The 144,179-nt window shown below is 36.8% G+C and overlaps 1 protein-coding gene and 1 long non-coding RNA gene across 3 annotated transcripts; one reads left to right on the forward strand and one right to left on the reverse strand.

Moving 5' to 3' along the window:
* Window positions 1-19,532: 19,532 nt before the first annotated feature.
* Window positions 19,533-90,332, reverse strand: PJA2 (praja ring finger ubiquitin ligase 2). 2 transcript variants are annotated; one of them, XM_027604940.1, is made up of 10 exons: window positions 90,184-90,332; window positions 67,864-67,981; window positions 66,333-66,533; window positions 63,841-64,894; window positions 54,626-54,811; window positions 43,264-43,449; window positions 37,855-37,966; window positions 25,559-25,673; window positions 25,057-25,178; window positions 19,533-22,846 (listed from the first exon to the last, which is right to left on the reverse strand). In XM_027604940.1, exons 2-10 carry the CDS (start codon window positions 67,892-67,894, stop codon window positions 22,721-22,723), a joined length of 2,133 nt encoding a protein of 710 aa, XP_027460741.1. In that variant the 5' UTR covers window positions 67,895-67,981; window positions 90,184-90,332; the 3' UTR covers window positions 19,533-22,720. The 2 variants fall into 2 exon arrangements, with proteins under 2 accessions (XP_027460741.1, XP_027460743.1); XM_027604942.1 differs by lacking the exon at window positions 90,184-90,332 and adding an exon at window positions 76,611-76,633.
* Window positions 42,050-63,388, forward strand: LOC113928817. Its single transcript, XR_003521976.2, has 5 exons — window positions 42,050-42,400; window positions 46,833-46,893; window positions 56,176-56,246; window positions 57,817-57,895; window positions 63,112-63,388. It is a non-coding gene; the product is annotated as an uncharacterized LOC113928817 (long non-coding RNA).
* Window positions 90,333-144,179: the final 53,847 nt, after the last annotated feature.

The raw sequence follows: 144,179 nt of genomic DNA on the forward strand, positions 1-144,179 counted from the left end.
TGAGGAATGAACTGTTCACACCCCACATCAGACACTCCAGATTTTAAGAGCTGCACCTGACAGATGAGCCCCCAAAACATGAAAACCAATGGGGCTCACTTAACCAAGACCCAAGGGGCTGTGGTGAACTGAGTGATGCCTCTTGAAGGGCTCATGTGTGGACTCACTCACTCCAAGGCCCAGTGCAGAAGCAGCTATTTGAAAAGTGCCCAGACTTTATGCAACAGGGATTCATTTGCTAATCCTAAAGCATCATCCAGAGAGGTAGGGTCTGTTGGGATACTCTCCAGGGATGAAGGAGATGGCAGGCATCATTTTGCAGCTGCAGCCCAGGGACACCCCTTGATTATACAATTCTGGAGGTCAGGGGAGCTTGTATTCCTAGGTCCCCTGGGACTGTAACAATTGGAAAGATAGTTTTTGGCAGATTACCACCCCCAGGGCACTGCACAGATAGCAGACTGAAACACAACGCCAGGTGTTCAAAGAAAGAGGCCTATTTGCTTATTCTGGAGACTGGGGGGACAGACTTCAGGTTTAGAGCACATCTAGAGACCTAAGGAGGGGTTCTCAGGGAACACAGGCCAGGTGACCCACCATCTCTGTGCTGTCCCTCTGCCATACTATACCTCGACAGTGAATCTAAGAAAGGAGATTATATGCTTGTCTGCAGCTCTGATTTTTGTGACTGTTGCCCAGGGGATACCTCCAGATTACCTGGTCTGGTGGCCTCCAGGGCCTACACTTGCACTCCCACAGGAATGTATATATTTGCATACTCTGAAAGCTGCTGCCTGAGGATCTGACTTCCAATCAGCCTGAATCTAGGTGCTCACTCAGATCTCCCTCTTTGGGACACTGACAGATCTTAGCAGACCCTCAACTACTGGGTGCTACTGAAAACCAAACAGGCTGCTTGGACAATCACGAAAGCTTGAGAGACAACCTAGAGCTAGGACAAGGTAGATGATAAGGTTTATCTCTTACAGAAAGCCACTCCTTGAAGACTAGGAGAGGTGGCTGTTCCATTTAATACAGAAAAACAAACACAGGGAGTCAAGCAAAAAGAGGAAACAAAGAACAAGATAAAACCTCAGGGAAAAAATTTTAATAAAATGGAGAGAATTATCTACCTGATAAAGAGTTTAACGTAATGGTCTAAAGACACTGACTGAACCTGGGAGAACCATGGATAAACACAGAATTTCTTTTTCTTTTTCTTTCTTCTTTCCTTCTTCCTTCTTCCTTCTTCCTTCCTTCCTTCCTTCCTTCTTTCCTTCTTTCTTTCTTTTTCCTTCCTTCCTTCCTTCCTTCCTTTCCTTCCTTCCTTCCTTCCTTCCTTCTTTCTTTCCTTTCTTTCTTTCTTTTTCCTTCCTTCCTTCCTTCCTTCCTTCCTTTCCTTCCTTCCTTCCTTCCTCTCTCTCTCTTTCTTCCTTCCTTTCTTTCTTTCTTTCTTCCTTTCTTCCTTTCTTCCTTTCTTCCTTTCTTCCTTCCTTTCTTTCTTTCTTTCTTTCTTTCTTTCTTTCTTTCTTTCTTTCTTTCTTTCTTTCTTTCTTTCTTCCTTTCTTTCTTTCTTGACACTGAATACATTTTTATTGAGCCCTTTGGTTTAAAAAATGAGGTAAAAGGAAAGTCATTTCTCCTTAACCAATATTTTACACAGCTGTAGTCAAATATTTCAAACTTTAGGGAATTATAATGGTTTACATATATTAAAAGTTGGGGATTGGGTAAACAATATCTGCATTCTTGAATTTTCCAGCTGACTCTTCCCTTACAATAGTAACCAGCTCTAATTAGTTACATAAGTTTCCTCAAGGCCATGGTTTATTGTTGCTGATGTCTTTATATCTGAAGCATTGCTATTTCAGTCAGTATCTACTAATTCCACTTCAAAAATGAGTTTTGCATTTGCTGGAATTTTGGCATCAGGCTGTCCTTTCTTTCCATAAGCCCATTCTGGTTCAATCTCTAGTTAAGCCTTTTCTCCTTTATTCCTAGTTAGGAGTGCTTCATCCCATCCTCTGATAACTTTGCCTATTCCAACCTTAAAACTTAAGGGCTTGGCATTTTTCTTCTTCTTTGAACTTGTTTGAATATTAGTATCAAAAACAGTCCCATCCAACACAGTGAGAATTTCAGCAAAGAGACTGAAATATATGAAAATACCAAATAGAAGTCATAAAGCTGAAGAAAAACTGAGCTGAAAACAGACTAAAAATGTTCAATAAAAGACTAGATAAAGCAGAAGGATCACTCAATTCAAAGACAGGGAAGTGGAATTCAGCCAATCAGAACAAGAAGAAGAAAAAAGAATTTAAAAAAGTGAAGATGGCTCAAGAGACTTATGGGACAACATCATATTATAGGAGTCCCAAAAGGAAAAGAAAGGAAGGGACAAAAAACTTATTTCAAGAAATAATGGCTGAAAACTTCCCTAACCTGGGGGGAGGAAACAGACATTCAGATCCATGAGGCCCACAGAGTTCCAAGTAAGATGAATCCAAAGAGACCCACACCAAGACACATTTAATTAAAATGTCAAGAGTTAAAGATGAGGGGCACCTGGGTGGCTCAGCTGTTAAGCATCTGCCTTTGGCTCAGGTCATGATCCCAGGGTCCTGGGATCAAGCCCCGCATCAGGCTCCCTGCTCAGTGGGAAGCCTGCTTCTCCCTCTCCCACTCCCCCTGCTTGTGTTCCTGCTCTCGCTATCTCTCTCTCTGTCAAATAAATAAATAAAATTAAAAAAAAAAAGAGTTAAAGATGAGAAGAGAATCTTAAAAGGAGAAGGAGAAAAGCAACTTGTTACATACAAGGGAACCCCCATAAGACCATCAGCCAATTTTTAGCAGAAACTTTACAGAAAAGAAGAGAGTAGCACAATATACTCAGAGTGCTGAAAACAACACTTGCAACCAAGAATACTCTACTTGGCAAAGTTACCATTCAGAATTGAAGGAGAGATGGTTTTCCAGACAAACAAAAGCTAAAGTGTTCATCACTAAACTGGCCTTATAAGAAATATTAAAAAGACTTCTCTGAACTGAAAAAGAAAAGGTGCTTATTAGTAACAAGAAAACAATGAAAATATAAATCTCACTGATAAGGGTAAATATATAGTAAAGGTAGTGGATTAATAACATAAAGCTAGTATGAGGGTTTAAAAAGAAAAGTAGTAAAAACAATTATAACTATAATAATTAGCTAAGAGATACACAAGATAAAAATAAACTGTGACATCAAAAACATAAAATGTTGTGGGGAGAGTAAAAATGGAGAGCTTTAGAACGCATTCAAACTTAAGATATTATCAACTGAAAATAGACTGTTATAAGTATAGGTTGTTATATGTAACCCTCATGGTAACTACAAAGCAAAAATCTATAGTAGATACACAAAAGATGAGAAAGAAATCTGAGCACACCACTAATGAAAGTCATCAAACCATGAAGGAAGACAGCAAGAGAAGAAGAAAGGAAAAAGTGGAACTACAAAAAGCCAGAAAGCAATTAATAAACTGGCAATAATTACATACCTATCGATAATTACTTTAAATGTAAATGGATTAAATTCTACAATCAAAAGACACAGAGTGGCTGAGTGGATAAAAACACAAGACCCACCTATGTGCTGCCTATTAGACACTCACTTCAGAAGCAAGGACACACACACAGACTAAAAGTGAAAGGACTGAGAAAGATACTCCATGCAACTGGAAAACAAAAGAAAACTAGAGTGGCTATACTTACATCAGATAACATAGACTTTAAAACAAAGGCTGTATTCAGAGAAAAAGAAGGGCATTACATAATAATAAAGTGGTCAACAACAGAAGGATATAACATTTGTAAATACTTATGCAGCCAACACAGGAACACCTAAATATATAAAGTAAATGTTAACAGACCTAAAGGAAGAAATAGGCAGCAGTTCAATAAAAGTAGGAAATTTTAACACCCCATTTGTATCAATGGATAGATCATCCAGAAAAATAATCAGTAAGGAAATATTGGCCTTAAACAACATATTAGACTTAACAGATATATACAAAACATTCCATCCAAAATAAGCAGAATATACATTCTTCTCAAGTACACAAGGAACATTCTCCAGGATAAATTATATACACCATAAAATAAGTCTTGATAAATTTAAGAGGATTGAAATCATATCAAGCATCTTCTCCAACCCACAATGGTATGAAACTAGAAATCAATAACAAGAAGAAAACTGGAAATTTCACAAATATGTGGCAATTAAACAACATGCTACTGGGTCAATGAAGAAATCAAAATATACCTAAAGACAGATGAAAATGAAAATACAACATACCAAAATTTATGTGATGCAGCAAAAGCAGTGGAAGTTCATGGTGATAAATCCTACCTCAGGAAACAAGAAAAAGCTCAAACAATCTAAATTTACACATAAGGAACTAGAAAAAGAACAAACAAAGTCCAATATAAGTAGAAAGAAAGAAAAGAACAGAGCAGAAATAATTGAAATGAAGACTAAAAAGACAATAGAAAAGATCAATGACACTAGGAGCTGGTTCTTTGAAAAGATAAGTAAAACAACAAACCTTTTAGGTACACTCACTAAGAAAAAGAGAGAGGGCTCAAATAAATAAAATCAGATATGAAAGAGGAGCCAATACAGCTGATACCACAGAAATCCACAGGACCGTAAGAGACGACTAGAACAATTATATACCAATAAATTCGACAGCCTAGAAGAAATGGATAAATTCTTAGAAACATACAACCTTCCAAGACTGAATCATAAAAAACCTCCAGAAAATTTGAATAAACTGATTACTAGTAAGGAGATTGAATCAGTGATCAAAAACCTCCCAAACAAATGAAAGTCCAGGACCCTATGTCTTCACTGGTGAATTTGATCAAAATTCTAATTGGAATTAATACTAGTCCTTTTCAAACTCTTCCAAAAGTAGAAGAGGAGAGAACACTTCCAAACTCATGTTATGAGGCCAGCATTACCCTGATACCAAAATAAGAAAAAGATATCCCCCCCCAAAAAAAGGGGGAGAGAAAAAGTTACAGGCCCATATTCCTGATGAAGACAGACACAAAAATCCTCAACAAAATATTAGGAAACCAAATTCAACAATACATTAAAAAAGATCATACACCATGATCAGGTGGGATTTATTCCAGGGGTGTAAGAATGGTGCAACATCCACAAATCAATTAATGTGATACACCACATTAACAAAACAAAGAAGAATCATATGATCAACTCAATAGTTGCAGAAAAAGCATTTGACTAAATTCAGCATCCATTTATGATTGAAACTCTCAACAAAGTAAATGCAGAGGGAATGTACCTCAGCATAATAAAGGACATATATGACAAGCCTATAGCTAACATCATATTCTTTCAGCTTTTCCTCTAAGATCAGAAATAAGACAGTAAGACAGTTGCCACTTTTATTCAACATAATATTGAAAGTCCTAGCCAGGTAAATTAGTCAAGACAAAGAAATAAGCATCACAATTGGGAAGGAAGAAGTAAAACTGTAACTATTTGCAGATGACATAATATTATATATAGAAAAACCCTAAAGACTCCACCAAAAAACTGTTAAGAGTTAATCAAAGGATTCAGTAAAAGTTGTAGGATACAAAATCAGTATACAAAAATCTGTTGCATTTTTAATAACAAACTATCAGAGAAATTTAAAAAACAATCTCATTTACAGTTGCATCAAAAAGAATAAAATACCTAGGAATAAATTTAATCAAGAAGGTGAAAGACATGTGGGGAAGGTGAAAGACACATATGCCAAAAACTATAAGACAATGATGAAAGTAACTGAAGAAGACACAAATAAATGGACAGATATTCTGTGTTCATGGATTGGAAGAATTAATATTGGTTAAAATACCCATATCACTGAAAGCAATCTATAGATTCAATGCAATCTCTAATCAAAATTCCAATGGCATTTTTTGACAGAAATAGAACAATTCTAAAATGTGTATAGAACCACAAAAGACCATGAATAGCCAAGGCAATCTTGAGAAAGAACAAAGTTGGGGGGTGCCTGGGTGGCTCAGTAGGTTAAGGGTCCAACTCGTGATTTTGGCTCAGGTCACGATCTAATGGTCATGGGATTGAGCCCCGCATAGGGCTCTGTGCCCAGCTGCAAGAATGCTTGAGATTCTCTCTCTCCTTTCTATCTCCCTATGTCCCTCCCCCTGCTCCCATTCTCTCTCTTTCTAAAATAAATAAATAAATCTTTAAAAAAAGAAGAAAGTTGGAGGTATTGTGCTCCCTGATGTCAAATTGTACTAAAAATCCAAAGTAATTGAAATGATATTTTATGTATTGTCATAAAAATAGATACATAGATCAATGAAACAGGAGAGCCCAGAAATACCTATGCATATATGGTCAATCAATTTACAACAGAGGAGCCAACAATATACAATAGGGAAGGGACAGTCTCTTCAATAAATGGTGCTGGGAAAACTGCACAATCACATGCAAAAGAATAAAGGGGACCCCCCCATCTTATACCATACAGAAAAATTAACTCAAAATGGATCAAAGATTTGAACATAAGACCTGAAACCACAAAACTCCTAGAAGAAAACATAGATGGCAAGCTCCTTGACTTGTCTTGGAGATGAATTTTTGGATCTGATTCTAAACACAAAGACAACAAAAGCAAAAATAAACAAGTGGGATTACATCAAATTAAAAATCTTCTACACAGCAAAGGAAACCATCAACAAACAGAAAAGGCAAACTACTGAAAGGGAGAAAATTTTTCAAATCATATTTCTGATAAGGAGTTAATATGCAAAGTATATAAAGAACTGATACAACTCAGAAAACAAACAAACAAATAATCTGGTTTTAAAAAGGGGAATGGACCTGAATAGACATTTTTCCTAAAAAGATATACAAGTGGCCAAAAAGTATATGAAAAGATGCTCAACATCACCAATCATCGGGGAATGCAAATCAAAATCATGAGATATCACCTCACGCCTCCTGTTAGAAATGCAGTAACACCAGCATTTTTCACAGAGCTGGAACAAACAATTCTGGAACGTGTATGGAACCAGAAAAGACCCCGAATAGCCACAGTAATGTTGAAAAAGAAAACCGAAGCTGGAGGTATCACAATTCTGGACCTCAAGCTGTATTACAAAGCTGTAATCAACAAGACTATACGGTACTGGCACAAAAACAGACACATAGATCAATGGAATGGAATGGAATAGAGGGACCCTCAACACTATGGCCAACTAATTTTCAACAAAGCAGGAAAGAATATCCCACAGAAAAAAGACAGTCTCTTCAACAAATGATATTGAGAACACTGGATGGTAACATGCAGAAGAATGAAACTGGGCCACTTCCTTACACCATACACAAAAACAAATTCAAAATGGATTTAAGACCTAGATGTAAGACAGGAATCCATCAAAATCCTAGGGGAATGTAGGCAGCAACCTCTTTGACCTCAGCTGCAGCAACTTCTTGCTAGACACATCTCCAAAGGCAAGGGAAACAAAAGCAAAAACGAACTATTGACCTCATCAAGATAAAGATAAAAGATAAAAAGTTTCTGCACAGTGAAGGAAACAATCAACAAAACTAATAGTCAACCTATGGAATGGGAGAGGATATTTGCAAATGATACTACAGATAAAGGGCTGGTATCCAAGATTTATACAGAACTTCTCAAAATCAACACCCCAAAAACAAATAATCCAGTCAAGAAATGGGCAGAAGACATGAACAGCCATTTCTCCAAAGAAGACATACAAATGGCTAACAGACATGAAAAAATGCTCAGCATCAGGGAAATACAAATCAAAACCGCAATAAGATACCACCTCACACCGGTCAGAATGGCTAAAAACATTTTTTAAAGATTTTATTTATTTATTTGACAGAGAGAGAGAGAGAGAGAGAGAGAGAGCAAGCAAGCAAGCACAAGCAGGGGGAGCAGCAGAGGGAGAGGGAAATGGGGCTCAATCCCAGGACCCCGGGATCATGACCTGAGCTAAGGCAGATGCTTAACCAACTGAGCCACCCAGGTGCCTCTAGAATGGCTAAAATTAACAACTCAGGAAACAACAGATGTTGGTGAGGATGCAGAGAAAGGAGAACTCTCTTACACTGTTAGTGAGAATGCAAACTGGTGCAGCCACTCTGGAAAACAGTATGGAGGTTCCTCAGAAAGTTAAAAATAGAACTACCCTACAACCCAGCAATTACACTACTAGGTATTTATCCAAAGGACACAAAAATAGTGATTCAAAGGGGCACATGCGACCCCAATGTTTATAGAAGCAATGTCCACAACTGCCAAAATATAGAGAGAGCCCAGATGTCCATGGACAGATGAACGATTAAAGATGTGATATATACATATATATATATAAAATGGAATATTACTCAGCTATCAAAAAGAATGAAATCTTGCCATTAGCAATGACATGGATGGAACTAGAGTGTATTATGCTGCGTGAAATAAGTCAGTCAGAGAAACACCATGTGATTTCACTCATGGAATTTAAGAAACAAACTGATTAACATAGGGCAAGGGAAGGAAAAATAAGATAAAAACAGAGAGAGAGGCAAACCGTAAAAGACTGTTGACTACAGGGAATAAACTGAGGGTTGCTGGAGGGGAAGTAACTGGGGGGATGGGGTAATGGGGTGATGAGCATTAAGGAGGGCACTTGATGTAATGAGCACTGGTTGTTATATGCAACTGATGAATCACTAAATTCTACCCCTGAAACTAATAATATACTATATGTTAACTAACTTGAATTTAAATTAAAAAAAAAAAGAAAAAAACACACAAAAAAATCACAGACAAAAAAAAAATGCTATCATCGAAAAGGTAAGAAATAGTAAGTGCTGGCAAGGATTCAGAGAAAAGGAAACCCTTACTGGTGGTGGAAATGTAAACTGGTGCAGCCACTATGGAAAACAGTATGGAGTTTTCTCAAAAGTTTAAAAACAGAACTATCATATGACCCAGCAATTCCACTTCTGGGTATTTATCTAGAGAATATGAAAAAACTAATTCTAAATGATATATGCACCCCCATGTTTACTGCAGCATTATTTATAATAGCCAAGATATGGAGGCAACCTAAGTGTCCATCGATGGATGAATAGATAAAGAAGATGTATAAAGACACACACACAAACTGGGATACTATTCAGCCATAAAGAAGAAGGAAATCTTGCTATTTGCAACAACATGGAGGGACCCTTGAGGGCATTATGTCAAGTGAAATAAGTCAGACAGAGAAGGACATAAACTGTATGATCTCACTTACATGTGAAATCTAAAACAGCTCAAAAACCAAAACCCAAGAACCCCCAGCTCAGAGATATAGAGAAATGATTGGTGGTTGGCAGGGGTCGGGGGATTCGGGAGGTATACGTAAAATGGGTACATGAGGTTAAAGAGTACAAACTCATAGTTATAAAATAAATAAGTACTGGAGATCTAACGTACAGCATGGTACCTAGTGTGAATAATATTGTGCTGCATATTTGAAAGTTCCTAATAGATCTTTAGAGGCTCATCCCAAGTAAAAATAAATTTGTAACTGTGTAGGACACAAACATTAATAACTAGGCTTACTGTGATGATCATTTCATAATATATGCAAATATATGTTGTTTCAATCATGATGCCGTACACCTGAAAGTCATGTTATATGTCAATTATACCTCAGTTAAAAAAATGCAACCCAAATGCTTAAAAAATAATAGGCAACTTTTATTGAATGTTTACAATTGGGGACTTTGAGAGGATCTGAAGAAATAGCACTCCTTTTCCCTGATCAAATTCTAAACAAACTGAGAAATAAGACAAAAGAGTGGCTGGGAGTGGCCAAAGTAGCACCTTGTTATAGATACAGGCTAGGGTGCAGGAAATGGCTTGTTTCTATGGGCAAATACTTCTCTCCAGGGCCACCCCTAAGATGGGCAAGACCCTGGAAAATATTTTTGTTGGGCTTTTATTTATACAAACAATTTGAATAAAAAATATTATAAAACTCATGGGTCCAAGTGAGGTATTGGGATTTATCAATCAAGATTTAGAACAAATAATGAGTAGATAAGACATACATACTTGTTTGTGGTCTTGTCAGTGCATGTGAAGGTTTTTCATACTTTTCAGGTATCACTTCTTCCTGTCCAGGTCCAGGAGCCATTCGTTCATGTTCTTTATTGTCATTTGCGATGTTCCTAGCTAATTTCATATCTCCCACACTGAGGAAATGATAATAGCATTATTACTCATGATGTCATGGCCTTTCAGAACCTGTTTGTATTGAAACAATACAGGTCTTCTTGCCTCTGCAGCTCCCTAATTCCATTTACTTAATGCTGGTTACATCATTACTTCGGACACTACATCACCCAAAGTGTCACCTGAGAATAGCAGCATCCAATGACTGACTATATCAAAGGTCATTACTGTGCTTCATTGATGACCACAAGTAAGTCTCATTGAGAATATGCAGGAAAATATGAATAACTTCATTTTCCAAATACACTAAATGTAGGGTTCTGACTCTTACAGCATAAACAGAGCGGCATGTCTTCCAACTACATCCTCTCTTGAATTCCTTAGGCTATAGTCTCTGCATTTCTAGAATGTCCTCTTTCCATGGGGATGGCACCTCTGCCTTCCACACACCATGAGCAGGGAGGAGGGGTGATGAGCAGTTCCCTTTGCACAAGAAATGCCAATCCCTCATCCAGCATGGTTTAAAACCAACTTGTGAGAAGGGGGGTTGGAGGGATGGGGTGGCTGGGTGATGGACATTGGGGAGGGTATGTGCTATGGTGAGCAATGTGAATTGTGTAAGACTGATGAGTCACAGACCTGTACCCCTGAAACAAATAATACATTGTTAATAAAAAAAAAAAAAAAAAAACTTGTGAGAGCATGACATCGCCCCAGTTGGGAGTTAGGAGAGGGCATGAATGGAAAGGGCCAGCTGGTGTTGTGGAGGAATGGTCTCAAGTGTCCTCGAGGGGATGGGCATAGTCACCTGAGTCCACTTGATGGGGGTTGGCACACTGCTAGCAGTGGGCGTGGAACAGGGCAAAGGACACCTGCGCCCCCCCACCTTGAGTCATGTAGACCAGGTGGCACATTGGTGACGGAGGCCCACACATGCAGCTCAAGCCAAGACCTGAACTTGCTTTGCTTCTGATGTGAATGAGGGGTACTCCAAATCAGCTTGATTCTGGGGGCCTAATCTTGCCCATTCTTGCAAAAAGAAACATCCTGCCAGTCAGCAAGGTAGTTGCTGGTGAGGACGCCTTCCTGGAACCAGAGCCTGGCTACGGGGCCCAGAATGACCCCATGCGTGTGAGTCCCGGCAGCCCTGGGAACATCTCTTTGAGCTCACATGCAGGGGAGAGGGGGGTGGAGGAGAGGGCACCCAGAGACAGACACAGGGGTGGGGCCCACACTCACCCCTGCCCAGATGTCACTGCCTGTCAGGCCAGTTCCAGGCCCTGGAGGGGGACTTGGAACGTTTCGAGAAAGGGACTCCGAAGCGCGGGGCCCCTGCTCGTGGTGTGGGGTGGGAGGTGTGAGGGCTGTGTGGCTCTTCTCAGTGGTGAAGCTCGGAGTTAGCCTGACCGAGTGGTCCTTACAGCATTACCAGTCTCAAAGGAGCGAGCGCCGCCCTTGGAAGAGCAGAGGCAAGCGTTCACTTCCAAGGGAGGAAAGAACCTTTAGCTCGACTCACCCTAATCCTAACCAGATTAAGCAAGTGAGGGGGGGAGAGAGCCCAGGCATGTCTCAGCAGTACAGTTCCCTCCACATGGAAGGAAATGTGGGGGGTGCAGACTAAGTGTTCCCACCTCACCCGTACTGTGTACCTGCGGGGATTCTAAGTACTTGGCAGGTCTGAACTCACTGAGTCCTGCAAGAGAAATACCACCTGTCCCTGTTTTATAGATGCAGGCAACAGACTCATGGAGGTGAAGGAAGCGGCCCACGAGCTCACAGCTAGTACGTGGTCAGACTTGGGATTTACACTCTGGCAACCTGGCTGAGGGAGGAAAGAAGGGACACAGGAGAGTAAGAAAGGACTAGTACCTGTCACCTCTGGAGTAATGGGCAGGATTGAGGGTTTTCTTCTTCACTTATAACTTGGAGCGAGTCAATATTGCCTCAGCTTCCCTCTTTTCAAGAAAGTCCACCCAGAACAACCTTAAATGTGAAAAGAAAAAATATTCTCCCCAGGTGCAAAGAAGCTTATCCTCACTTTTGTAGACATCATCTTTGACATTAACAGGTCACTAGGGAATGCTGTTACTCAATTTACAAGACAAAATGTTCCCTTCATTGTGATTTTTTTTTTTTTTTCTCCCAGCAGGTTTCCTACTTCAGGACCATGAAGCAATCACCGGGCTCCTAGGGATTATTAATCAGTATTGTCATACTTATAAAGCCCCAAATTTCACCCTGTACTTTCATTTTAATAGAGGGCCTGCTGCAGAGCAAGCTGTCAAGAATGCCAAGGCAGGCTAGACTCCAGTCTAGAATAGATGAAATGCACTTAACCTTCAAGCCCAGAGCTGAAGAAACGCTGTTTCCATGAGGTCTTCTGCTGACTTTGCAGGGGTGAACTGCGGTGGCCAACAACCAGGCCAGAGGTTAGATGGTAGAATTTTCTGCAGAGAGAGTCCAACCAGAGAAGGACAAGCTAATTTTTTTAAGACATGAATTATGGATGTCTTCCCGAATACAGTGCGACTCAACTTTCTCAGTGATTTGGGAGCAAAGCATCACAACAGTGCAGTCCCTTAAAGTATGCAGGGAAGGAAGCTTCTCTTGCTTCCAGGGTGAAGGACTGTGGCACATCCCGCTGTGAACAGAGAGGTGGTGGGGAGTACAGACATAGAGCTGTGAGCAGGGACAGCTCTCAGGCCTCCACCCGGCACTTCCTGCAGCTCAGGTGGATATACATTCCCAGTCCTGGCACTCTTTTTCTGAGCCATATTCAACAATACCCCCTGGAGCCAACCGATCAGGGGTGAGGAGCTAGGCAAAGCCTACTTATCACCTTTGACTGTGGGAGACCCATAGGGTTTTAGGAGGGCCTCTGAGAACGAGTCAGGGTGTGGAGGTTGAAATCAACTTTCCTAGAGGATGCTGCACTTTTTTGAGGAAAAGGAACAATTATATGTATGTAAATATACATATGTGCATTTTTTGCTAATATGGTAAAATATTAATAATTCTTAAATTTTTGAAGCCGTAAAAGTTTGTGATGGTTACATAGGGGTTTGTTATGTATTCTAATCGCTCATTTTTAAAAAATATTAAAAATTTTTTTAAATGACATATCTTCTTAAAAATCCCTTAGAAGGTTAACATTTGTGCCCTGAAAATGTGGCAAATACCTGTGGAGAAATTCTGTTGCTGGAAGGTGGAGAACCACTGACATTTGCGTTTATTTTCTGTCTCATTATAGTTCTCCAGCTCTCCTGCTCTGCGCACACACTCTCCCTCCCCATGTCAAGACTTTCCTAACTTAAAATTGACCTGAAAATGGAAGCAGAAAAAAAGGAACTCACAAGTAAACGTCTTGATCTGCTTATTTGTCACTATCTTCCCCCTTGGTCTGCTTGCAGCTGAGGACCTGTGCACAAAGCAGGCAAATGCAACCTATTTCTGATCTAACCTTAGCCGCTGCTCTGACTTTCCAAAGGATTACACTGGGCAAGAAAGCAGGAGCATAGCTTTTTGGCCAAGTAGGACAACTGTTAGTGGTCAGAAGACCTGAATTCAAGTCCTAGCTCTAACACTTTCTGGCTGTGTGATCATGGGCCAGCCACTGCCTCCTTCTTAAGGGAGATCATGTATCAGTGATTTAATCGTTGACTGTTCATTGATCCTAAGTACAAAGCACTCTGTAAATAGACAAACTCCTTCTGCCAAGTTGCTTTGGCAATGCTCTCCTGGCCTCCTGTGGTATCTGTTACTAGAGATGATGAGGCCATGGGTTTTCATTAACCAAAAGGATTAGCTGTCAGGGACAGACTAGGGTAGAACAAGACCATGTAGAGTGGATTTAGCGTAAGTAACAGAAGGGACTCGATATTTACCCAGATTCAGTTACAACTTGCTTTCTACTTAGGCCTCACCAGTCTGCAGAAATACAACAGGCTTCCTTTGACCACATCATTGATCTTGCTTGGAGATGTGGATAGTGGTCACTGGCACTGTGGGGCCACAGGGACTGACGAGAGAAAAATGGAGGCGGAATCCTCTCCATAGTGGATTTGAGAGTAACATAAAAGTCTGCATCTGCTGAGATCATGTTTTGCAGGTAGGAGAATAAATCGATTTAATCTGTTTAGGCTCCTCTCCTTAGCCTCTCTGGGCTTATTCTCTGTGCAATACTGGTAATTCCCCCCTTCCGAATCATTTTTGATCCAAATGTAGTGTTTTCATCTCTACTGAAACAATGTTATAAAAAAGGGCTACTGAACTTCCAGGTGAGTCTGCAAGAACTATCAGTACTGCAGCTGATAGTAGCCCTACTAAAGCTTGCTAAGCCACCCCCCCTATCCTCTCATCAGATAGGCACCCCTATCCTCCATCTTTCTGTACCTCTTCTGTTCTTTAGAACCTAAACAGCATGCAGTTGTTGTGAGTTACAATGTAGCGAACTTGACAATTTGAAAGTGGTGCTTACTCCTTGTGAAGCCCGAGTAAGACAGTTTCCGGTATGTTAGTTCTGGTCCACCCGCACAGTTACCACAACGTGTAAGATATTTTGCCCCGGGGCCAGCACAGTGAGTAGGAAAGCAAGGCTTCAGAACTGCCTGCTTTACATTCCAATTTCAGGTAAAAACACACTGGATGCTTATGTGTATATGCCATAGAACACAAGGATCTGAAGGGAAAGGTAATAAAAATGTATCACAGGAAAGAAGGTAAGACACTTTTAAGTGTTGCTTCTTCCCTCCATTCTGCTCAGCCCCATCTCTGAAAAATCAACTTTCTAACTTCTCTGGTTGTGAGATATCATGAACTTTAAAAATGAGGAAAAGAAACAGCAGGGGAGTCGTTTGCTGTTCAAAATTCTGAAAAAATACTTTGTTTTTCCTTGCCATATTATTTTGCTAAATTGTTAGAGAGAGACATTATTGCCTTAAGTTATGTACTGCTGATCAAAGTTCTAATGTCCTGGGAGCCACAGAGCCAATCCCTCTGAAGAGATCTTCAACCTACAAACATAGCAACATACTACAGATTCTTTCGGTTTGAGGGGACTTGGGCTAGCTAGCCACCTTGGGGAGCTCAGCATTTGTTATTCTTTCTCCGTTTCGGTTGCTTCTAGCTTTGATAACCATGGAAGAGCTCTTAAAGCTCTGTGAGCCAGGCCTTTCCCCAGGTCAAGATGAAACCCTTTCCATTTAGTGAATCCAGCTGCTTGGGAGAGGTGGGAAGGCATGTAAGAGTCTCCTCACTACAATGGAGACTTCAGGAGGTCAGAGAATTTGAGTATCTTGTTTATAGTTGTGCCAGAGCAGCACATGATAAACGTTTGTTAAACAGATAGCAGCTTGGGATATGCAAAGTTCATTTGTTGGGTTTGCGGAAGGCATTTTATCAGAAGATTCAGGGAGGATGCCAGGCTGATATGTCCTAATACACTATTTCCAAAAGCGGACTAATTTCTATTAAAAAAAAAAAAACTTTAAACATCTTCTTTCAGGTGCTTACTTATTTGGATGTAGGCTGTAGCCAAGGGACTCACCTGTGATTCCCCCTGATCCTAGACTAAAGCTTGCTAAGCCACCCCCCCATCCCTATCCTCATCTGCCTTAAATGTGAATTTAAAGTAAAATACAAACCGACATTCTGTAACGGCATCAAACCTAGGGTACTGCAATACCTCGGCTGAAGGATCCTTAGTCCAGGTCAAGAGGAAAAATTACTTGTTGAGGCCAAAGGTTGGTCAGTATGATGGTATGTAGTGAAGCCCCTTAGTAAAGCTGTAGCACTTGGGTTCTTTTAACAACAACAACAAAAAACAAGCAAGCAAACAACAAAACAAAACAAAACCCCAGGAAGACAAATGGACTGAGGGCATAGCTTAAAACCCTGGGTAGAATTTAAGATAGCATTTAAGGATTGAAATCAAAAGGAAGCCCTCTGTCAAATGTCTATTCCTACTGATGGAAACAATTTGGGGGTAAGGTTCTCTACTCTTTGGCGTGATTACAATTGTTGAGGGCAAACACCCACTACTTCTTAAGGAAGAAATCCAGAGACTTTTGGAAAAGGTGGGGCTGAGTCACTTACAGACAGGTGTCTACATTAGTGAGGACTTACTGGCTGAAGAGACAAGAGCACGATATACATCTCAGGCCACTCTCGGCAGAATAATTTAAGGATCCCAAATTATCAGGCAGTTAGATCTCATCAGATCTTTTTTATTGTTCTTTTTTTTTTAAAAAAAGATTTTATTTATTTAACAGAGGGGGAGAGAGAGAGGGCACAAGCAGCAAAGGGAGAAGGAGAAGCAGGCTCCCCGCTGAGCAGGAAGCCTGATGCAGGGCTTGATCCCAGGACCCTGAGATCATGATCTGAGTTGAAGGCAATTAACAGACTGAGCCACCCAGGCGTCCTTCATCAGATTTTAATGGTGACTAAGAAACTTTACGAACCATTAGAACTTTGGTCAGCAGTACATAACTTACGGCAATAATGTCTCTGTAACAATTTAGCAAAATAATATGGCAAGGAAAAACAAAATATTTTTTCAGAATTTTGAACAGCCCCCCACCGCGTTTCTTTTCCTCATTTTTAAAATGCAGACTGCATCCCAAACAAGTTATTTAAATATTAACAATGATCAGATAGGCTGCTCCTATCCAGGAAGGTGGCATGAATAAGAACCCTTGAGCTCTTAAGAACCAGGACTCAATTTTTTAATTTGTGAGGGTGGGAAAAAACCACCTACCCTGCAAATTCATTACGAAGATTAAAACAGAAAGCCTAACACAATGTCTAGCATTTCATAAACAAACTATTCTTATAATGTAAAAATTTTTTTCTGGACCCTGGGTGGCTCAGTTAGTTAAGCGTCTGCCTTAGGCTCAGGTCATGATCCTGGGGTCCTGGGATAGAGCCCCCACCTGGGGTTCTCTACTCAGCTGGGAGTCTGCTTCTCCCTCTCCCTCTGCCTTTTCCCCTCGCCCCTGCACCTCGCTTGTGCTCTGTCAAATAAATAAAAAGTATAAATAAAGAATGCATTTTTTTCAATGAATCTTAGTAAGAGATGCTGTGTTATAATCAAATCATAGTGGCTTGCAGAATTTCTCTTACTGCAGTAAATGGCTAAGAGGTGGTATCTTTCTAAAAAGATAAAGACCTCCTCCTTCCAATTTTCCCTGTAAAAACTGTATATTGATTATAAACTAAAAATACAAAATGGAATAAATTGCCATACCCAGGCATGCAGCCTTTTAGTAAAATTATTGGTTAAATTTTATTTATTTTAATAAAGTTCCCGTCAAAATCTTTCAACTTTTGAGAGGTGATTGATGCTTTTATGATTTTCATCCGAAATGTTCATCAGTCCTCAAAGGTAGTGCCAAAATCACACAATGAGGGAAAGCAACCATATTTCCCCATGACTTTGCGTATCAACAAAGAACATTTTTTTCAAACCTTTTCCCATGCACAAACAGTAGTACTGAACCTGTGATTCTGATTCATTATAGAGAAAACAAGCAGAAAAATTAAGTGACTTGTCAAGGTCATGTTACATCAGATACCGCAAGTTTTGAGAGGAAAAATAGTAGATTCTAAAAATTATAAAAATGAGCTTGACATTTATCACTTACCAAATTCTAGGGCTGATTAATAAACAGACGGCATGTGAGCAGTTGGAAAAGGAGGTAGTGTGGTTTCACTGAGAATAAGGCATTTCCAGCTAACTTCATTTCCTTTCTTGATTTAATATATTAGCAGATTAGGCTACGTCCACAGACAGTGCAATCTGCTTGTCTGTCAAACATGACAAAATTTCTTATAGTGTCCTTTTAGGAAAGATGAAGAACCATGAGCATATAAGTGATTGGCAGTTGCTTCTACAGCTGTCCCTAAAGTACTGATTAATGGATCAAAGTCACCTGGAGCACAGGCTCTAGTGGCATTCTCACGAGGGTCTGCATTTCATCTTGTTCTGTTCAATATTTATCATAAACTTGAACAAAGCCACTAAATACTACAGGCATGCTTCATCAAAACTGAAATGGACACAAGGCCAAGAGAAAGAACCAGAACTCGTAAGGACCTTTAAAAGTAAAATCAAGTAAGGATGAATGCAGTGCTTCAATTAGGTTACAAGAAACTGTCTTAAGTAATTTTAGGAATGGATTTGGCTTGCCAGCAATGCCTGTAAAGCTCAGCAAGAGACAACAGTATGATATGCTTCCCTAATGGTGATGGTAACGGATAACATCAACATGTTCCAATCGTTAACAGTCATGAGAATCACTCTGAAGCTGGCAATAAAGCCTCTGGACCCTGCTCTTGTCAGACCACCGAAGAACTGTGTTTAGTGCTGAGCAATGTATTTTAAGAGGGATTGAAAGGGCCAATGCCAGGTTGGTCTGGATTGGACATCATGTGAGAACTGAGAAAAATGTGAAGTCTGAGGGAAGGTATGAAGAGGTGACCATACAGAAGAAACAGGGCCTTTCTGTCTAGTGTCATGTGTGCTATTTATAAACACATGTGGGTGACACACTTCTAACAATGAAATCCGTCCCTTGTGGGAGTGCTGAGTGGCTCTAACTCTGGAAGCAGTGGTTGGATAAAAATCGTATGACAATTATAAAAGGATTTGGCCCACTAGGTGGGCCAACCCTGTCTCTAGCTCCAAGGCTATTTTCTAGCACGTATCTATTCTATTAAGGAGGAAATCACAATTCTAAACATTCTAAAGCTTCTAAACAAAATGATTCATTTTCTAACTTAATATGTGCATAATCTATCAGCACTCAATTTACCCTTCTGAAATGGGTGAGGTCTTTGAACCCTCTGGAAGTCATGAGGAATCTTCCTCAACAGGTAGATTTGATAACAGTCCTATGCCTGTTCTGGAGGAAGCCACTGAGGCGAGGTGGGCCTCTGTCCCAGAGCTTTGAGTCAGGACAGAACTACGCAGTCCTGAGTCAGTGTGGAAATCAGGCTCTGCTGAACCCACAGGATTGCTGAGAACATTTAGGGAGGAGAGGGCAGGGACTACTCCTTCAGAGCCCTTCCAGGAAGTCCATCAACCACTTCTGTATAGCTGGGCTATTAGGGCTTTCTTGGGTCACAGTTCAAGGACTATGAAATCATGTGCCCAGGAGCCTATTCCAGGCTTTTTTAATAGCTGTGTTCTTTGCCATTAATGCTAAATCCTCTAGGGGTTTAAATTATAGAAGTGATGTGACTGCACATTAATTAAATATTAGAAATGACCACTGAGTACATCCTGTTTATTGTTTATGATTTACACGGAAAATGATGGACTGGGGTTGTTGAACAATAAACCAATCAATACATTTAGACCTGGGCTTTTGAAAACTTGCATTCCATTTTAACAGTTCATATATATTTAACAGCTTATATATAAATCCAAATCACAAATAATCTTAAGAGTTAGCTCAGAGATAAACAAGAAACACAATAGAAAACCACATGGATCTACCTTTAAATATCAGCATTCATATTACAAGGAAGAAAATGTTTAAAAAAAATAAAATTATTAGGTCAAGTCACTTAACATAGAGAAATAAGAGAAACAATATTTTTGTCAATATTTATACTTATTCCTAATTTACCTTCATATATTCTTAACTTTTCCAAAAGGATCCAAACAGTATTTCAGAGGATCAAACAATATTTTGGTATCTGACCTTTTCTACCTTTGTCTGTATCAACTTGTTACAATGAAAATCCTAAGATCTGAATTTTCTTAAAAAAATTTTTTTTAAGCCAACTCTTACTCAACTTTTCTCCTTCATAGCAGCTGTTTATAGATAGTAGGGAGCCAAGAATGAAGGATAGAAACAGATGGAAAGCAAAAAGTACAGTCGCTATCTTAAGTTCAGCTCTCAACACTACTGGCTGAGTTTGGAACCAAAACCTCTTAACAACTGGCAGATAATAGCTAAATCTTAACAGGCAAAGGAGAAATATTTTCTTTGGGACAGCTGCTACTAGGAGAAGAAAACTGATGTCCCTTAATACTGCCTACATATAATTTGTGGCTTACTACAGAGCAATCTGTAGCAATGTCAGTTTAACCAGTAAGCATCACAACTGATCAGTATTACTTAAAGGAAACAAACAACAAAAAAGAAACAAGAAAAAGAAAAGAAAAAAATAAAAAAAATCACACTAGCCACAAAGTTCCACAATATACACATGAGAATTATTTTTAATCTGATTTGACTCCTTGACACTAACTGATCATCAATGAAATATGGTATGGAAAGATCACAGAGTAGAAAACAAGCAAAGATTAGTTTATACAACAGTGACTATATACATCAGAAGGAAAACATGCTAGCTAATGCAACATTAAGGCCTGAATGTAAGCATTTCCAAAGTCACAGAAGCCCCAAAGAACCCCTAAATTACAAAGTCACCACATTACATGCATGCAATGTTCAATTTTGTTTTACCCATAAAAGGATACACAGTATTTTGCTGTAAATACCAGACACACATTTACAATATATGCAAAAATTAGAATGCAAGTGTTATGTTCCTTATATTTAAGCCTCAAATGTGCCAACAGTGAAAATTCATTTAAGAATGGAGAAAAGAGATGGAATATAAATACTCAGAGAAATTACACAAATAAAATGTAATTTTGCATTTGGGAAGCCATATAAATTTTCCTTTTACATGTCCAAACTAAATAATGTACTACTCAGATGGATGTACACTCACTACGTGCTTTACAATTTTACTTGCTCAAATGTGGTATTCTAACACCTATCATTCTCGGTACTGATAGCAAATCACATCTGGAAGTTAAATATTATGTCCATCTTTGTACATATTTGCCTACTGGGTGTAATCACCTAAATGGAAAGCTGTGCAATCTTATTTTGGGATTATATAATTATGGATGACCCTAAAGGCCGAATTTCCCATAAAAACAACTAAGGAAAGCTCATTTCTTCACTTTTATAGAAGAATTGGAACAGAACTGTTTTATTAGAGGGCAAATCTGGGGTCAGGGTCTTCTTTTCCCTTTTAGAGAAAGGAAAGTAAGAAAGGAACCATGTTACATGTTCAGTTCTGCTCATAGTCACTAGGTTCATCATCATATAATCTACTCCCTTTTCACCCAGGGCTTAATTTGGTTTAATTCGAAACAACCCATTTTTATTATTTATTTCCAGGTGAATAATTTTATCAAAATAAATGAGTGTAAAGAAACAAACGCTGAAAATGTACTGTGAATAATCCTTGTTCAGGAATACTGTAAAGGAATAAATTATAACAAAGGTTTAGATATGTTGTAAAAAGACATGGCCAAATCTGTCCTATACCCCATCAATTTTATGCTTTATACAGATTGGTACAATTAACCTTCCAGTTTTTTAAGGATCAGATTTCCTCTTGGGCTACAACAGAATGAATGTTTAAACACTCTGATGCATGTTTTCAGACTTTCCAAAATATTTCAGAACCAAAATTACTTTAAACAAATTGTATCTAATATTTATAAATTTATAAACATACTTATTTATAAATTTATAAATTAAAAAACCAGTATTTATTTAACAAATGTGCCATGAATGTTCTCAAGAGTAACTGTAACCAGGCAGAAAGGGAGAAAGGATTTCATAAGGCCATCTAATTCACCTCATCATACCAAACACTGAGCACACTAGATTGTTCATAAGCTTTACTAACCTTACCGGAAGCACCAACCATAGTAAAACACTCATGCTTTGCTAACCTTACTTTAAGCACATCCACCATTTAGAAAAAGGAAAAAAAATTATTCTACTGTCTAACCATTCCAAGGGGAATTACGTTTAAGATTTTAAAATTTTGCGATGTTTAAGCCAAAATTTTGGCCTTGGTTTGGCATTCTAAAACGTCCTAACTTTAAACAAAGATGGAAGAGTAGACACCTTCCTAAAGAAACCACTCAGTATTAGGAACCAAGAGGTTCTGATGTAGCAAAAGCAAAGCGACCAATGAAAAAAGCATGTTTTAGAATTCTTTTTATTTCCAATGAAACCAAATTTTACTACTGTTGTGATCACAGTCTTCACATTTGATGCAAATAGGACAGCTTAATTATAATCACTTAGTGGCAGTACTTCGGACAAAACCAATAATATGTGCCACATATATGATTATTTCTTCTGGAGAGAGTTAATTTGGTAAGCTTGACTTTACAATACCAACGTATTCAACAAAAGAAAATGGATGCACTGCTTCAACATTCAGCCTGAAAATGTTTAGTACTTTCTGTGAACCTAAATTTAGTTTAGAAAGGTTAATATTCTTCTTTCTAAACTATGGCATAGACTATATATAGCATTTTAAATTTATTTATATATAATTATTTGCACATCAGATTGAGAAGGAATTTGCAGATTGACTTTGACAGAGTGATCTCATTCAAGGGTTAAGGTTTAGGGGGCTTCCGCAGAGCTGTCGCCAGAAGGGGGGGCCTCCTGGTCAGGCTCGGAGGATGCAGCTGCCGATGCCTCGATGACGGCAGGTGGGAAGTGGCGGCGGCACACGGGGCATGTTCCCGACTGGAGGGGGAGGAAAACAAGGTCAGAGCCAAAGGAAGGGTCCTAACTGCCATATAATATCTTAGCAAAGAAGAAAAACCAGTATTGGTATCCTAAAAACAAATAAAAAAAACTTAAAAAACAAAACAAAACAAAAAAAAATCAATCAACTTCAAACCCACCCAATCCAGAGAGGCAAAATTGTGATGCTATTTCCTCTTTATCCTAATCAGATTCTAATTTCTTTGAGGGTGAATAGCGTCTCCTAATCGTGTTTGTACCTTTCAGGTCAGTCATCTTTCATTCAGGATTAACAGAGAGTCTACTACACTCCTTGCTCAGCACTGGTGCTACGGTGGAATGTGAGCAAGGAGTCACAGTGCATGTCCTCACCTGAACTGAATTAGCTTTATTATTTACTCCATGATGCCTACATTAGAGAAACCACAGACCTGATTAATTCACATATTTGTTAACACCAAATCATCCCCTAGGACGGACTTCCCTTACATATACCGAAGTCTCAAGTGTATGTCAAAACAGATGGGCCTCAGACCTTTATTAGCCATCCTTTTGAAAAAGATATGGAGAGTGAAGTGCCTTCTAAGTGATGAAAGAAATCAACTGTAGAGCTAGGAGGGAAGATGGGACAAGGAAAGCAGTCATACTGTGAGTACATCTTTGGACCAAAGATGACAGAGATGTGTCATCTGGTGATAGATTATCCCCTCAAGAATATGTTTTCTCCCCCAGAGACAGCCCTGATAGAAATCGCGCTGTTGAACAAAGATTTGTATCTTGGGGATCTTTTCCCCAGAGGAAAGGCTTTTTCTTGACGGGAAAGAGATGAGGAGATTATTACTTGGGGTCATAGCCAAGTCAATGACAATTCAAAGCTGTACAACATATATAATGTTTACAATTCAAGAATTTAATTTAGCAAGCATTTATTGTGCACCTGCCATATGGTCTGGGCCTGAACAACATTTTAGAGTCAGATGAGTGTGGTCTCCATCCACCCCATACCAGCTGTGTAGCCTTGGATGAGTAAAAGTCACTGGAAAATGCGAGTAAGGATATGTCCCGCTATGTCCCAGAGTTATTGTGAGAATTAAATGAGAAAACACACAGGTCATGTACCAGTGCCTGACACATAGCAGGAACATTCAGATCCTTCTTCAGGCTTAGATACTACCATGAGAATTTAAATAAAGGGGATATGAAGGACAAAAAAGGTGGAATTTAAGCTGGCCCTACCTAGATCATCTAATCTTACAGATGGTACAGGGGGAAAACTATGCCAGCTAAGCAAACATAAACAAATGTACAGAGGAGTAAATGTAAACAGACAGACTGGGGGCTAGATCACAGAAGGCCTTGAAAGCCGAGAGAAACTTCAGATTTTATAATGGAATGGTGAACATTTCTGCATTGGATTTTACAAATCTTAAGTAGAACTCTGACAACCATGAAGTGGCAGTAGAAGGGTAGCAAACAGCAAAGAAAGAGAAAGGAAAGAAAGGAGGAAGAAGGGGAGGGAGGAAGAAGGGGAAAAGGAAGGGAGTGGCTGTAGGGAAGAGAGGGCGTTATATCCCTATGTAAATAAGCTGTGAAAGTGATCTGGAAATTTCTACCTTACTGCCTGTAAACATACTTTATGTAAAAATAAGAGTGCACAGAGAGGATTTAAGTAAGACTCTTTTGTTCTCAAGTAATTCAAATGTAGTTAAAAATTACTGGGTAAATATTTAGGGAGAATATATATAGCTGGAACAGGAGGTACCTGGTAGGTTATTACATATTTCTCATATACATTTTCAAAGACAATGATCTGTATTAGCAGAATATCTGTATATTATTACAACACTTTGAGTAGTGCCAAAGGCTTTTTTTTTTGCTTATGATGTTTTTGAAAACACAAATTTCAGGGATGTGATTAAAGATCTAATTAGCTTTATCCTAAAATGATTTTTGATATTGAATCATTTCCAAAACTGATTAAATATGTCAAGCAATTAGTGGTCTATATTATTTTTTAGAAATGTTAGTAAAATAGTTTCATATTATCATTAATCCGTAATCACTAAGAGGTAATCAATTTTTAACACTTAATTAAAAAGTACTGCGAGTATGCAGCTGAATAAAATAGGCTTAAAAGATACGAACTATCATCATTAACTTTCAGGAGAACTATTAAAATATTAACTTCAAAAAGTAAAAATAAAACTCACTTTCTGTAGCCAAATTGAGACACAAGGTTTGTGAAAGAAATGGTGACAGGGAAGCTCTGTTGCTATATCATCCTTAATATACTCGCTGCAACAGATTGGACAGCACTGCTCCTGACCAATTGCTGAAAACAAAAAATACTCTGATCAATCCCACAGAGTTCAATTTTAATAAAACTGAAAATCAACATATTAACTCACAGATGATACTTATGATAGAAGAACCAATCTTCAAGAAAGTAACTGCCAAACATGTTTCTGTAATATATGACAATTCGGAATGTAATAAATATTCCTTTCGTAGAAAAGCTGGCTGGGGCACATTTGCTCCAGCCCACGACTTAGTAAGTTAAAAATATTCTACTAGGTGAAAGTTTGTCAGAATTTGGTTTCAGAGAAAAACTAATGAAAATTTCTAAGTCAGTATTTTATCTTTCACGTGGATTGAGAACATACTTACACATGCAACGTGTCATCTGACATCAGAGATTAACTCTGCCCTTACCAGTGTGGTCTTCAAGAACAAGGGTCTCTGGAAGACCATCAATGCTTTCCTTACTGGCTGGTGGATTGGCCACCTCAACATCCACTGCAAGAGACTCTAAATGTGCCAGGGCAGTCTGAAAAAGAGGTCACAGTTCCTTGTTAGGAAACACTTTAAAACAGTAACAAAACACTATTTTTTAAGGTATCTTTCAAAATTATATGCATCACTGTTCTTTCCGCTGCAGTCCGTCCCTTTTGTCTCCTCCCAAAAGGAACCACCATCACACCAAAACAGCAAAACACACACCAAAAGAAGCACCGAACTCTTCACAAGATCAACAAAAATCTATCCCGTCTCAACAATCATCTACTTGCCCACCATTTTTGTATCTTCAGAAGAGTGGTTACCTCTTCCAACTTACGAGTTCCTGTGTGCAATCAGTAACATGAAAGAAAGTAAACACTTTTGGACAGGCTCAACCTTTGAAAGATAAGGTTACCAGATGATGCTCAAGGCAGAGGAGCAAATAATGTATTCCTGAACGGCTGTATCTATCAGTGGCATAGAATCAGCACACCCACATGACTAGTTCACTAACACTACTAGGTTATCTGGGATGTGAACTTTATTAGGGCTTCGATGTCTATATAAAGCTACTATTCTAACAAGGATGAAAAGAAAAGAACAGATCATATGACCTCCTAGTATAATCTTTTGTGGCTTGATTAGCCCTTCCGACTACAATTAAATTAGAACTATAGGTGGGACTTGTATTCATGGTACCTAAAAGGGAGAAACCCAAATACCCATCAACAGATGAATGGATAAACCAAATGTGGTTGGTAAAGTATACAGTCAAATTCAGAGTATTATGATACTATAATGTGGTAATGCATCAACTGCTTGATACTAGTATAAAGATTAAAGGACAAGAGTTATCACTATAGCTACAATAATTTGTTTATGATATACAATATAAAAAGAGGTAAGTTGTAACAACAAAAATATAAAATGGAGGAATAAGAATAGTTTTTGTATGTAACATAAGTTTAGTTGTTACCAGTATAAAACAGAGTGTGAAGATATTTTATGTAAGCCTCATTGTAACCACAAAGCACAAATCTATGTTAGATTCACAAAAGATAAAGAGAAGGAAATCAAACAATACCACTATGGAAAATCGAGTCACAAAAAGAAGGCAGCAAGAGAGGGAGAAAGGAAAAAGAGAACTACAAAATAGCTAGACAACAATTAATAAGATGGTATTAGTTAAGTCCTTACTTATCAATAATTATTATAAATGTAAATGTACCAAATTCTCTAGGCAAAAGGCACAGAGTGGCTGGCTGGACTGAAAAAGCAAGACCCAACGATATGCTGCCTACAAGAGACCCACTTCAGCTTTAAGGACGCACAGGCTCAAAGTAAAGGGATGGAAAAAGAAATTCCATGCAAATGGAAACCAAAGAGAGCAGGGGTAGCTACATTTGTATCAGAAAAAAGAAACTTCAGGCCAAAAGTGGTAACAAGTGACAAAGAAGGTTATTTTTTAATGATAAAGGGTCAATTCATCAAGAGGATATAGTAATGACAAATAAACATGCACCCAACATTAGAGAACCTAAGTATATTAAGCAAATAAAAGCAGATCTGAAGTGAGATTATACAACAATAAATAACAGGAGGGCACTTTAATACCTCACTTTAAAGAATGGATCATCCAGATAGAAAATGAAAAAGAAAACATTAGTCCTGAAGTATACTTTAGATAAAACAGATCTAAGAATCTACAGAACATTCCATATAATAGCAACAGACTACACATTCTTCTCCAGGGCACACAAAACATTCTCTAGGATAGATCATATGACAGGTTACAAAACAAGTCTTACCAAATTTAAGAAGACTGAAATCATACCAACTCTCTTTCTGACCAAAATGGCAGGAAACAAAACAATCAACAATAGAAAGAAAATGGGAACATTTACAAATATGTGAAAATTAAACAACACACTCCAAACAACCAATGGGTAAAAGAAGAAATCAAAAAATATCTTGAAACAAAAGCAAATGGAAACATGTCAAAACTTATAGGATGAAGCAAAAGCAGTTCTGAGAGAATTTTATAGTAATAAATGCCTACATTAAAAAAAAAAAAGATCTCAAATAAACAACCTAACTTTACACTTTAAGGAAATAGAAAAAGAAAAACAAAGTCAAAAGTTGGCAGAAAGAAATAACAAATACTAGAGCAGAAATAAATGAAATAGAAATCAGAAAAATAATATAAAATATCAAAACTAAGAGCTGGTTTTTTGGAAAAAAAAACCAAAATGATAAATCTTTTAGTTAGACTAAAAAAGAAGACAAGACTCAAATAAAATGAGAAATGAAAGAAGAGAGGTTACAACTGACACTACAAAAATAACAAAGGATCGTAGGAGACTACCATGAATAATTATACACCAACAAACTGGATAACCCACAAGAAATGGATAGACTCCTAGAAACATACACAACATGCTGACATCAAGAAATAGAAAATCTGAACAGACTAACATAAGTAAGACTATTCAATCAGTACTCAAAAATTTCCCAACAAAGAAAAGCCCAGGATCAGATGGTTTCCCTGGAAAATCCTATCAAACATTTAAAGAATTAAAGCCAATCCTTTCCAAGGTCTCAAACTCATTTTTTGAAGCCAGCATTATCTTGATGCCAAAGTCAGATTAGGACATAAGAAAGAAAATTACAGCCCAATAACCCTGATGAACAGAGATGTAAAAATCCTCAACTAAATACTAGCAAGCTGAACTCAACAGCACATGAAAAGGATCATACACCACAATTAAGTGGGATTTATCCCTGGATGCAAGAATGGCTGCAACATATGCAAATCAATAAATGTGATAAACCACATTTATAGAATAAGAGATAAAAATCATATGATCATCTTAATATATACAGAAAAAAAATTTGACAAAACATCATTCTTTCATGATAAAAGCTCTCAACAAATTAGGTATAGAAAGAATGTACCTCAACATAATCAAGCACCCATATATGACAAGACCAGAGCTAATATCATAAGCAACAGTGAGAGGCTGAAAGCTTTTCCTTTAAGATCAAGAACGCCCACTCTCACCACTCCTATTCAACACAGTACTGAAAGTCCTAGCCAGAGCCATCAGGCAGGAAAAGGAATAAAAAAGCATCCAAATTGGAAAGGTGTATTTGTTTGCAGATGTCATCTTTTATACCGAAAATCCTAAGGACTCCACCAAAAAGCTGTTAGGACTAATCAACAAATTCAGGGAAGCTGTATGGTACAAAATCAAGATAACAGAAATCAGTTGTGTTACTACACATTAACAATGAAGTATCTGAAAGAGATAAAGAAAACAATTCCAATCACAATGCATCAAAAGCAATAAAATACTTAGGAATAAACTTAACCAAGAAGGTGAAAGATTCCATTTACTGAAAACTGAAAGATGTAGGAGACAAACATTAAAATGTCCATACTACCCAAAGCAATCTACAGATTTAATGCAATTCCTATCAAAATTTCAATGGCATTTTTCACAGAAATAGAAAAAAATCCTAAAATCTGTATGGAACCACTAAAGACTCTGAATGGCCAAAGCAAAGAACAAAGCTGGAGGCATCACTTTCTGATTTCAAACTGTGCTACAAAACTGTAGTAATCAAAAACAGTACGATACTGGCATAAAAACAGACACATAGACCAGTGGAACAGAATCAAGAACCTAGAAATAAATCCTGGCATATATGGACAATTAATATTTTTGACAAGGGAGCCAGGAATATTCACTGGGAAAGGATACTGTCTTCAATAAATGATACTGGAAAAACCGGATAATCACATGCAGAAGGATAACTGCATGCATGAAATTGGACCTCTACCTTAACGCCACTCACAAAAATTAACTCCAAATGGATTAAGGACTTAAACATAAGACCTGAAACCATAAAATGTCTAGAAGAAAACACTGGTGCTTGACAATGAGCTTGCCAATGATTTTTTGGGTATGACAACAAAAGCACAGCAACAATAACAAAAATAACTAAGTGGACTACATTAAGAAGCTCTACATGACAAAAGAAACCATTAACAAAATGAAAAGCTAAACTAGAGTGGAGGAAAATTTTGCAAATCATATCTGATAAGGCGTTGATATCTGAAACATATAAGGAATTCATACAACTCAGTAAAAAAAAAAAAATGATTTTAAAAATGGGTAGAGGAAATGAACATTTTCCCAAAGAAGACATACAAACAAGTAAGTACATGAAAAGATGGTCAGCATCACTAATCATCAAAGAAATGCAAATCAAAATCACGAGGTATCATTTCACAACTGTTACAATGGCTATCACCAAAAAAACAAGAAATAGCCAAGTGTTGGCAAAGATGTGGAGATAAGGGAACCCCTTGGGGACTGGTGGTGGGAACGTAAACTGGTACAGACAACAGTATAAAAGTTCCTCCAAAAATTAATAGGACTGCCATATGATCCAACAATTTCACTTCCGAGTATATACCTAAAGAAAATGAAATCAGGATCTTGAAGAGGTATCTGCACTCCCACGTTCACTGCAGTATTACTCACAATAGCCAAGACAGAGAAACAGCCTAAGTGTCCATCAACGAATGAATGGAGAAAGATGAGGTACCTATATATACACACCAGAATATTATTCAGCCATAAGAAAGGAAAAAAAAAAATCCTAAGAGAAATAAGTCAGACAGAGAACGTAAGTACCGTATCATATAACTTAAATGTGGAATCTGAAAAACCTGAACTCACAGAAACAGAGAGCAGAATGGTGAGGAGTAGGGGAAGCGGGGAGATGGTGGCCAACACTTCCAGTTATAAGATGAATAAATTCTGGGGATCTAATGTATAACATGGTGATATAATTAACAATACTGTATTATATACCTGAAAGTTTCTGAGAGTAAAAGTCTTAAATGTTCTTACCACAAGAAAGAAATGGAAATTATGTGAGGTGATGGAGGTGTTAACTAACCCTAAAGTGATAATCATTTTGCTCTATGTAAGTGTGTCAAACCAACACTCTGTATACCTTAAACTTATACAATGTTATATGTCACTTAAACCTCAATAAAGCTGAGAAAAATGTGGTATATACATACAATGAAATATTATTCAGCTTTCGAAAGGAAATTCTGACACATGCCACAATACGGATGAACCTCTAAAGCATACGCTAAGTGAAATGAACTAGACACAGAAGGATAAATACAGTATGACTCCACTCAACTGAGGTACCTAAAGTAGTAAAACTCACAGAGACGTGAAGTAGAACGGTGGCTGCCATGGGTTGGGGAGAGGAGGGAGTAGGGAGTTACTGTTTACTATGTACTTAATGCTACTTAACTGTACACTCAATAATGGTTAGAGGGATAAATTTCACATTACGTGTATGTTACCAAAATAAAAAGCGAACTGGGCCTCCCATGTAGGAGGAGGATTCTGCCTGATGGTTAACATTGCCCTCTCTTGGATGGCAGACATAACCTTTGGTATTCTCTTCAGGATTTAGCCCAGATAATCTCACAATGAATTGTCTTTCCAAATAGGATTTGAGATGACTTACAGTAGAGGATAGGGCCAAGGCCTAAGCAAAGTCAGAACTAAAAAAGGAGAAAGCAAAAAAGGTTCATCATAAGAGTTAGTAAATATAGTTACTAATACTGAACACCAATTTGACTCTGAATTTGCAGAGACTGCAAAAAGAAAAATGGTGTGCCAGAAAAGGAATTACTGACACCAAATTCACCTTTCATTTCTGTTCTGTTAAAACAGATCTGGGCCTTTTGAGTATTTTTCTCTTGTTGGCCAGCATGACCTTAGGTTTTGTCAGTAGAGGGCTCTAGAGAGCTCTCACAGAAGGACTTTGCTTCTTGGTTCTAGTGGGCTTGCTGGCCAGGCCCTAGCAGCGTTGTTAAGGGTTCCCTGTGGTGGACTTCTGCATCACAGATGACTTCTCCAGCATGAGGCTCCTCCAGTGTGAGTGGCTTCTGCAGCGCCCGGCTCCAGAAGCACATGCCATTTCTCCAGAGCCTGACAAATGCAGTATAAGGTAGCCAGCAGCCTCCCCTGGCACCTATCTTGGGTGGCTTTGCAGCGGTGTGCTTCCAGTTAGTCACCTCCCTATGAACAGTTTCTCTAGCACTCCAGAGGGCAGATTTCCAGCAAGTTCGGCCAGCAGAGCCACACAAGCACTTCTCCAAGAGCCATGGCTGTGCCCTCCCCAACACTCTGGATCTCAGCCCGGGGCGGAGGCTGGGGTGGGGTGTGTGTGTGCTCTATCTCCGTCCTAAGATTATTCCGTAAAGCTGCTATTCCTGCTTCCGGCCAACAGGAATGGAACGTTATCAATCCAAAGCCTGATTACAAATAATCACATTAATCACAATCAAACTACCACTGCGGTCCCTTGCAATGAAGTGCAAACGAATACATGTGTCTTGGGAGCCCAGGTGCCTGCTGCACTTGACCTTATGGCAATAATGACTATAAAATCTAATGTGGGATGGGATCCTTTAGAGTACCCCTGCTCACATACGAAGATAAAAAGACAAACTCGGGCCCATTAACTCTCAGAGCCAGGTACCATGTAAGAATCACAGATTCCACGATAGCCCTAGAACAAACATCTTACCTCTGAAAATCAAACACAAAATGTAATTGTGTGAACTGCTGAATGAAAATGAGAATTTAATTTTGTCTTGTCAAGTTTCTCAAAAGTTGTATCACTGATTGGTTCAATCAGGAATCTGATACTTAAAATGGGAACATCTGGTTGGACTCAGAGGAAACAGACTATTTTGAATTCCCAAGTCACTCAGAGCCTCCTTTTTTCAGTAGTGCTTCTATGTACCCTCCACAGACCAGCTTTCCTCAACTTGAGAATCCTGTGATAATCTCGCTTGGAGTGGACATCTCGTATGCCCAACAGTGAAGTTATCAGAAAACGACAACATCCAAAAAAAGGGGCAGGATGACTGAGAACACATACTCTTCAGGAATGTAGGTTCAGGTCACTCCACCAAGTTAAGAATCCTAACCAGCTGAGATTCTTGCTGAAGGCACAGAGAACATGGAGTGGGTTCCCGAAGAAGGAAACCACAGCTATCAATTATAGCCTGTGACCAAATATAAAAACAAGGACTAGTAGGTTTTGCATATTTTCTATCTGCTTGTTCTGTGTTTATTTGTATCTGCTAACCATTTTCTTTCTCTCTCCTTCTCATTTTTATTTCATATAGCAGTTAACTTTACAGTTTAATCTTTATGTAAGAGAATATTCAATGTGCCTGACAGAACTTGTAGAGTAATTAATATTTAGTGATGGATATAATGACCCTTGGGAATCTGTTCATCTGCTCATTCTTGAGAAAGGGTGAAAACTTCATTTTAAGAATAGCTATATCTCATTAGGTGGAATAGTTGCATTGCTGTTGAAAGGAGTTCAAATGTGTGTAGAAAGGTGTATATGGGATCCAGTTCCCATATACAGGTGTATATGGTTCTCCAGTTATCAATTACTGCTCCTCAAATCTAAATTCACTATTTTTGCCAGCTCTGTGAAATGGATTTGGGCTATTTTTTTCCTCTGATAGCTGTCACACCGTTAATTAAACTTTGTTCATCGAAGATGCTGCAGAGACACTGCAGAAGGAAAACGGCTTTGCTTCTAATCCCAGTGTGCCTGCTTGACACAGGCTCCCATGGTATGCATGGTTTTCTCCAGCAGCAGATTTTTGCAATACCCACAGTTTCTCCAGCATCTAGCTCTTGTAATGCATGCTGCTAGCAGAGCTTGGTGGCCAGTAGCTTCCCCCAGCATCCACTCTGGACAATTCTGTAGCACAGTGCTTCCGGTTAGACATCTCCCTATAAATAGCTTTCCCTGGCAGCACCCCAGGGCTGATTTCCAGCAAGTTCTGCCAGTGCAGCACTACAGTGACTTCTCTGCCATTCAGCAAGCCACAGCTGTGCCATCTCCATCAAAGTGTGAATCCCAGCCCTGGAGTAGATTGGGGATTCTTTCTTAGGTGATCTGAGCCGGACATGTGGTGGCCATTCCTTATATGTGCTTTTTCTATATTCTTTAGAAATATCTTTATTCCTTACTAAGTAAATCCTTGTTACTCTAATTCCCCAATTATAGTTAACAATTCTTTAACCTTTCCCATCAGGAAACAGAAAATGGAAAGTAATAGCCTATTACTTGTCCCTTCTTTCTCATATAACTATAATCATGAATCTCCTCCGATTCCCTGTGTACTTCTCAAGACAGACTGTAAGTATCCATCTAGTACCACACATTAAAAAAACGGGGGGATACTATTTATAGCAAGTTCCATTTTTGGTAGGATACTTACATTTTGATACATGTTTGTCTCAATAGGTTCATTATTCCTTTCTGATGATTATCTGCACATATGCAGTGCTAATACATACCCGGAATTTCACATATGTAAAAATAATTTATTGGCTTGGTGCTGACAAATACTTAAGGTGATCTGGAGTCACTTATAAGCAACAAGAGTAAGAGAGACTGCTTTAAAAACACTGCTATGAAAATCCATAAAAATACAAAAATCTATACCTCAGGCAGTATAATATATTTTCCTAAGTTAGCCAAGTGTTAGAAAGACAACAAGATAGACTAAATAGCACAACTGGAATATACTTAGGTTTAAAGTAGCATAATCTTTTGTCAGTACAAAATTTAGTTTTTAAAGAATAAAACACAATTTAGTTTTGGAAGAATGAAGATTTGTAACAAGTGATTTAATACTGATTATGAATATCACTGAACCAGATTTGCTAGATGATTACCACCTGTTTGACTGATCTGATCTTTCAATACAGCCATTTATTGAGAGCTTACACTGCACCAGCTATTTTACTAAGTGCTTTAACATAATGTCACAATGATCCATAAGGTAAATTTTATTATTCCCAATTTGTAGATGAGGACCTGAAACTTAAGGTTAAATGAACGGTGCAAGGTCACACAGCCTAAATGAATCTATCTAACTCAAAAGCACATGCTCTTACCTCACGTACTACTTTCCTAAAGCCAGTGTATATGAGGTGCTCTGTAAGTGTGTAAAGACTTTCCAGAGGTCCATGGGTATGGAGAGTCTTAAGAGACTCAATTTCAATTCAGTTAACTTTCTTTCATAACCTTTCCTCAAACTAATCTTCCTAAAAATGTACCTGCATCAAAGTACCATGCTGGTTCTCAGTTACCATATTCTTTTTTATATTAACCTTTTCCTCACTTTATAAATAAAAGCATACTTCTTACCCATTCAAAGGGACAATCTGAAATACTGGGGTCAAACTGAAGTAATGACTGAATAACATTTTTGTAGGTAGGTTCCAGTCATCTGCTTTCAAAAAAAATTGGAGGATCTAGACAATCTGTCAAGTTGATGTGATTCTGGCAATATCTCAGAAAAACTAAGTGACATTGCTATGATAAACTCCTTCCATCCCCATCAATTTATTATGTGAATAAGGTTTCTCAAGCTTACATTCATAAAGATGAAAAACAAAATTGATGTTGAGCTATATCTCATTTTAGGAAAAAATAGAATTCACTCATAAACGTAATAAGGAAGGAAAAAAGTCTCCCTCTATCTCATTAAGAAATACATTTCTGGTCAAATTTTACTTTATGTTTCAATATTTATCAACATTTATAAATTTGTTTTTATTAACTGGATTCTACAAACAATTTTAACTCAGTCTAAGTCAATTTTTTTATATTTAATTTTTTTAAGATTTTTATTTATTCATTTGAAACACAGAGAGAGAGAGAGCGAGAGCATGAGCAGGGAGAGAGGCAGAGGGAGAGGGAGAAGCAGGCTCCTTGCTGAGCCAGGAGCCGGATGCGGGGCTCGATCCCAGGACCCCGGGATCATGACCTGAGCTGAAGGCAGACGCTTAACCATCTGAGCCACCCAGGCGCCCCTGTATTTAAATTCTTGAACATGTTTTTATTGCCAAGAGGTATGAAAGGGTAAACAATATTGTTTAGAGTTTATGCTAAAAAATTTTAGATGTCAACATAAATGTGCAAAGGGAAATATTTTTTTCAAAACTGGTTCGGAGTAAAAAGCTTTATTATCATTGTATCAAACAGTTAAAGATCTTAAATATTTTGTCCTGTTCGTATTCAAATTTGAAACAAGATATGAGGCAAATGTTTATTGTCAATATTTTCACCAAAAGCCTCTATCTGGAAAAACAGATCAGTCTGGTATTAGGAAAATAACAGAAATGAAAACAACCAATGCTGCAAAGAGATCAGGCTGCTTGAGAAAAAAACAAACAAAAGCACACAGTTTGTCTTATTAGTTGTTTTTGTTTCATTTAAAGAACGTTGTTAAATATTATAAATTATTTCAGCTTCATTTTTCAAAATGATTAAATAACTGAATACCAGACACAGAAAAATAGATTTCTAGAGAGTGATAAGAAGATGGAACTGTACCGATTGTCAACTGAATTCAAATAAAATAAAGCAGAGCACTAAATCTGAGGAAGTTGCTAAGCTGTAGTGAAGGGAGACACTTAGCAGCCCATTAGTCAGATGCAGGAGGACAGATGGGTCAGAATGACCCGTCACTGGGTTCCCTAAGAGCAGCAGCCAACACTGCGGGGACTCTAAGTTTTGGCCGCTCTGCTAGTGCCTTTACATGGTATGACCCCCACCAACCCGACCAATCTTTCTGCTAGAAGCCAATCAAATGTCACATTTCCTACTGGTAACAAATAATAAAACTTCTATTTTAATTCTCAAAATTTCTTTTTAAAGATATCTCTATACTGTAGGAGATCATAAACCACTAGCATACTAATGGGAAAAACTGTGTAAGCACTGTGAAACCAGACTCTAGGATGTATATATTCCATTGTGGTCACTTAAAATTTAACTCAAGGAAGTTAGTGATCCTTCATCTTTATATATTATATGTCTGATACAAGCTATCACACTGTGCCACTATTTCATGTGTCGAATTTAGTAAGGCAAGGAATAATCTGGGAAAAGCCCTAAGTGTATTGTCTTATGATGTTCTTTCTGACTTTTCTCCTAGTACACAGTATTCCTGCTATGGTTACTTTAAAAAAAAGATACACCAAACAAATCATATAACTGATCAACGTTCTCCATGGAAGATTACACACATGTAAAAAAAGTGATGTCGGGCGCCTGGGTGGCTCAGCTGGTTAAGCGACTGCCTTCGGCTCAGGTCATGATCCTGGAGTCCCGGGATCGAGTCCCGCATCGGGCTCCCTGCTCAGCAGGGAGTCTGCTTCTCCCTCTGACCCTCTCCCCTCTCATGCTCTCTCTCTATCTCATTCTCTCTCTCAAATAAATAAATAAAATCTTTAAAAAAAAAAAAAAGTGATGTCAAGGCAAAGCTACCTTAAGTGTGTGTTTGTGTAGACAGATAGGTCGTTCTATCTACCTAAACTACCTACTCTCTAAATTATGAATGGACTTTCTAACCTCAGAAAATTTCAAGATAAAATGCTGTTATAATGTCCCTGAAAGTTCTCTCATTCATTTTTGTTCTCTTACTTTTGACTCATTCAATTATTTTTCTACTTTGGAAATCATTTCAGAAATAGTAACTTAAAGAAAAGATGTCTAATAATGAAATCCACTAGTGCAGTGGAAGTTCCCAAACATGAAAAGTTTGGACTTCTGACCTTAGGCAAATACAAGTAAGCACTTGTGCTTTAGTCAAATAAGGAAAAGAAGGCAAGACAAAACTTTGTGCCACATTTATTTATGTACATGGAGATAATGGGAGTAAAATGTCTAACTTCGTTAAGCAGCAAGGTAGTACTCAGAAGCCATGAGGACAAAAAAAAAGTGATTTGTAATATATCCTTAGAGATCTTCAATTTCATTTCATAAATACACCTGTGTGTGTATATAAAAAATATTCAGATTTACAGACCCAGATAATTCAATAAAGGAAAAGTGCATTTTCTAAATGTAAGCAAAACATTTTCTATTCCGCACTAACTAGGAAATACTGCAAATTCTAGGCAAATTGGCAGAACGTCTAGAGTAATTTATATACATATATTAGTGGCAATCACTATTCAGTAAATGTTACTGATGAAAAATTATTCACCTCTTCTTAAAAGCAGTTAAAAAAACCTTTAATTTTTATAATTTTGCGTCCCACCAACTTATATATGAGCATTAGAGAGTCACTAAAATACCTCCATAGCCTGGGCTAAGCGTTCTTCCAGTGCCATGTAGGTGAGGAACTGAGGATCCACATAAGAAATCGCTTCAGCAACTCCTAGTCCATCTGCAAAGCCATCAAACAGGCTGAGAAAAAAAAACAAAAACAAAAACCATGATCTGGGAAATTTTTATGAAGACATAATTATATTAGCAATTAGCAATTACCAATAGGCCAATAAATATAGTATAAGCAGAAAATGTTAAATATTTTAATGATAAATATTTTAATATAAAAACATTTTTATTTATTTTTTTTTTTTTAAAGATTTTATTTATTTAATTGACAGAGAGAGAGACAGACAGAGAGAGAGGAAACACAAGCAGGGGGAGTGGGAGAGGGAGAAGCAGGCTTCCCGCCGAGCAGGGAGCCCGATGCGGGGCTCAATCCCAGGACCCTGGGATCATGACCTGAGCCGAAGGCAGTCGCTTAACCAACTGAGCCACCTAGGTGCCCCTAAAAACATTTTTAAATAAATAAAATATTTTAATATAAATCTTGTGTGGTGAGGGGCAGGAAGAACCCAACAGAAAAGTGAAATACTAAGCATAAGGAGTTAGGATACCACTACCTCGCCCAGTAAGCTGCCATACTCACGACACAAAATTTCTAGGAAAATTCTTATGATTCTAGCTCTACCTCTGGGGATTACTTAGGACTGGGATAAAGGTAGTACTTTTTCCCTCCTAATTCTTTCTCATATTATTTCCCCTTCTGTTTGTTTCAGTTGCCAACCTAAATTTACATGAGAACATGGTAAAGACAATTACCTCATTTATTTCAATTCTATCATTAGTCAAAGCCTCTTTTTCTTCTCTCACCTTTTGTACTGCTTAATTACTTAGGCCCTAAAAATATTTTATTTTCTCAAGTCTTTCTATGCTCTTGAGAAGTAAGCCTCCTCCAACATTATTCAGATTGAAAAATATTTAGCTCTTAACTGTTCATTTTTATTATTATTATTTTTTTTTTACTAAAGGACTGTAATCCCCTTGAAGAATATAAGTTTTATTCTGGTCCTAATCTCCTTCCACCACCCCTAGACAGAAGTAGATTCCTCCTTTTCCTCTAGTCTTGGAAATACCACATTCTTCAAAATTCGGAAACCACAGTATGTCCTCAGTCCTCTTCTTTCTAATCTTGCCTACTTGGAAATTATATTCAAGTCCATTTCCTCAGTTATCCTCTCTGTAAGTTAATTCCTAAACCTCCACCTAATTCCAAACACTCTTCAGCTCTTGACCTACATTTTTAGTTTTCTGTAGGGCTTTTTACCTCGATTAACTCTCACCACCTCAAAACCAGCATCTCCAAAACTGAGCTTATTTTGTCTAACTAAAGGCAAATTTCTGTTGACTTCTGTGTTCCTATGAGAAGTCGAGTATAGTCAGGAACATCCGGTAATACAAACTAGCTCAAAATAATTTTGATGTCAACTTTTGTGCCATCATTAAAATTACAAATCCATTGCCAAAAGATACAAAAGTATTCTTAGGAAGATTAAAGCTCAGTAGCGTGTAACAATTACCAGACACCACCTAGTACAAAGGAACATTCTCATATAACCACAGATTTTAAAATTAAAATTTAAACTACAAATTAGTGAATCCAACCTCCCTTGCAACACTAGAATTCCTTCACCTAGCAGTGAGATATAGAGCAAAGACGAAGAGCCCCGGAGTTATAAAATAGAGATTTAACTCCACATTTAACTGAGTCATAGTTAAAGAATGTGAAAAATGTATTTAACTGTTACTCTGTTTCTTCATCTATAAAGCGAATTAAATGAGTCGCTGCATGATGCCTACACATGCCTGGCACAGACATGGCACCAGAGCAGGCATTCAAGAAACAGAACCAGTTCCTCCATGGGGAAAAGACACTGCTTTCTGGGATGGTACCTGCCAGTGTGGAAGAGCCCTGTCAGAAGTCTGACTTACGTGAAATAAGTGCTCTAGTTTTGCCTGCTGAAGCAACACCAACTATGTCCACAAAACTTCAAATGGTTAGAGTCAACTATCTCCTAATTCTTTTCTTCTCTAGACTAAACAAAGCTAGACATTCAAAGCAGAGTATCTGCTTGCAAATTTGGTCACTGCAAAATAACCAGCTAATATTAAAAATTCTAGTATCATCCCTCTGGCAATCACCACAGTAGTAAGTGTTTCAGACAAAAAAGTCACTAATGGTACTAAAACTAGTAGATGGAAGTTTGATAGTTTGAAAAAAACCAGGTTATTTACATAGTCTCAAAGTATTTTCCCACTAGATGTTTATTATTTGTTTAAAAATATGGCAACTGTATAGTGAAGAAATCTGAAAGGTAACACCTTAACCAACTGATCAGAATTAAAATCACCGGTAATGGGACAATTTGGCATTATGTGCCTTCTGATATGAACTAAGAAAAACAAAATATCATTTCTATGGTGTTCCTGCTGAAAATCTGTAACTTGAATCTAATCATAACATCAAATCTAAACTAAGAGATATTCTACAAAATAAATGGCCTATACTTTTCAAAAATGTCAAGGTTATGAAAGACAAAAACTGAGGAAATGTTCCAGATTAAAAGTGACTAAAGAAACATGTTAAGCAAGAACAATGAGTGGTCTCAGTTGGACTAGAAAAAAATTCTCTAATGGCATTCATTAGTAGGACAACTATAGACATTTGAATAATGTCTGTAGATTAGAGAATAGTATTGTTATCAGTGTTAACTTCCTGATTTTGAAGATTTTACTTTCTTATATAAGAAAATGTTCTTGTTCTTCAGGACTTCATTCTAAACTACAGGTAAAGAGGCACCTTGTTTGCAACTTATACATAAATGGTGGGGGAAAAAATATAAATATAGAAAAAGAAAGGAAAGAGAGAATGATAACACAAACATGGTAAATGTTAACATCTAGGAAATATTAGTGAAGAATATATGGAAATTCTTTGTATTATTTTTTGCCACTTTTCTGTACTTTTTGAAGTAATTTCAAACTTGTTTAAAAAATTCATGGTCATATCCACAGGGAATTAATTTCCCACAATCATATTAAGTTAATAATTATAACCCCAATTTCTTACAGGAAAATAGAGAGGTCAAGTAGTTACCAAAAAATAAATCAATGGTACAGTTGGGATTTGTCTAAATCCAAAATCAACTCCCACGACACTAGTTTATAAAATACTCTCCAGGTATTCAACAACACTTCTGGGAGGGACATCATCAAAACAAATAAATACACTTTGATGGAGAATTTTTTCCGTTTTCTTTTAAACTAAAGAATCAAAAAAGCTTCAACTTTAAGTTGTGGTGAAACAACAAAAAAAAAATATGTTAAATTTTGGCTTTAGAGGTAAGAATTGCTGCTGTTTGTCATGGCTTTTTAGCTGTCAAAATGACGTTATTTTAATCTGAAAAATCATATTTTTACCTTATCAACCTGTAGCGACTGCCACATAAATTAATATAGTACCACATAAGCAAATAATGAGGTGATGCCATATCTACAGAAAATTCAAAATAGTAACCTTCAAAATTCTGTCTTAAAGATCAATGTTAAAATGCTTTCCGTATTTAAAAAAACTACTTTGACGCTTCCCAAATTTGGGAACAATCAGCAACATCTCTAAAATCTTAACACAACAGCCATGTCCAGAAAGATCATCAATGAATTAGAACCAAAAATAAAGTTTTCAACTTTAAAAATTATATTCAAGAAAGACCACAATTATTTCTTCAAATTTTTATGTGGTACAACCTTTTTTGAAAGTTATTTAGAAATATATATCAAGATCTTAATAAATACCACTTATCTCAGTAATGTCACCTCTGTTAAACGCCCTAAGGAAATAACCTGAAGTACAGAACAAGTTATATGAGCAGAAAGGTTCACTGCACTATTTCAATGGGGAAATGATCATTTAAATTTTAGTGCAACTACAGACTAGAGCATCTACATAATGGAGCTGTAAAAAATTGTTTTCATAAAATTTTGAAAATGTGCAAAAGAAATTATTTCTTCATATTAAACCATAACTGCCTCCCAACATGCAGAGATGATGCTAACTGAATTGACAATTCTGTCATCTGCTGAGCATTATGAGGAATGACTTTGCATAATGGAGACAGAAGACAGCAGCATAACAAGTTCAGAAAGAGGGTAACAGGCAGACAGAGAGAAGGGGGGGGAAGAGATAGGAGCACCAAGATCAGCAAGACCAGGACCAGGGGAGCCACTGCTTTTCCAAAAAGTCTGGGAAGCCAGAACATGGGTTTTAGAGCCAGCAATGTTTAAGGAATTACAAACTGTTTGTGTGGCTGTGATGAAACACCACTTCCTACTTCCACAAAATGGTCAATTTAAAGTCTGCTTTGCACATACAACTTTCTTCCCCTTGGGAAGTGAGAATAGGAAATGGTAAGGAGGATTTCAAGGAGATGCTGAGTTTCATATCTGCAACAATTTGGAGAAGCACAAAGAAGTAGCTACACACACAGAAGGTACAAAGGAGGACTCAAAAACGTAAGTTCTAGAAATCTGCAGTTATCAGGGGATATGAATAAGTTTTTCTTATCTTTACTGTTCTAAATTTTCTGTAATGGAATTTTAACTAGAAAAACAAAACAAATTCTTAAAAATACATCTGTATAGAGATAGAAACAAATAGTACCAAGCCATATTTTCTCCAGAAAAAGTAACAAGAAGAGATTAGTTGGACCGTATATCCTCTCTACATCTCAGTTAACTAGCTGCTTCAGGAGGTCTGCTACACATTTGAAAGATAAATCTAACTATAAACCAAAACAATTAAATTATGACCATTATATTATGAGACATAACAATTCTATAATCCACTTAATTCATAGGCTTCTTTTATTTGAAATTCATTATTCTTTGTCAGCATAAAGTAAACTGATACTTTCAGCATTTCTGGGAAGGTACAATTATATTTTCCATATTTTGCATACAGAGAAGGATAACTATATTCTTATGATTCTTCTGATTTAATCACACGTTTTGAAATTCTTCAAGTAGATTTATTAAGGACTCTTTTTTTTGAACGATTATATGAAGGGCTATATTTAGCATATATAGCTAAATGTAAAAATTGGAAACCTCAAACCATGAGTTTATAAATAACTAGGATGTAAGGTGCGCTTTAAGAGAGCCAAAGGCTAAAGAGGAAAAGAGGTCACTGCCTGGAGTAAGTAGGAGGGAATCTACATAGGAAGTGGCATCCAGAATGAGCTCTGAAGAGGAAGACTGACAGATGGGCAAATGAGAACACTTCTGAGAGATCCGAGATACAGTTTTCGTAATTTAGAATCATGAACAAATTCTATTCAATGAACAATTAACCATGGTAATAACACTGTGTTACATACCTCCAGTCCACATCCAGGTCTTCACTCACACTGGAGTCATCCTCAAGGTTATTGTTACCATCCAGCATGAAAGCTTCTGGCTGTGCAAATTCATTGGCAGGCTCATTTCCCTCATCACTGCTGCTTTCATTGACTTCATTGTACTGTAACCAAGGAATTTCTCCCTCTTCCAAGGATGTCTGTTCCCTAATACAAACATTTTAAGGGAAGAAAAAAATACTATTTTAAAACACATCACAAAATTGTTCTCTAAAAAGAGTTCTATTTAGTGCAAATAGATTATTCTTTGAGTTCTAAACTCTTGGTACTTACATGATTCTAAAAGTCTGATCTTATAAGTTATTTAAAAGGTAAGCAAATTTGCTATAGGGTCATATGTATGTAGAAATAGCTCCCAATTACATAAGGACCTATTTTATTTTATTTTATTATGTTATGTTAGTCACCATACATCAGTTTTTGATGTAGTGTTCCATGATTCATGGTTTGCGTATAACACCCAGTGCCCTCCATAAGGACCTATTTATTTGACAAACAAATTACCTATGTTCTACATTTCCTCTTCGTGCAGAAGAAAAATAAGAAAAATTCATTCCAGACAATTTTATTTTTTACACAGTGCTCTTGAGGGTGCCTGCACGGCTTAGTCAGTTAAGTGTCTGACTGTTGATTTCACCTCAGGTCAAGATCTCAGGATTGTGAGGGGCGCCTGGTTAAGTGACTGCCATTGGCTCAGGTCATGGTCCCAGGGTCCTGGGATTGAGCCCCGCATCAGGCTCCCTGCTCGGAAGGAAGCCTGCTTCTCCCTCTCTCACTCCCCCTGCTTGTGTTCCCTCTCTGTCTCTCTCTCTCTGTCAATTAAATAAATAAATAAAATCTTAAAAAAAAAGTTCTCAGGATTGTGAGATCGAGCCCCACACTGGGCTCCTCGTGGAACCTGCTTAAGATTGTCTCTCTCTCTCTCTCCCCCTCCTCACACTCCCCACATCCTCACTTCTGGTCATTTACGCTCTCAAATAAATAAATAAATAAATAAACAAACAAACTAAACCCTGCTCTTGAGTAGTTTCCCTTCACAGTTGAAGTCCAAATTCTTCCGCCTGGCCGACAAATCCCTACACCATACCTGCTTTCTCCTTGGCCCTCTTCTCCAACTGTTACCTCTCACCACTCTTCCCCCTATTTACTATATTCCTATTATTCCTTCTACCTTTGGAACACATGGAGAGCATTTCCACCTTGGGGCCATTTCCTCTTCTTTCACCAGGTTTTTGCACAGCTATTCCCCCCTTGATATTCAGGTCAAAGTCAATGTCAGCTCCTCAGAAAGGCCTGTCTTAACCACTCATTTTTAAGTAGCTGTCCATCACCACGTAACTCTGCTTATTTTCATTATAGAACTTACTTCTACTTATCATTTTCTTGTTTATTGTTAGTCTTTCTCCCACTAAAAATAAGCTCACAGGAACAGGGACAGACAAACAAAGAAAAGAAAAAAGAAACATTTCAAAACAACAAAAAAAAGAATTATTCAGTAAATGATATTAGGACAACTGAGTATTCATCTAGAGGGAAGGAGGTTAAATCTCTATGTCATTATTTACCCGTTAACAAATTCCAAATCTACATTTTAAAAATGCATGTTCACCCCACCACCACTTCTAAAACAATGAAAGTATTGGGAGAATCATGAGAGAAATTTTTACAAAAATCTCAGTGTCATTGTAAGCATGACGTAAAACCCAGAAGCCACAGACAAGATTGTTAAATTACACCACTTACACATTAAAGAAAAGTCAAACACCAGAAGTACGGACACAAAGATCAAACTGAGAAGAATTAATTATAATACATGAGCAACTAAATCAAGGCTGCAATGACTGAACCAAAGGTACTTTATGAATTTATAACTAAGAAAATTATACCGGTAGAATTTTCTTATTTATATTTCTTTTATTTAACAGAAAATACTGTTTAGTATATCAAAAGGAGGTTAATTTAGAGCATAGTTCTGACAAAGATGAATTTTAGTTTGGATTTTAAGAAGAAAAATAATATACAATAACATATATTTCAAGAGCAGTTCTAATCAGAATTCTCTTCATTCTAATGTGCAAATTTAACTTTGGGGATAAAAACATTTATGAAAGAGATGTAGATGATGCCCACACATAAGAATCAACACATTTTAAAGACACAGAAATAGTATCTCTTTATATACCTAAACCCGCAAATATTTCTTTAATCTCAGATCCTAAGCAACACTTCAAAAACAACAGGTTTGTAAGATTCAGTATCTAATATCGTCTAATAAAATCAGAGAAATTAGCATAACAAAACATGCTTAATTTGTTGAAGGTTTAATATCTAATGTATAAAGATAGCGGATATTTTCTTTTCATGCATCATAATTAGGTCCAATGAAAAACAAAACCCAAAATGGATTTAAAATACAAGGTCAAAAATTCCTAAGCAACAGTTCTTTGTTTCTACCTGTATTAAGGCACTCACCATACTGTTTTATAACCTTTCTGGTGACTCACCTGTCTCCTCCCAGACTGGGAGCTTTCCAAAGGCATATAGTGCTGTCTCTCATCACTATAGCTTCACCCCTTTGCAATAAGTGCTTAGCACTCAATAGGTACTCTCTATTTGTGTTGCAAATGTTAACAATAAATCCTTGAAAAACAATCTTAAAAAACAAATAATTTGGGGATTAAGCATGGAATAGCCCTTGGAAATTTTTGTTCTTTCTAACGTACTCCTACAAGAAATGCTTTTCTTTTTCCTATTATACACACATCAAAATGACTCAGTTAGTACTCTGTACTCAGATTTAGAACATAAAACTTAGATATACTGGTGAAAATGTTTCAGTATAAGAAATAAATGTTTTTTTAATTCAAATAAAACTAAAATAAATTATTCTGAATATAAATAATTTATAACACATCATTAATACTCTATATAAGGAATTCTTGGCTACATATTTTGCTTTAACATTTGATTCTGTTTTTAATTAGTCATAATAATGTAGTCATAGAAATAGAAAATAAGTAGTATATAGTATACACTTTCAATTAATTACCTAAAGTTCACATCATTTCATACCATTTAACGCAAAATTTACCAGGCTAGAAGAGTGGCACTGTGCTGGGCCAGAGTTGGCTTGATATTGTAACAAAAGGAATTTTGCTCTTTACAAAAAAAAGAAGAAAAAAAGATTCTGAACAATAGGGTCAAAAGTATCTTTCATATTGTGAGCTAACAAAACCAATATCCTCATGGGAATGTAAGCATATAAGGTAAGTTTAAATGCTTCAGAAACCTTGAAAATATTTAAAGCACTATCTCAGTCTTCTCTCTCTCTCCTTATACACATACACATTTACACACATGCCAGACATACCACATGTAACACATTCACAAAAATTTAGACCTTCAATGTCCTTTCTTCATTTTGGTAATTCAAAAATTAATAAAATGCCATATCATGTTACATAGTAATTTATGAGATTTAAAAAGACATATTATCTAATCATGTCTCCAAATGGTCAATTCTAAAACAGGATTCCAGTAGATGGAAGATGTGGAAGCCTGTGCCTATCACAACCACCACTGAAGTCACAGGTATTTCAACTGGGAAGGGAAATTGCCAAGTTGTCCTTTCCTTTTGAGCACTTCCAGCACAGCATGGAGGAAACGAATGCTGCTGCCCCGAGAGGAAGCTGAAAATGCTTCAAAATGTATCTCCCCAATCTACTCTCAGTGAAAATCCTAGAAGACCATCAGCATCATTGAATCTCTTGACTACAGGCTATGCTTTAACTCAAATCTTCAGATAAATAGACTGATGTTCCCTTTATGATATATGATTAAAGATCCCCATTCTTCAATAAAAGAACCTAAATTTAATAACATGTGAATAGCAATATTAAAATTATCAAGATATATTAATAAGCCAATATGAAGTATCTTAAAGAAATTTTCATTAAAAAGTTTTAGAATATGCTAATATATAACCATGCATCATAGAATTTTCTGAGAAATGAAGAAAATGAAAGACAAGTCAAATAAAACCTCTAAAATACTAACTACTCTGATTTTATATTCTGAGTGGTTTCCTTTAGCTAACTGATCAGCAATTTGAGTATCCGTATTTGCAGCACAAAATTTCAACCTTTGGGTTAATTGCAACATTTTAAAGGGCTGAGGCTTTCATGAAATAATCCATATTATAAGAAACTTCACAAAATCCTGGACAGCATAATAAGCATTCCTAATTAACTGGTATTTAATTAACTGGTTTTCATTTTATAAGTCAAGACACATGTTAAGTAGTTGCTAAGCTTGAGGGATAAGCTCATTTTTAATACTTCTAATTGCAGAGCAAATTTTTTAAGATTTCAAATCCCTATCTTGGAATTAAAGTACAAAGGAAAGTAAGTGAAATTTGAAATAAAAGTCAAAAAAACTTCAAAAGGCGCTTATAAAATCAATGGTACCCTGGTTCCATGTCATCCAGTCACAAAGGATGGACCCCCAGCACCTAATCTGAAGAACTGTTTGTTTATTCTAATAAATTCAGTGTTAACAGGAAAGGCGAAATATTAAATTTTTATTAAAACATTTTAAGAATATTTATGTAAAAAGTTTGTAACGTCACCAAAACAGCAGGAAAAACTTGAAAGATACACAAGTGTGAGATACTAATTTAAATTCAAAAATACTAATTTAAAATACTAATTTCAATACTGTCCAGCAATTATTCAATGTTTACCTAGTAAGTTTGTTGTCTAGCTTTCTGAAAGCCTATTTCCCACCTTTTCTTCTTTCTTCAATTTCACAATCGTCCTATCCTCCCCACTCTCAGTATCTAGTAACAATAAGAATACCGAAGTCACCAACGACTCATCTTTTCTTCCCACTGGAGAACCTACGGGCTTACCCACACTTGTACCTACCTTCTACCTTCCCATTAGTTAACAATGGAAGTCTCTGCTCCTAAAGGCCCTCTCCTTAGCTGTGGATCCTAACCCTTCTCATCTTCCAAGAACTTCACTTTATCTTTCCTCTAATTATTAGTCAGCTATTTTCCTCTGCAACATTCTATAAGCAAACAATCATGCTTCCAGTTTTTGGGGGTGAGGACATTTTCCTAGGCCCAACATCCACCCGTGGCTCCTTCCTCCCTTTGTGAAGAATTAGGTATGGTGACTTTCTCTACTCTCTCACCTTCAATTCCCTTTATTTTTTAATTTCTTTTTCCCCCCAAATGTAAAATATATACCATCTATTTAAGTTATAAAGCATATTCTATTTAACACTCATAAACCCACCACCCAAACCAGGAGCTAGACAGAATATTATCACTGACTAGCAAACACCTTGTACACCGCACCTACCCTAACCCCTCGGCTGCCCTCCCGGGAAAAGTACTCTCTGGATGCCACTGTCATTCCATTGTTTTTTGAAACAATTTTTACTAGTTTTGTATACTTAAACAAGATATTTAACTTCTGCTTGCTTTTAAGCTTTGTGAAACAGGTATCATACACATTATTTTTCCAGAAACAGCTGTTTTCATTCAGTAACATATCTCTAAGATTCATTCATGTTTTTGCATATAAGTGTGGCTGATGCATTCCCACTGCTGTATAATACTCCATGTATGAATATACCACTAACTTTTCTCCTATGAATATTTGGGTAATATCCAGTTTTATAGCTTTCATGAAAAATACTGTGATGAACATTCTTGTACACAACTCCTGGGCCACATGGGGAAGTTTCTCCAGAGTATACACTTAAAAAGTGATACAGCTGATAGTCTACCATGCAAATGTTAAAATTACTACAAATTTCAGTGCATGTGACTTACTTCACACCTCAAAAAGCATTTATATCCTCCAAAACACCGAACATTATCAAATTTCCTAATGTTTGCTAATCTAATGGGTAGGTAAAAAATGATACCTCCTTGTGATCTTAATGTATACTCCCTTGATTACTAATGATCTAAGTACCTTTTGATATTTTTACTCACCATTAATATTTCCTCTTCGGTGAATTATCTGCTCAATTATTTTGAATATTTTGTAATTAGACTGTCAGTTTTTCTTTCTGATTTCTAGGAGTTCTTTATATCCCACACATTAACAATTTATATTCTATAAATATATTCGACGAGTTTCTTTCCTTTTCATTTTCAGTTCCTCTTCTTTTTATGTCTTTTGTCCTTTATTATTTTCATATCATATCATTCCCACCAAGACCTCTACTATGATGGCTGCTGAAATGGTGCTATGAGCACCCTTGTCTTGCTCTTGATTTTAAGGGGGGAGGGTTTAATGCTTCATTATTGAAAATGATTACTACTGATTTTTTTTTTTTTGTAGATACCTTTTATCAGGTCAAAGAAATTCTGTTCTGATCCTAGTTTCTAAGTTTTTATCATGTTGAGGTACTGAACATTACTAAGCGATTTTTTCCCTCTATCTATAGAATCTATCATATGAATTTTCTCCTGTATTCTGTTAATGTGGTGAATGACATTTACAGGTATTCTACATTAAAACACCTTTATATTTCTGGAATTAACTCAGATTGGTAATCGAGTTTTACCTTCAAAAAATATATACTTAAAAATTCAGATTTCCAATTCTGTTTGGGATTCTGACATGCCTTTAATGAAAGACATAGTTCTTTTTTTTTTTTTATTTGAAGATTTTATCTATTTGACAGAGAGAGAGAGGGAGCACAAGCAGGGAGAGCAGGAGAGGAAGAAGCAGGCTCCCTGCTGAGCAAGAAGCCCCACCCAGGACCCTGGGATCATGACCTGAGCTGAAGGCAGACGCTTAACCAACTGAGCCACCCAGGTGCCCAATGAAAGACATAGGTTTATATTTTCCTTCACATACTCTTTTGGTATTAGGGTTACACTGGCCTTTTAGAATGATTTGGAGAAACAGCTCTTTTTCTTCTCTTACAGAGTGGAGTGACATGATCCTTGAAAGTTTAGTTTAAGAAAATTTAGCTCTAAAACCATCTGGATTAGTTGTTTTCTCCACAGTAAGATTTTAAACCACTGATTACATATCTGTAATATTTATAATATTATTCAGGCTTCCATGAGTTTTGGTGAATTTTTTTTTCCTGGGAATTTGTCAATTTCTTCCAAGTTTTCAAATTTACTGGTACAAAGTTCACAGTACGCTTCTTACTCTATTCAATCTTTATTGTATTTGTGGCTGTGTACACTTTTGTATTTCAGTATTATTTATTTGTGCCTTGTCTTTATTTTCTTGTTCATTATCCAACTGGATTGTCTATTTTTCTTAATCTGTTCAAAGTACCACCTTCTGATTTCTTTGATCCTTTCTATCATAACTATTTTCTAACTTACTGAGTTTTGCCCTTATCTTTCCTAATTCTAATTATTTCCTTATTTTCTTTAAGATTCCTTTTCTATTTTAAATTAAATGTGTAGTCCCTCCATGTTCAAGTTTTCTTTTCTAACTTCTTTTCTATCTTAGAAAGATAAATTTCCCTTTACCAGTTTCACTGCATTCCTCATTTTAATTGTGGTGGTATTCTCATTATCAGTAAGTAGAGAGCATTTTAGACTTCAATTATAATTTTTTTTTTGTCCTACTGGTTTTTTAGAAGAATGAACAACTTAAAATTATGGATTTTTAAATTTTTATATTTTTGTTATTTATTTCTAAGTTAACTGCATTGTGGTCAGAGAATATAGTCTTCAGGATACTGATTCTTTGAAATGTGTTAATCTGTGCTTTGTAGCCTAGTACATGCTCAGTTTTTTGTGTTTGGTATTCCACAGGGTGGAGTGTTCATTAAACCATGCTTAAATGAGTTATTCAAATCTGTTAAAGATGATGAATTTCTTATATTCATGAATTATAGGTAATTGAGAAAGGTATTTAAAAATTTCCCAATATGACAGTAAATTTGTAAATATTCTCTAGTTTGGTTAAATTTTGATTTACATATTTTGAGTCTATTTTATTAGGTGCATTCAAGCTTAAAGCTGCTACATTTTACTGGTAAACTGGACTTTACTACATACTGACCTCTCATTCTCTCCAATAATGCTTTTTTAAGTCTACTTTGCTAATGTTAATTTAACTGTTCCAGTTTTGTTTTGTATTTGCCTGAAATATCATTGTCTATTCTTCTACTTTCAATCTGTCTGTATACCTAGGCTTTAAGTGTATCTTTTGTAAAAAGCATTCAACTTTAAAAAGATAAATCCAACTGATTTGAAGCTTTGACTTTTACAAGCAGATTAGGCAATTTATATTTGTTACAGGATTTGTTCCATCTTACTTTTACCCCTCTTTTTCCCCCCTTTTTAATGATTTTTTCCTTTCTTTACTTTTATTTGGATTGACTTTTAATATTCTTTTTCCATGTCTTAATTCCTTTTTTCCTCATCTACAGGTTTCCAATACATATACTCGATGTTCTTTTTTTGCTGGTTATCCTTGAAATTTTACCATACAAATTTAACTTATGTCAGAAGTTAATTTGGAACCCTCTCCCAAACAGTACACTTCAACTTTGATCTTCCCCCTTTCAACTAAAATACTATTGGTGTCCAGTGTTTTAGTTCTGTCCGCATCACCCCTCACTTTTATTTTTTTTAAATGAATTACTGGGCTTTATTATTGTATGGTATCAATGCAAGTAACTGATGACTTCCACAAATGTTCCTGTTTACACTCATATATTTCTATATCTAACTATAATCTGGGATATTTCCCTTAAACTTAAAAGTTAAATATTCAAGCGTCTACTTATCATCTACACTACATGTCTAAATGGCACTTAAAACTTCCAAAAAGCATTCTTACTTCCCATTCCTCTCCCCAGACCTTCCCATCTCAGTGAATGACAGTAACTACCCACTGTTCAAACCAAAAAACCCAGCCATAACTGATTCCTCACTCTCCCTCATCTCACACTCAGTCCCTCCTATTATTTATAACTCAAAAATATTCTCAAACCTGTTTACGTTTTCTAATCCTCACTACCATCCCCTAGTCCAAGAGCCTTGCTCAACTTTCTTCTCTTTTGTACTTCAATACCTTTCTAATTCAATCTCCAGAGACAAAGCAACTAGAGTGAATCCTTTAAAAATCTGTGTCAGATTAAGCAATTAACTCTCCACTTAAGATCTCCCTATGAATAAATTCCAGATGCTATAGATGCTATATCCTGCATAATCTGGTACCTGCCCACTTCATCTCCTATCACTCTTCTTTTCACTCATTCACTTCAGCCCCACTACCTCCATACATAACAAACCCTTTCCTTTTTAATCCCTCTGCTCTTATCTTTCCTTTTGCCCAGAAAGCTCTTCCTCAACCAAGAATTCTTATCTTTTAGATCCCAGCTGAAAAGTCAGTTCCTGAGCGTACTCCCTGGCCACTCTAATTAATGTAGGTCCCTACCAGTTACTTTCTATCATATGAGTGTTTTCCTTCCTTCACAATAATCATCACAGTTTATAATTCATCAAGTTTGTATTTTGCTTAATACCTGCCTCTCCCACCACAATGTAAGCTTCAAGCTGGAATCTTAGTTTGTCTTGCTCATTTAATTCCAGGATCCAGCACAACGCGTGGTACTGATTAAATGCTCAATAAATATTTGTTGAATGAATAATTACTATCACAAATTACATACAAAAAATTTAATAATACTTAGTAGACTATGTAATAGTGATTCAAGAAGATCAAACATAAAATCAGAAGAGAAAAAACCACCATTTTCAATCACTGTCAAAACAATTATGTTTGTAAATTTCTTTCTTGACAGATTTTCTAATATATTTTATTCCTTATGGAATTCATCTCAAGTTGGAAATTTATACCTTTTGAGAAGTACAAATTTTAATGTTAGTCCAAGCTGAAAGTTATGAAAATATATCTACCAAAACAGATTCCATGAAAGACTAAAAATCAGAACCAATTATCAGAAAAAACATTTAAATTAACAGATACTACCTCACAATAAAACACAAACCTAGGTTTCATAAGAAAATACTGACAACCTTTAATAGAATAAGCTATTTAAGTAAAATATTTAAACAACCTTTAAAGGAATAAATAAGCTAAACATCAAAGGGCTAAAAAAAAGCATACACATTGTTTTAGCAAAGCAAGTATCACACTTATCCAGACCAAAAAAAGAGACAAACGCACTTATGCCTCTCAACATAAAAATCCTATGTCAATAAAAAATAAATAAAAAAAAAAATCCTACATCAAATATTAGCAAACAGAATCCAGCAGCTCACTGAAACAACAAACTATGACTACGGGATCATGTTTGTTTATCTCAAGAAGACAGGGTAACTATTAGGAAATCTAGTAACAAAATAATTCCTCATGATCATTAGGTCAAAGGCGAAAAATCACTATGATCATTTCCACTGATGCTAAAAACACTTTAATAAAATTTGACAAACATTCTTGCTAGAAACCCATAAAATAATAATGGAGATATTTCCTTAGTGTGATTTAGAAAAGAAAATTGTGTGTGTGTGTCTGTGTGCGTGCGTGCACGCGTAAATCAACCTAAAAGCCAGAATCATTCTTACTTGGGAAATATTAGAGCAAGGGTTATAAACCATGCCCATGGGTTATTTCCAGGCCGCCACCTGTTTTTATAAATAAAATTTTGTTGGAAGACAGCCACACCCGTTCATTTACATATTGTCTATGGCTACTTTTACACCACAACATGGGAGGTGAGTAGCTGCAATAGAGACTGGCACACAAAGCTGAAAATATTTACTATCCAGCCCTTCACAATGTAAGTCTGACAACGCCTGGAACTAGAGCATTCCCATGAAAGTTAGGAAAAGACAAAGGCGTTTACCAGCAATCACTGATTTCAGAGGTATCATCGGATGCAATTAGACAGAAATACTAAGACTTCAACTTCTGTAACTTTCTCCATTTCTGTGTTTAAATCGCCGAGTTCCCTCTTGCAGCTGTCCTTCCCCTGCCATCGCCTCCAATGTAGAGCAAAAGCAGCTCTAATTCACTCACACCTAACTCAACCAAAACAATCTTTTAAATGCCCAAGTTTTCTTTAACGCAAAGTGGAAATATATACTGTATCTCAAGAGAAGATAATGAAATTACTAGAATTTTCAATCTAATTGTTCTTTGCAAAATACCAAAAGCATAATGAAAAAAAAGATCAGTAGAATTAATGGTCCTACACAGGGCTTGTACATGCAGTTAACAGCATACCCAACAACTGAATGTCATGGATACCATTCTCGGACAATACACACAAAAATAATAAATCTCACTGTTAAACATACCCTTCCTGTAGAGACAATTCTTGGTTTTCTTCTTCAGGACCACTGCTATCACTCTGTAGTTCAGGTTCATTCTCATCTTTTCCTGGCAAAGTTTCCCAGCTTTCATCACTTGACGACTGATCTTTTTCTGTACCAGAAAACCGATGAGGCAAAGAGGCAGACCATTCTCCATCACTGCATTCTGAACTGCAAATTCAGAATAGAAATACAATAACTGTCACTATTTGTGCATTTGTCATTTGGAGGCATCAGAGTATACAGTGGACAACTGATGCCACACATGCTTCATCAGGTGCCAAATCAATTTAAAAAAATATTTTAAATACAGAAATAAATACATCATTCAGCAAAATGTAACTTTTTCAGATGAATAAAGCATATGGCAAGTTATAGAATATCAATTTATTATTTTCTTCACTAAAGTAAGTAATTCTGGGCGCCTGGGTGGCTCAGTTGATTAGGGACTGCCTTTGGCTCAGGTCATGATCCTGGAGTTCCAGGATCGAGTCCCGCATCAGGCTCCTTGCTCAGCGGGGAGTCTGCTTCTCCCTCTGACCCTCCCCCCTCTCATGCTCTTATCTCATTCTCTCTCTCAAATAAATAAATAAAAAATCTTTTAAAAAAATAAAGTAAGTAATTCAGTCGTGCTTAGATACAGGTTCTTTAGTTTTTAAACCAGGTATTTCTAAATAAAATTTTAAATATAATTTGGTAATCATAAATGCTTTCTGAAATAAATAATAGATTACTCATCCGACCCAACTAAAACAATTTTTTTTAAAGATTTTTATTTATTTATTTGACAGAGAGAGACACTGCAAGAGAGGGAACACAAGCTGGGGGAGTGGGGGAGGGAGAAGCAGGCTTCCCACGGGGCTCGGAGCAGGGCTCCATCCCAGGACCAGGATCATGACCTGAGCCGAAGGCAGATGCTTAACGACTGAGCCACCCTGAAACAACTTTCTAATTACATACTGACAACTGGGGACATATCCTCTATGAATAAATTTCCACTGTTAACCATGTTTTAAAAGCTTAACCATTTTTTTCCTTCCTTTTCTTACGAAAGACTTTAAAATGAAAGGAGATTCAAATTCATAAAAAGCTGCACTGACTAATCTTTACTGAAGTCCTTTGGTAGGACTGTGAACACAAAATAAATTTCAATGCAAGAGAATATGTAGATAAGGAACCAAAGGTATGATAAAAGGGTTAATGAAAAACCTCAGAAAATGACTTTTGGTTATATTTAACTTTGGTTAATTTGGTTACATTTAACTACTCTTTAAAGTTCAGTTATCTTGTACATATTAATGGTGAAAATAAATCTTAAATGCCCCTTCCAACAATACCAACCATTCTGGTCAAGAATCCCCTTAAAGATTTCCCTTTGTGCCTTGATTGTTGAAAAACAAAAAAAAAATAATAATAAATTTTAGTTTGTTTCTGAAAATGATAATTAGTAAGAAATAACTTTTCTTTATGATGATATATTACTAATGGTTATATTATTGATATATTAACTAGTTAATGAGTTCCTCCTTCTATAGGCAGATGAACCCAAGAGATCAAGATGCTATTAAGGAAGAGGAGCACTAATGTAAGCTCTGAGAAGTTAGAGGTAAAAAAATAAAATCAACTTCCAGTCTTTAGTAAATGATGGGCAGCAGGGCACAAACATTCTAGAGAAGCGAATGCTATATAGCTCTGGTATAGCAAGTAAAAGGTGTTCCTTCAGTTGGACAGACCCTAATTGCTTTTATTTTATAAAATTTTCTGTAACCCCAAAAATAATCTAAGATCAAGTAAATCATTTCTAGATTTGTGCCAGTGTAAAAATCTAGCAGCAAATAGTCTTAAAAGACTTCTTGAACTAAGTTTCCTTGACTAGGAAGCCTCTCAAATTTAAAGCTATATTACCAGCTCCAATTTTGGTGTGTCATTCACAATTAGGCTAAGCTTTCTTTATTAATTTGTGGCAACTTTACTTATTTAAAAGAAAACCTCATATTTAAACATTTTATGATCCTGTCCAGAAAAACAACACCTAAAAACCTGAATTTTTTTTAACTTAATGAAATAATTGATGGACTATTTCCAAATTTTAATATAAAAAGAATGCCTATGATCAATAGTCAATATAAAGCCTACGTCACAGATTGGTAAATTCAGCCTTTCGGCCAAATTTGGCCCCTCTACCTCTTTTTCTTATGGTCTCTGGATTAAAAATGTGTTTTTTCTTTTATTTACAAGTTTATTTTTAATTCTGCCTCTTAGTCAGCAAAATCTAAAAATATATACTATCTGGCCCTTTAGGAAAAAAATCTGCAGATCCCTGCCCTGTATCGTTATTACTCATTATATATAATCCTCACCCCTAAGTAGGTAACTTTTAAATATATATCCCTAGCCCTAACCACCTAGACCTCCGGACAGTTTTAGATTTTCACCCTCCTTTTTATAAAACAAAACTTATCTGACAGATAAGTCTCTTCTTGATTTTCTATCTGCTAACAGTATTTCCCTGCTCTCAAGCCGAAAATCACATATATTTGATGCCTCACAAACTCCTATGTTTAAGTCCTTTTTACTTTCCATTCTTTCTGTAAAATGTCTTTTTCTCCATTTCTCCTAAAAACCTTGGCTCCAGTATTTTTCTCCAAACCTAGACCTAGACTGTCAATTATTAGTTGGTATCCCTAAATTTAACCTCATTCCATCCTCTCACTTAAAAGATGCACTTTAAATATCACTATTGCTTCAATTTATATCAAACAGTCCATACATAATATTACTCCAAATCCTTCACTTTTTTACTAAAGCAGTATTTCACAAAATTAAGCCATTTGCCTACTGCCCTCACAATTTTTGCTGCAGTCATACATTAATGCTGTGTCTTAAGGTACAGTAGTTGAGAACACAGGTTCTGGAGTCCGTCTGCTTGGATTTTAATCCACCACTTACTAGTTGTGAAAAAGTTAGTTAACCTTTCTGTGCCTTTATCACCTCAGACATCAGGTGAATTTAGTAACAGTACCTAATAACTCACTGAGTTCATGTAAGTAAATGAATTAATACCTACAAAACATTTTAACAGTGCCTGGTAAATAATAAGCCATCAGTAACTGTTAGCAAATCTTTAACAACTTTTTTTTTTTTTTTTTTACTCAAATACTGTATTTCCTTTTCAGGTTTATGGAGATATTTAAGTGAATACTGTAGATAAAATGTTTAGAACAATTTTTGGAAGATGGTAAACATTTAGTAAAGGTGAGTTACTTTATTATATAAGCTGTCTGCTTAGATATTTCAACTGGATTTCCAACCAGCACACCACCATTTTCCTCTTCTCTCTAATGAAGAAAATCTACTCTGAACTCTTGGTTTGTCTTACTGAATGTCAAGATCAGCCTCCTGGTCACCCAATCTGCTTTAGTCTTAGTCTCTTTTTATACCAGGGGTCAGCAAACTATGTCCTGACCCATTAGCCAAATCTGGCCACCTGTCTTGTTTTTTAATGGCCTGGAACCTAAGAATGTCTTTTTTTGTTTTTGGTTTTTTTGTTTGTTTGTTTTGTTTTTTTTTGCATTTTCAAATGGTTATATAAGTACCTATATAATATCCTTAATTTTGCCTTTCGGTCCACAAAGCCTAAAATATTTACTATCTGGTCACCCTTTCAAAAAAGTTTGCAGACCCCTGAGGTTCAGAGAAGACATAGCAAAGAAAAACCAAACATAGGTCAATGGAAGAGAAATCACAGAACAGGAAAGGGTGAACAAACTGCTCAACAGAAGCACTAAAGTAAAAAAAAAAAAAAAAAAAAGTACCAAGAAAAGTCAACTGGATGTGAGAAAGAAGAGGTCACTGTTCACATCAGAGAATATAGAAATAATACTGGGAGTTAGATTTCAAGGCATTTAAAAGTGCAGAGTGGCGGTATAGAAACAGTGGGTATGGAATATTTATTCTGAAAATTCAGGTGGAAGAAAAAACAAACAGGCAAGTGGTTAAAGGAAAAGCAAGATCAAGTGAAGGTTTCCCCTCAGGATTTAGAAAAATTACAGAATGAGGTGGAGGGAAGCAACTTTGGTCGAAGAATAATAAAGTCAGGTGTCAGATATGACTATAGACAGAATGAGACTAGTCACCTCTCTTCACTGAAAAAAAAAATTCAAAATAGGAAAGGATACTAACATGTTGCAATATGGAGAAAAGGAAAACAAGAAAGTTCAGATTTAATTATTTTACTATCTCCAGGAAAGCAAGAAACAAAGTTATTTACTAAGAGTGACAGGAGTGTATGGAACTGAAAGCAGAGAGAGAAAAGATTTAAAAATAACTTTTCAAGTAGAATAAGCAACAGAACAAATAGGACACAAAACAATTGTGGAATAGTGAGGACCCATTTGTACTTGAATATAAAAGCAAATATTTGAGTTAAACATTTTAAATTCTCAAAATAAAACCTAAGTACCACTTTGATTTTCATATATATATATATATATATATATTTTAAGATTTTATTTATTTGACAGAGAGAGACACAGCGAGAGAGGGAACACAAGCAGGGGGAGTGGGAGAGGGAGAAGCAGGCTTCCCGTGGAGCAGGGAGCCCGATGCAGGGCTCGATCCCAGGACCCTGGGATCATGACCTGAGCCGAAGCCAGACACTTAACGACTGAGCCACCCAGGTGCCCCATTAGTATCGTCTCCCATTAGCATTTAGAGCTATATTCAAAAGCAGACAACTGTAACTTGAATGTTACATTTTACATATTCAAATGTGAACCAAAAACACTTTTTTCACATAATTAAATTACATGTGATTTCTAGACAAATAAGATAATTTGTGTAGCACGAATCTTAGAAATAAGATACAGAAGTATAAGCATCCATAAGGAATCTTATTCCTTAAATTCCCCAAAGAACTGGTTTGTTAGTCTTCCCTGGCATTTATTACATCCATAAAAACTGAACTATAGAGGAGCCTCAAGAAAAGTGAAATTTTTGGATAATTTTGTTATCTGACCAGCAGAGGATCAAAAACACTTTCTGAATTTTACTGAAAATACTCTGGATAGAAACTATGTTAAGACATAACATCTTCAGACAGTACACTGAACATAATCTAAGCAGTCTGGGGCATTTTACCGGTAACAATGAACTATGTTGTAATACACTGATACAAATGGTAGTTGTCCAAATCTATAAGGCTGCTTAATTTACTAAATAAGGCCCAGATGGTTCTGAATTGTGCCTGCCTTTTACAACTTTCCAGTCTTTTCCCTAAATATCAGAATATTGTCATCTGTAACTCCCTAACATGCCTGAGGAACAAAGCTCTTTATCCCTAATTTACTCCTTCTAAACTTTTACGAACTTGGAAATAAGATTAAAAGGTTTGCTAAAATGTTACAGCGTATGCTTTAGGATCTTTGCTGGCTGCTCATAGATGCTTTACTTGTTGGGACACAGGGATATCAGAGGAACTCCTTCTGCAAGGAGCTTAATTTAGTCTCATGATAATTACCTTTGTTTTATCTTCCTCATAAGGCTACTGAACACCAAGCGAACAGGGATCATTATTTGCATTTACAGTGTACCTGGCATAAAGTCTGATACCTAGGAAGATTTCAATAAATCCTTTTTGAATATAACAAACTGAAATCAACTAAATAGCTGATATTCCTTTTATTTTCCCAACATCATCAACAACAAAAACGCTGTTCCGACATTTTTATCTTAGGTAAGGTGTTTTTGTTTTTGTTTTAACATTTTAAGCAATGTCAAGGCTTAGGGCAGAAAAACTCTGAAACCTCAACTGCTCTAAGAAATGGTCAGTGGGTGGCATGCCTCTTCCTTCACTTAGACCCAAGGTTAAAATGTGCTGGCACGGTTAAAAGGTTCTTTTAAACTCAAGATCTTGTCATGAAACAATTAAAATTCTCAGGGTATATTTCAAAAGAGCAAGACGTTAACCTTAGCTCTTTGGTCTAATTCCAAGTCTGGTAATTACATACTGCCTATTAAAATTCCCCTTGCAACTCTAATTTAGGTGGTATTCAGTTCCTGTCAAACAGCTCAAAGCAATTCTACCAGCTGTGATGCTTATTCCATAGAGTGTTATGTTTCAGATATAATTAAGTGATCACTTAAAAGTTTTCAGGGAGGAAATAGATCATGCATTCATTCAAATACTTTTCACTTTTAAAGAATATATGAACTATGTATTTTTTTAACTATATTTTTAAAAAGTGGCCAAAATTCCTATAACTAAAAATGATTTTAGTTAAGTTCTGGATAAGAGGGTTCTATTTGTAGCTATTATAATATAAACATGACAAGAAAAATTTTCAAGTACAGCATCTTTAGGTTTTATAAAGCAAACTCAAAAATTCAAAGCAAAGGGTATTTATACTTTCTTTCTCAAGACACTTACTGTATAGTCACTGTGTTTCCCCATTTCTCCAGTCTGCTTTTATCAGAACTCAACAAGACTATAGCAAAACATCAAGTAGATGAACAAGTGGCAAAACGAAACTAAGTAGGAATGTATGGTTATTAAATTTCACCCTTTATCTGACAGCATATTAAAAGATATTCTGGCAACTGTGATCCTTTGCAGGGAGTTGAGGGCAGAGGAACTGCAAACAGCATAGAAATAGAAATACTCCACAATCTGTCCAGACTATTGCAATCTGGTCCTAAACCTATCTCAAGGCTTACAGATGGCAAAAGTGAGTGGAATCCTAGGTAAAACCATTATCCTTGAGAACTTATTCTGTGATGGTAGTCTTAAACAAACAAAAAACCCCAAGTGTTTCTGGCATTTCAATGTGTCTTAAAGACTGCTCCAAAATTAGTTCCATCTTTTAAGCACAACCCAACTTCAGGTTCTATGAATCAATATATTATTAAAAAGTGAAAAAAAAAGAAGTTTCTATTAACTGTGTTTTCTTCCTCTGTATATTCTATTTGTAAAAAAATCTATCATTATTTAGAATACTGACACATCACTTAAGGAAACAAATTATAATTAAACATACTAAGACAATACCCTATAACCAAAGTCTATAGTCATTCGAGGCAAATAAAACACTAATACTAATGACACACACACAAAAATCAATTTAAACCAAGAAAACTACCTTTGAGGTTGATAAACAAAGCAAAAGTTTCATCAATTTTATTAGATGACATTAGGCCTGACTATAAAAAGCAAGGAGAAAAAAAATAAGAGGTTTTTATTTTTGATTAGTGTGTCTCCAAAGATGAAGGCATGGCCGACTTAAATTATTTTCTTCAAGAAAGCAAAAATGTAACTGGGGTAAAAATGCAACCCTCTTATACTTTCAAAAAGACAAGTTATCTAAGATGGTAAGTTGATGTTATTATTATTTTTTAATAGTAACCTATAGTTATAGTAAAGTTTCACAATCCAATCCAAAAACCTTAGGGCTGAGTATGTTTTGAAATTCAGATTTTTTTCCCGAGATTTAGAAATACTACTTAACAATTCCCAGTGGGCTCCAACCCAACCCAAAAACTCAGTAATCAAACACTTTCATATTTCTACAGCAAAATGTTAGGAATGCTTCAGAAAAGGCCTCATGTTAGTTCAGATCCAGATCTGCGTCAAGTAAGTTAACATCAATTCAGGTTTTGCTGTCAATTTCCATTTTAAGAACTCTGTGGATTTTGCATAAAAGATTGTGAAACTAAACTGGAAAAACAGAAATAAGTTAGGCAAAGGTTCTTAACTAATTTTACCCTTAAGCTTAAAAAACAGTAGGTCATATAAATACTGTCTGCTAACCCTTGAAGTTTACAAACTTCGAGATAGTAGTAGAAATTATATTTCAACTGTTTCTACAAATTACTTACATTGTATTATAGAAGCATTATCCGTATGTCCAAAAAAACCCAATATATTTTATTAATTTTATGACATGAAACAAAATATGTAAAATGTATTCATATTTAAAAAGAAAAATTTCTTCCTTTGTAGTACTTTCTAGTTAAAAAAAAAGTAACTTATTTCTACAAGTTAGTAAGATCTTGAAACTGTACTGTAAAACTGAGCAAGGTTGGCTTCAACTAGCTCAAAGGACATGTGAAAGCCTGGGCTCTGGCGTAATGAAAAGTCAGAAGTTGAACAAAAGAAATTTTCCATTTCTCTCTTCTTTTTATGGTCTTACAGTTTGGGGGTGGGGGGGAATTCTATATACAAGGAACCAGAACCAGAATGCTTATTCTAAGAAAAGCTGTGAGGCACCTGGGTGGCTCAGTCGGTTGAACGTCTGACTCTTGAATTTGGTTCAGGTCATGATCTCAGGGTTGTTAAGTTTAAGCCCCAAGTCTGGCTCTGCGCTGGGCATGAAGCCTGCTTAAGATTCTTTCTCCCTGTCGTTCTGCCCTTCCCCACCCCCACCCTCCTCACCCTGCTAATGCTCTGTCTCTCTCTCTCTCCCTCTTTAAAAAAGAAAGGAAGAAAGGAAGAAGGAAAGGAAGGAAGGAAGGAAAGAAGAAAGAAAGAAAAGTTGTATGTTTTTTTGAGAATATCCATTTGGATTGGGCAATAAGTAGAAACGCAAATTCCAGCTCCAAAATTTACTAGCTTTGTTACTCTGGGAAGTTAACTCGTCTGTACTTCAGTTTCTAGGTCTATAAATGGGGGAAATAATAATATATACCACACTGAGCTGTGACCAAAAATCAAATGCTACATAAAAATAGGTAAAAAATAAACCTAAGGATAAAAAGAGCAAAAAGAACAGAGAAACAGGTACATTAATAAATACTGGCAAAGTTAATAAAACATTATCAAAATTTTCTATAATCTCAATCACTTTTTAAGCCCCGGATGGATTAACATAGAATTTTTTTAAAAATATGATAAATGCTTACCTTGCATTTTATTAAATGAAATACTATGAACTGAAATAATCAGTATCTCTATCCTTCTGTAATAACTAATAACCATTATCTGAACTTACAATTTCTATAAACTCCTGAAATGCCCCAAAGAAAGTTTCTGTAAATAACTAAGCAGTAATTTGCAAGTGTGGTTAGCACTCAGGAACTAAGAATATTTGGCCAGTCAAAATACCCAGTTCCCTGACCACGTCATAGAGCACATCCAACAGACCTCATGGTTACTCGAGATAAACCACTCTGCTTACTATACAATCTGACAAAGCACGAAATCGTACCTATCTTCATCCTTGTCATACAGTTGGTAATAATCTCCACAGCCATTCCAAAAGGTGGTATCCACCACTTCTTGCCTTCCTGCTGTGGCTCCACTTTCCACTGTTATTTGGTTATGTTCTGCTTCCCTGTGCGTAACTCTCGAGTAAGGTGGATCCAAGAACATGCAGTCATGTTCTCCATCGTAGTCATCACATTTTATTAAGAGGTCATCTGAGCCATTTTCTTCAACTTCCAAAGCCTCCCTCCATCTCTGAACACTTCTTTGTTTAGCCTCATGCCTATTAAAACCTGTTTCTTGGTCCACCTGGCTTGAACTTATCAATTTTCTAACTTTGGGCCTCACTACCTGTTCAGGAAAATTTCCCTGGTTCTTGGCCTTATCACTAGTATTTTGTTCACTGCAGATATGCCCGGGAGCACACATTGCATCTTCAGCCGCATTTTCTCCCTGACTCTCCTGGCTAGTATCATTTTGTTGTTTCTTTCTAACAACTTCATCTTCAGAAGAGGACCTCTGAAATTCCTGATTGTTCTGATTGACAAACTCAGTATCACCAGTAGAACTTTTGACTAAAGGTGCTGAATCTAACTCTTCAAATTCATCCCTTATTTCACAGTTGAAAGAGGGAACTGGTGGTGAAAGACCAGCGTATGCCTCTACCTCTCCATTTGCCAATTCAAATATTGTATTGCCCAATGCTTCCTGATATCCACCACCTTCCACAACTTCTGCAGAAAGCTGAAGACGGTCATTGGCCTCTCCATGTGTGCCATCTGGATCGTAAGAGTCAGTCTGAACCAATGAAATTCCATTTTGTACACTTGAAGCATTGCAAGCTTCTGTAGTATATTCTCCCTCAGAGTGATTATGAAGATCTGTACTGCTTCCTAAAGTCTCCCTGCCCTCCTCACTATGATGTACTGCAGCAAAGGATGGACTGCTCTCAATGGTTTGATTCAATGTTGTATCACAAATGGGAATTTCTGTTTCACTTTTTTCAAATAAAGTGTCGTTGGGTAAAGAAGAATGAATTTGATCCGATGGACTGGAACCTTCACAGAGAACAAAGAAAACACATTTGGAGACATATTTTATTTAATAATGACTACTTAAGTAGAAATTATGCCAATTATTACGCACTTGAATACGAGTAAATTCCTCTGGCAGGTACCGCTATGCTCCCTCCCTTAACCAAGAGGGCACACTGGTAACCCTATGAGTTCATTTAAGCCATTGTATAGCCCCTTAATATCCTCTCCCTCAGGTGTTTTTTGGAGGTTTTTCACCGAAATCCTGATACCTAAAACATTCTGTAAAAGACATTTAACAGGAGAGGCATAAGTCAAGTCATAGGGTAACAAATCTGCCCTCCCAGTTGTTAGGGTGCACAATTCAAACTTAACTTCTTTTATTATGGGCAGGTAAAAAAACTTCAATAGTACTTTTGAGAGATAAAAGAACAGGTTACAGATCTAACAGAAATGAAACTTTATTGTGTTTGATGTCAATTCAGAAGATTATATCTCAGTCTCCAGATATAAAATATTAGATTTCTATCCCCAAAATGGATTTTTTATAATACATCTGTAATAATGAGTTAACTTTAGATATGCTACCGCTATGACTACAAAACAACAAAAAAAAGTCAACAAGTTTAATCTCTTTGCCATAGTTTGTCATAATCTTGAGACAAGAATAAAATCATATCTATTCTATAAATCACTTTAAGCTTGACTACCTTTTATTACCACTAATGTAATAATAAAAAAATGAAGATATTTGAGTTCTGTTTGAAGATATCTTGTTTTGTTGGGACAAAATTTATAAATTATAAATAACTAAAGAGCAGTCTCATCATATCACAGAAAGGCTTCTTTAACAGAATGAACTTATTAGCTAATAATTTAGACTCTTGTCTATAAATGACAGTAAAAATAATCTAGAATTATCGAATTTGCTCAGGATAAGAAGACGACCACACTCTAGTCCAAAGATGTGTAATTATAGTACAGGGATATCTGCAAATACTTTCCCAAACCACTGAATAATTAAGAAATTTTACTTAAATAACTATTACTTGACATACGTATTTCATAAAATGATTTTAAAAAATCAAATTAGCCAAGCTAAATTATTTGGAGATACAATTAAAACAAAAAAGCTATTAAACATAATATGCAAGAAAAATATATTCAGTTCACATTAAAAAGTTTTTTGACTGAAAGATGATCTCCACTGGCTGAAGGATGTGATAAGGTAATCACTGCCACGGCAATGTAGTTATATTTTAATAATTGGCTGTATTCTATTTTCTTCTATGTTTAAATGTATATAGTATTCATATTAAATTCAAATATCAAAATAGAATTTCTTGATAGGAAATGTACATTTGTATTTATAGACACATAAAACCCACACATAATTTCAAATATTACAAGATCAATTCCTACATGCTTATTAATAGCTCTTATATAATCCCATGTTGCACACCTGAGGAATTTTCCTTTGGAACATCATCTAGTTCCAATACTTCATAATCATCACCAGCCCGACCTAAACTTCTTTCATGCCTGGTCATACATGGTTTAAAACTGACATATGCATGTCTTCTTCCGTATCTCCTGCCTGTGATTGTCTGATATCCTCCTGCTGGTTTGGGCCAGGCAGCTTTGCTGGATTCTTGATCCATTGCTGAAGAACAGAGTTAAAAATAAGAGAGGCATACAATGACTTTTATTGTGGTGACCAGTAGGGTAATATTTCAACATATATGCTATTACTTGCCAGATCATGTGCTACTGAACATCCAGTACACCTTACTAATACTATAAAACATACTTGAAAAGTAAACATGAAATACTGTGAGAGTTATGTGCCTCTTTACCCCCAAAAATAGCTCTTAAAGTTTGGTACCTTTAAGGTATTTTAGATTTTTATGATGTAACCTACTAAAAACAATTTTTCATATGCCAAATTCATACACCATATTGCAAAAGTTCATTAAAGATTGGACAATGATCCTCCAAATTATCTAAGTAAAGTACCTTATGTATTAACTGCTAATACTTATTTGTTGAATTACTAGCACATGAAATGATGGTTTCAATTACATTAAAATTGAATGCATTCCTATCCAAGGTAATAGCTAACTTCTTTAACTGGCATCTGTACTATCATAAAGAACCAACTGGACCATAATAAAACACATCCCAAATATTAGGGTCAGAGAAAATTCTCCAAAAGAAAACAGCAATGAGCCAAGTCAAAGACATGCTACCTCACCTTCCAAAACTACCAATGGTATACACTATGGTATCAAAAGCCATCAACATTTGAACAACTTTAATACTAAGTTCTGATGGCTAAAGGATATATAGTAGTAAACAGTAGCACCTTGAACTAAGAACATTACCATGCCATATATATAAAGTTTAAATTTCTTTAGTCAATTAGATTTTACATATATTATACAAGAACTAAATATTTTCTCACAGTATATGAAACAATCAATGGAACAATTACATATTTTTGTTTTATTGCATTAAAATAAGAAATAAAATTGCTTCCAAGCACAAATGAAAAACATGTATATATTTCTAACAAGCAGTTATCAAGTTTTACATTATGTTTTTTAATCCCCTCAACAAACCTATAAGGTAGATACTGTACTTCATTTTAAAGATCAAAAAAATTAAAGTTAAAATTCAGTCTTTAGTAACTGTCCAGTAATTGAATAGTATGACTCCAGAACCAGTACCCTTAACAACTCCTCCAAAGGAAAAGTCTCCAAAATGAAAAGCACAATAACAGCCAAGAGGGTACGGAAAGAAAATAAGAATTTTTACTTATACTTATTTTCATATCAAAAATTAGAAATTAAGCTTTACAAATATTCAACATATTGATCAAAAATGGCCTTAAATAAGACCATGATCCCAACTCATATACAGTATTCGAGGTATCTAGAGAGAAAAATACAAAGTCCTCAATGTAGAGGAACTGACAAAGACACTTTGCTTACCTGCTGGCTCTTTTTCAGTATACTGTGACATATATGGCAGTTTTCGTGTACCCAGTTCAGTGCAATTATGGATGTGATTTAGTTTTTACTCACACAATGAATAAGCTGCAGAAGATTCCTACAAAGAAACCATGGATTAAACAAAATAATAATGCAAAACACAAAACAGAAATGGCAGAACTAATACTCCTCCTAATGAAGCTCTTCGTTAGCCCCGTAATATCAGAAAAATTTACGATCTGATTTGACAAGTCCATCAAAAAACCTTACAACTATCAAGATGGCTATTTGAAAAGTTACATCTCCTCTTGAAAAACTTAAGTATTTATCATCCTTAAGACTGACAATGATAACAAGACACATATAGTTTAAAAGTAAATAAGCAAATATATTGGAAGAAGTGTTTACTGAGGTATGTAATCAAAATATCTGGGAGTCTACTACACTATGCTCTCTTTGCTTCTCCACCAAGCAGTAGAGTTCCTTTAGCCCTGGCACTGTTAAAAGAAATTAACCCTAAGAGTACAGACTTTATTTTTAAAATGTATAATGGTTTATAACAATTAAAAATCAATGTGTGTAAATAATGATATTCTTTACAGTCAATTTGTCATTCAGATATTTTAATCCCAAATAAGAACCTATTTTAAATTAGAAAAACTAAGTTATTTTATTATCATGTAACAAATATAAAAAGACCTTCTTTTGTTTTGAAATTAATACATTTACTATTTCAAAAGTTGCAACCTGTGCTTTTTTTAAAAGTGTGGTAAGGGCTTACACTTCTATTTAAACATCTTATTTACTTAAACAATGGAGCTACTGCTAATTGCCTAACACTTATTAGAAGATGATAGTTCTGCAAATGAGCTTAATCGTGTATGTTATCTCTCTAGCCACAGATAACTATATGTTAACATACATAAGAGTACACACAAACATTCTCCAATATAAATTATAAATTCAGCAACAGATTGTGATCCTCTAATATATCTGAACCAAGTCAGACTGTTAGCAACAACTAAAGGGTAAATAATAGCAAAACAAAACAAAACAAAACAAAACAAACTTCCCACACTGGCAAAAACATAAGCTCTAAGTAATACTGTTTTAATACTAAGAAAAATGATCTGAAATAACTTGAATCTTCACATATTCACAGTACTGTACACGGCAATTGTAAAGCATGACCACAGATTTAAGTTCACGAGTATTTTACCTCGTCTTTTTTTTTAGACTAAAGCTTTTTTCACTATGTTCCAGGCATTATTTCCAGGGCTGAGGAAATGGTAACGAACAAAGTGGACAAATATTCCTCCCCTCCTAAAACTACAGTATGTGCTACAGACACTAAACAAAACAAGTAAATAAATGTATGTTAGACAAAACATACTGCAGAGCAAAATAAAAGAGTCTGAAGAGTTGCTGAGGGTATACAATGAGAAACGGGGTGGTTAGGGGAAACCTCACTGAGAAGGGATCATCTGAGCAAACACCTTGTGAGGGAGAGAGCCATGTGAAAATCTATGGAAAGAACATCTCAGGCAGAAGAAAATGTTCCTGAGGTGAGAACTTCCAGAAGTGATCACAGCAAGAAGTCTGGGATGGAATGAACAAGAGAGAAAAAAAACAGATGAGGTGAGAAAATTAATTAGGGTGGGCAGGTGGAGGGTGAGGTGGAAGAGATCACATAGGCCCTTATAGGATAATGCAAGAAATGTAGGTTTTATTCTGAGTGAGCTGGAAAACCACTAAAGAGTTCTGAACGCAAAATAGATACTACCTAACTTCTGTTTTAAGAGGAAGGAACACTCTGGCTACTGTTTTCAATAGACTGAAGGGGAACAAGGCCAAAGGCAAGGAGCCTGGTTGCAGAGCTATCGAAATCATACTGCCAAGAGATGACAGTAGTTTAAACCAGGGTAAAAATAGAGGTGGTGAGAAATGGCCAGATTCTGAATAAATTGTGAAAGTAGTGTCAACAAAATTTTCTGATACAGGTTATAAAAAACGGTAAGGAGTCAAGGTTGATTAAGTTTTATAGCCTGAGGAACTAGAAACTTACATAAGAGTTACCATTAACTGAAGTAGGAAAATTTGTGGAAGAAGCGGGTTTGGAGAAAATATCTTCAGTTTAGTTTTAGATGTGTTAAATTTGAGGCATCTATCAGACATTGAAGTAGAAATGTTAAATAGGAGCCTGGAGTTGACTAAAGAATGTTGAGCTGCCAGTATAATTTGGGAGTTACCAGTATACAAATAATATTCAAAAAGGCGTGAACTTGGACAGGACATCTAAGTGTACTTGGGAAAGGAAAAAAAGAGTCCTGAGATGATCCAACATGAAGAGGCCTTTAGGAAAAAAGAAATGTCAGAAAAATTGACAGAGGCCAATGAGAGAAAAGGAAAATCCAGGGGTGTGGATGCCAAATGAAGAAAGTACCTCAGACAGAAGAACTGATCCACTGTGCCAAGTGCTGCTAAGAGTTAAAGTATGAGGAGGATCTATAACTGGCCGCTGAACTTAGTTAACATGGAGGATACTGAAGATCCTGACAAGGGCACTGCTGGTAGAATGGTGGATGTAAAGCCTGATCAGAATGTTGTAAAGAGATAGTGAGAGAAAAGGAACTGGAACTGGAAAGCGTACAAAACACTGAAAATCACTGTTTCTGAATAATAGGCTGGTTTTGTTTTTTAAGATTTTTTTTTTAAGATTTTATTATTTATTTGACAGAAAGAGACACAGCGAGAGAGGGAACATAAGCAGGGGGAGTGGGAGAGGGAGAAGTAGGCTTTCCGTGGAGCTGAGAGCCCGATGCGGGGCTCGATCCCAGGACCCTGAGATCATGACCTGAGCAGAGGGCAGATGCTTAACGACTGAGCCACCCAGGCGCCCGTTTTTGTTTTTGTTTTTTTTTAAGTAAGCTCCACACCCAGCATGGAGCCCAACTCAGGGCTTTAACTCACGACCCTGAGATCAAGACCTGAGCTGAGATCACAGACACTTAACTATGTTGGACACTTAACCGACTAAGCCACCCAAGCACCCCTTAAAAATCTGTCTTTAATGCGATTCCAATTGCTTCCTAAAGATATTCTCTTCTGAGCCCTCCAACCTCCTCATCTAAACTTAGTCTACTTGTTTTCAAGGCCTATGACCCTGGCTCTGGTATCTTTTGATTGTACTTCTGAGTTAAGTCCACTGATTTGAATCCCATGTTCTCGTGTGCATGCGTGTGTGTCTGTCTTTACCAGATCAAACAACTGTTTCAGAAATTTTATGTAAGGAGATAAACTCGGGGTCCTTGCATGCCTGAATTTTCATCTCTCCCTCACACTTTAGGTACAGCACAAGAAAAAACCATTTTTTCCAAACTGTGAGAGACATTGTTTTCCAACATCCCATGTTGCATATGGCATCCTATTCTGCCCATTTCTCATTTTTTGGTTAACTAAACCAATTTTTCTCCCTGGAATATTTAGGATATCCTCTTAATAAATGATATTCTATAATGCCACAAGGACTTTTTAAGGGGCAGGCCATTTTAAAATTTCTCCTACACGGCCCTGATTGGGCTGTTTTAAAGACTTGTGTCGGTTTGTCTCAAAGATGTCCTTTTTCAAAATTCCTATTTTCTCTGTATTTGGCCTACCTAGATTAATCCTTTGCAAACTTTTCTTTCTTATTTTCACTCTATGGGATGGCAAACTTCATCCACTTTTACTTCCAGCCTTTCAGTATTCTCTGTTATAATCTTTAAATTTCTTGTACTTTCTTGTCCTCTGCTTCTTTTATTATTTTCAAAAGTGCCTCATGCCTTATGAATAAAATGTAGAATAGAATCTCTCTGCAGATACTAATTATTTTTATTTCACCTAAGGCCAGCTCTAGTCAAGTATCTACAACAGTGTTATCTCATTTCCAAGTAAAAAAAGTATAAAAAAGAAAAAAAAAAGGCAGAACGGGGGAGAGAGGATGAATAATAAGAAATAAATTTGTATCTCAAGTGAATGAGAAACCTTCAGTCTGAGTTCTTTCTGAAGAGATGTTTGCTTTGCTGAATTAGTCTCTTGCTCCTTGTACTAATCACATAATAAGTAACATGATTCCTCTCGACTTGTGACAATTATTCAATTCAAACGCTTTGGGGCTTTTACATATTTCTTACTAAGGTAAGAAATAAAGCAAACTATATACATATGTTGCTGTAATCAGCAAAGTATTAATTCTAGATCCTATTAACCTAGCAGTCATCCCTTTATCATTTTAACTAGGATAGATATGCCAGCAGCTACAGCGAGACAATAAAAACAACCTTCAAAAGAATACAACGGAAAGCTTGGGTGTGGGATACACACCTCCCACAGCAGAATTTAAAGAGTGGTGATTTTAAAGACAAAGGCCTTGTTTTATTTTTACTTGAATGCACTATTGATGCACTGCTTCTAATACATTGTCTGACAGTATGTTTTTATTTATTTTTATTTTTTTAAAGATTTTATTTATTTATTTGAGAGAGAGAGAATGAGAGATAGAGAGCATGAAAGGGAAGAGGGTCAGAGGGAGAAGCAGACTCCCTGCCAAGCAGGGAGCCCCGATGCGGGACTCGATCCCGGGACTCCAGGATCATGACCTGAGCCGAAGGCAGTCGCTTAACCAACTGAGCCACCCAGGCACCCTCTGACAGTATGTTTTTAAATGGCTGCTGAACAAATGGATGAAATGAACAAACAACAATTCTGTTCTACAAATTCTTTGATACTTCTCCTTCAAAAAGCAGAGACGAATCTGCACCACTTCACTGTGGGTTGTACTTAGTGACTTGTTTCTACTGAAGACAATGTGATAGTAGTGACAATGTATAATGTACAAGATTAGGGCATAAAAGGCATTGTGGCTTCCTCCTTGCTCTCTCTCAGCTCACTCTCGCTGGGAGAAGCAAGCTGTTATATCAGGAGATCATTCAAGTAATCCTAAGGTCCACATGTTGAGGAACTGGCAGTTCCTGCCAACAGCCAGAAGGAACTGAGGTCTTCTGGAAACAGCCACGTGAATGAACCACCTAGGAGGCAGCACCTTAAGTCCCAATCAAGTCTTCAGATGACTGCAGTCCCAACCTATATCTTGATTGCAACCTCATGAGAGACCTTGAGACAAACCACCCAGCCAGGGTGCTCCTGAATTTCTGACTCAGACACTATGAGATATAAATGATCAGAGCTAGTAAGTCTATTGAAGCATAACAAATTATCCTGCAATAAATAACAAACACAAATAATTTAAATTACATGCACTTAGATACTGGATTTTCTTATACTTCTACCTATTACTAGAACAAAGATTTTCTAATGCCAACTCATGAAAGTATATTTTCTCCCTTTTAAAAGATCTGCTTATTCTCAGCATAGGAAGTGCCATGCTAGGGTTGACAGTATCAAAATGAATTAGAGTGGTGTTTTGCTTGTGGGCAATGTCAGACCTGCTGCTTAGCTCCTTTATTCTATTTATCCTCTAATAAATATTCACTACATAGCTACTGCCATCAGGAACACTTACTTTTAGAATTTAAATCTAGCTGACTTAAGTTTTAGGCAAAGGGAAGGAGAAATCAGCTGAACTCCCAGAGAAGAGTTTCAACTAAAAGCTTGGATCTATACCCCTAGTGACCTATTTGCTGGGAGCCAAAAATGACTCACTTAAAAACAAACAAACAAACAAACAAACAAAACAGAGGTATAACTGACATATTAGTATAGGGTATACAACATAATGATTCGATATTTGTACATTGTGCTAAATGATCACCAAAGTAAATCTAGTTAACGTCTATCACCATAAATAGTAACAAAATTCTTTTTCTTATGATGAGAACTTTTAAGATGTACTGTAGCAACCTTCAAATATACAATGTGGTATTAGTAACTACAGACACTATGCTGTACATTTCCCATGACTTATTTTGTAACTGAAATTTGTACCTTTTGCCCCTCTCCACCCATTTTTGCCTGCCTCCCACTACCACCTCTGGCAACCACCAATCTGTTCTCTGTATCTATGAGCTTTTTTACTGATTCCACATATGAGATCATACAGTATTTGTCTTTCTCTATCTGGCTTATTTCAGTTAAGTATAATGCCCTCAAGGTCTATCCATATTGTTGCAAATGGCAGGATTTCATTTTCTTTTTTATGGCTGAATAATACTTCATTGTACACACACACACACTGCATCTTTTTTCTTCCCCAGGAAAATCCCTTCCTCTTTTCTTTTTTCTTTCTTTGTGTAAAACATTCTCTCACAGTTCTGAAAATTAAAGGTCCAGAATCAAGGTGTCAATAGGGCCATATCTCTTCCCAAAGGCTCTAGAGGAGAAAGCTTTCGCACTTCTAGCTTCTGGTGAATGCCAGCAAACCTCTGCATTCCCTGGCTTTATACCATATCTTCCTTAACCATTCATCAATCAATAGACAGGTTGTTTCCATATTTTGGCCACAGTAAATAATGCTGCCAAGAATATGGGGGTGTATATATCTTTGTTTTCTTCAGATAAACACCCAGAAGTGGAATACCTGAATCAGATGGTAGTTTCCATTTTTAATTTTTTGAGAAACCTCCATTCTGTCTTCCATAGTGGCTGCACCAGTTTACATTCTCCCCAAGAGTGCCCAAGGGTTTTTTTCTTTTCATATCCCTGCCAACACTTGCTATGTCTTGTCTTTTTGATAAAAGCCATTCTAACAGATGTGAGGTTGGTATCTCATTGTGGTTTTGATTTGCATTTCTCTGATGATTAATGATGTGGAGCATCTTTTCATGTACCTGTTGCCCATCTGTATGCTGTCTTTAGAAAAATGTCTGCTCATATCCTCTGCCCATTTCCTAACTGGATTGGTTTTTTGCTATTGAGTTGTATGAATTCCTAATATATTTTGGGTATTAACCTTTATCAGATATATAATTTGCAACTATTTTTTCCCATTTAGTAGGCTGCCTATAAATAACCATTGTTAAACTATCTTTCCTAGAAATAGAAAAGTAAGTTGAGAAACAAATACAACTTAATCCAACTATTTGAAGGGCAAAGTCTTGATTACTCTTTCAAGCCCACTGGAAAATTTGTTTTATATTCTCTCATATTTGCCTTTATAAAAATGCCTGCAAAATGCCCTAAAAATGTTTCTTAAAATTCCTCATAAAACAATCTTCTAAAATTATATAGCCTGAATTTCCTTTCAGTAAAATAATTATTTGACAAAATTTTGGTAATTATTACTACACTTGAGTTATAAATTCAATAATACAAACTTTATGACAAAATGAATTTATGACAAACTATGACAAATACTGCTAGAAAGTTATTTTGTATATGTTGGAACCAATTACATTTTAACTGAAAGATTTTATTTATTTGAGAGAGAGTAAGAGCGAGAGAGATCACAGAGGGAGGAGACTCCCCGCTGAGCGGAGAACCTGACACAGGGCTCAATCCCAGGACCCCAGGATCACGACCCGAGCTGAAGGCAGACGCCTAACTGACTGAGCCACTCAGGCGCCCCTTAACTTAATTTACTAACATTATCTCATCTTTCTATTTTTAGCTGCTAAGGCAAAGTAAATATTCCAAGAGATTAATAAAGTATCTACTTTGAACAACAATCTAAGCTTGCTCTTAAATTATTTCTCATACTTTCATGTTCTTTTCAATCTATCTCTAGATTTTTCCCATCTCCTAGGCACAAGCACAAAAGGCTGCTTTTACATATAGACAACTGCAAAATATTCCACTAAATGTAACTACCAGATACAGAATAAATAAGGATTAAGGTGGTATTATTCCTATATACTGCTATAAACAAGTAGACACATTAATAAAATCAACTGCAGCAAATCAAATAATGTACTATCAGCCACTGGACTTTGAAGTTACAGGCTGCTACACAAGAAAACTTCCAGGGTATGACTACTAGATTCCGTAAATGAACAACTGTAGAAATGACAATAATAGATAAATCAGAGAGAAATTTTAAAAGTATAACTGTTAAACTTCTGAGATCAAATGGGTTTACTATCCCTAGTAACACAAAGAGATAATCTGATAAAAGGCTAAGCTTACTTAAATACTATCTTTCAGGACAACTTTTCTGTAAATTATTGTAAGAGCTTTAACAAATTCAGCACTGATATAGTGAAAATTTCACTAAAAATATAAAATATATGTAATCAGAAACAGACCTTTAGATAGTCCAAAATTTTTATATTTAAGTAGATACAAAACTGTATTTCCAACTTGTTCTGGCAAAGCCTCTATCTCACCAAAAATGGTTTAAAAAATTGTTTAAAAAATTGTTACAAAATGGAGCTCCATGTCAGGCTCCCTGATATGCAGGGAGTCTGCTTCTCCCTCTCCGTCTGCCCCTCCCCTCACCCTCTCAGCACCCTACGTGTGCATGCTCTCTCTCATTCTCTTGCATGAGCACTCTCTCGCTCTCAAATAAATCTTTAAAATAAATAAATAGCTGCTACAAAATGCTATTTTTTTAAAAGACTACCCATAGAAAGAAATCTGTGAGGAAAGAATTAAACAAGCATATAGCCAACACACTAAACAATATTTTCTATGGTTTACTGGAAATATAATTGGCTATGGGGGAATTAAAAGATTAAAGTCAAAGACAAATTGAGATGGAAGAATAAAATACCAATCCATTAAAAAATAGGATGAAGAATATTCCTCAAATTTACCTCTCATTTAGATAGGAAGATCTGATTCAGATGTGGCACAACGAAGGGCCCTGCTCAACCCACCATCCTCTGGGATGCCAAGTCAAATCAGTTCCAAACAGAGAAACAACATAGATTTATTTCCATGTCAATGAGCCAAGAAAAGAAGAGTACAGGAAAAAAGGAAAATAGAAAATTCAATGTTATGCATACCAAATGTAGCAAATTTCATTTGATGATAAAAATTCACAAAATGTGTTCAGAACAAATTAATATACCTGTGATATTTAGACACTTGTATATGTGTTAACTACAAAAAAAAAAGAGCTTATATGAGTGGGTTTGGAGAAACAAAGAAACAAGCATGGCAAAATGTTGAAGCAAGATGTATAAATGTGGTTTCCTTGTACTCCATAGAAATTCACTTAGAAATTTTCATGATAAAACTTTCAAGTATTCTCCTTTTCTCTGCCATCATTTGTTGAAGAACTATTTAAAGAAAGTACAAAACTCTTGAGCATACATTATAGTTCAATGAATGTTTTCTTATGTTATATATCTGAATAACTACTACCTAGATCAAGATATAAAACATTACCATCATTTCAGAAGGTTCTCTCTTACCCCTTCCAACTCATTAAACTTCTCTCAATCCATAGGCAACCACTTTCTGGACTTCTACCCCAGATTAGTTTTTCCTGTTTTAAACTACACAAGTGGAATCACACATATGAACTTTTTGTGTCTGTCTACTTTCGCTGAACACAATGTTTCTGGGATTCATTCATGTTGTTATAAATATTCTTACACATATTTTTTACCTTTCTTGGGTAGTATGACCTGGAAGTACAGGGCTATGTTTAGCTCTAACAGTTCCTACCAGTTTTCCAATGTGACTGAAACAATTTTCATTCTCATTAGCAATATATAATAGTATCAGTTGTTTTGTATCTTCAGCAACAAGTCTGGCCATTCTGGTAGGAGTGTGATGGTGACATTTCTTTGATGAATAGTAATGTGGAGCAACTTTACCTGTGCACACTGGCCTTTCATATATCTTTTATAAAGAATCTGATCACTTTTTTGCATGTTTTTAAAAACTGAGTTTTTTGCCTTTTTCTTTTTGATTTGTAATTTACGTATATTTTCTGGATACAAGTCGTTTGCTGGATTTATTGCAAATATTCGTACAGTCCGTGGCTTACCCTTTCCTTTCTTAATGATATATTGAAAAATAGAAATTCTTAATTTTATGCAGTCTAATTTATCGATTTTATGTTCTATTTAAGAAATCTTTGCAAAGGTGATAGGATATTCATCTAGGTTTTCCTCTATAAGCTTCATAATTTTAGCTTTTACATTTAGATCTATGATCAAACTTAAACTTTTGAAGATAGCACCAGGTATAAATCAAGGTTTATTTTATTACTATGTGGATATCCAGTTTATCTAACAATTTATTAAAAGTAAATGCATTCTCTTCTTTAATTTCAGTGGAGCTTTTGTCATAAACCAAGAATGGTTTATATGAAGGGCTATTTCTAGACACTCATATTCTTACATTGATCTTTTTATCTACCTTGTTGTAATACACACTGTTTTAATGACTGTAAATTCACAGTAAGTCTTGACATCTGAGACATTGACATTTTGATATAAATTCTGGAATCCATTTGACCAAAGAAAAACAAAATTCTGGGATTTTCAGACTGTTTTGAACCCACAGCTCAACTTGAGGGAAACTCACATGGTAACAATATTGAGTTTCCTACTACATAAAGATGGAATATTTCTCTATTTATTTAAGTATTTTAAAATGTCTCTGGGAGCACCTGGGTGGCTCAGTCAGTTAAGCATCTGACTTTTGACTATGGCTCAGGTCAAGACCTAAAGGTTGAGAGCAATTGAGCCCTGAGTCAGGCTCTGTGCTCAGCATAGGGTGACTGCTTGAGATTCTTTCTCCCTCTCCCTCTGCCCCTCCACCCCCACACTCTTCCCTTCTCTAAAATAAATAAATCTTTAAAAATAAAACGCTTGAGCACTGTTTTATCATTTTTAGTATAGAAGTTTTTCCCAATTTTTATTGTATTTATTCTTAGATTATATTTTGATGTTATTTTATTTATTTTTTTTTTTTAGTATCTATTTACTTGGGGTGCCTGCGTGGCTCAGTCGTTGAGCATCTGCCTTCTGCTCAGGTCATGATCCCAGGGTCCTGGGATCAAGCCCCACATTGGGCTCCCTGCTTGGCTGGAAGCCTGCTTCTCCCTCTCTCACTCCCCCTGCTTGTGTTCCCTCTCTCACTGTCTGTCAAATAAATAAATAAATAAAATCTTTAAAAAAATTAAAATAAAAAATAAAATAAATATTTACTTGAGAGAGAACGAGCACAGAGGGAGAGGAAGAAGCAGACCCCTGCTGAGCAAGAAGCCCAATGTCCTGGGATCATGACCTGAGCCAAAGGCAGATGCTTAACCAACTGAGCCACCCAAGCGCTCCTTGATGCTATTCTAAAGATACTTTTCTAATTTTATTCTACACATTTTTGGCTGCTAGTATACAACTTACAATTTTTGTATACTGGCCTTGTATAACATGTATAACGATGTAACTGAATAGAAAGAAAGATACTGGAGATGAAACAAGGCTTTTCATTGAGTATGTTAACTGTACATTTTCTGATACTTTTTTTTTTTTAAAGATTTTACTTATTTGAGAGAGAGAGAGCCGCGCACAAACAGGAAGAGGAGGGGCAGAGGGAGAAGCCAACTCCCTGCTGAGCAAGGAGCCTGACACAGAGCTCCATCTCAGGCCCCTGAGATCATGACTTGAGCCAAAGGCAGATGTTTAACCAACTGAGCCACCCAGGCACCCCCATTTTCTGATATTCTTTAGGAAGTTAAGGATATTTCTTTCTACTGATAAGTTGATAAGGATTTTTACCATGAATGGATGTTGAACTTTGTCAAATGATTTCTCCATATCTACAGAAATGATCCTATTATTTCTTTATATTGTTCTATTAAAGAGATGAACTACACTGATTAATTTTAAAAACATTAAACCAACCCTGCATTCCTGGAACAAATTTGTGATCTATATTATCCTTTCTATGTATTACTGGATTATTTCAGTATCTATGTTCATGATAAATACTGGCCTATAATTTCCCCCTTTTTGTCATGCTCTTGTCAGTTTTTCCTATCAAGATTATGCTAAAATCATAAAATGTTGGGGTGATGTTTATTTTTTTCCTCAGAAGAATTTGTGTAAAAGTGGCAGTATATCTTACCTAATTGTTTAGAATTTACCAGTGAAGCCATCTGGACTTGGGGTTTTGTAGAAAAGTTTTTATAAAGTCAACTTGTTTAATAGATATTAGGCAATTCATTTTCCATTTCCCATGTCAGTTTTGGTAAGTTGTGTTTTTCAAGGCTTATGATCTTTCATTCACTTATCAAACATTAATATAAAGTTCATAATTTCCCCTTATTACAATTTAATATCCATAAGATCTGTATTAATGCCTCCTTTTACATTCCTGGTATTGGTAACTTGTGTCTTTTCCCATTTTTTTCTTCATCCCTCATTACAGATTACTTTTAAAAAGTCTTCTCAACAAACTGTAAAACATTTGTTGTTCTTTAATTTCTACTTTTATATATACTAATTCCTTCTTTCTAGTTTCTTTGGGTTTGATTTGTTCCCTTCAGTTACAAGCTTAGACTAACAATTTTTAATCTTTTTTCTTTACTAATATATGCATAAAAAACTACAAAGTTCTCTCAAAGTATTGCGTCAGTTCCATTCCATAAGTTCTGGTGCAACATTTTTGTTGTTTTTCAGATTGAAATGTTTTCTAATTTCTATTGTGACTTCGTTTTTGATTAATGCAGTATTTAGAAATGTCTTGCTTAACTTCCAAACATATGGGGCCCTTCTAGTTATTTTTCTGTTACTGAACTGTAATTAATTCCATAATGATCAGAAAACATGCACTACATAATGTCCATCTCAAATGTGATACTTCTTTAAGAATTATTTTGTCAACTGTCCCAAGTGCACTTAAGGGTGTAGTCTTCAATTGTTAGATATGTTGTTGTATAAATGTCAATTACATCAAGTTGATTAATCATGTCATTCAATTATATTCCTTTACTGATTTTTTTACATAACTGTTCTATCAGTTACTTTAAATGTGTATTTAAAGTCTCAGCTATGAATACATATACATCTTTCCTGTTAGTTATGCTAACTTCTACATTCAAAAGCTGTATTATTAGTTAAACACACATTTAAAATTATTATGTCTTCCTGATGAATTGACCCACTTATTATAACATATTCCTCTTTACTTCTTATAATACATCTTGTCCTACAACTATTTTGTACAAGATTAATATAGCCACATCAGCTTTCCTTTGGTGTTTGCAGACAATACTCAATTCTTTTTACTTTCATCTTATTTGTATTTTTGCATTTAAAGTGTTTTTCATAAGCAGAATATAGGTGGGTCTTACTTATAAGGCCTAACAATATTTGTACTTCCATTGAAGTGCTTAACCCATTTACATTTAACATAATTACTAATATAGATGAGTTTAAGTATCATCTTTCTCATTTGTTCTTTGTTCCTTTATTCTTCCTTTGACTTTAGTACTGGTCAAAAAAAAAAATTTTTTTTTTTTTTTTTACTATTCCATTTTATTTCACCTACTAGCTTGTTTGATGTATCTTTTAGTACCAACGTTTCAATGGTTCCCCTTGAAATTACAAAATGCACCCTTGCTATATTCTGAATGTTATTTCCTAGAAGCTCACGATAAAGTATCTTTCCTAAAGAGTGTTTTAAGTTTTCTCATCTCAGGTAATTATATTGGGGAAAGACAAAGTGTGGGTTGGATTAGAGTACAAAATCTCTCAGAATTGCAGAAACACAGAAAGTTGGCATCTACTCACAGGCTCTTATTCGTATGTGCTGAAAAAATTGGGAACCAGGCTGAAGACTAAAGAGGCACCTTCCAGAGTGGAAGGAAGGTACAAAGGAAAAGAGTAAAATCCTACCTGGGCCCTTCACCCATATGGGGGAAAAAAACCCTTACACTACTGACAGAAGGACACCAATCACTGTCTTCCATTGTGGCTAGGGGAGGAGTAAAGAAAAAAGAATTTATTTCTGGAATAGAATTAGAAAATAGATCAAGGATTTCAAGAGCTGGAAATGCAAATGAAAGAATAAAAGACACATTAACAGTGACCAAAAAAAAAAAAAAGCATTTTATGGGCTCATCAAAGGACGAGGGAGGGAAAGTACATATGAACTTCAAGACAGGTCATGAAAAATTACTCAAACTGAAATACAATTAAAAAAAAAAAAAGGTGTGGGGAGGACACAAAAAAGAGCCTCCAAGAATTGTAGGACTATATCAAATGAACTACCATCTATGTAATGGGATTCTCACAAGAAGAGAAAGTGATGCAGAAGAACTATTAGAAGAGAAATTTCCAAATACGATTTAAGAGATCAAACCTTAAACTGAAGAAAAGCTCAACAACCACTCACAAAAAGCCCTATAAATAGAATACATGCACACCATGAGACAAATATTTTTCAACCTGCTATGAAAACAGAACATTAAGGAAACATTTTTGATGCAGAGGAATGAATTACAACTGACTTGTCATCAGAAACCGTGCAAGAAAACAATATATATGGCATATTTAATATAAGAAAAACACCGTGAACAAAGAATTCTATACCTGCAAAGTACTTTGCAAAACAAAAAACAAAAAAACAAAAGTACATTATAGCCAACCCAAGAGATGTTACCAGTAGACCTGAACTACAAAAAGAGTACAAAACAGACATTTGATTCTACGAAGAAATGTGGAACTTTAAATTATCTTCACTTTAAGGGAATATAGAATATATAGAAAATGTAAAATATATTTTTCCTTATTTTTAATTACTTCGAAACAGATGTGTGTGAAGTAGCATTCACTGTCCAAACTTTCTGAGATGATGGAAATGTTCTATCTTACACAGTTCTATCTGAAAGCTAAAAGCTACATGTGGCTACTAGGCACTTTAAAAATGGGCTAGTACAGAGGAAATTAATTTAAACTTAATACTAACTACTCTAAATTCAAATGAAATAGTCACACTGGCTAGTGACATGATGGACAATGCAGGTCTAAAGCAAACATAGTAGCAATGTATTGTGAGCTTATGGCATATGTAAAAATAATATATGTAGCAATAATAGTGCAAAAAATAGTTAAGAAGAAATTGGCAATTTACTGTTGAGGAGCTCTGACACTATATAAAAAGTTGTATAACACTGCCTGAACATAGAAGATGTATAATACAAATCACAGAGGAACCAGTATTAAGAGTTTTAAAGAGGCAAAATAAGTATAAGTAGTGAGATAATAATGAAGATAAAAATACAGAACATTCAGTAGATAGATTAAATAAAAAACTACTAAGATGATAGGTTTAAATCCAATCACATTAATAATTACATTAAACATAAACAATCTAAACAACCTAATTAAAAAGCCAGGCTGTCAGGATGGATTAAAAAAAACAAAAGTGGGTTGTCTATACCAAAACTACTTTAAAATATAATGGCATAGATGTAAAGTAAAAGGATTTATCATGCAAACATAACCAAAAGAAAGATAGAGTGGTGATACGAACATCAGATAAAGTAGACTGCAGAAGAAGGAATACTGTCAGAAATAAGGAGGCATATTATATAATGATAAAGGAGTCAATTTACTAAAATGACTGAACAGTCCTAAATATATATGCACCTAACAACAGAGGTTCAAGATTCATGAAGCAAAAATTGTTAGGAAAGAAAAAATAGATCCACAATTATACTTGGGACAGTTCAACTCCTTGCAATGATCAACAAAACAAGTAGACAAACCCTCAGTAAGGAAACAGAAAACCTAATAAGCTCCATCAGTCAACTTGACCTGACAACTACAGAATACTTAATGTAAAATATAAAATTTAATATGAAATACACAACAGAATACTCCACCCAAAAGCAGCAAAATACACATTATTTTGAAGTACATATGGAACATTTACCAAGAATGACCATATTCTGGGCCATAAAACAAACTTCAAAGAACTTAAAGGAAATTATACAAAGTATGTTATCTGCCTACAAAAAAAAATAAACAGAGAAATCAGTTACAAAAAGACATTCACCAAATATTTGGAAATTAAAACAATATACTTCCAATCATGGGTCAAAGTGAAAGTCACATAAGAATTTAGAAAATATCGGGGCAGCTGGGTGGCTCGACTAGTCGTTAAGCGTCTGCCTTCAGCTCAGGTCATGATCCCAGAGTCCTGGGATCAAGTCACACATTGGGCTCTCTGCTCAACGGGAAGCCTGCTTTTCCCTCTCCCACTCCCCCTGCTTGTGTTCCCTCTCACTGTGTCTCTATCAAATTAATAAATAAAATCTTAAAAAAAAATTTTAGAAAATATCAACATAACAAAATTTTGGGAGACATCTAAAGTAGTGTTTAGAAGGAAAAGATGGTCTCAAAGCAATGGCCCAAGTTTATACCTTAAGAAATCCTAACAGAATGGATTTAAACCCAAAGCATACAAAAAGAAATAGTAAAGACCAAAAATCAATGAAACTGAAAAGGTTTTGTTTTTTTTTATGCAATGAAACAAAACTGGATCTCTGGAAAAATTAATAAAATTGATAAGCCTGGACACAAACTAATAAAGACAAGAGAGGACACATTGCCAACACGCGGAATAAATGAAAAGACATCACTACAGCAGCTACAGACACTAAAAGGATAATAAACAACTCTATGACAATGAATAGATGAAACAAACTCCTTCAAAAACACAAACCACTAACACTCACATATTAAGTGATTCATGCAATCAAAAACCAAAAGCTTTCAAGAAGTAGATAACCCTAATCATCTTATACCTATTAAAGTAATTGAATTTATCCTTTAAAACCCTTCAAAAAGAAAACTCTGGGCCAAGATGTGTTAGCTTGCAAACTCTAACAAAAATTTAAAAAAACAAATACCACTCATCTGAAATTTTTCAGAAAATATAAGAGGAAGAAACACTTTCAAACGCCATGAGATTAGCATGATCCTAATACAAAAAAATTACATGAAAAAGCATCCTTCGTGAACATAAATACAAAAAAGTATTCAACAAACTATGAGTTAAATCGAATCTACAAATTTATAAAAATGATAATACATCATAACCAAATGAGGTTTATCTAGAGAATGCAAAGTTGCTTCAACATCTGAAAATAAAGCAATGTAACTCATCTTATTAACAGACCAAAGAAGATAAACCATATGATCATCTCAATAAATACAGTAAAATTTAATGTCCATTTGATAAAAATTCCCATCAAGGACAGAATGGGAACATCTTTAACTTGATAAAAGACCTCGTATACTTAATATGGTAATACATAATATATACAAAATGATACTTAATATATAATAATAACTTGATAAAAGGCCCTTTTATACAATAATGAAAGACTGAAACCAATAAGTCACTTCTAAAAAACTTTATGGAAAAGCAAAGAAACTAGAATAGCCACAATGATTTTGAAAAATAGAGAAAGACAAATACCACATGATTTCACTCATATGAAGAATTTAAGAAACAAAACAAACAAGTAAAGGGACCAAAAAAAAAGAGAGGCAAACCAAGAAACAGACCATTAAATATAGACAACAAACTGATGGTTATCAGAAAGGAGGTGGGGAGGGGGGATGGGTTAAACAGGTGATGGGGATTAAGGAGTGCACTTGTGATGAGCACCAGGTGATGTATGTAAGTGTTGAATCACTATATTGTATACCTGGAAGTAATTATTACACTGTATGTTAACTAACTGGAATTCAAATAAAAACTTCAAAACAACAAAAAAGTAAATACTTCAAAAAAAAAAAAAAGAGTAAAGCTGGAGTACTTGCACTACCTGATTTCAAGACTTACTATAAAACAACAAAATAATCATGACAATGTGGTATTGGCAAAATGATTATGTATAAAGATCAAGGGGTTAGTCCAGAAATAGACTCATATGTATATGGTCAACTGATTTTTTACTATGTTAATTCAGTAAGGAAAGGAAAGTGTTCCTAACAAATGGTGCTACAACTGAGAAAATGAGCCTTAGTTCTTCTCACACCACATACAAACATTAACTCAAAATGCATGACACACCTTGTCATAAAAGCCAAAACTATAAAACCTGTGGAAGAATAGATAAGAGGAGATCTCCATTAACTTTGCATTGAGCAAACTCAGAACACAAACACAAATCATAAAAGGAAAACTGATGAACTGAATTTATTTTTTTAATTTTTTAAATTATTTTATTTTATTTTTAATTTATTTATTTGACAGAGAGATAGCGAGAGAGGGAACACAAGCAGGGTGAGTGGGCAAGGAAGCAGCAGGCTCCCGGCTGGGCAGGGAGCCCGTTGTGGGACTCGATTCCAGGACCCTGAGATGATGACCCGGGCCGATGGCAGACACCCAGCAACTGAGCCACCCAGGAGCCCCTGAATTTATTTTTCTTAAAGATTTATTTATTTATTTCAGAGAGAGAAAGAAAGAGGAGCACAAATTGGAGCAGGAGAGGAATTGGGAGAAAGAGATTCTCCAGCAAGACTCCTGGCTGAGTGCAGAGCCCAATGAGGGGCTGGATTGCCTGACCACAAGATCTCAACCTGAGCTGAAACCAAGAGCTAGACGCTTAAGGGGCTGTGCCACCCAGGTGCCCCTGAATTTAATCAAAATTAAAAGATCCTCTATTTTGAAAAGTTTGGAAAAATAAAAAGGTAAGCCTCAGACTGCACTGTGTATGTATGTGTCTGTGTGGGTCAAAGGACTTACGCAAAAATATTCTTACAACTCAATGAGACAAACAACCTAATGTTTAAAAATGGGCAAAAGATTTGAACAGATACTTCACAAATACACACAAATGACCAACAGAACATTTTCAGTGTCCTTAATCATCAGATAAATGCAAATTAAAATTAAAGTATGATACTACCACATACTCACTAGAAAGGCTAAAATTAAGAAGACTGAAATAACCAAGTGTTGATGAGGGCATAGAGCAACTGGAACTGTAAAACAGGAAACAGGGTGGCAGGTTTTTATATTTAAACATTCATTTACCATACAATGCAACAGATCCATTTCTAGGTATTTACCCAAGAGAACAAAAATCTGTGTTTCACACAAAACTTATGAATGAATGTTCATAGCAGCTTTATCAATAACAGCCCCAAACTGGAAACAATCCATGTATCTATAAATAGGTGAAATGGTCAGCAAATACTGGTAAATCAATACCGTGGACTACTACTCAACAACAAAAAGTTATGAATCAGTTAAACACACAAAAGCATGTATGATTGTCAAAGACATCATGCTGAGAGAAAAAAGCTAAGTGCCAAAGAGTACTTATTATGTAATTACATTTATACGAAATTCTAGAACAAATGAAACCAATTTATAGTGAGAAGGAGAGGACAATGGAATGGTATAAATGTCAGTGTACAAGGCAAAAGGGAACTTTTGGGAATGACAGATATATTCTGTATCTTGACTGTGATAATGAAAACATTCTACTCTTGAATGTGGTGGTGGTGACAGGGATGTACATATTTGTCAAAACATACTTAATTGTGTATTTTAAATGCACACATTTTGTTGTATGTAAATTATCCTCAATAAAGTTGATTCTTTAAAATGGAGCTCTCTTGGGAAAATATTAACCAGGGAATATTGGTGATGACTTTTAACCACTAAAGTCAAAAACATCAATAAAATTCAATACCCACTTATGGTTTTTAAAAATGTCATCAGAAATAAAAGAACAAAAAAATCATCTTAGAAAGCCAAGAACAGAAAATATTTTAACTTAATATTCTCCATTTATCAGAAAGTTTCAGCAAACATCATAACTGATGCTAAAACATCAGAAGCATTCCCTCAAAGTCAGAAACAACACATTTTTAGCTATCCCTGCTATTCCAAATTATATATTTAGTATACTAGTCAAAGCAATGAGGAAAACACATAAGTTATAAAAAATGAAAAGAAAGCCAGAAAGCTTGAATACTTTCAGATAATCACCAGCTCAAGTGATTAGATACATGATAAACAGAAAAAACACAAAAGTTTTCCTATAACCAGAGAGAGAGAGAGAGAAAATGTTACCGAAAGTTTCCATCCACCAGAGCAAATCAAATCATAAGATAGCTAGGAATACTAGTAAGGAATGCCATACATATGGGGGAGGAAAAAAAAAAAACAACTATAAAACTTTGCCTAAGAATATAAAGCAAGACGTGAATAAAAGGGAAAGACATACCATACATGCATACAGAAATGAGGGGGAAAACTCAGTATCATAAAGGTTAGTTTGCCCCAAATTAACCTAAAATTTCAATATAACATCATTCAAAAAAACCTAAGGATTTTTTTTTTAAGATTCTATTTATTTATTTAATTGATAGAGAGAGAGAGAGAGGGAACACAAGCAGGGGGAGTGAGAGAGGGAGAAGCAGGCTTCCCGCCAAGTGGGGAGCCCAATGCTGGGCTGGATCCCAGGACCCTGAAACCATGACCTGAGCTGAAGGAAATCCCTCAACCAACTGAGCCACCCAGGTGCCCCAAAACCTAAGGATTTTTTTATTTAACTTTTAAGCTGAGTCTAAAGTTTATCTGGAGAAGAAATGCTTAAGAAACAGTCAAGAATAATTCTAAAAAGAGGAAGAAATGGTTATCAAAATTTAAAATATGCATACCATTTAACCCAGCAATTCCATTTGTAGGAATCCATGCTCCAAAAATAATCAAAAGAAGTTTCCCTAACAATTCACTTTAAAAATAAAGGTAGGATTAGAAGGGGAAGTGGGAGCTTCATTTTTTACCTTACATTCCTCCAAAATGTTTGATTTTTTTAAATTTTTTAAGATTTAAGGTTTGTAATTAAAAACTAATCAAATTAAAAAGTTGGCTTCAAATAAAGCATTATTTGTGATAGCAAAAAAAACCTAAATGTCTTTCACTAGAAGGTTAAATAATTATAGCTCATTCAAACTCATGAAATCCTACTTAACCTTTATAAAGTATCAGAGAGATCTATGTATAACAAATAAAGATGTACAAGACATATAAACAAGAGAAAGAAACAAGTGATATACCAATGTGTTTGGTATTCCTCTCTGCCCCCCCAAAACCCAACTTCGCATGTACGTATGTGTGTTTAAAAACACATTTATAAAGATGCACAGTAAATGGTTAACTTTAGACACTGGAGTAGGACTGGAGGATGAGAAATGTTCACATTTTACCTAATAGTCCTTTTTCTGTATTGTTAAGTTTTACATCAAGCTTGCATGTCTGTGGTTAGTTTTCAAAACTTAAACTTATTTCATATAAAAATGACATGAATTCTAGGAGACAAAAAACTAAAAAAACAGTTAAAACGTTTATTTATCTTCATATTTATTTACATACTCTTCAAATGATGGGTAGTCTTCAGCAGAGGTGGCTGCCATTTTAAGGAAATTTAACTGACCAAATAGGTCATGATAAAAATAATACAGTAAGCCTTTTTTTTTTTTAAAAAAAAAAACGTGAACTTCACAGAACCAGCAGACTCAAAGCAGCGTCCATGCATACGCAAAAAATTTTTACGCCTGGAGAGGGGAGTCTCCTAAACAGATTCTTCCTCTTGCAAAAAGAGTATTTTACCTCCTCCCTTTTTCTTCAACTTGGTCTGGGCGACTTTAAAACTCACCATTTTGAATGTGCGCAAAATGATTAACAAGCAGTAATCTCAGAGAGGCCCAAACTGAAGGTGGCTCTACCAGAGGAGTGCTCTGACCTGACATCGCTAACCGGCAGAAGCATTGATGGAACGGTGCTAATATCGGCAGAAGAGCGATTGCTATGGTTTGTATAGGGTGTCTGCGTGCCCAAGGCTCGGTGACAATCGGGAAAAATGCAAATACAGCCAGGAGAGCGACCGCAACGGAAGATTTCGAGAGGGAGGGGGGCTGCAGGCCTGTGGCGTAAGATGGATCAGCTCTATGCGGGATGACTGGAAATGGGCAGAGAAAGCGGCTGTGAGGTTTTGGTGGGGTCACACTCATACAGCCGCCAGTGTCGGGAGAAAGAAAGCGGGGTCCTTGGCCAAGGCACCAAGGACAGCAGAAGAGGCAGCAGGGAAGAGTGGCCGGTGGAGACCCCCAGATCTATCGATGCCATTCGCTGGGGGGAGCGGGCGCGGCGGCCACGGACTCGAGCGCGGCCTCAGGTCCGGGTTGGACCGGGCCCAGGAGGCGAAGAAGGCCTCTTACAGCCATCAACCCCACCCACCATGGCCGGCGCAGCGGGCAGGGACAGGCCCTGCTCCTTCTCGAGGACAGAAATTAAGAAATGGAAGGGGTTGAAGGCAGCAATCTCCACGCCCCGACCCTCACATTCCTGACATCAGAACAAGCTAGATTAAAAAAAAAAAAAAAATCCCCTCACCGAACTGTGCAGCGGCTCCGGAGCGAGAACAGCGCTCGATCCTCCACCCGCCACCACCGCCTTCTTCTCCGCCTCCGACTCCTCCCCCGCGGAACGCGCAGCGGCAGGCGGCGGCGGCGGCGGCGGCGGCGGCGGAAGCAGAGGCGGAGGCGGCGGCGCGTCCCGCCCCTAGCGCCGCGGTAGAGGAGAAGGAGGAGGACACGCAAGCCCCGCCCCCGAGCAACATCGACCAATAGACTCAAAGGACCTCTGCGGGGGGGGGGGGGGAATCCACCTATCCAATCGGAACCCGAGGGGTGGGCTCACGTCAATGGTTGGGACGTGGCAGAAAAAGGGAAATATGCTTGGACTGTGTCTACTCCCCGGACCCCCTTCTGGCTCAGAAGGACTTCACCCATTGGCCGGAGAGCGGAAGGATGAAGCTACACTCCCCCCAACTCCGGCCCAGTCTGGGCCCACCTCCTTTCCCTGCAGCACTGCGACTTTCGGGCAGGGGGCGGGGCACCAAGCTGGGGCTGGAACAGCACGGCCTTTTGTGGTTTGGCCTGGGAGAATAGGCGGGGTCTCAGGGAAACGGAAGGGGGTGTGGAGAACTAAGGGAAGGGCTGGCGCAGCTAGACTTTTTCAGAAATCCCAAAGCAACAACCAAAATGGAGGAATTAAGATCAATCCTAACTCTACTGGAAACCTGACTAACAAGGTTAAGGTCTCCTGGCATAAAGCTCAGTCCGTTGCAGTTCAGATATGGGTGGGACAAGAAAAAATAGAGGGCACGTTTGCCCACCCTGACTCTGCGCACTATGTAGTGCCTTTTCCCCTCCCTCCCTGCAGTGAGACCCTTGCATCCTCATTTCAGATTCTCTTCGGGCGGGGGATAGGGGATGCCTGCGTTTCCTCTCTATAGCCCTGGGCTGACCAGAACCTTCCAGTTTGCATCTAGAGGCTAGTCGGCTGTCAAGCCAAGAAGTAACAGCTCCCATCACATGCAACCAAAATAAATAACTACAGCTGTAGTCCCTGGACATCTTGCTTAATTTAAACACGGGTTAACAGTTTATTTAATCATGTCAGTGATGCTAAATTGTTTCTTCGTCCCCCACATGTCCTTTTTTTTCCCCCCATCCCGAACATGTCTGCTTCTCTGATTACAGTCCTGCTCTCCTCCCACCTTATTCCCCAACCCCCTCAACTCCTTCCATGTACACGCCCAGTGCCCAGGATATATTTATCGCGTCCCACCCCCAGGAATTAAGCGCCCCACTCCTTGTGCTGTCCCTGGCAACTGCAAAATCTGCTAGTGAACCGAGACCCTTTTTTTTTCCTTTTGATTAAAGCAAATTATCCAAAATTTACTATGGGAACTTTGGTTACGAGAATTTGCTATAGACATTTTGTGAAATCAAATCTAAGTTTCAGCCCACCCTTGTAGTACATTTCTCACCAAGAAACCGTTTCTCACTTGATGTTTCTCTACTTTACACATGTTGCTCTAGAAGCTGTGGCTCTTTTCCATCCAAGTCTCTCCCTCTTTGAAAGATAATTCGTACTTTAATCAGACTTCCCTAATCTCCCTTTGGGATGTTGCATATTGATCCAATTGGATATACTAACATGTTTGTTAGGGCAGGGTTTCTCAAATTTCAATCTTTTCATACCATACCTGTGTGTGTATAATACTAACAGTATTATTTATTATTTTCTTTAAATGTATTTTTTCTTCAATTTCTTTAAGAGGGAAACTTTATAAAAAGACTATGATGGAAAATCTCCATCATCTATCCTAGGTTGAAAGTAATGGTAAGAAAAGTAGACAAAACAATTTTTAAAATAATAGCTACAAACTATTGCCTACCAACGTCTCTGAGCCTAAACTGAGCCTGTTAAAAGGGGAGGTTACCAAGCATTAAACATATTAAAGATCAAGCATGCAAATGGCATTTTTATCATTATGTAATCAAAAGATAGAAAAATAGAGCTAAAATAGGAATCACTCTCTCACTATGTGAGTCACTGTTTTTAATCATGCATGCATGCCCCAATTGAAGTCATCCAAGGCATCAGAAGTGACCTGTTACTCTTTGGGAAACACTGTGGAGGCCTAAAGCCTGTATTCTAGAATCAGACAGACCATATTCTTATAATAATTCCTGCATTTATAGCTGTATGCCTCTGGGCAATCTATTTACCTCTCTGGCCTCAATTTCCAATTTAAATATGGGAAAAGTAATAATGTCTACTCATGAGTCATTGAGTAGATTAAAAAACCTAATAAAGGTAAAGCATATCATACCTACCATGTTGTAAGTACTAAATACATATTAACTTATGTATTATTTTATTATATGTATATAGAGATGATAATATGTATTATTGGCTTATACATATAATTACTATTGATTCCAGAGTTAAGAAGCACTCCCTAAGGCAATGGGTTGAAGGTATGGTGTAAAAGAGTGGTTCTTAAAGAGTGATCCCCAGACCAACAGCATCAGTATTACCTGGGAACTTTTTAAAAATGCATATTCTCAGTTAGGTCCTGAATTGGAAACTGTAAGTGTGGAGCCCAGCAATCTGTAGCTTAGTGAGCCTTCCAGGTGATTTTGATGCACATATATCATAGAAAGAGGATTGACTGATCAAGGAGTGAGAGGGCCTGAGTTTTAATTATATAGTCTTTAAGTGACATCAGCAGAATGGAGGCATAAGGACCTCTGAAAATTCTTTCCTCCACTAAAGCAGTGAGAAAACTGGCAGAATTGTCAGAATAAACTTGTTCTGAATTCTGGATATTAACCAAAGGCTTGCAGCAATCCAGAAAGCATTTATTCAAGAAAACAGCTGAATCTCAGAAAGAACAGCAAACTTTTGTGATGTTTTGACTTGTTTTAACCCAATCCCTTCGACTCCAGCTTGGCTGTTGCCTTGAAAAACAGTAGCCCGCAATCATGGTGAAAACCAGCAGCCTGGCAGCCCTCTAATGAGGCTGAATGAGATTGGAGTGCCTTCAAAACCTAACTCTAAGAGAATAATTTCACCTAACTGGTGGTTCCCTAGAAGATCTCACTTGCAAGGCTGTCTTTATTTAATTTGATTCAGAGGCAAACCAGTGCAAAAAGCCTTTACCCCAGAAGCATTTGTCAAAAACAATGAATGAGAGGGAATCGATTAACTTTCCAGTCACTTTAGGCAATGGAAACAGTTGGGACAAACAATAGACTAACAAAAAAGCTTGGAAAAGTTGGAGAATGTCTGTAGGAGCTTTGAAAAACTCCAACATATTCACAGGAATCTAGAAACCCATACACATTAGAAACCCCCCTACATACCCAGGCGTGTGTTAAACTGTACATAAAATCAGGAAAAACCCAAGGAGGCCAGAAGCATTCACCATAGGCTGACCTTGAGGCTCTGTAAAAGCCAGAAATGAAGGCTAAGAGAGAGTTGGCAATGCCTGGCTTAGTGTTGATACCATGGCCCAACAGACCTTCAATAAACACTGGAAGACATAATGGGTCCAGACATTTAAGGAAATCTGTCTAATCATAAGCTGAGCACTAAGCTAACCAAGCAGAATCTTTCATGGCCACACACAACAAAGAATACAGACTTTATGCAGGTAGTTCAGAAAAGTCACTGAACAAATAAAAAGGAACTATAACAAACAGCAACAACAAAAAACCCCAGGTAGGAAGAAGAATCTGATTACCAGAGTTTCTACATTATGTTTTTTTAAATGTCTGGTTTTCAACAAAACCAAAAGTTGCTTCTTCAAAAAGATCAACAAAATTGACAAACCTTTAGCTAGACTGAACAAGGAAAAAAGAGAGAATACTCAAATTACTAAATACTCAAATTACTAAAACCAGGAATGAATTACTACTAGAATACTCAAATTACTAAAACCAGGAATGAATTACTACTAGCCTTACAGAAATTTAAAAAAAATTATAAGGGAAAACTAAGAACATTTGTACGCTAACAGGTTAGAAAACCTTGACAAAAATGGACAAACGTCTAGAAAGACACAATCCAGAAAAACTGACTCAAGAAGAAATAGAAAATCTAATCTTAGCCTTGTCATTTATGACCTGAATGACCTTTATTTATGTTGGTCATTTAATTGTCTTGAACCTTATTTTCTTCAACTAAAAAACAGATATAATAAAAACTATGCCATACATTTAAATGAGGGGATAGAGAGGTTATATTAGATATATATTAGGTATATTAAGATACTCTAGCCACTGAAACAACTAAAATCCTTAAGACTCCATAGCACCTACACAAGATTACTTATTATTAAATGACCATTCAGTAGGATGGGTGGGAAGCTCTGCTTTACATATAGGGACCTGAGCTCTATCATCTTTAATACACGGCTTTCATTTAAAGTTTGAGTACCAACATCTAGCCAAGAGAATAAAGGAAGCATGGAGGAAAAGAATGTGAATGATTTCTGAGGTTTTTTATTAGCCTAGCATGGACACAGTTTAGTTATTAGTGATCATGACCAGCAGGTCACCTTGTACCTATGGAGGCTTCATTTTAGGCTGTTAGACTACTCTGGTTTTGTCCTTACTATTAGGATGTAGACCTTATGCCTAGGATGTGGTTCTGACTCTTAGGCTGTGGCCCTTTTTGGGGTCTCAACTGGAAACCTGGGATATTTACTAAGATCCCTCTCTCTTGGCAGGACTTAAATTCCTATTTTTGACTCCCAAACTGTATGGCTACTGAAACCTCTGCTTCATTCTTTATAATCTCTGTCACTGTTTTCTGCTGGGTTTCTTGGAGTCTTGCTCTTTGCCTGCATCGTTTAAGAATCAGCCAACAACTTAAAGGGAATTTATATGAAGGTTTTGAGGTTCCTTATTTGCAGTTCCTTCCTCTTAGGGATTTTCTACTATAGTTCAGCCATTTTGGCAACTCTGTACTCTGACCTCTTGTCTTCTCCGTGTACTAAGATTACCACATTCTGCTTGAACTCTAGTCCTTGGTACCCCAATTTGGTGTATACTCTTAGGGAAAAAGCCAGAATAATGTGAAGCTCACCTTGTGTTTAACTTCTCTCAAGAATCATAGGCTATCAAGTCCTACCTGCTTTGTAACTCTTCAATGTCTTCAAACAGTCGTTTTACATGTTTCCCCAGTTTTTACAACTGCTTTCAGTGGGAAGGTTAGTCGGATGGAAGTTAATTCATTGTGGTTGCAACCGGAAGTCCACCAAATGGTTGTTTTAAAGTTTGAACAGGGAAATGCTTTTCTAGTCTAGACTTATAGTTTTTTAAAATATTTTATTTATGTATTTGAGAGAGAGGAGAGAGAGAGAGAGATAGCAAGAGACAGCATGAGCAGGGAAGAGAGGGAGAAGCAGGCTCCCCACTGAGCAGGGAGCCCAATGTGGAGCTCAATCCTAGGACCCCGGGACCAGACCTGAGCTAAAGGCAGACGCTTAGCCGACTGAGCCACCCAGGCGCCCCTAGACTTATAGTTTTTTTATCAGTAGAATTCCTTCCAAATCTTAATAAAAGTTCTGATATTTTTCTCCCATGCAATTTTATGATTTATTAGCCATATCCAAAGTTCTGTGCCAGATTTAATTCTCAAGTCTGGTTTAATTCTTTGCATCTTAACCTCCATGCCTCTCTTTTAATTTAATGGTGACTACTGTCAGGTTTGGGTGAGAAAGCCATACTCTTAAACCGGACTTTTTCCCCTAAAAGTTAGTCTTCATTGTCCTGTGTTGATCAAAACTTTCCTTAGTCTTTTATCTACAGGTTAGGGTCTGGTGGAAGTCCACTTTTCCAGTCATTTGCAGCCCCAAAGTTTCTGGAATTTCTCTATTTTATTTCTATTTGCATACACCCATTTCTTGTCTGAGCTCATCTCTTTGATCTCATACTTTGCTAAACAGTCAGTAGCAACAATATACACCTCTAACATTCTGTTTTCAAAACTTTTCCCCTGGAGTTACAGACTGAAGACACTTTATCTGCCTCCCAAATTACCACAGGGATAGCTGTTTTTTTAACTAAATGCTTCGACATTGAATAGTATGGATTTCCATCTTTCAAGCATCTGAAATCAGTTGCTTCACCACTCACTGACCAACTGCTAAGTCAGTGCCATGTATGTACAATATTTTGTTACAAAAAATCATGTATTAATTAAGCAACCCTAGATAATGTAACAGATAAAGTCTAAACTGTTATGAAACACTCACTGGAAGTATATTTCCTGAAGACATAAGCTCCACCTAGTGATGAGAGAGAGAGAGGTGATCGGGGAGGGGTCCTTCTTTATAGTGGGATTCAATGACCCTTGCTGGCAGAGGAGGAGCCATCTTCAATCATGTGTTCCAAGTTTATGCTGAGAAACCCCACCAAATAAAGAACTTTGACCAGCTGCAACCTGGTTGAAGGCAAGAGAACAAAAGAGGAAAAAAATGAAACAAGACAAACTGAAGGTTGCTGGAGGGGAAGAGGGTGGAGGGACCGGGTAACTGGGTGATGGACATTGGGGAGGGTATGTGTTGTAATGAGCGCTGGGTATTATATAAGACTGATGAATCATAGACCTGTACCCCTGAAACAAATAATACATTATATTATGAATTTATTTATTTATTTTAAAGATTTTATTTATTTATTTGACATAGAGAGAGAGAGAGAGAGAGAGAGCACAGGCAGGGGGAGTGGCAGGCAGAGGGGGAAGCAGGGAGCCGGATGCGGGGTTCCATTCCAGGACCTTAGGATCATGACCTGAGCCAAAGGCAGTCGCTTAATGACTGAGCCATCCAGGTGCCCCAATTAATTGAATTTAAATTTAAAAAAAAAGAGGGGAAAAAAAGAACATGAAATAGTTGAAAAAAGAAATTATAACTACTCAACCAATTACAGCCTGTGATATAATTTATTCTATGGATTACACCTGTGGTTCTCATACTATTGAAACCGCACAAGCAGCATCAGTCAGCAACCCCTAGGAACTAAATGGAAATTTTCATGCTATATCCTAATCTTACTGAGTCAGAAATATTGGGGGTGGGGCCCAGCACTGTAGTTAGTGAACCCTCTGGGTGATTCTCACGTCGCTAGGATTTAAGAACCACTGGGTTTCAGGGCATCAACATAGGACTGAGAAGTGGGTGTGGTGATTGATACAGATTTTGGTTCTCTCCTTCCCCAGAGAGACTAAATACAGTTATACGGTAGCTGTTTTTGTGTGAAAGTTTAACCGTGAAAAGAGTGTGGGGCTGTACTATGATGGACAATAAAGACTGGCTTCTTCAGCCTTCATTCCAACCTTCCAACATAGCTTTGCACGTTGGAGAAATAGGAAAGTTAAGAACTTCACTTCTTAGATCCTGTTGCTGCTGGGGTTACAGATGTGGGAACTACAGTGATGGTTTCCCTGAATCACGGAACAGCTCTTAACGGCTCTGTTTTTCGGCTGATGGCAAGGGCAGAAGTTCTCCCGGTGGGACCCAGTTTTTCAATGTGATTTGGGGGATCGTTCTTGGATGCCCAAATTAGAGCCTATTTCAGCAGCTCTACCAGCCATTTTGTAGAATATAATAAATCTTTTTTGCTGCTTAAACTTGCAAGAGTGTGTTTAGTTTTCTGAAACTGATTTTGAATAACAGTAGGTGACCTCTTTTTTTCTCTGTGAAAGCTTTTAGCACATTTTCTGTATCTTTTCTGTTCTAAAATTTTGTAACAATTTGTTCTAAATGTGGGTCTATTCTGATTCATCTGTTTAGGCATTAAGTAAATTTTTTCTTTATAAAGAACTAAATCTTTGAGTCCTGGAAAATTTTTCTATATGATTAGATTACTAATTTCCTCCCCTCTCTTTTCTCTTTTTAGATATCTTTCAATTCTTTTCTCTCACCCTTTCATCCAATTTTTCTCTAGCTTTCTTAGAGTTCTTAAACTTTATCCTTAATTCCTTCCATTGAATTATTTTTTCAGCTATCATATTTTTAATTTCTAAGTTTTCTCCCTTCTTAGACCATACTGCTTTTACTTTTTTGGATATAATAATCTTTTCTTGAATCTTTCCAAAGTTTCTCCCCCTCCTCAGTTTTATTGAAGTATGACTGACAAATAAAATTATATATATTTAAGGTATATAATGTGATATTTTGCTATACATACACATTGTAAAATGATTACCACAGTCAAGCTTATTAACATATACATCACATCGCATAGTTACCTTTTCTTTCTTCCTTTTTTTGATACCCTTTCAGAAAATTTCAAGTATATAATAAATTATTATCAACTATAGTCACCATGCTGTACATTAGGTCTCCAGAACTTGTTTATATAATTAAAAATTTGTGCTTTATGACACTTTTACCCTGATTCTTTCACCGCAATAACCACCATCCTGTTCTCTATTACTATGAGTTGACTTTTTGAGTCTCCACATATAAGTGAGATCATGCAGTATTTGTCTTCTTTACCTAGCTTATTTCACTTAGAATAATGTCCTCCAGGATCATCCATGTTGTACAAATGGGAGGATTTCTATATTTTTTGATGCAAAATAATATTCCATTTTTAGAGGTACTCATTCACTATTTCTCACTTTCCCCAATGGGAGAAAATGTGGATCAAACAGGTCTCTCTTAGTCCTGATCTGTGCTACCTTGGGGGAGGGATGTCACAGGTAATGTGAAGCTGTTCTTCCTACCCTCTTGAACACACACATCACATTCTTGGATTTTCTGCTCCAATGTCTCCATTGGACTCCTGGACTCCCACCAAGGTACTCTGATCTGTGTGCGGTTGTCAAAAATCAGCATTCTGTGGGGGAATGATAAGAGAAAACTCCTATTCTGCCATCTTACTGATCCTAAAGATTCTAATTAGAGGTTTATTTTATTGTTTTTAAAGTTCCCTTCCATTCTTTGAAGTATCTGTTTCCTTCAGTGTTATTTACAGTATTTTAAAATCATTATTCTTTTCTTAACACAAGCTTTCCTCACGTGTATGATAACCCTTGATTTGTGTTCTGATTTGAAGGTAATAAGTAAATTATAAGTTCAGTGAATGTGAGTGGGGCTTGTTGAAGGGAAGACCTCACCTTAAGGACCACTAGCTCTTTTGCTGAGAGAATCATAAATACTAAGATGCCAAAATTTTGATTCAGGCCCATCCAGTTTCTTCAGGGGAATGAAAACATATTTAAATTTTTGTCTTGAAGAGACACTTAACTATTTTATTTTTCTTCATTCTGTAGCTTTCACATAGAACTACACTGTGGATTATAGGAGCCATTAGCCACACGTGGCTACTGAGAAACTGCATTGAAGCGCCTCTGAATTAAGATGCACAGAAGTGTAAAATACACATCAGCTTGTAAAGATATAGTTCAATAAAAAGGAAAATATCTCAAAAATTGTTAGATTTTTTATATTGATTACATGTTGAAATAATATTTTAGATATGTTGGGTTAATTAAAACATATCAACATTAATTTCATGGTTTCTTTTTATTTTTTTAACTTGGCTTCGATAATATTAAAATTATGAGTGTGGCTCAAAGTATATTTCTATTGCTCAGCACTTACATAGAGTTTTCAATGATCTTTCTTCAGTTCTGTATCTTCTGCTCTTCATAGTTCTCATTCCTAACTTTCTGAAATATCAAGTATCTCTGAAGTTCTTTAAGTGTGCTTGTTTCCCAGCTCAGCTCTAATAACTCCTTCCAAGTATTCTTGAGTATTTAGCTTTTTTTCTGCCTGGCTCCAGTTAATTCCTCCATCTGATCTTTGTTTTATAAAAATTTTTGAGATCTCACATGTGCTGATGCCCTTCCTCCCATTATCTTTATAAATTATGGTTTACACTTTTAAATCTCTTTAATATTACTTTCATGTATATTCAGGAGGAAGAGGAGATAACATGCTGGTTTGAACATACGCTTTGACACAAGAGATTATTCCAGCCTAGAGGACGTTCTCTGGATCATAAACCTGGGTATGCCCTTAGTATTGCCTGGCACAGAGGACTAAAAACAGTAGAGATTCGGTTTCCAATGGGTCTCACAGTTGTAAAAGAAAGAAACTATACAGTTAAATGGAAAGTGATGAATTCTATTTCCTTATGATGGAGTCTATATCAGTTAAGATTGTAATTGACCAAAACTGGTTAATTAAAGAAAAAATGAAAATTATGGAAGAAATATTGGGTAGCTATAGAGACGTGTAGAGAAGACTGGAGAAGCAAGCTTGGGAAACTGGTGGGAACAAATAGAGGCTGGGCATGCAGAATCATAGCCTGAGGCATGCTGCATAACCAGCCTGGTGAGGACACTGCTATGACCCCACTGAGCACTGGATGATACAGCCTACACCAGCACAGAATGGAGCTTGTGGCACTTCTGCCACTCAGAATTGGCTGTTGTTGCCAGACTAATTCTTCCCTGACTGCTTCTTTACAACTACTAGCCACTCAGTCAAAGTCCCTGGAGAGGGCACCTGACTACTAAGCCAAGTCATGTGCCAGTAGAGAGTAGGAGAACAAGTATCTGGCATTTTCTGTAACTATAATGGGAAGCTCTGCCTCCCCTTAAGATTTTTATAGTAGGGGGGCACCTGGGTGGCTCAGTCCTTAAGCATCTGCCTTTGGCTCAGGTCATGATCCCAGAGTCCTGGGATCGAGCCCCGCGTCAGGCTCCCTGCTCTGTGGGAAGCCTGCTTCTTCCTCTCCCACTCCCCCTGCTTGTGTTCCCTCTTTCGCTGTCTCTCTCTCTGTCAAATAAATAAAATCTTAAAAAAAAAAAGAAAAGATTTGTATAGTAGTGAATTCCTCAAACAGGAAAGAGGTTGAGATTGAAGGCAGCCAAGAGAACTGACACAGATACTTCAGAAGAAATGACATTTCAGAGTACAGAACCAACATTCAGTATAACTTTTAGAAATGTGAATGTTTAGATACCTTTAGAAAATATATTCTTCTAAGTTTAGTTGTTGCAAAATGAACAAATGGGTTTTGAGATCTACAACACTATCACACAACTAGTGAAAATATAAAAAATCTGAAGCTTTAGAAGGAAGAGTTGACACCAATTGGTTCAGCTTCTTACCTGATGTGGAAGTCCTTCCCTAACATCCATTTCAACATTTATAGTATTAGGGGGACCTCACTGAAATAGGATTTCATTTCAATTCTAAGTTTTTAGAGGTGGAATATTAGAAATTTCCTCCTTATATAAGATGAAAATTTCCTTCTTGTAGCATCCACCCATGAGATCTAGATCTGATGACTCTAGTTACTCAGAACAGAGCAGAGTACTTAGAAGTTTTATTTTAACTACTGGGGTCAGACCAATATTTGATTCTGGCCTTAATTCCTAGTAGCTGAGTGACCTCTTTAATTCTTGTTTTCTACATCTGAAAAATGAGCATTGTAACAGCATCTACCCTAAAGAGTTATTGTAAAGTATAAGAAGATAATTTAGAGCTTAAATCAGTAACCAGCATATAGTGAACATTCAAAAAATATTAGTGATGATAATGATTGATTGATTGATGACAACAGCCATTCTGAAATTGAAAACAGCTGCCATGGAAATTTGGAACGATATTGGAGGAAAAACAGTTGTAATTCTGATTCCACCACTGACTAATTCTTTAACCTAAAAGAAGTTACCATATCATTCTTTTTACAAAATGAAATATTTGAATTAAGTTGTCTTAATAAGATCCCTTTCAGCTCTAAATTTCTGAAACTCTATATGCACTTATGTCATCTGTTTTTATTACTGAACATTACCAGTTTCATCAACTGTACCTCATATATCTTGATCAACAGATTTACCATAACCCCTATCACCTTTCCTCAGCAATGCTTGTCAGTGTTCAGGCTATTATTTTATTAGCAGGTTTGTTTCTTCTACAAAATTCTTATCCATATTTAAAAAATTGAAAACAGAGTATAAGGCTATACATACAAAATACAACAGTATAAAGCTATGAACCATATGGCCTGCATTAACTCTTTATGGAAAGACAGTAATCTTACAGAAGCAAAATTTGATAATTGACATGTAATGTTTTAATTTTTAGAAAGATTTTATGTATTCATTTCAGAGAGAGAGAGAGTGCAAGGGGGGAGGAGCAGAGGGGGAGGGAGACAGAGTGGGGGAGAAAAACTCTGCCCACACTGAGCGCAGACCATGACTTGGGACTCCATCCCACAACTGTGAGATCATGACCCAAGCCAAAACCGAGAGTGGGAGGCTTAACTGACTGAGCCACCCAGGTACCCCCATTATGTTTTAAATAGAAGTCTTGGATTCCTTGATATATATACATACATATTTTATATAGTCTATATGTTTGATCCCACTCATCTATAAACTTCATGAAGACAAGATAACCATCTACTTTGTTCAGCACCGTACCCTGCTATTTAGCAGAGTACACACACACACACAGACACACACAGACACAGACACAAACACACACAGACACACACACACACAGGATGAATTGAAAACACGCAGCATTTGAGCAACCCTCTACGTCTAAGCAAAGACTGGCATTTTCCTCTTCAAGTGCTCATCTTGCTTTGGGGGAGTGGTGTTATTTAGAATTTCGAATGGCAGTTCAAAAAAATATGGTGCTATATATTTTGCTACATTAATTTAATCCAACCTTTTCAGCCATTACCAAACCTTTGAAAAGTCAATGTTGCATAGACTTTCTATTACCAAGAGTTTGGAAATGTTGACTTAGAGCTGGGAGTAAGTATCCAGAAGTTGCTCTTGTAGAATACCCCCTAATTTTGTTTTGGAGAGAGACTAAGTGTGGATGAGGACACTGAGCAAGAGAGATATTTTGGACTGCAGGGCCTTTATTACGCAGATAATATTCAGCTTTATTCAGCCATACATCTCCCTTTCCTCTAGCCCAGATGGTGAAATGACTCATCGATTCCACCGGCTAGAAAAACAAGGGAGACAGAAGAAGAGCTGTTATAATCCAGATAAAAATGGATGATGTTTCAGAAGCAAGAGGAAAATATTTCTAGGCAATGATGATGGTACATTGATAGTACTTGTTAATACTTTACATTCCTTTTCAGATTCACAGCATGAGTTTCACATTGCTTCTAGGATTCCTGAGTAGTTCTGACCAGGAATTCTTTTTCTCTTCATCATGTATGTAATTTGCAAACATTTTTGACCTTCAAACAACTTACTTTACTAATGTCTCTTTTTAATAGTTTTTTTTAAGATTTTATTTATTTATTTGACAGAGAGAGTGAGAGAGCACAAGTAGGGGAAACAGTAGAGGGAGAGGGAGAAGCAGGCCCCCCACCAAGCAGGGAGCCCGATGCGGGGCTGGATCACCTGAGCCAAAGGCAGACACTTAACCATCTGAGCCACCCAGGTGCCCCTAATTTCTCTTTTTAAAGCCTAACTGTCAACCTTCAAATCTGTGACTTTATTACTTTCCTTGAAAATAATTTTAAATTTTATGTGGAACATATTCTAGTTAAAGATGTGGTTAGGATAAATGTGTAATTCTTTTACTAAATAACTGGGGAAAATGGTTACTGGATAGGTAGAATAATGAGCTAAATAATTATGGGATCTGACAGACAAAAATGAGGAGAGAACGATAAAGAAGGTGTTGTGTATGCTTGCTTTTTTGGTTGCTATTATAGGAGATTATGCTGAAATCTGTGTGTAGGGGTTTTTAGATGTATCATCACAGAAAATCTTGAATCTTGCATCCTTCTCCAAAGATCTGAAAAAAAATTGATTTCTAGGAAATCAGAGTGGTCTTTCACTAGAAAGTCAGCTTCTAACGCAAGAGAGAGTAAAAATAACTAGGTAGGATTTGTTCTTTAGTGTTAATGGCATAACTGTATCTCTGAATCTGACTCCCTATTCCATTTGCTCCCAAAGCCATTAACCTGAGCCTCCTTAACTAGCTTCAATCATATTATTCCTCAATCCTAAAACATTCCATAGCTATATATTCCCTGTGACACTAGGTAAAATCTTTCACTTGTGCACTCAGGAGCAGTGCTACACAGCTGAGCCTACTTTCCTGTTGTTATTTTGTGAGTGCAATTTCATGTTCTATGCCAAATAAACTAAACTTTTTCTATTTATTTATTTGATAGGGGGAGAGAATCTCAAGCAGACTCCCCGATGAGTGTGGAGCCTGACTCAGGGCTCAATCCCTGAGATCATCATCTGAGCCAAAATCAAGAGTGGGACGCCCAAGTGACCAAATGTGACCCAGGAGCTTCCAAACTAAACTTTTTCATAAAACATACAATTTTTCATGATTTTATAATAACATAGCTGACACTGCAATTATTACCTTTCCCTGCTACAGTGGGCATCTCCTGTTTTGTCTGCCTAACATTTATTTCTCCTTCTTCTGATAATAATATCTAGATTTTTTTATTGGGGAAGAACCTCCTCTCATTGTATACAATCTTGGTGGGTTCCTCAATCAAGATGTCCATCCCAACTCTGGCTAAGGAATGGACACACTACTCAAGGTAAACCAGTCAGATTCTATCTTTCCTTGGAATTTGAATCTTGAGCAGCATAAGAATAAAACATAGTTGGAGCTGATTCATTAAGATAATAGTGTCTATTAAAGATTATCTATTATCTCCTACTTTCTAGATATCTAAAGCTGCTATTTCACATCTTTTCCAAAACAAACTTATTCAGCTTCTCTGTAATTCTATTAGCTAAACCTTTATCCACCTAATAAATTCCCTACCTGCTTAAGTTAGAGACAATTTCTATTGCTTGTAAACAAAGAATACATGATGGACCCCGTGGTAGGCGGAATAATGGCTCCTCAAAGGTGTCCATGTCCTAGTCCCCAGAACCTGTGAATATGTTATTCTACATGGCAAGGGGGAATTAAGGTTGCAGACGAAATTAAGATTCAGCTGACTTTAAGATGAAGAGATTATCCCAGGTGAGACTAATGTAATAACACAGTACTTAAACGGGGACGAAGGAAGCCGAAGAGTCCAAAAGAGAGAGAACACATCTTGATAAAAACATGACCCACTATTGCTGGCTTCAATGATGGAAGGGGACTATGAGCCAATGAATGTGGGCAGCCTCTAAAAAAGTTGGAAAACGTAATAAAATGGATTTTCCCCTAGAGCCTTCAGAAAAACACAGCCCTGCTGACATCTCCATTTTAGTCCAGACCTATATTGGGCTTCTGACCTTCAAAATTGTAAGATAATAAATTTGTGTGGTTTTAAGGCACTAATTTTGTGTTAATTTATTACAGTAACAGTAGGAAACTAATACAGACTGATAAAATATGACTGTGTAAATAAATCCTATATATCTTTCAAAGCAAATAATACTTTCTCCATGAAGTCTTTTATTTTAAATTATCTTTTAGTTGTGAAATGTCTCAAACATTTGTATGAATTGAGAGAAATTTATCATGAATATACATGTTTACCACTCAGTTTTGCCAAATTACAAAATTTGTAATATTTGCTTGGTGTTTTTGGAAACAAATAAGATATAAGAAAGTCCCCTGAGTGCCATCTTCCCTAAATATATCTCTTAAACTGAATGTAACATTCCTGTGTATACTTTTCTTAATTTTACTTATATATAAACAATGCAACTTTCTCTTTCACATTTTTACCTCTATAAACCTGTTAATCAACCATTCAGCAACTTATTTCTTTTCACTGGAAATTGTATTTTTGACTTTTATTCATAATGAAATATATAAATCCAATTTATTTGTTAAAATTTTGGTATCTGGGGGTGCCTGGGTGGCTCAGTCAGTTAAGCATCTGCCTTCAGCTCAGGTCATGATCCCAGGTCTGGTGTTGAGCCCCACCTTGGGCTCCCTGCTTGGCGGGGCATCTTCTTCTCCCTCTCCTTCTCCCTCTCCCTCTGTGTGCTCTCTCTGTCTCTCGAGTAAAATAAGTAAATAAATCTTTAAAAAATTTTTTCGTATCTGATAGTATATAAGCAGTAACAGACTCCCTCAAAATACAGTGGGTTCGGCGCCTGGGTGGCTCAGTCGGTTAAGCATCTGCCTTTGGCTCAGGTCATGATCTCAGGGTCCTGGGAATGAGCCCTGCATTGGGTTCCCTGCTCAGCAGGGAGTCTGCTTCTCCCTCTGCTCCTCCCCCTGCTCATGCTCTCACCATCTCTCTCTCAAATAAACAAAGTTTTAAAAATAAATAAATAAATAAAGACAATGAATCATGGAACACTACATCAAAAACTAATGATGTACTGTATGGGGACTAACATAAGATAATTAAATTAAATTAAATTAAAAAAATAAAGTGGCTTAAAGCTAAATAAAAGTATAATTCTTTCTCACATAATAATCCAGAGGTGGGTAGTACAAGGCTATTCTCCCCTCTTCAACATGTGGTTTCCCTCTATGGGATGAAGATAGCTCTATTCTAGCTCATCCCCTCTTTCCAGACAACTAAGAGGGTAAGGATAAGAGTAAGGTAGTTCCATCGTTTTTTGGTATAACTAGGAAGTGACATACATTACTTCAGCTCATATCCCATTGCCAGATCTTAATCGCGAGTTCACATTCAACTGCAAAGAAGCTAGATAATGTGACCTCAAGCATGGCGGAAAAATGCCCAACTATAATTTGGGAGTTTTGTTTCTAAAAAAGGAGAAATTTCAACATTCTCTTTTCATTAAAATATACCTAGTAGAAAGGAAATCATCAAGGAGAGAGGGAACCTGAATCCTATCAACTGACAGAATCCAGTTGCTATTGATAAAGCACTCTACCCAACAACGGCAGAATACACATTGTTTTGAAGTGCACAAACATTTACCAAGAAAATCATATCCTGGCTCATAAAACAATATGAACAACTGTAAAAGAGTGGAAGTCATGCAAAATACAACCTCTAGCCATAATGGAATTAAACTAGAAATCCGTAAAAGAAAAAATGACAGGAAGATCTTTAAACATTTGGAATTTAAAATACACTTCTAAATTCATCAAAGAATAATTCTCAAGGGGAAGAAAAAAATGTTGAACTGAATGAAAATACAATGTAGCAAAATCTGTGAGATACCACTAAAGCAGTACTTAGAGGGAAATTTATAGTATTAAATATTTATATAAGAAAAAGCTTAAAATAAATAAAGCCTCATTCTCAAGAAACTAGAAAAAGAACAAAATAACTCAAAGCAAGTATGAGGAAATAAATAATAACATAAGACAATAACATTAAGACAAGAAATGAGTGAGATTGAAAACACAAGACAATAGAGAAAAATCAACGAAAATAAAAGCTATTTCTTTAAAAAGATTAATAAAATTAATAAATCTGTGGGCGCCTGGGTGGCTCAGATGGTTAAGCATCTGCCTTCGGCTCAGGTCATGATCCCAGAGTCCTGGAATCAAGACCCGCATCGGGCTCCCTGCTCCTTGGGAGCCTGCTTCTCCCTCTGCCTCTCTCTCTCTCTCTCATGAATAAATAAATGAAATCTTTAAAAAAAATTAATAAATCTGTACTAAGACTGACAAAGAAAAATAGAAGACACTGATTACCAATATCAGGAATTCAAGAGAAGAGATACTTACAGACCTTGCTGAAATTAAAAGATAATAGAGGATCACTACAAAAAACCTCTACACACATATATTCAATAACTTGATAAAATGGACAAGTTCCTTAAACTAAAAGATGAAATATATAATGAACAGTCCTATAAGTACTAAAAGTATTGAATTAGTAGTTTAAATAATCTTCCAAAAAAAAAAAAAAGCCAAAACACACTCCATGCCCAGATGGTTTTAATGGCCAAAGCTGTAATAATTTAAACAACAAAATAAAGTAGTATTGTTTATAGTTCAGAATATAAAATAAATATCTGAGACCATACTGAAATAAATAAATGATTAAATAAAGTAATAAATGGGAGAGAATAGACAAATCTGTGCAGAAGAATTCCAAATAATTTATGATGAAATTTGGAAGTTTTGGGTTCGTGAATGGAATGGCTATGAAAGAATTCCTGAGAGGTTTTTGGTGCCAAAAAGGTGTTTTTATTATAGTACGGGGATAGTACCCGTGGGCAGAAAGAGCTGCCCCTGCACGCTGAAGGGAGGTCATTATATATTTTCAGTTTGGTGGAGGGAGTAGTAGTAGAGATAGTGTAGCTTTCTAAGGAATATTTGTATGTTGAAAGCAGGGTCTTACAGGACCTTGAAGATTTAGCTATTATCAGGATACAGTTGCTTTTAGTCTTTAATGAAATAGAAACATTAAGGTATTAAGGCAGCCATGAACTCCTTGAGGAATGTCATGTTCTGCATGTCTCAGCTATCTATCAGTGGGCTGTAAGTCGTAAGGAGATTTAATTTAAGCTACTTTTTTTTTTTTTTTACCTTGGTTCTCCTCGTCAATTTATGTAGATACTCCACCCTCAAGGAAGGGTAGCATAACTCCCCACTCTTTAGGTGTAGGCTATGCACAGTGACTTCCTCTTAAAGAGTACTCAACAGAAAGTGGGCAATAAAGTGTAACTTTACAATGGAGAAACCTGACAAACGCTAACTCAGCCAGATAATCAAGGTCAATATTCATAGGTCATTTGCTGATAATATGCACTCTTGATACAATGTTATGAAAATGACACTTTATCTGTGTGGTCTTCCTCCAGAAAGGCTGTAACCCCTGTCCTATGAGTAAAATAGAAGACAAAAAAAAAAAAAAAGAAAAAAAGAAAAGAAAAACAAATAAACAAGTAGAAGACAAATTATAATAGTGGGGCATCCTATAAAATATCTGACCAGTACTCTTCAAAATTGCCGAGGTCGTCCAAAACAAGTAAAATCTGACAAACTGCACAGCTCAGAGGAGCCTAAGAAACTACACAACTAAATGTTATGTTGTACCCTGGATGTGATACTAGAACAGAAAAAGGACATTAGGTAAAAACTAAAACCATCTGAATAAACAATGGACTTCAGTTATTAATAATGTATCAATATTGGCTCACTGATTGTCAGAAATGTACCATACTAATGTAAGATGTTAATAATAGGGAAAACTTGGTATGGGGCGTATGGAACACTCTGTGCTATCTTCTCAAGTTTTCTGTAAATCTAAAATTGTTCTAAAACATGAAGTCTATTTAAAGAGAAAGATAAAAAATAGAGGGGAAGAAGATCAAAATCACTAGAAAATGTGGGAAAGATAGAAACAGACAACTCACAAAGAGGATATAAAAATTTCCTTTAATTACATGAAAAGCTGTTCAATTCCATTCACATTTAGAGAAATGCAAATTAAAACATTTCTTATTTTATCTTTCCAGAACACTTTTTCTCTTCTGGAGACTATGGTCCCTTTTGTTAAAAAAAAGTGCTCTTCTACCCAGCTGCATCCCTGTGGTTCTAGTTAAAACTGTCATAACCGTTGAAACATACTAAACACTCAGTCATTGTTAGCTAACAAACTGTTATCTGACTTGTAGCAGAATCCACACTTGAGAGCATTTCTATTCATGGATGGCTTGAAATTGAAACACAGTCCTCCTCCTAGGTCTGGGAGATTGGAAAGAGGTTAATAGTCACTACAGCGGTCATAATGGAGGCAACAATGCTGGCAGAGGAGTTAGACAAATCTCAGGACATATTCTATTATACATATGTCGGGATGCTATTGGGTCAAGCTCAGGATATATGCTATGTAGCTGTATGGGGAGGCACCCTGACTCTGCTCTCCTTTTCCTACTCGCGTGATTGATATCTATCACATTGGCCACCACAGTGACAAGTTCAGACTGGTATTAGTTTGATTTATAGGCCAGCCATCCGGAAAATCTACTGAGGGACTTCCTCCCACCCCCCTTTCTCCCACCCCCCTTCCTCTCTACCTCTGTCTCTGTCTCTCTGTCTCTCTCACACACACAGTTTGTTCACCATAAACTTAAGAGACATGTGGGGAAGAATATTTCACCTCAAAGGCTGCTTGGGCCACATTCATCTCTGTTCTAGGCTCTGAGAAGATGCTCATTCGTAGGTTTCACATAATTGGGCCATCTACCCAGTGGTGGATGCTGAAGTCCAGCTCACAATATCAGCCATCCCCAGTTCTTTTATTCTTTGTAAATTATGGTTTCTCACTTTGCTTATAGACCTTTTTTTGATTTCTAATATTGTAGCTATGGTGGCTTAATTTTAGATTCCAGCATAGAAATCTCTGGCTAGATCAGCATTTGCAAGTGGGCTCAAGGAAAGGCCACTAATAACAGTCAATTTCTAGAAGTCCTGTGACCTGATTAAACCTAAGCCACCCAGGAGACTGAAGGAGATATCAGAATGTGAATTTATTAACTTCAAATGACAGTCACTGTCAGGGGAAATAGAAGACCCACAGTCAGAATGAAGAGCTTATTCTCCCTCTGTAGTCAAGCTACATGTGATTAAAAGTTTGCTGGGTGAACACAGAAATTTAAACAAGAGTCATTAGATCAGTCAAATGTTTGTTACTATCAGGGCTGATGTGTCCATGTCTCCATGGGCATAGTTTTGCCATAGGGACCACGGTACTCAAAATATGATGCCTAAAACTCCCTCTCATCAAGAACCTGTTGGGATGCATACCGCCAATATTATTCCCTATAACCCTCCTTTGTGTGTGCTGTGAGGGACCCCAAACTACCCTCTCAGACTCTCCTTGTCCAGGTTTCCTTGGCTGATCTGACAAGTATATATGTAAATATCACCTTTACATTATAGCTCTGAAGGCCCAGAAAATTGTCTCTTTTGCAGGAGGATTTGCCCATCAAAGATAGGGTAATTATGCTCATTTTACAGTTTTCCTCATGAAGCAATCTATTTCCTTCATTTCTAAGTTCTTGAGGGCCACTTCTATGTATAGCTCTCAATACACACCACATACAGCTTCTGACAAGCACAGCACTTTCAATTTGTTGCCATATGGAGAAAAACTTGTAAGAAACTGATGGATAATAGCCTTAAAATTTTATCTTTATATCAAGAAATGCATTAGACAGGGGCAAAAATGATGAGTTGCCAAGTTAAATTAATTACAAAAGATAAGTGTGTTAAGTAACCAAAGCAGACATTTGTTCTTAGCCTAGATGGCATGCAATCCCTTTGGATCATTCCTCATGTTTTCTGTGGCTTAACTGATTTTTAATATTAGAAGCATTTTTATCTTAATAAGTGTATTAGATAAAGTTAAATTTGTTTCTAGAATGAGTGAACAATGTCCTAAAATCCTTTTGTGAAGACCATAGCCTGTATTTGAGTGAAAGACCCAAACACATTAAGAATATCAAAGAAACTTTACTATCAACTAAAAAATTTTGGACATTGTTGTCTGCATGTTATTTTTCTTAAAGTCTCATGTAAGAGATAGTGATAAATCTCAATTACTTTTCAATTAGGCGAAGTGTAAAATTATGAAATGTCATCAACTCATTTGCAATTTATATTTTGACTATTAGCCACGTTAACTTCATTTCTCACATGGCTTTTATTTTAGAACATTTCTCTAGAAACTTACAATATGTTAGTTATACAAAATAGCTTGTCTGTTGGAAGGGTTCTGGAAAGGAAGACATCCTTCTATCTTGTTTTTTGGTTCATACGGACCAAAATTCTGACTCTGCAGGCTGGACAGAACTATGCTTCTGGGTCCACACAGGATAACTGGCTCTGTATTTAAGCCAATAACTCCTGGGCAGTCCCTCTGGGGGGCCCTGGGTAGGGAAGATGGAGTGATTTAATTGATACAACAAAATATCTAAAACTTTTATATGTAAATTCAGTCCAGGGAGGAAACAGGCACGTGACCTAGATGTGTTCACCAATCACTGGGTCATGTGAGACTTGGGGAAGTCAATGGCTCAAGGAAGGAAGGTCTGGGACCCGATTCAGCTGGTGAGGATAGTGACTAGGATGTGTGGCTTTTGGGGTGGCAGTAGTGGCATAGTTGAGTTTCTGGACCTGGAGTGGCCTTGGTACCAGCAGCATGTGAACGCTTGACACCCGTGAAAACAAAGCCCCCCAGTGTTGGCGCTGGCAGTGGGAGAACTGGTGTTAGTTTCTTTATACCATTCTTCTTGCAAGTTTGGCGGCGGGTCTAGTTCTCCAGCCTTTACAACAATTCTGTAGCCCACAAAGCAGTCTTTTAATAAACTTCCTTTCTGTTTAATCCTCAGAGTCAGAGTCTGTAGTTACAAGTAAGAACTCTGACTATCATGTACAACTGGTAGATATAGATCTGGAATTTCAGGAGTTCTGACATGAAGATAGGTTGTTTGAAAATGAAATTAGCATAGAAGAAAGAATGGCTAAGAGATCAAGAGTTAGAGACAGGCTGAGGCTAGATGAGTGCCTGGATCCAGACTTTTTTTGAAGCTACTATGAATAGATATGTAAGCCAATAAATACAATTTTTTTTTTTTTTTACACGCATCATTTTGGGTTGGATTATCTGTCATTGCAATTGAAGGCATTTTGAGTAATGTAGGTCCTTGGTAATATCTATGCCCACATATTTATGGAGCGTCAAAGCATTTGTGGGTGTTTTAAAACCACAACAGTGACGTGGCTGGTGAGTGACAGAGTTGGGATTCAAACTCGGGGAGTCTGAATCTTACCTACTACGCCAAAAGGGAACTATGAATCAGACTATAATATGTATATGTGTGCCAAAAATTACAGACATTAAAAATCATATAGAGCAGTACTTTTCAAGTTTTCTCTTTAGCATCAGAAACCTTTAAACAAATGAATTAAAAAAACCCAAACATTCATTTTTCAAAAAAACTCCCATTGATGAAGGTGGGATCTGGACTGGAGAGGTAGGGATGGAACCCTGCCCACTCAACCACACTCCTAACCCTGAAAACCCCTCCTGCATCTCACAGGAAGCTCTAGGTCTCCTTAGTGTGCCCATCTGAAACTGTCTCTTTATACATGAAAATCCAGGGATAGGTAAAAATGTTCAATATATAGTATTGGTAAGAAAAGCAAGTTAAAAAGCAATAGATGCACTGTGGCCCCATCTTTGTTAAAAAACAAGCATCCCCGTTTATATATAAAAAAAGAATTTAAGAAGACTCATAAAAATATTAATGGACTAGTGGGCTTGCAGGTGATTTTAATTTTTTTAAATTCTTATTTATCTGCATTTACTAAGATTACCTTTGTGCAGAGAAAATCAAGGTTTTTTTGTTGTTGTGAAATGTAACCTTTCTGTGAGATGACTTTCCCTATACTTCAACCCTGATCTCATTACCTTAAAGTAAATCTTTGATGCTAAAGCAAATTAATTTTTCAAAGTTATGAGCAAACTGAGAGACATGGTGATGCCTGGGAAGTCATGCATTTAGCAATATTAGCAGCATGCTGACACTCAAGGGTATTCCAATTCTGATCCAAACTTAGAATTTTTGGTTCTTGCCTTTTTTTCTATTGAAGAGAAACCCCAAATTTGCTTCACAGTTCTTGAACTAGCCAAGGAATAGTTGCCCCTTTCAGAAACACGGCTTTTGAATGGAAGCCATGGCTTTTAATTTATTCAATACAGAGGCCTCATCTCCTCTCATCTCTCTCATCAGTGCTCTTGGCAGTCTCACTGAGATAGACGTTCAGATAGTCATTGGATCTGTTCTGGTTCAGTGGTGGACAAAATTAGCCTATATGCAGATAGCATCCTTCCACATTTACATGAAGAAGAGAAAATCGTTATCAGGCCTTTAGTAGCACCACTAAAGATTTTGCCTCTCTGATTAAAAACTGTAGTTTTAAAAACTCATCGACATGAAAGGAGGGGCTCAAACTCCATTCCGTTTTCCCCTTCAACACGTTACATCAGGATGTGTACATTTAAAGAAACCTGTAATGAGAAAACTGGCATGTTGGAGTTGGGAATCATATAGACTTGCTTTGCTGGTAAAGAAACAGGTGCTACAAAGGCTGTGGCTTGTCAGGGTTACACAGTGCAAAAATGGGATTCCTAGCCTCCAGCTCTTCTCACTTTGGGGCCGTTTTGTTCAATCATGCCACACTACTTGTTATGAGAGAGCTTTCTGAAAACTTCCAAATGCGCTCGAGACCTCTGGCATTTCCATGTAATGATATTTTTTTCTTATAGGAACATAGAATTATTAGCTTGTGACCACTGTTCTTTCGCAAAGTATGCCAGGGTCACTGGGCCCTGTCTGAAAGGAAGGCTGTATGTCCGCAGTGAGGGTACGTGAATAATATCTGTGCAACTCCAGCAATGAAGCTATAATTGAATATCTCACTGAGGTCACAGTTTTGCCTAGTGGAAAATAATACAAAGGGTCAGGATACACCCTTCTTTATGCAGAGGTCCCACAGACTTGGTTTTAGAAACCAAGGAGAAAATTGTCTGTCATATACTTCCCGATTACCAGCTAAGAGATGTCAATCCAGGGCTCAGAACAGCCAGAAGATGAAGATGCTCACCTTCAGGCAGAGGAAGGGAGCTGATATGGCTATTGACTGGGAATTCGTAAGGTTTGAAGGCAGTATGAAATGGTCTACAGTATCATGCTAATTCCTTCTCAGTGCAATAAAAAGATATTTAACTCAAATGGGAGGTAACTCCAGGAGATCCTCACAACAACTGTATGATAGAATTATATGACTTAAAAAGCAATTCTAGGGGCACCTGGGCGGCCCAGTCGATTGAGCAGCCGACTCTTGATTTTGGCTCAGGTCATGATCTCAGGGTACTGGGATCGAGCCCCATGTTGGGCTCTGCGCTCAGTGGGGAATCTGCTTGAGATTCTCTCTCTCTCAAATAAATAACTACATCTTTAAAAAAAATTAAAAAGTAAAAAGCAATTTTATTTCATATGATTCTCATACTGGTTCCGTGATGTTAACACAGATGAGGACAATGAGGTCCAGACAAATGAAGTGACAGGGCTTGTGATCAAGCCCAGTTCTGGCTCTGCATGAGGAACCACTCCTCAGGGCCCTTAGTCCGTTGTTGATGCAGCTGGAGGGATCTTACAGACATAAAAACGATCAGTTCAGAAGAACATAAAGATTAAGCCACAGAAAGTGTTCCGTTAAGGGCAAAAATCCCATCACCTAGACAGTCAAAACGCTGTCCTCACAGGGGCAGAGGTGTTCTTCAGCTGAATTTACCGAGTGGCTTCTTTTCATTCTGGCTTTTGGGCACAACTTTGTAACTTTGGGAGACTATTCTATTCTCTCAGCTGGTGTAAGAAAATGAAAATGTTTATTTTTTAAAACTGTTTCCAAAAAGGGAACAAATGCTTTTCATATTGTTTAATGTGTTGTTGGGGTGTTAGATTAGAAAGCAACTGGGTTTTGACATGCCCTCATTATGGCTGATCGACTTAAAAAGCAGTGCAACTGGAAATGAAGGTCTTCTGCCCCGCGGGGAAATGTACTTTCAAGTTGTGCTGCAAAATCTTTTAAAGCATCTGGAGACCGGTTCACAGATTGTCAACCTGCAAAGCTGTCTGGATGACCTTGCCACATCAAAGCGACGTAAAGCAGAGTGCTATGTTGGTAATAACCAGCAGACTTAGATGCAAGTGTACTGGTTAGAGCATGTGATAGGTTTCACTTCTATTCATACTTCAAATTACTCATAGACCCAGTTCTTTTAGGTTTAGTTCAATCTCATTCATTTTCTATAATTTCCATGGCTGATTTAGCATAAAAAAATTCCTTGGATATCATTCATTCCTTCATTCAGTATTCACAACAAATACTTATTAAGTTACACATTGAGCTGATCACTGTTTGCAAATCTTGGTCCTCTTTTATCTATTTGTGACTTTCTATGTACACTTCCCTCCATCTAGATGTCTCCCCACCTTCCTTCATTCCTACCTAACTCCTCCTTATCCCGAATACTCTTCTCTTCTGAAAAGACTTTTTTAGCACACAAAAGTGCTTTGATGCAAATACTTTTATTTACTCCCCAATGGCAATAGTTGAGATCACTTGGGAAGAACATGTCATGTGAAAACAGAAGAACTGGTTTGTAAGGGATGCATGGAAGAAGCAATGCTTGCAGAAGAGATGGAGCAGGAGTGGCTAGTGATGTAGGAAAGAAACCAGGAGAAAAGTCAAAGAAGGACTGTTTCCAGGTGCAGAGCATAGTAAGCCCTGTTCACTACCTTAGAGAAGACAAGTATGCTAAGAAATGAAAAACGTCATTGGTTTGTATGTGTATCTGCTTGTATGCATGTAGAGTAACATTGGAATGATTTATAAAAATCTAAGAACAGTGGTTATCTGCAGAGGAGAGTAGGCCCTGGGCAGATGAGGGATATGGGTGGAAGACTGACCTTTTTTTTTTTTTTTTTTTTTAAGACTTATCTACTTATTTTAGAGAGAGAGAGAGAGCACAGGCAGGAGGAGAGGCAGAGTGAGAAGGAGAGAGAGAATCACAAGCAGACTCCTTGCTGAGCATGGAGCCCAATGTGGGGGCTTGATCTCATGACCCTGAGATCACCACCTGAACTGAAACCAAGAGTCAGACACTTAACCGACTGAGCTACCCAGGTACCCCAGAAGATTGACTTTTATATTTTGCATACCTTCTAAGGTTTTTGAGTTTTGAATTATGTGAATGTATTACATATTCAATAAATTAAATTAACATTAATCAATGTTAACATTGATTAATGTTAATCAATGACTAACTGTAACTCTCTTATTAGTGTTCATAGCAAAAAGCAGAATATACAAACTTCCAAAATTTTCATATGAAATTAAGATTGAGTTCAATGGGTCAAATGATCTAATCAACACTTACATGAAATTTGTGCAATGAATCCTTTGTAAAAATTATTTAAGTGTACCAGAAATACCAGATTTACATATATCTAGTGAGAGATCAAGTCTTTATGTTCTTCATGGAGTTTGTCTAAGAATTAAGAATGTTTTAAAAAGACGACTTTCTGTTTGGGGACATGAAGTAATGAAAATATAGAATTTTTTGCTTTCCAAGGAATATTTGTCAAAGTGTTCGTATTCAAAAGATCCCATCAGATAGGCTAAGGATTTTTTCTTGTTTATATATGCTGTATTCTATCATTATGGATTCTTAGTACTGTCTTTGAAAAACTTCTTTCAGTGTACTGGTTACATGTGGTATTAAAGCTTTTACCATGTTTCTATTTAATTTGTTGTAGTTGATATTGTTTTCTGTATCAAAACCCCCTTGTGGGGTCTTGGGATGACACCCAACCCATCAGATCCTCCTTTCTGGGCTTATTTGTACCGAAATAGAAGATTGTTTTTCACTGATTTTAGTTGAGCAGCCTGAAATAAATTTTAATTAAAAAAATTTTTTTTGATAAAAATCCAAAATTAGGAAATTCCCTGAAGTTCAGTACAAATCACAGTACCTCTTTTTTTAAGAAGTATATAAAATATTCTTTTTTTATACTAACTTTTCTAAGGCTTCCAAAAGGATTTTCTAAGAGCCTAACAGTTAACTTTTTAAAAGTAAGATTTTCTTCGGATGGTTAAATTTCATACTTTTACCTAAGAGAAATTCTTCGGGTGTATAAATGGATGTGTATTAGATTTCAATTTAGTAATTCCAAATGGTGATAATCCATCTTCAAATAGTTTTGTGAAGCCTGGTGGGCATACATGAGTCCTTAAGAAAAAAACATCAAAAACCCAACATTTGATTCATTCCCTATTTCAAACAAAATTATAATAACAGCATAATCTACATTTTATTAACTGTAAGAGAAAATAAACTGATTTTCAAATTCTGTTTTTCTTTTTAAGATGAAGTCCCAGTCAAATCATTTTTTATACAATTTATATTGAAAATTTGGTTCCCCAATTGAGTTAGGACAGGCTGTGCTATCCTGCAGTAATGAATTAATCCTGGAATCTCTATAACTTAACACAACAAAGGTTTATTTCCTGTTTATAAAAATTCTAATTTGGAAGGATACTGTCAGCTACGTAGTGACTCGGGGATTCAGGCAGCTTCCATCCTGTGGTTTCGCCATCTCAACATGTGGCCTTGATTGCTGTGACAGAGGCATCTTTAACTTCACTTACACATCATTGGCCAGAATCAGTCGCATGGCCACAGTCTATAAGGAAAGTTGTAAAATGCTATTTTTCTGGTGCTCAGGAATAGAAAATGAACACACAGCATCGCCTTTGCTGTGGTTTTAAGTGTAAATCCTTTGAGAGCACTTTTTCTAGTACCAAATATCCTTGGAAAAGGAGAACAACCTCCATGACTGAAACCAAATTAGAGCTGTTACTCATCTCTGATTCCTTCTCTTCATGATGGAAAAGAAAAGGTTACAATAACCATGTACTTACATATAGTTGACCATCCAATCATGGGATTTGTGAACATCCCTGGCTCATTATTGCCTTCAAGATTTAATGTCACCTTTTGTTTTATTTTGATTGGCTATTGCAAATAAGGAGGGACGAGAAATGTAAGAATGTAGCAGTTTATAGTATTGCCAAGCAGAGTCTCTCATCATGACTTTAGCTTCCCTTTTGAAAATATTACCATCAAAACTGGTGCATGCCTCTGATAATAAATACGGTCTTAAAACTTTTACTGCATTAAGCATTTGATGGAGTTGAGAGCCTACATTAACAAAATGAAATTATATCTAATAAAAATACTCTATAAATGTCACAGAGATAAATGAGGTATTTTCATAACTTAAAATTCTCTCTCTTCTGGGAGCATTTTAAATGTTAAACAAGGATCAAAATTGTCCCCAAATTTTACAGTTTCCAGCCACTTTGAACTCTACCAGAATGATTTTTTTTTTAAACAAAAGTTTCCTTTCCAAACCTTAAAGTATAGTCTGAGAAGGTTGAAATATTTGCTATTGGTTTGCTTTATTAATGCGAAGACATCCTGGGCACAAAAGAGAATCAAAGGCCATATATCTAACATACCTAGACTTTTCCTTGGCACACAGGGCACTTGGAACAGACCATACAGCTGTCATTTGAGGTCTGTGGGTTGACCTACTGGGTACAACATAAGGGTTATATATGGTAGCTGGCCTGGCAGGTTTGAACATTGGTACAATATTTATGAGTTCCAGCTTTGCTCCTAGACTCTTTATAGTCTCAAATAAGTAACAGGTGAAATCCCAAAAAGTAACTTTATTGTTGGAAGTAATGCAAAGTTTTACTTTAGCCAAAATAACAAATAAATACATAGAGAAAGAAGCAAGAAAATAAAGCTTTTTAAAAATTCCACAAAAGAGATTTCTTATCTCACATTGCTATTAACAACATTGATGACAAAAGTTAACTAAGAAAGGAGAAACATGGGAAAAAGCACATTTTGAACTCTTACCTCCTATTGACTGAGAAACAGGGAGACAAAAAGATAAAGATTGTTGTTTAATTCCTGCAGCCTTTAGGTGCAAAGTCATAACTGTGGACCAGGATGCTAGGGAAATTGTTGCATGAAAAAGGAAAAGAACTCAGAAAAAGTAGCTCTCCTCTGTAAGCCGTCCTTCCTAGCCTCAAAACAAGGAACAGAAAACACCTATCTTGGCAATGTTCTAAAAAATGAGCCATAGGAATCATTAAACCCAATGATCAGAGGAGCCAAGAGAGAGCCAGCCATGTGACCAAACTGGATGAAGTCTTCCAGTGGTCAACATAGCCACTGGAGTCAAGATGGGATAAGAGAAGATGCTAAGAGATATAAGAGTGATAAGAGAGATTGGGAAAAGTCTGGAAGTGTCCTTAAACTTAAGGCTTGAAGAATTAAGTCATGGATCTTCTAGCTGGTGGTCCAAGGTTGTAACCCTTTTGAAGATCAGTAGAAGACACACCAGTCATTTATTGTTTAAAAAAATGTATGTATGTGCATGTATATTATAGTCGCATAACTTCCAGGTAAAGTGAAGTCAATAGTTAATAAGACTGTTTCTACAGTAGACATATTTGTTATTTTCATAAACCATCCTATATAGTTTATATATATATATGTATATATAGCCTATACCTAAATTGGGAGTTCAGTATACATTTTACTGTTTGCCTGACTGTTTTCCAAAATTATGAATTAAAAAACCCTTGAGGTATTATAAAAACCATAATACCTTCCTGACACAGATGTAGCCATTTGATAATCTAGTGTCCTCATAATTTTCCATGGAGAGCGACTGTTCCATAATTGACACGCTCAGAGAGATAGGTTCCTCAGTGTCTTCTGAGTAGAGGTCAGGCCTGGCTTTGACATCTGCAGGGTGTTGCACCTGCAAAAAATGGTTTTGACTGACCAGTAATGTGATAAGTGGGTAACCATCACTAGAGAAGGCCTTTTGGAAGGAATGTATTCATTCACCCATCTACCCATCCTATTACCCATTCAAGAATATCTACTGACTGCCTACATTGTGCAGTCATTTGCACGAGTAAGACTTACTCCTTGCCTTTCAGATGGTGCCAACTTAGAAGGAAGATAAATGATCAATGTAAGGCAAATGTGCAATTAATTTGAAGGAATGAGAGAAGTTAAGATTCAATTTTGGAGAAAATCACATATGTTTTGAGAATTCAAGCAAGGATGGAGAGGTGGGAAGGGCTGTGAAATCAAAGAGCCCTCTCAAGAAAGAGCTTTGCTTATCTCCCATGATTACTGAACTTTTCCACCCCAGCAAAACTGACCACTCCTGACTTTTTCCCCTGTTGTACCACCAACAGCTTTCAGTACAATTACCTTTAATTTTGTTGCTTAATTTTGTTTATGTTTTCCCACAAAATTCTGTCTTGTTCATCTCTGTATTACCATCCGCTAGTGGAGTATCTGTAGTATCCATCATTTAGATGATGGATAGCTTTATCAGTCACAGTGGTTGATATTGGACTAGTGGTTATCTGCATTTTGAGAGTGTGTTGGCTATGAAAGCAGCTGGAATAATTAGGTTGGCTCCACACACATTAATGATTACTAGGGTACATTTTTCATCTACTTCATGGTACTTTCCTCAGTTCTCTGCAAGGATATAGTTTTTGCTCAATAAATACACAATCACTTGCTATTTAGACATGCTAAGCCAAGTGCTAGTGCTTGCTTTACTTGACAGCTCATGGTTGCTCTTCAAAGCAGATATAAAGAATGTGAGGGGCGCCTGGGTGACTCAGTTGATTACGAGTCTGCCTTTGGCTCAGGTCATGATCCCAGAGTTCTGGGATCAAGCCCCACATTGGGCTCCCTGCTCAGCGGGGAGTCTACTCTCTCTCTCCATCTGCCTCTCCCCCTGCTCATGCTCTCTCTCGCTCTCTCAAATAAATAAATAAAATATTTTTTTAAAAAGCAGATGTAAAGAATGTGAAAAAAAGAGTAACAGGAAATACAACGTTGGCTCTTAGAAAAATGCTCAACCTCTTTCACCATCAAAGAAACGTAAATTAAAACCACATCGAGATATCACTCACCTATCCATTGACAAAGATCAGGAAACTTAATAGTATTCTTTAAGAACATTCAAGTGAAAAACTTGCGCAAACTAGAATAGTAGTTTCTGGAAATGCAGTCTGACAATGTGTATCAAAGTTACAAATGTAGCTACTCTTTGACTCAGGAATTCCACTTCCAAGGATGTTAAGATCAATATTCTCATATGTGGGAAATGATGAGTTGGTGATGTTATTCAGTGCAGCATTGTTTGTGAGAGAAACATATCAAACAACCTAAATGTGTAGTCAGTAGGTGTCTGGTTCAATAATGGTACTTGGTACTACAGTGGAATACTGTGCAGTCGTAAACAGAATGGAGTTTTCTTTTTTGTATTGGTGGAGGAAGAATCACTACGATATGCTAAGGAAAGACAGGAAAGGTACAGAATAGTTTGTTATAATTATGCTATTCTTTGTGTAAAAGAAGGGAAGAAAGAAAAGCGTGTGTGTGTTTACTAGACATGCAGGAGGTACCTCTGGAAGACAACAGAAGAAAACTAGTAACATTGATTTGCCCTTGAGGGGAACTGGGTAGCTGAGAGGCAGGAATGGGAAGCAGAGTTTTCACTGTGCGCCCTTTCTATTTTTGAAATGTAAAACCTTATGACTATATGGCCTATACAAAAATTAAATAAAAATAAACAGAGGACAGCAGATGCGGTGGTTCCCGGCAGGGAGCAGCTGTTGCCATGGTCACCAGCCGCAGCTGTCACACTGGTGTGGTCACCTACAGTGACATCTGCTGGTGCTTCCCGACAGCTATTTTAGGTCCGTGATTTTCAAACTGCTATTTTGAAAGTGGGCCGTGCAGTCAAGTTAGTGAATCCAACTAGCATTCGAGAGAAAGAGAGAAAATCACATAGAACTGAAAATTTCAGAGTACATAACCAGTAGTAAAAGTAAGTCCTGCTGTGTGAACTTTTGTTTGATTTTTTTATATGCATATGTGTTCCGACATAACCTATCTCTCTTACTGTGCTCAAAAATGTTAGAAAGCCACCATCCACAGTGGTGACCTTTCTCAGCCTATCTAGACTTCCATAGTTCCTCTTGAGCAACCAGTATATAATAGGGAAGTTCCCATCACGGTGGGGCCAGGATTTCCAGACCGTGGATGTGGGGTTCCCACCTTTGCAGGCTCATCCCTCTGCTTATGTCTCTGTTACTACTGTACGGAGTCTAGGCTGTGTGTCTCCTCACATCACAGCACATCCATTTTTTAGGAGAGTGCATTCCACCCCAATAGTCAACAGGGCTGTTTGGAGTCTAGTTGGGGTGATGGGGACCAACACCCAACCTGCAGTCCTTCGTGGATCCTGAGCTTCAGTGACCCTGTAGCACCTTCCCTTCTTAGATTGACCCCAATGCCTTGGACCATGCAGCTGCACCATCCGCAATGCCCTTCTCTCCATCTCTGCTTACTTCCTTCTAGTTTCCTTCAAGATCTTGTCCAGTGCTATTTCCCCCATGGAACCTTCCCTCATTTCCTCAGCCTAAAGTGATTTCTCATGTAGTTGCCATGCTTTCTTGATGGCAACTGAATGAAACTTGGTTCAAACTGGGCTCAAGCAAAGAGGGGAATTAGCTCAAATAATTAAAAGTTCAAGAATAGTTTGGATCCACAAGCTAAAGCCACCATCAGTTTCAGTTTCTCTCTTTCTCTCTCTCTCTTTCTTTCTCCTCACCCCCCCCCCCCATTCCCTTGCTTTCCTCTATGTTGGCTTAATTTTTAAAGAGACACTTCTTTCACGGCGGCAAAATGTCTTCTGGAAGCTCAATGATTATGTCCAACAAGCTGAATTCCAACAGGAAGAAAAGCCTTGTTTTTCTCATGACCCTACCAAAAGTTCCAAGAATGGGTCTCACTGCCTAACTTGGCTTATGTGTTCAGCACTGAACCAATCATTGTAGTCGTGAGGTTAGAATTCACTCATTGGCCAATCTCAGATCACATATTCACCCCTGGAGACTGGCCAGCCCACTTGTGGAGAATAGCTACATGAAGTATAGAAAGGGACGGTTCCTCAAATGTATTTTAAAAGCGCTGTCACCTGAAAGAGGGGAATGACAAAATAGACAAAAACAGCAAATGTCCTTGTCAAATTGCAATCTGTACAGTGAAAATGCCAATGACCTAGTATGTTTTCTTGTAGGACTACCTCACCAATGTGACAATGAATCGCTTGTGATAAAAATGTAAAGCAAGTCAGATTAACTTGTCAATTCTTATTGAGTAAGCTATCTTATTCAATTGTTTCACATATTTCGGGCTTCTCCATGATGTGTTTTCCCTCAGGATTCTATTTCCATCGCCCATGAACCAATTCTTACAGGAAATGGAGTAATTTGTCAATTTCTAAAATCTGTACCAATGATAGAAATATTGAACTCATTGTTTCTTTGCCCCATCGATTTTGGCCAAATATTTTAATCACAATAGAAACTCAAAATCTATGAAAGAAGACTAACGTATACTCTGAGGAGCATGTCTCCCACTTCTGCTTTAGCTCATTCTTTCTCAGGAAACAAAATATTTTTAAAGAGAAACATCTTCACACATCTGTGTGTGAATTTTCTAGTTCTCCAGTTTAAGCCGCACACAAAAAAGTGGTATCATCTGTTTATCTTTTATACGTTTTGAAACATGAGCCTCTGAAAGCTATTTCCTAACATACGTCAATTTAACATCTGCCAGCTCCTAACTGATAGCCAGAAACAGCCGTGTCTGCAACAGTGCCAAGGTATTTCCCATTAGAACTGTCTTCACTTTGGGGTTGTCAGTAATACTTTTACTCTAGGGGTAGCCGATTTCCCTAACTTGAAGGAGACACGTGAATTAGAGGCACAGGGCAGAAGGAATAAATAGGATGATGTCTTTACAGTTATGTGGAAGTATAGCAGAGGAAAGTTCCCCAAAAAAGTATTAGATAAGAAAGCCTATGTCCTAGGTCACAGACTCAACTGCTTCTTCTGGGGGAAAGCATGCTTCACGATACCACATGCTAATTTCTCCTTGTTCTTCAATATCAAGAGTGTTTGCAAACAGAATTAAGATGCATTAGCCATATCTAAGAGTACCCAACTACGTCCGAAGCTTCTTTTACATCTCTTCTCTTTTTTAATCCTTTGATGGAGCTTAAAGTGCATCAGCGAGCTTCAATTTCTGTCTAGAAATTCATAATAGAATGATATTTTGACATTTGTTTTGAAAGAGGTGGCCAAAATGTTGGTCCTAGGAGAGATCAACATTTTTACCTGCCCTAAGAGAAGCTGGTGCTGAATTTAGTAGTTCAACAAATTTAAGACCTAGCAATTCAGGGCCTCCCAATGATTAGTGTCATTTGTTCCCTTCATTCTCCCTACCCCAGTAACATCATTGCATCTTCCTTCATTGGATTTTAAAGGAGAGGCATCACTGTGGGTTCATTAAGGTCAAGGCTATCTGCATGTTATTGTTGCTGTATCCTCTATGTCAAATCCTGTGCTTGACACATACTAAGTGTAGAATAAATGAACCAATCCTGTCCTGAAATTCTGAGATCCAACATTTGCTCCTGGAGTCCTCAAATTTGGGTATCTTAGACAGTCTTACATAAATTATAAAAACATCAAATTGATTTTGATAAAGAAAGAAGAAATGAGTTCTCAGGATTGGACTTTCGTAGGAGAACTTTAATGGTAGTTCTCTCTAAATAAATGTGGGAACTCACACGATACCAAATACTATTTATGGTAATGGCCACTTAATAACTTTTCAGTGAATATAGTGGTTTTGAATATAAATGTAGGGGTAGTGGAAAGAGAAGGAACTTTGGAAGCTAATGGTCTAGAGTTGAAATCTTGGATCCACTCCTTGCAAGGTTATTTAACCTTTATCTCCTTGTCTTCCAAATAGGCATAACAATACTAGCACGTAGGCCTGTTGTAACAAATTGAGTACAGTGATAAAATAAATAAATAAATAAATAAGTAAAAGCTTAGCAAAGTGCCTGTTCCTTGCTGTCCTTCACTAAGTGATAGTTATTATGATCCTTGTTATAACTGTTCTGATATTATTTCGTTACAGAGAACAGACTCAGTTACATATAACCCAAACACTTTCAGGCTTTAGAAGTTAAAGCCAAACTCTACCCAATGCTATGTTAGTCATCTAGCAGAATGGTAAATGGTGCTCCTTTTTCTGTCATATCTTCAGCATCTCAATTTTTGCCATGGCTATGAGGAGACAGCGCTAATAAAAGTCATGCCATGAGGCCTATAAGACAGACCCACATATTATTAACGGTAATGCGGTGAGAGACACGTTTAGTATTTCAAACCAGGTTTCCCCTGTTGAAATTATACCTTCCCAATCTATGACATATTATTCTACAGACTGAAGTGTATATTTGCATTCTGTAAATCGCAGAGACTTAGCATAAATGACGCAGGTTAATTCTTAATGTGATGCAAAAGCAGGTTTCTAAGGGAGCCCTCTCAGCCTCCCTCCCTTTATTTCTCCTTCCTTTCTGAAGGTGTGCCAGGCATTGTGCATATAAAAAAATATTTACAGTGGATGAGACAGGAGATGAAAGGGATTCCAATATGTTTTTTATTTTGACCTGTTCTGGAAAAGGTGAAAGCCATTCCATGTAAAGTTAAGTGCTGTAAAAATACACTGACTCTTGGTTCACCAGAGTCATGCTGTGAGTTATGTCCTTAAAACTTTCTGACACATGAAAAGATGAAATAGAAATAATTCGTTTCAACCTTACAGTCAATTTGCTGAAGTCTTTTAAAAAAAAAATAGTTGCCGTAATCTTCCTTAACAAAATAGACGGAGTACAGAATGCAAGTCTTCCATACTACATGGGTTGATGAAAGGTATTTCTTGGAAATTATTTGATAATATGAGCTATAAGCAAGGGTGAAAGTTGGAGTTCTACCCAACTATTTAGTTTCGTATTATTCTAGCAATAGTTTATCTCTAAAGTTACTGATTATGGTGATAAATTACTTAGAAGTTTACCTACTTTTAGAGAAAAAAGAGGCCTATAATTTTATTTTCTTTTCTTTTTAGAGAGGGAGAGCATACACACGCGTGAGCAGGGCAGGGGGAGGGGCAATGGGAAAGGGAGAGAGAATCTTAAGCAGGCTCCTCACCCAGCATGGAGCCCAACATGGGCTCGATCTCATGACCCTGAGATCATGGCTTGAGCTGAAATCAAGAGTCAGATGCTTAACAGATTGAACCACCCAGGTGCTTCAGAGGCTTACAATTTTCATATGGTTATAGTGTATGAACAAGAGAGCATTTAAATGCAACCCATCTATAGACATAATTCCAGCCAAAACTTTTTGGATATATTACTTATTTACAGACAATATATCAGTATATAATCTTCAGGACATTAATTAGGTATACAAAATCTGAAAGCCCCCTCAAACCTGTCAGAGACAAAGAGAAAGTTAAAAAATTTTGCATGTTGCTATTTCATGAATTTTAAGATAATTTGCTTCCTCAGAAGCATTCAAGACCAATGTCAATCTGATTCATTATTTGTACAATTCATAGGTTATAAAATGTAAGTATAATACACTATCCAAATTAGTTAATGATATATTATTATTTTCTGAGAAGCTTCCTCTTCCTGTCATGCATACTTCTAAATAAACTTACAGTTCACTCTAGATTTAATTGGACTTTATAGAGGTAGTTATGATACATGTATAATAAAATAAACAATACTAAGTCCTAACTATAATTCTCGCTGATCCCCAGCAATACCCTTCATACACCCAAGTCTCCCACGCTATTCTAATCATGTGTTCTACCTTCACTGCTTTCCATTGCTTTCTCTGCTGGAAAAAGTATTAACCCCTTGTTTATCCAGGCTTGAAACACTAAATTTTTCTTCTCTGCCTTTCTTCCCTTTCTAGGTACCAATTGCTGCATAACAAACCACCCTAAGATTTGTTAGCTTAAACCCACAACAATCATTTACTAATATTCTGTTAATTGCTCATAATGTGCAATTTGGGTACGACCCAGCAGGGACTGCTTTTCTCTGCTCCACCTGGTGTCAGTGGGCATTGCCGAAGACAGTTCATTCTTGCAAGACAGCACTGGCTGCAGACTTGGAGCTTACCGGTCAGTTTGGGGCCTTTGCTCCTCTCCATATCAACCTCTTCACAGCGTTTCTTGGGACTTCTTCACAGCACAGAAGCTGACTAACAAAAAGGGGTGGTCCAAGAGGCCTAGGAGGAAGCCCTAAGACTTCTTATGACCTATAGCCCAACTAGTATCAGAATGCTACTACGTTTGCCACATTGATCAAGTAAGTCACTAAGACCACTGAGAGTCAAGGCAAGCAGAAAGAGTCTATGGAAAGAGTAGCAAAGAATTTGAAGACATTTCTAATCTACCACGTCCTATATGTTTATCCAAGTTCTGCTGAAATTGGCCATCATGGCATCTCTCACATCCATTTCTCATGCTTTCATCCACCCAAATCCTCTTGTGCAGAGCAGGCAAAAAACATCTGCATTGGCAGCGCCAATGGATCAGGAAGGAGATGATGTAAGACCCTTGCAGCAATGTGGTGGCCTCCGAACAACCACGGAGGCAGCTTTGATCATGTTGAGGCATGGGAGACAATACAGGGAAAAGATCTTTTCAACAGAGGTCCCTACCATTGTCATTTTCATCTGTGTTCTCATAATCCTCTTTAAAATCACTTGCTAAATTCTCCCTTCTACTCTGTGGAGTGATTTTCAAAAACTGTATATGAGTATTTATAAAGAAAAAAAAGTGGAGACACATTTGTAGATTCTCTGTTTTTTTTTTTTGTTTTTTGGGTTTTTTTGTTTTTTTTAAGTATCTGGGCTACTGAAAACAAGTTTTCCTCCTCTTGGAGTTCTAGAAAGGAAGAGAGATTAATGCTGATTGAATTTATTAAATTCATTTGTAGTCAATGTATGATAGTTGAATTTCATTTTTTAATGTGCTATAGATATGTTACCCGCTGCATAATCAAAGTAGATGGAAGCCTCATGCTCATTTTATAAGATGTGAAGTATGACTTTTACTCTAAATTATAATGGACACATCTCATTGTTAACCTTTGTTTTTATGGTAAGTTAGCAGGCAATAGCTGCAGTTTATTTGTTTTTGTGTCCCCTTATTTAGGACTATGACCCTCTGTTACAACACTAGTCTTAAGAGGGAAATGATCTGTGTTACCATAGATCCCTATACGGTGTGGTTTCCAGGAATGCATTGTGGACATAAACAAGGACTGCCTGTACTGTTCCAGGAAATGGAAATGAAACAAACCAGCACTTGAGTGAACACTGAAATGTACCTCACAAACAAACACTGGATCAGGGTGCAAGACAAGTAAGGATTCTAACGAACTTGGGAAAGAGCACTAAATGGGATTTAACATATTGCTCCCTAACTGATCTCTGTTTATGACTCTATAGAGGGCTAATTATTTTCCTCAATACTGTGGCAAAAAGAACCGGAGGGGACAGGAAGATAAATGTTGAACTTCACTGAGACCAATTTAATACTTTTAAATGTAATAGAATGTTATTTATATGAATGATTTTTAAGCAGTATTTTCAAGTTTGAATTGGGTAGACAACTTCTTAAATTGATGAACTTATATCCAATTATTTCAGGAAAACATGACTGGAGCACACGTGTTCATTTTATTTAAATTTTATTTCCATTTGTGTCCATTTTCAAATCTGAAAACCTTAAAACTTTTAGACACCTATTTTTATTCTTTTTATTTTTATTTATTTACTTATTTTTTAAGATTTATTTATTTATTTGAGAGACAGTACACAAATGGGGGGAGCAGGCAGAGGGAGAGGGAGAAGCAGTCTCCCCACCAAGCAGGGAGCCCGACAATGTGGGGCTCAATCCCTGGACCCCGGGATCATGACCTGAGTTGAAGGCAGATGCTTAACTGACTGAGCCACCCAGGTGCCCCTAAACACTTATTTTTATTTAATATGTTGTGTTTACAATGCAATGCTAAGTGAAAACATTATAACTAAACTATATTTTCCAAATTTTCTACAATAATCTGAAAAATATTGTAAATAATTAATTCCATAGGCAACTCTTAGAATATATCTAACTGGCAAATTTGATCCAGAGTTGATCCTTACTTAGCATACCATATAAACCAGAAGCTGGGACATCTGTCTCCTCTTCTTTTAAACCTCAGCCACAATTAAACATCCATGTATTTTTCTAGCAGGTGGATATTTCCTAAAAGCAATTTTTTTCAAAGAAAGGAAAATGTTATCTCTTTCACGTGAGCACTTTCTTCCTTACTGATTTTCATATTTCCTCCTTTTCTTACAAACTTCCAAGGTGGGGAGCAAAGCTGACATTTATATTTTGAAATTTTCTCTGGATCAGGTAAAAAAGCATGCGAATTGCATGATTTTGAAGAAAAATGACACAGTGGATAGCTGCTTTAGGGTGAAGATATGTAGGGAGGGATAAAAATGTCTGTCTTGTTTCTCATAAAATATAAATGAATCACTAAAATTTTCCTCCCATTACTTCATAGTAACTGGGGTATAATTTATGGGACGCTGAAAGTAGAAAAGTCTCTTGCAAATTAATTTTGTTTGGTGGAGACTGATAACAGCATGGGAGAAGTGGTTCTTGCCATTTGATCCAGGATCCTGGAGAGCTATGGCTAAGATTTTTTTTTTCCTGTTTACTCAGTGTATAATTTAATATGATTATTTGTAAATCGAAGCCCGAAACTTATTACATAAAAATGGTGTGTAGTGAGGGGAGCTTGGGTGGCTCAGTCGGTTAAGCGTCTGTGTTTGGCTCAGGTCATGATCCCAGAGTCCTGCCTGGGATTGAGCCCCACATCGGGCTCCCTGCTCAGTGGGGAGTCTGCTTCTCCCTCTCTGTCTTTCTGCCACTCTCTCTCTCTGTGTCAAATAAATAAATAAATAAAATCTTAAAAAAAATGACGTGTAGTGGATATGAAGGAGAAAGAAGTGTGAAATAGAGGAATATGGTCAGCAGAAATGTATCTTTGTTGAGCAAAGGGTACGAATATAATTTCTTTTTCTTGGCTGGCCTAGGGTAGCTGCAAGATGAATGGCTCTGATAGCCAAGCAGATGACAGAAAATACACTTAAAAAAAATCTTCCAATGATATTATAGGGCTCAGGTAACCTGATTTTCATAGTCCACATGACTCTAGAAATAGAAATACCACTGCTTCTCAAAAGGAAAAATTAGAATGAAAATTCTAGTTCCTGTGAGAAAGTGCTAGAAGAAATCATTTAAAAAAAAAACAAAACAAAAAAGGGGTTCCTGGCTGGCTCAGGCAGTAGAGCATGCAACTCTTGATCTTCGGTCATGAGTTCGAGTCCCACACTGGGCATATAGATTACTATAAAAAATCTTAAAAACAATAAAAAAATAGAACCCACTTTGCTATTTTTTATTAATATTGCTCCCTGAAAACAAAAAATAAGATAGTATTGCAAAAATGACTATAAAACTCTGAGGCCATTAGAGATAGCTGAACTGACATGTTAGAATGTTTTTATTTCTTTAAAAACAGAACTTGAAAAAAAAAAACAAAAAACTAAGCTAGAATGTTGGAGCAAAAAGTTTTTTTCAAGTTATGACATATTTTAAATATACAACGAATACCCATATACTTGCTACTTAACTTTATCAAATCTCAACATTTTCCTTATTTGTTTTGTAAAAGAAATGATACGGTTGAAGTTTCCCGTGTCTTTCCTTCGACCCTCTCCAGAAGTAACATGATAGTGAACTTGATGTTTATTTCCAAGAATTTTTTTATAATTTGATAAATAAATAAATATCCATATACAACTTGTCATGTTTTTAAACTTTATATAAATTGTAAAATAATGTAACACTATAAAAACCATACTTACTTATCCATTCAACTATTTACAAAACATTTAGTTGTTTCCAAATCTTTGCTGTTACAAAAAATGTTGCCTCTATTATATATCTAGAAGTGGAATTGCTGGGTTGTAGAATATGAGCATTTTTAATCTTCCTTAATATTGACAAATTGCCTTTGAGAATGATGACAAGTTCCATTCTGCCAGTAGTGTACAGGAGTTCCAGTTTCTACCCATTATCAGAAAACTTAGAGTTAACAGATATTTAAATTTTCATCAGCGGGACAGGTGACTTTGTAGTTTTAAGTTGTACTCTTTTAATAATAGTGAACTTAAACACCTTTTCCTATGTTTATTGGCCACGTAGCTTTCTTGCACTGTGAATGGATTGTCCATTTTTCTATTAGATTATTCATTTAAAAAATTTACCTGTAGGAAGTACATATGTATTTATTTCTGTATTGCATGTATCTGTGTCCAGGGCTTGTCTTTTCTCCTTGTGATATTTTGAAACACAAATGTCAATTTTTGTTTTGTGCTTTGGTATCTTATATGAGAAATTCTTCTTATCCTGAGATGAAAAAAAAAAAAAAAACAACCCACAAACACTTTATTTTCTTCTTACAGTTTTAAAGCTATGGTTGAAAATACCTAGGCCCTTAGTTGTCCTGAAATTTGTTTTGGCTCATGTGAGATTAAGATTTAATTTTGTTTAAATTTAGTGTTTTCCCACATGAATAACCAACTCTGTCTTTGATTTTTGGGATGCCACCATGGATTTTTTTTCTTGGATTTCTAATTCATTTCATTAGTCAAATAAGACACGCTATTCCCCACCTCCATATTGTTCTTCTTAAAACTCTATTTTAAATCATGTGTTATTATATATGAATTATATGGATTATTAATTTGGGGTTTAATATTCACTCGTTAATTTATACAAGCAATTGTATTGGTATTTTGACTGGAATTGTATGTTTTTTGGAATTGTATTTAATACATAGATTAATCTGGAGAAACCAACATTTGTATATTATTTAGTCTTTCCATCCATGAACATTGTATATCTCTTCATTTATTTCAGGACTTTTTAATGCTGTTTAATAATGTTTGACAGTTTTCTATATAAAGGCCTTGCACATCTTTTGTTAGAGTTATTCCTGAGTACTTTATACCTTTTATAGTTATAGTGAATGGGATAATCTCATATATTATGTTTTCCAGGTGGTTATTGTGAGTATACATATAGTAATGCACTTGATTTTTGTATGCTCATCTTGAGAAGAAAGTTTTAAGGCCAAGTTGCAATATTTACTAGCATAAATTTTTATTAAATAAATTTGACATTCATTCCAATTCAGCTAAAGTCATGGTTGTCTAAAGATAATTCAGCTAAAGTCATGGTTGTGTAAAGATGAGTTAGTAATTACCTGCATAGGAAAAAACAAAAACAAAAACAAACCTGTCTAGGGGTGCTGACTAAAACATTGTGGATTTGTTGCTTTAAGACCATTAAATTTTAATGGATTCAGTTTGGTAATGACTTAATGACTCCATCTAGTGGTAGCTTCAAGTTCTAAGTGAAATGGCAAATGCACTTCCAGATTTTATTGGATAGCTACTTGGGTTTAAAATATAATAATCAATATCTTTGTTGGAAATGTCAAGAAACAGCAAGCATTAATCTGACACATCAAAATTAATTATGCATGTTGTCTTAAGTGTTGTTGATTTCAAGATTAGAATGAGGTATGTTATGGAGAATATTATGTACAACCTCCCATGCTGGAGCCAAATTGTGTATATAGAGATTTAATTTTATCATAGGTCATGTTCAAATCATATTTTAAAAATAACACCAACAGCTGGCCAAAGTCAATCCATATGACCCAATGAGGACTAAATACTAAAGTTAAGGGCCCTTTAAAATTAGAATTAGTTTTATATTTTATTATTTTGAACTTTTTCTTTGTGTAAGAAATAACAAAAATTTATGTATTGGGACAACTTGGTAATCATTTGAAGAAAGTATATTTAATTCTAAAATAAACTCAAGATGTATTTAAAATTTATATGCACACAAAAAGTTTTTTTAAGATTTATTTATTTATTTATTTATTTATTTACTTATTTACTTAGAGAGATAGTGCACGAGTGGGGGAGAGGGGCAGAGGGAAAGGGAGAGAGAATCTCAAGCAGACTCAGTGGAGCATGGAGCCTGACATGGGGCTATATCCCATGAACCTGAGATCATGACCTGAGCCAAAACCAAGAGTTGGATGCTTCATTGACTGAGCCACCCAGGCATCCCCACAACAAGGTTTTTTTTTTTTTTTAAGATTTTATTTATTTATTTGAGAGAGAGAGAATGAGAGATAGAGAGCATGAGAGGGAAGAGGGTCAGAGGGAGACGCAGACTCCCCGCTGAGCAGGGAGCCTGATGCGGGACTCGATCCTGGGACTCCAGGATCATGACCTGAGCCGAAGGCAGTCGCTTAACCAACTGAGACACCCAGGCGCCCCCCACAACAAGGTTTTGTTTTTTTTTAATTTTTAAATTTAATTTTTAATTTTTAATTTTTTTGTTTTTTTAATTTTATTTTAATTTTTATTGTTATGTTAATCACCATACATTACATCATTAGTTTTTGATGTAGTGTTCCATGATTCATTGTTTGTGCATAACACCCAGTGCTCCATGCAGAATGTGCCCTCTTTAATACCCATCACCAGGCTAACCCATCCCTCCACCCCCCTCCCCTCTAGAACCCTCAGTTTTTTTTCAGAGTCCATTGTCTCTCATGGTTCATCTCCCCCTCCGACTTACTCCCCTTCATTCTTCCCCTCCTGTTATCTTCGTCTTCTTTTTCTTTTTTCTTAACATATGTTGCATTATTTGTTTCAGAAGTATAGATCTGTGATTCAACAGTCTTGCACAATTCACAGCGCTCACCATAGCACATACCCTACCCAATGTCTATCACCCAGCCACCCCATCCCTCCCACCCCCCACCACTCCAGCAACACTCAGTTTGTTTCCTGAGATTAAGAATTCCTCATATCAGTGAGGTCATATGATACGTGTCTTTCTCTGATTGACTTATTTCACTCAGCATAACACCCTCCAGTTCCATCCACATTGTTGCAAATGGCAAGATCTCATGCCTTTTGATGGCTGCATAATATTCCATTGTGTACATATACCACCTCTTCTTTATCCATTCATCTGTCGATGGACATCTTGGCTCTTTCCACAGTTTGGCTATTGTGGACATCGCTGCTATAAACATTGGGGTGCACGTACCCCTTCGGATCCCTACATTTGTATCTTTGGGGTAAATACCCAGTAGTGCAATTACTGGATCGTATGGTAGCTCTATTTTCAACTGTTTGAGGAACCTCCATACTGTTTTCCAGAGTGGTTGCACCAGCTTGCATTCCCACCAACAGTGTAGGAGGGTTCCCCTTTCTCCGCATCCCCGCCAACATCTGTCGTTTCCTGACTTGTTAATTTTAGCCATTCTGACTGGTGTGAGGTGGTATCTCATTGAGGTTTTGATTTGGATTTCCCTGATGCCCAGCGATGTTGAGCACTTTTTCATGTGTCTGTTGGCCATTTGGATGTCTTCTTTGGAAAAATGTCTGTTCATGTCTTCTGCCCATTTCTTGATTGGATTATTTGTTCTTTGGGTGTTGAGTTTGAGAAGTTCTTTATAGATTTTGGATACTAGCCCTTTATCTGATATGTCATTTGCAAATATTTTCTCCCATTCTGTCGGTTGTCTTTTGGTTTTGTGGACTGTTTCTTTTGCTGTGCAAAAGCTTTTTATCTTGATGAAATCCCAATAGTTCATTTTTGCCCTGGCTTCCCTTGCCTTTGGTGATGTTTCTAGGAAGAAGTTGCTGTGGCTGAGGTCGAAGAGGTTGCTACCTGTGTTCTCCTTTAGGATTTTGATGGACTCCTGTCTCACGTTTAGGTCTTTCAACCATTTGGAGTCTATTTTTGTGTGTGGTGTAAGGAAATGGTCCAGTTTCATTCTTCTGCACCACAACAAGGTTTTAAAAGTGTAATATGAAACCTTACTTAATTTTGAAGTGGGGAAGACCTTTCTAATGATAGAAGGAAAGTCTAAGAGTAAAGGGTAATTAAAAACTTCTGTAGACCAATAAAAAAATTATATTAAAACAACAGTGGCATATCTTTGGTAAAAATTTAAAAGTGATGATGCCCTGTGTTAATACAGGTTAAGAGTGAAGACATCAAGAATAGGCTTTATTATGTTGCTAGTTGAGAATATACTTGGAATAAACTTTCTCAAGGGAGATTTGGCAATGCTATCAAAAGCCTTACAATATGCATAGCCTTGGCCCCAGAAATTCAGAATAATTATAGGCATGCAACAAAGAAATGATTACAAGAACATTCTTTATAGCACTATTTAAAATATTTAAAAATTATAAAAAATATAAATGTCCATCAGTAGGAGAATTGGGAAACTAATTATTAGAGGAATTCTATGCTATTATTAACCCTAATGCTATAGAATAATATTTAAAGACACTTAAAATATTTTACATATTTAATTATGTAATTACACAATTAAGAGGAAATTTATTCTCAGAATATAGTAAATGAAAAACAGAGAGTACAAATCAGTATATTTTCATTTTTTACAGTATTTGTTTTTGTTCTTATGCAAAAAACATAATTGAAATTCAAGAGGGTTTATATTCTGAATTGTGATGTTATGGGCTAAATGTTTGTGTCTCCCCCCAAGATGTATATGTTAAAGCCCTAACCTCCAATGTGATGGTATTTGGAGATGGGACATTGGAGTAATTCGGGCTAGATGAGGTCATTGTAGGGAGAGACACCAGAAAGCCTGTTCTCACTTCATCTGAGGACACTGTGAGAAGGCAGCCATCTAAACCAAGGGGAGAGGGCTGACCAGGAACCAAGTTGGCCAGCACCTTGATAATGGGATTTCTGGTCTCCAGAACTGTGAGAAAATAAATTCCGGTTGTTAACCCACCCAGTCTGTCGCATTTTGTTATGGCAGCCCAAGCAGACTAATAATACATAAGAGGTGATAAGATTTTCTTTTCTTCCTTTTCCTAATTATCTGTATTTCCAATTTTTTTCCCACTGAGCATACTATATTTGTAATTTTAAAAGGTATTGTAAAATATATTAAATAGGATTAGATAAAATTTCCAGTGGATACAGATTATTCAGAGAGAAACTCACCATTAGTAAAATCAGTTATTCAAACCTGGTTTGTGATTACCTTGCCATATCTTCACTAATTCTCTTCATACACTAATTATTTGGCCTACAATTAGATTTAACAAAACAGACTGAATCTTTTCTTAGCTATGAATGTCAAAGATTGATAAGATTTCTAAATATACCACTGAAAAAATTTTATTTTCTTCCCAAATAACTACTCTACAGTTATCATTTGGGAACACTGACCATTTTAATCATTATATTTCCAATCAGAGTGAGTAATTAGCATTCTGTCTTGAATCACATGCCTAATAATGGTGAAATTATTTATTTTCTTTGCATTACAAGGCATTTTCCAATTATCCTACCCATCCATCCTATTTTCCTCCTATGCCATCAAATTTCTAAGAAACAATGGTACTCCTTTCTATTTTGTTACAATTATATATAACCATAAACCAGAGGTGAGGTCATGAGTTCTTCCACTGTATCTAGTACACACATACACACACACCTACACACACACACACACACACACACACACACACACACACACACACATGCTCTCTCTCACCCACACTTCTATCAGTTTTATTTTTATCATCTCAATATCCCCTCCTAACACTGGGTATATGCTGGTATGCTGGGGAAGGGAGAAATGAAGGAAGTAGGGCTACATATTTGAAGAATGGCAAATTTTCTTTGTGGCAGCAAAGGGTTTGAAAAATCTTGGGATCTGAGGAATATGGAGTCCATCTCCAGAGAGCTGAGAAATTGGCAGCAAGAAATTTCTCCTCTGGGACAGAAATCCACAATCAGTGTACAGAGAACACTCAAAATGATTAACCCTGTAATATACATTCATCACTTGATCTACCTGACAGCTTTGAGCACTCTCCTTACATTGTGATAATTTCCCACATTATACGTCTCACCTTCCCAAAGAGGAAGCCAAAAACTTGCAATCTCAGACTCCCTGAAGAAGGGGGCAGGCATGTGACCTAGCTTCCTCTAACCAGAGGAACTATCTTTTGGAGACAGATCTGGAGAGAGCATGTGAGGAAGCAACTGCACCTCGGTTTGGGGGCAGGCCAGGTGGGGGAGGGATTCATTTCTTGGGAGCAGGGAGTGGCAGTGCTTCTGGAATCCAGTTCTGAGCAGCACTGGTGCCAAGTGTCAGTGGTGTTTCTGCCAGAAAAGGAGTGGTTGATCATTGCTCATGGATGTTCAGATTTGTTGTTGGGTCCTCTGGCCCTGCCAGATATTCTGTGAACTGCCTAATATCCTTGCATCAATTCCTTTTCTGCTCAAATTTGCAGACGTGGGTTCTGTAGATTGCAATTAAGCATTTTGCCCAATATATTATCCCAATCATAATACTCTCTCCCTCCTCAAAGCAAAACAAAACAAAACAAAGCCCAAACCTAGTAAAATTTCACTGTCCATTTTTTAATTACTACCAAGACCAACCAGATTTGTAGATATTCATCTGGGGAAAATTCTAAATGTAAATCAGTGCTATCTATTTATTTACAGAGCTTTAGTAACTAAAAAAAAAAAAACACACACACACACAACAACAACAAAAAAAAAACCAAAAAATAAGAAACAAAAACTCCAAAAAACTTTTTGGCCAAAGCCTCTTCTGTCTCTCTGCAGTGATCTGCAGCATTCTTTCTTCCTGTTGTCTTGATTCCAAGGATTCAAACAGAACCTGTGAAGTTGACAACTTCCTCATTAACACGTTTGATCTCAGCAAAACCTCTATTCATTTACTGGGTGCTTAACCACTTATTTCCCTGAAATTCTACTTCATATTGCATGCAATGTTGACTATCACATGAAAAACCTAGGGATCAGCCCGCGAAAATCTTCAGTGTAAATATAAACACCAGTAGGTGAGTGTTTTTACTAGGAGCAATGTGTATCCTGGGTGAAGGGAGAAAAGGACACGGGGAATCAACCAAAATACATTCCCACATGCAAGGGCTGTAATTAGTTAGAGACCACTGCATTCAACAATAGATGAGCATCAGATTCAAGTGGTTGAAGTCAGAATTTTTCCCCAGCTTTACTGAGATACATTTGGCATAAAACACTGCAAAAGTTTAAGGTGTACAACATATTGATTTGATAAACATTTATATTGCAAAATGTAAAATTGGAATTTAAAGAGATTGTAGGTACCTAGTAAGTATTTCATCATATGTTAGAGTAGTTATATCTCAAAAATAATTTTTACTTTCCACTTGGAATACTATACCACATAAACATTTATATTTTATGAGGGTTATTTTTAGCTAAAATTTATTGGACATTTAGTATCGGCCAGCACTAAGACTTTGTATCCTGTAACTCATTTATTCATCCTGACAGCATGAGGCAGTTATTGTTAACCCTATTTTAGAGACAAAGTGATTCCCAGAGAGGTTAATTAATTATCCAAGGTAATACAACTACTAATGATAGAGGCAGCACCTGTCTCTGGGTCTGTTAGACACCCAAACTCCCTGTGCTGAATTATGAAGTCTATGCAGCAACATTGAAATATTGCTTTTGGCCTTATATTAAATGCCAAAAGAAGAGTAGAAGGTTGTATACACATTATGATGGAACAATGTGAAATGTTATACAAATATGGACAAAGGCTTGGAAGAAAGCATATGTCATTCGTTGCTTGCTTTTGTGTCCAAGAAGCTAAGAGAATCAGGAAACACACCTCAAACAAACAAACAAACAAACAAAAGAACGAGTGTGTGTATGGGTGTGTATGCACAAGTGTTAATGGGAAAAGGAAAAGGGGTCAGGAAACTTGAACCCATTTACTAAACACGTAGAATACATAGGTTCAGATCTCACAGACTGTTTTCTATGCAGTTGGGTACTGGGATTACTAGAGTTTTGTTTTTCCCAGTATTTTTTCTCCAAAGTTCTTGAAAGCTGCTATATTGTTTTTATAATAAAAAGAGAGATAAGAATAAGCCATGTACAGAAGCAGAAAGGTTCAGGGTTTCAGCCCCTGAGAAGCACTGTTAGTAAAGGCTGAGGAAACCGGGGTCAGTCCCACCCCACTGCCTCCAGGGCAACTGCTAAACTGCCCTCAGCCAAAGCCAAGTTTGGATTGAGAGTCCATTAGGTCACTGAGCAAACAGCTTTAAAAGTTCGTGCTGTCTCATTGATAATCAGGGACCTGCAGGAAGGTAAACATGTCCATGTTCCAAGAAAAGAAACATGTTATCCTAGGATCCTAGGGATGAACCCTTCTACGATTGTTGAGAAATTGGCAGTGTTTTTAAAATCAGTGATTGACAATCTCTTTACCTATGGGGTTCCTCCTGGTACCTCACATCTCACAGACTGGCTTCCAGGACTAACGTGTTACAAAGTTCTGCCACACGAAAAGCAGCCTGTGCCCTCTTACTCTCTAATGGGTAAACAACAGAAAAAGAGATACACAGATGAAATGTAAAGGCAGCTCCGAGAAGGGAGGGATGAAGGATCAGAGGAGACTCCCTGAAGTTAGGCCAAGAGAGAGAATATGAACACCTGGGGAATGGGGTAAAGAAAGTTATTCTGAATGAAGAAAGAATAAATGGAGAGCAAAGACTCAGACAAAAGACAGTTCAAGGCAAGTGTTCCTCTGAAGCTCCGTCTATTGATGATAACCGTAATTACCTGGAGTCTCAAAAAATGAGGATATTGGATGCCATATCATCAGTTACAGATAGCTGATCCTTGCCTTCTGGTAGCTAATGCTCTTCAATAAACATATTCAGGTTTACTTGGAAGAACGAACAGATATAAGCCTTAAAGTATTCATACTGCCTTAATAGGGTCAATGTTTTAGCTTGTGCTTTGAGAAAGGAAAACGGCGGCATCATTCAGTAGTTCAAGATAGCTTAGCTTGGAAGGAACAGAAAAATAGAGACAAACTGGATGACTGGCATCAACGGGCTAAGCGCATCGAGGAGTGGCCAGGGCTGAAGAACAGCTACACACAAGGGGATATGGTATCCAGACTCCAAGATGCGCCCAAGGCTCCCTGCCTTCTGCTGTTCACACTCTTGACATATTGTACAAGTGTTGGTCTGTGTGACCAATGAAACACCACAGAAGTAACAATATGTCACTTCTGAGATTAGGTTATAGAAGACAATGTAGCTTCTGCCTTGGTCTCTCTAGCTTTCTTGGATCACTTGTTTTGGGGAAAATCTGCTCACATATCATGAACCGTCCTTTGAAAAGATCCACATGGTGAGGGACTGAAATGTGCTGACAGCCACATGAGTGAGCTTGGAAACGATTCTGCACCCCTGGTTAGCAGCCTGAATTTGTGGAGACCTCATGAGAGACCTTGTGCCAGAACCACAAAGCTAAGCTACTTCTGGATTCTTGGCCCTCAGAAATTATGGGATAATAAATTTTTGTTGTCTAAAGGTGCTAAATTTGGGAATAATTTGTTACATAACAATATGTAACTAATACTAGAGGAATGGTGGACACCACAGGCTCCTACAGGGAGGACATTCATGGAAGTCATGTGATAGAGAGGAGCAGGCAAGGCCCCAGAGCAGAGCATAATTTAGGGAGTCAGTAGGAGCAGGGAGAAGCTGTGGGACTTGACAAATCTGGTTCTATAACCTCAAAGATGGCTTGTTAAATGGATGAACTTATGTGCCCTAACTTCCCTTACAAACCTCTTAACCAAAGACCTACTCTGGATCTTCTACCAGATTTTAAGGAGTGTCAGTTTTCTGTTGTTTCAGACTCTCAGTTACAAACCAAAAGTCAGGCGACCTCAGAGATTCATACCCTTGAATGCCTGTCCTTGGCAGCAGCACCCCTGGAGGCAGATGTGTGAATGGCTCTGAAGTGAATCCTGACTACTTTATCTAAACACAACTAGAGGTTCTCACTGGTGGTTCTGGAGTTCTACAGGGACTCAGACCTCCTTTTCATACCTAACACATAGTGAAGCTAACATTTTAAATGGCTGGGCTGCTGACCCTCTGCTAAACATTTCATATGAATTTTGTTATTAATGCTTATGACAGTCTTGTTACATAGCATGGTAATTCTCATTTTTTTTTAAAGATTTTATTTATTTATTTGACAGAGAGAGACAGCGAGAGAGGGAACACAGGCAGGGGGAGTGGGAGAGGGAGAAGCAGGCTTCCCGCTGAGCAGGGAGCCTGATGCGGGGCTCGATCTCAGGACCCTGGGATTATGACCTGAGCCGAAGGCAGACGCTTAACGACTGAGCCACCCAGGCGCCCCGGTAATTCTCATTTTAGACATGAGGAAGTGGAGGCAAGAAAGGTTATACATTGTCCAGGGCCATATGGTTCTTAAATGACAGAGTTAAGGACAGATGTGATCAGTCAGGCTGATGTTACTGCGCATGATCTTAACTACCATGCTGTTGAGGCCTGGAGGGAGATTTCGCCACCTGTAGATGTCCCACTTCTAGATATGCAGCATGTTTTGGAAGATGTTTGATTCCTCACACAGAACCCTTCCTTCTTTCTGACTGATTGCAATATTCAAGCTAAGCAACCCAGAATTCACCTTTATCAAATCCACAGCTTAAAGCAATTCTACTAAAAGAGAATGGTAAGTACTTCATGTAAAAAACAAAACAAAACAAAACATAAGTGGGGAGAAACATGGCTTTCTTATCGATGTCTAAATTTCTTACACCTCATCTAAAATGACATACTATGCTGTGCCTCTTCACGCTCTTTCCCGCGGCCATCGGCTTTATGATAGAATGCTTTAATTTGCTCCACATATAATATCTTTGCACCGTTTTCTGTAATTTATACCACATGTTGTCCACTTTCTTGTACTATTTTATTCAGGAAAGCACTTTGGATATCAGTTTATATGAAAGATGTTATTTAAAATGAAGTTGTATTGCCAGCTACATTATTATAATTTCCTTCTTGCTTTGGTCCTGCTTCATCTTACACAGTTGCCTGATGTTTGATGCAGTGCTGAAATCTAAATGGGAAGAGTGTTTGGAATTGATGCTCATGTATTACTTATTTAATCTGCTGCCAGAGTGATCCACTGTTGAGTTCTCTGTTTTCAGGTTCTTCTGAGGCCTGCTCTAACATCCATCTTGCTTGTTTCATGGAGAAAATCTGTATTATGTACATTGTTATAAGTGCAGTACAAGTGGGCAAGTTATTTTGGTTTTTGGGATATGTCATAGGATACAACTTAATAACACTGAACAATTATGGGTAGTAGAAAGGTTTGTCAGACCTCAATCATTCAGGGATAATTGCCTTAGGGCTCTGTTTCTGTTCTTTTTGCATTCTGTCCTTTTGTCTTTCATTCATTCCAATGTTTTACTTTAGCATTTTGAGAAATTAGACACAGAGGAAGAAAAATTGAACTGGTCACTTGAATGACTTTTTGGCAGCTCTTGATAAAGACACAACACTAAAAAAAGAAAAGATTACTTTGAGGACAAAAGTGAAGCTGGTGCCCGAAATTTGCATGCTTTCTTAGATTTGTAATTCTCTGGATTTGAGTATACATATTAATCATTTTTCAGGTACTGAATAAATATTGCCTATTTTGCTAGGAGGGCTATGTTGATAGTGAATAACAATAAAGATAACAATAATGTTATTATTTACAAGAAAAAAGACATTCTAATGTCTTTTGGGTAGAAAAGAAATACACTAATAAGGTAGACAGTGCACAAGATTTTTCTGGGTTATCATTCTTCTGTTCCCTTGCTCCAGTCTCTAAGTGTTTAAACCTATCCTGTGGTTTAAGGCTTAAGGCCCCCTCCCTGCTCTGACTCCTAGAGCACTTTGTGGTGCTTTTCTGGCAGTGGATGTTTATAGATTATGCCCAAACCACAGCATGCACTCTTTGAGGGTTGATAGATGTTTTGGTGATCTTTTGTTCTTTCTACCCCACTTGTAGAAAGGAGGTGTCAGAAAGTACTTTAATAACCAGATTTTATTTTTTATTCCAAATATTATACAATTTATTAATAAAATACTATTGACATGCAAATAACTATAGATTCTCCCAGTCAGTCCTTGAAGTCAGGCAAGAGAGAACTGGGGGAGGTCTTAGACCTCCTCCAACCCAAACTCAGATTTCCTGGTAAGGCGGTGGTTTAGAGGTCTTGGGTGGAGACCTGCATCTCACATTTATTGTCAGCACGATCTTGAGCAAGCCATCGACCAACACTGAATTTAAATTTTCTCTACTAAAAAAAAATAGAAGTGTTTACCTTATACAGTTACTGTGAACATGAAATGAGGTGATGGATGCAGAGTGCTCTGTAAAATTGGAAGCTCTCGATCAGTGGGTCAA

This window comes from Zalophus californianus, chromosome 5 (assembly GCF_009762305.2).
Source record: "Zalophus californianus isolate mZalCal1 chromosome 5, mZalCal1.pri.v2, whole genome shotgun sequence".
Taxonomy (NCBI): Eukaryota; Metazoa; Chordata; class Mammalia; order Carnivora; family Otariidae; genus Zalophus; species Zalophus californianus.

Coding starts and splice junctions, on each gene's coding strand:
- PJA2 (XM_027604940.1), bottom strand. CDS start 67,894: ATGTCACAGTATACTGAAAAAGAGCCAGCAG. Junction 64,895..66,332: donor TCCAAAGGAAAATTCCTCAG/GTGTGCAACATG, acceptor TTCTCTGTGAAG/GTTCCAGTCCATCGGATCAA. Junction 54,812..63,840: donor TATGACAAGGATGAAGATAG/GTACGATTTCGT, acceptor CTGAATTTGCAG/TTCAGAATGCAGTGATGGAG.